The sequence below is a fragment of the Oryctolagus cuniculus genome, chromosome 7 (genome assembly GCF_051225735.1).
Source record: "Oryctolagus cuniculus isolate XC-2025 breed Fujian yellow rabbit chromosome 7, ASM5122573v1, whole genome shotgun sequence".
Lineage (NCBI taxonomy): Eukaryota > Metazoa > Chordata > Mammalia > Lagomorpha > Leporidae > Oryctolagus > Oryctolagus cuniculus.
In genome coordinates this window covers 77,049,144-77,173,334 of record NC_142873.1, presented here as the reverse complement: position 1 = coordinate 77,173,334, position 124,191 = coordinate 77,049,144, and the positions used below count along the sequence as shown (strand labels likewise).

The 124,191-nt window shown below is 43.1% G+C and overlaps 1 protein-coding gene, 1 long non-coding RNA gene and 1 pseudogene across 12 annotated transcripts; 2 read left to right on the top strand and 1 right to left on the bottom strand.

The window, feature by feature from the left end:
- Positions 1–9,114: 9,114 nt before the first annotated feature.
- Positions 9,115–91,041, bottom strand: ARHGAP29 (Rho GTPase activating protein 29). Of its 11 annotated transcripts, none has more exons than XM_089300312.1 (24): positions 90,867–91,028; positions 87,287–87,362; positions 70,828–71,064; positions 53,814–53,948; positions 42,851–42,947; positions 42,431–42,503; positions 40,305–40,377; positions 39,718–39,855; positions 38,470–38,534; positions 37,978–38,088; positions 37,799–37,879; positions 37,427–37,615; positions 36,537–36,674; positions 25,620–25,777; positions 25,009–25,148; positions 24,627–24,731; positions 22,607–22,705; positions 21,429–21,568; positions 20,963–21,151; positions 20,565–20,702; positions 16,176–16,408; positions 14,215–14,545; positions 13,980–14,088; positions 9,115–11,218 (listed from the first exon to the last, which is right to left on the bottom strand). In XM_089300312.1, the coding sequence occupies exons 3-24, from the start codon at positions 71,030–71,032 to the stop codon at positions 10,332–10,334; spliced, it is 3,834 nt and encodes a 1,277-aa protein (XP_089156438.1). In that variant the 5' UTR covers positions 71,033–71,064; positions 87,287–87,362; positions 90,867–91,028; the 3' UTR covers positions 9,115–10,331. The 11 variants fall into 11 exon arrangements, with proteins under 11 accessions (XP_089156438.1, XP_089156440.1, XP_008263082.1 ...); XM_089300314.1 differs by having other exon boundaries at positions 40,305–40,353; XM_008264860.5 differs by lacking the exon at positions 87,287–87,362 and having other exon boundaries at positions 40,305–40,353; positions 90,867–91,041.
- LOC100359221 (RNA 2',3'-cyclic phosphatase ANGEL2 pseudogene) lies at positions 74,192–75,549 on the top strand (annotated as a pseudogene).
- Positions 91,042–120,191: 29,150 nt separating the features above from the next.
- Positions 120,192–122,014, top strand: LOC149125612 (uncharacterized). The gene is made up of 2 exons (XR_016210883.1): positions 120,192–120,287; positions 120,879–122,014. It is a non-coding gene; the product is annotated as an uncharacterized LOC149125612 (long non-coding RNA).
- Positions 122,015–124,191: the final 2,177 nt, after the last annotated feature.

The window sequence follows — 124,191 nt, the reverse complement described above, 5'->3', positions numbered from 1 at the left end:
AGCCACCACTGCTGCCGGCAGGGTCTGAGCTGGCAGCAAGGACGGCGTCAGGAGCCAGGACCAGAAGGGAACGCAGCTGCTCCGGTGTGGGATCCAGGCTTCTCAACCGCGTCTAGACGCCTCCTCACACAGCACAGCTCCGATGGCAGGGGAGGTAGATCTCAAAAAGTGTATTTTTAGGTAAAATGCAATGGAGTGGGGAGAACTAATTTGCCAGACAGCAGCTGTTCCACGCCAGGCTCTGTGCTTGTGCAGTAAACAGGACCGTATTCACGTAGCAGCACTTGGGCAGCGAAAGGCTCGCTGGTCTATTCATGCTGCTGCTCCCTTCCATTTCTTTTGGAGCTATAAGGAAAACTTGTAATATTCTGCAGCAAGTGGGCAGGACCACATCCGGAAACTTGAGCCAGGTTTTCACCTGATGGCTGCCTACTACTTGTTGTTTACTTGAAAGCCAAAGCCAAACACAAAATATATAACTCAGAAATACGGCCGATTATTCTGTTATATAGGCAGAGAAAATTGGCTGATGGTAAAGACATTTAAAAACAGCATCATATGTACTATGGTTTATTTATTACATAAACTATATTACAATTATTTAAAGGTTTATGGCTAAGACCATAAAGGAAGGTTAAAATCACATTTTCTATAATTTTCATAAAAATATGTCTGTTTAAACATTTCCTTGGTAGATATGTATTACCAATTATTTTTATTTTCCCTAGTACATTCAGTCCATATTCAATCATTGCTCATTATCAAAAAATTGTGGACTTGGCTCTTGCCTGTCTTCCAGCCCGATGACGGGGTGCAGGACTGTAATGGTGTGCTCTGGAGCGACAGCAGGGACCTGGGATTCAGGGGTCAGGGTCCGAACCAATGTGGTGGAGGGGTTTCAGCGGGCATCTTAGGATCCTGATGTGTTCAGGACCTGTGCAGCTATGGATACGAGATTATGTGATGTATCTAGGATGAGGGGGAGAGAGAAAGAGGGGGTGAGTATTTAGAGTTATGGGAGCCAGGTTTCCATAAGGGAGTTACCATTATGGAGAGACTACATTAAACTCCCAATGACTGAAGCAGAAGTGAAGGAATCGATGTGAACTGGAGGTTTGCAATGCGTGTGTGAAAGTATATGCAACACACACAAATACATGCGGATGGGTGCGTTTATGGCTGCCTGTGGTTTTTTTTTTTTTTAAGTTGTCTACTGTGGGGAGCAACTGGGAGCAACTCGGACTAGACTAAGTTACTGGAATTAAGACTTATTCTATGCATCTGCTCTCCCACAATATGGCGCTGAGAAGGGAAACAGCTTCTACACAGCTGCCTCCAGTTCAACCAATAAACTGTGGGACCTGCTCCTGATTGGAGGAAAGCAGCGTACTCGGCGTGTGGGTAGCAGAGTTGGGATTGGTGGAAGAGGACTATAAAGGAGGAGAGAGACAACATGCACCAGGAACATCTAAGGGGAACATCTGAAGGAACACCTGTGCAGCCCCCGAGAGAGCCGGCCGGCGGTGTGCCGCTCCCCCGCGGAAGTGGGGAATGTGGCAGGGGGAACCGCCCCTCCACAGAGGTGGAGGGACGGTAGCCAACCCGGGAAGAACCAGCAACAAACCCGGGGAGGGCTGAGCAGACGAAAGAACAACGCAGGGTCCTGTGTCGTTCCTCCACGAAGAGGGGGAGCGACATAATGGTGCCGTGACTCGGATAGGGAAACCTAGGAGGGAAGAAATGGGAAGAAATGGGAAAATACCGGAGAGAGAGACTAGAAGAGCCTAGGGGAAAGCCGGACGGAAAAGGTGCCGGAAGAAGCTATTGAAAGCCTAGGCATAGACTCAGATATGGACTGTGGGAAAGAAGTTAGGATTTAAAGTGAAAGCAAGAAGAAACTTAGACTCAGATACGGACTGCAGGTTGAAAGTGAAAGTGAAACCTATAAGAAACTTAGACTTGGATACGGACTGTGGGGAGAGGCCAGGAGAAATGAGGGAGGAATATTGTTGGAAGAAAACTTAGGGAAACATACCGGGTAGAGAAAAATGTTAGGGAGGATGAAGCCGCGAGTGCAGGCCGAGGCGGAGACGTAAGCCATTTTGGAATTCTTCAAGTCATGCCGGGGAGCAAGAGGCGAAGATCTGGAACCAGAGGCAGAGACGTGGGCCGCCAGGTTGGAATTCGCCAGGTTAGTCCGGGGAACTTGGATTGAATGCTAGTGGCGGAGACGTAAGCTACGTTGTGTGACTTGCGGAAGCCGCCGCGTGCAGAGAGAGCACGGGGCGTGAATGGATAGGGAACGCGGGGCTGGCGCGAGGCCGTGGTGCGGACGCGAAGGGCGTGGAGACCGCGGAGTGTGCGCGCGAAGCCGAGCCGCGCAGAGCCGGGAGCCCGCCGGCGGGGCGAGGCGCCGGGAAGCCGCGCAGAGCCGTGAAGCTGCCGCGGGGCGGCGAGGCGCCGAGAAGCAGCCTCGGGGCGGGCGCCGGGAAGCCGCAGGGATAAGAGAAACAGAAGTTTAGAAGTAAAATGAGAGAAATAGGAATGCTGGAAGATAGAAGTAAAATGGGAGAAATAGGAATGCCCGGACATAGAGAAATAGAGAAATAGAAAGGCCACCCCACAACATGGCAATGAGAGAGCTTGGATTCGGTCTGCCTGATTAGTGAGGCGATGAGCACCTGCGGGCGGCTAGCAGCTTATGCGCCGCAGGTCACCGAAGACAGGCACGTTATCAACACCAATAAGTCTCCCCACAATACGGCAATGAGAAGGCTTGGATTCGGTTTGCCTGATTGCTAGGGCTTGTAAGCACCTGCAGGCAGAGCAGAGCATGCGCTGCAGGGCACCGAACACAGGCACGCATCAGCGCCTAAAAACCTCCTCACAACATGGTGAAGAGAGGACCCGGATTCGGTTTGCCTGATTGATAGGATTGTAAGCACCTGTGGGCAACTCTAGCAAGCAGAGCAGAGTGTGTGCCGCGGGGCACCGAAGACAGGCGCGTATCAACGCCAAAAATAAAAAGAAAGGGGGATCTGTGGGGAGCAACTGGGAGCAACTCGGACTAGACTAAGTTACTGGAATTAAGACTTATTCTATGCATCTGCTCTCCCACAATATGGCGCTGAGAAGGGAAACAGCTTCTACACAGCTGCCTCCAGTTCAACCAATAAACTGTGGGACCTGCTCCTGATTGGAGGAAAGCAGCGTACTCGGCGTGTGGGTAGCAGAGTTGGGATTGGTGGAAGAGGACTATAAAGGAGGAGAGAGACAACATGCACCAGGAACATCTAAAGGGAACATCTACCTGAAGGAACACCTGTGCAGCCCCCGAGAGAGCCGGCCGGCGGTGTGCCGCTCCCCCGCGGAAGTGGGGAATGTGGCAGGGGGAACCGCCCCTCCACGGAGGTGGAGGGACGGTAGCCAACCCGGGAAGAACCAGCAGCAAACCAGGGGAGGGCTGAGCAGACGAAAGAACAACGCAGGGTCCTGTGTCGTTCCTCCACGAAGACGGGGAGCGACATAATGGTGCCGTGACTCGGATATGAAGCCTAGGCAGGGTTTAGTGTCGTTCCTCCATGAAGAGGGGGAGCGACAGTCTACCAGTAGGGTTTATAGCCAGTGACTTGCCAGTAGCAATGAGTCCTTTTCAGGTCGTGGATTCCACATCCCACTCTCCATTTACAAGAACCAGGGCTCCCTGGAAAAATGGTGAATTCCAGACTTGGGGTAGGGAAAAGCCCATGGTCAGCCTGTAGCATCTCGAGGTGCCAAAATGCCAAAGGAGAGACCAAAGGGACATGGAAGCCAGCTTGAAGGGACTCTCACAACCTAACCTGGGAAATTTGCAGCATGAAAATCAGTAACAGTGAAACAGTGCAGCCCACTCAGTAAGGCAGGAATCCTGGGGTCTGTGCGGACAGAAAGGAATGACCCCACGAGAAAGGGCAGCTTTTCCTCATGCAGGACACCAACCAAAGCAGAAGCCATCTTCCCACCACTTGGTAACCAATCAGTAACAAGTGATTCAGACACCACATTTCAGCACACACTTCTGGCGGCAGTTCAAGAAGAACCGGGACATTCACGCAGCCCCTAAGATCTGCTCACAGAGCATTTTTAAATTATGAACTCTACAGTGGAGACACCTTGTAGACACAACAGCTGAGCAATCAAAGTTAACGTTACCACGTCACCAGGCATGGAACAAACATCTCCGTGGCCCTCCTGAGACACTGAGAACACAGCTGTTTCTCAGTGTTTATGACCAAGAAAGGTACACCTCGAGTCTAATCACGAGGAAACGTTAAATGAATCCAAACTGGGGCATTCTACAAACTGGCCTACACTTGAGTCACAGCCATGAAAGGAGACTGCCGAACTCTAAAGCAGGCAAAAGAAACAGATCAAAAAGATGCATCGACATGCTTACAACTGGGGTGCTGGTCAAGGAAGAGCAGTACTGGGCAGTACCCAAAAACCCCACTGTTGGCCAGCGCCGCGGCTCACTAGGCTAATCCTCCACCTTGCGGCGCCGGCACACCGGGTTCTAGTCCCGGTCGGGGCGCCGGATTCTGTCCTGGTTGCCCCTCTTCCAGGCCAGCTCTCTGCTGTGGCCAGGGAGTGCAGTGAAGGATGGCCCAAGTGCTTGGGCCCTGTACCCCATGGGAGACCAGGAGAAGCACCTGGCTCCTGCCATCGGATTAGCGCGGTGCACTGGCCGCAGCGTGCTGGCCGCGGCAGCCATTGGAGGGTGAACCAACGGCAAAAGGAAGACCTTTCTCTCTGTCTCTCTCTCTCACTGTCCACTCTGCCTGTCAAAAAAACAAAACATACAAACAAAAAAAACCCCACTGTGCTCTGTGGATGAGACATCACCAGCACTGCAACAGTGTTGATCTCCTGAATTTGATGGTGTATCACAGTACGTTCAGGAGCCCTTGGTTTAAGGAAATACCCTCCAAATATGTATTTGTTGGGATTACACTGAATCTCTAAATAAATGTAGGGAGAATGAACATCTTTGCAATATGGAGGCTTCTAATCCATACACTGGTGTGCACCACTGAAGATCTCAAGTGTCCCTTGAGAATGGCCTAAAATTCTGTCCATGAAGATCTTGTCCATATTCTGTTAAATTTATTCTTAGATATTTCAATACTTTTATACTGTTGTTGATCTTCCTAAAAACTTCCATTTGTTAGTTGCCAGCATCCAAGAATACAACTGATTTGTACATATGCTTGTCCAAGTAGCAAGTCTGCTAAACTCCAGATGTTAACTGAATTGTCCACACACATACTCTTACCAACAAATCAAAATAATTTCCTGCTTCTGGGGGAAAAAACCTTCAGGGAATTACACTGACTATAACTTATTTAAAAATATACAATGGCTGTCATTTAAAGAGATTGTTAGAGCTTGAATAAATGCTGAACAGTCTGAAACACAAGGACAGCTGGGACTAGTGTAGCTGTGGAACCACCTTTAAGTTCAATCGCCCAAGGCAGTGAGACGTGACTGTTTTCCTGTGAGCTGGGTGGGCACAAGTCTTTCATGGGGATCATCTTGTCTTCATCTCTTATCAAAAGACACACTGGGTGCCGGTGCTGCGGCCTAGCGGGTAAAGCTGCCGCTTGCAGTGCTGGCATCCCATATGGGCGCCGGTTTGAGTCTCAGCTGCTCCACTTCTCCACTTCCGATCCAGCTCTCAGCTGTGGCCCGGGAAAGCAGTAAAAGATGGCCCATGTCCTTGGGCCCCTGCACCCGTGTAGGAGACCCAGAAGAAGCTCCTGGCTCCAGGCCTTGGATCAGCGCAGCTCTGGCCATTGTAGCCAATTGGGGAGTAAACCAGTGTATGGAAGAACCCTCTCTCTCTCTCTCTGCCTCTCCTTCTCTGTGTAACTCTTTCAGATCAATCAATCTTTGGGGAGCTTGCGCTGTGGCGCAGTGGGTTAACGCCCTGGCCTAAAGCACCGGAATCCCATATGGGTGCTGGTTCGAGACCCAGCTGCTGCATTTCTGTTCCAGCTCTCTGCTATGGCCTGGGAAAGCAGTAGAAGATGGCCCAAGTCCTTGGGCCCCTGCACCCGCATGGGAGACCTGGAGGAAGCTCCTGGCTTCTGGCTTCGGCTTGGCGCAGTTCTGGCCATTGCGGCCAATTGGGGAGTAAACCAGCGGATGTAAGACCTCTCTCTCTCTCTCCTCTCTCTGTGTAACTCTGACTTTCAAATAAATAAATAAATCTTAAAAAAAGACATACATTGTCTAAGGTACAAGTAATTTTAAATGCTAATAAACACGAGTTCAGTTCGCACTCTGTCAAACACACCTGTGGGGGGGGGGTCATGATCAAGCTTTCGCAAGTGACTTATCAGAAACATGAACAATGTGCTTTTCACAAAGCTTTCCAGTGGTCCAGCAGCTCCAAAAGGACTTGGCACCACTAACCTTCCCTTTGCTCAACACCTCTTTCCAGGTCTCTTAAAACAACTTTCTGGCCGGCGCTGTGGCTCACTAGGCTAATCCTCCGCCTTGCGGCGCCGGCACACCAGGTTCTAGTCCCGGTCGGGGCACCAGATTCTGTCCCGGTTGCCCCTCTTTCAGGCCAGCTCTCTGCTGTGGCCAGGGAGTGCAGTGGAGGATGGCCCAGGTGCTTGGGCCCTGCACCCCATGGGAGACCAGGAGAAGCACCTGGCTCCTGCCATCGGATCAGCGTGGTGCGCCGGCTGCAGCGCGCTGGCCGCGGTGGCCATTGGAGGTGAACCAACAGCAAAGGAAGACCTTTCTCTCTGTCTCTCTCTCACTGTCCACTCTGCCTGGAAAAAAATTAAAAAAAAAAAAAAACTTTCTGATGAGAAATTTCCATGTAATTGGGTCACAGGCCAGTGAGTACTGTGGGAACCCCACATAGCAGTCTCCTCTCAGGAGATAACTTTTATGCCTCCACGAAACCAGAGAGCATCCATAGGCTGACATCTCTAAGCTGGACAAGACACCAGTGAGCCCTAAAGGTTAAAAAAACGCCTAAAAGGAGAACACTTCATTTGTGAGGTTTAAGTGAGAGAAAAATAGGTGACTTTGTTACATGATACTTCGAGTCGTCTCCATGTATCAAAAGATAATCGGGCCGGTGCTGCGGCTCATTTGGCTAATCCTCCGCCTGTGGCGCTGGCACCCAGATTCTAGTCCTGGTTGGGGCGCCGGATTCTGTCCCGGTTGCCCCTCACAGCTCTCTGCTGTGGCCCGGGAAGGCAGTGGAGGATGGCCCAAGTGCTTGGGCCCTGCACCGGCATGGGAGACCAGGAGGAAGTACCTGGCTCCTGGCTTCGGATCAGCACGGTGCGCCGGCTGTAGCGGCCATTGGAGGGTGAACCAACGGAGAAGGAAGACCTTTCTCTCTCTCTCTCTCACTAACTCTGCCTGTCAAAAGAAAAAAAAAGATAATTGAAGAAATTCAAAAGTATTTTTGAGGCAGTGTTTGACCTAGTGGTTAAAACACCCCCATCCCATATCAGGAGGCCTGGGTTCGAGTCCCAGGTCTGCTTCTGATTCCAGCTTCCTGCTAGTGCATAACCTGGGCAGCAGCCAGTGAGGGCTCAAGTAGTTGGGTCCTTGCCAACCACGTGGGAGACCTATGGGTTCTGGCTTCTGCCTGGCCTGCCCTGGGTACTGAGGAAACTGGGAGTGAACCAGCAGATAGAGCGCCTGCTCTCCTCCTATTCCCCCAGTTATTTGAAAGTCAGGGTTACAGAAAGAGAGAGAGAGGGGGAGAGAGAGAATCTTCTATTTGCTGGTTCACTCCCCAAATGGCCACAATAGCCAGGGCTGGGCCAGGCCAAAGCCAGGAGCCAGGAGCTTCTTCAAGGTTCTCCCACATGGATGTAGGGGCCCAAGCACTTGGGCTATTTTGTGCTGCTTTCCCAGGCGCGTTAACAGGGCTTTAGACAGGAAGTGGAGCAGCTGGGACTTGAACCGGCACTCATATAGAATGCCAGCACTGCAGACAGCAGCTTAACCCACCACGCCACAGCACCAGCCCTATAAATAATTTTTAAGCACACTTCCTAAGTCCTTTTTTTTTTTTTTTTTTTTTTTTGACAGGCAGAGTGGACAGAGAGAGACAGAGAGAAAGGTCTTCCTTTTACCGTTGGTTCACCCTCCAATGGCCGCCGCGGCTGGTCCGCTGCTGCCAGCACATCTCGCTGATCCAAAGCCAGGAGCCAGGTGCTTCTCCTGGTCTCCCATGGGGTGCAGGGCCCAAGCACTTGGGCCATCCTCCACTGCACTCCCGGGCCATAGCAGAGGGCTGGCCTGGAATAGGGGCAACTGGGACAAGAATCCGGCGCCCCGACCGGGACTAGAACCTGGTGCACAGGCAGAGGATTAGCCTATTGAGCCATGGCGCCGGCCACTTCCTAAGTTTTATGTATGAAATGATGAAAAAATTTGGGATAGTTGGTTGTGCCTGTAGAACAATGTGAATATACTTAATACCACTGAACTGCAAACTTAAAATGGTTCAAATGGTAAACTTTGTTACAGGCATTTGACAACAGAAGTTTTTAAAGATGCATTTTATATTGCTAAATACCGCCTGATGTTATTTTAGTTCTCACAGTCATTAAGGGTGCCACTCATCAGAGTCTGGCGGCCCTGTGTCTGAGATCCCACTCCATCTGCTACACCTGTGCGACTCAGCAGGCAGCCTTGGTTCCCTTACTCGCTTGGGAAGAACTGCATGATTCACAGGTTGCTATGAACTTGGAATAACTTATGTGGAAACTCAGTAAAGTTCCTGGCACACAAAGAGGGCTAAATAAATGATGGCTTTAGTTTGCTTTTGGGCTTTTCATAGCAATATAATCTTTCATATTTTACACAATGATACTAAAAACAAGGCCTCAGCACGAACAGCTGGCCATTCATTTCTCCCCCACCCTTAACATCACATAGAAATGACTAGAAGACAATTTCCTGTAAAATGTCCTCCATGCTGTAGTCAGGGAACGCTGGAGCCCAAGTGTTGACCACAAAGCTGACAGCTAATAACTTGAAAGTCTCACACCCCAAGAAACAATTTCAGAGAAGCCACAAGAACTTGAAAAATAATTTAACAAGTTAATATATATATATATTTATCATGTATAACATGGTCATACAAAAGCATTACTAGAAATGTAATTCACACATACAAAAAGAGGCTTTTTTTGTCCCTTTTATATCCATTTTAGACAAAACAGTGAACCCAGAAAACAGGGCTAGTTCTAAAAACTGGGAATTTTATAAGTGAACAGATCCAATTATATATACCTTCTCTCAAATGCCAAAGAAGCTTACTGGACTGTACTCTCAGAATCAATTTAAACACAACTTGGCTCCTTTTGGGTGAAACGTACATTTTCAATGATTTACAGTTCAGGTAGAAAAAGACAAAATGATCCATAAGTTGAAACATTTTGTACAAAAGGAATGGTTTCAACAAAACCCATTAAACACTTCTGAAACAGGCTTGGGAACATGATATAAAATGCCAAAAAGTCAAACACCACTGACAAACAAAAGTTCACATGAAGCAAAGCCAAGGGGCAGAAAACTATGCAATGTATTAAAACCATCTAAAGCCAAATGAGACGTGGCTGAAATATTATATATAAAATTTAGAAACAGGAGCTTTGAGTGCATTTTCTTCGTACAATTTGACTACCATATGTGAAAACTGGCGATTAATTAAAGATGCAATTAAATACAGATTTGTAAGCCTTTTGGCCATTATGTAAATATTGAAAAGTTAAGTGAACTGACAATTGAAAAATAAAAGTTTACATACATACCAAGAAAGCACAAATGCTCAGAAAGGCACTATAAAACTGTGTGGAAAAAAACATATTCATACCAAAGATCTCTCAGGCACCTGCATTCAAAACACTTTATAAATAAGCACTTATTTTCACTTGGAAAAATAAAGCTGATTTTCCCCAATTGAACCTATTAGTTGAGAACTGTATCATATCATATATTAGGGATGCATTTAAGTGGACCATTTTATGGGGAAAATCAACTGAACTTTAAAAAATATGAATCCACCTATTTTATTCACAATTTCAATAATACAGAAATTAAAGACAATTCCAGTGAGTCACAAATATGACCCCATTCAAACATTCTACTACTCAATACAACCAACAAGGATAATACAACACAACAGAAAGTAAAACCCACAATTTGGCAATCCTATACAAAAGGGGCCCGTCAAACACTCTGTGACACAAAACAAACACAATACCACAAAACAAAACAAAGCAAAGAAAACCTGAATTCTGACAACCCTATACAAACTGTGGGATTTCATCTTCAAGGTCTTCAAACTGCTGCATTCGTTTTAGCCGTGGTCTCTGGCACACTGCAGTCACGTCAGGCAAGGCCTGCTCCTCAGAGCTGTCTTTAGGCTGACGAGTCGGCTGCCCGGGACACGCGGACGCCCCGTCGGGGTCTGGGATGCATTTCTCCACGTCACTCTGGGGAGTGTGAGCTGTGCTGGGAGGGGCTGGAGGCGAGGGCGAGGACGGTTTCTCTTCGCTCCCCCGGCCACTGCTGGCGGGAGTGCGCGGTTTATAGAATGTTGTCCAGTGCTGGGGCTGCAGTGTTCTGGGTGCTCTGCCTGGAGCAGGAGGGTAGGAGTCAGAGGACCGCCTCTCTGCCGCCTCTCTCGCTGACCTGACGGGTTCTGTGTGTGGGGCTCCAGGCTGGGTGACACCAACGGAACGGTCCCCACCTATCCTGAGGCTGGCCATCGCTCCTTTTCCCTGGGGCTCACAGGGCACAGTCATGGCAGTTTTGGTGGTAAAGTTGCTTGGTTCATATTGCTTGTCCCGAGGTTTTTGTAGACTTTGTTGGTCAAAGCCGTTAAACTTGGCACAGACGATAGTAGGACTGTCTTTTCTATTAAGTCCTTCAAAAGCAGGATTCTTGCAAAACTTGTCAGAACTTACGTGTCCCATATTTCTGCCAATTCTTTCATGAGGAGGGCTTGCAAGAAGCAGTCTATCCACAGGCAAACTCACGGGCCTCATCTTGGTCCGTGGCACGCACCTCTCCGTACTGTTCATTGCCCTATCCATTTTCACAAGCAGTGGCTTAGGGATTCTACACATATCTTCCATCTTTTGGGATGCAGATTCATAGTCCTGGTCTAGAAGCAAATGCACCTTGTTGTCTGAAACAGAAAGTCATTCACTTAAATTCAGGGTACATGCTGACCAAGAGCACTCTCTACAACGAAGTCTCACATACTCTCCCAACACGATATTCTCTGTGCAAAGGCGTTACACATTCATGCAATATTAAAACTGTATCTTGGGTAAATAAACAAGGTGGTATTTTTTATTTATCTAAATCAACATCATAAATAGCTACAAAATACACTGCACATTATTAATAACAACAAAAAACAACATGAAGTACCACTTGCTGGAATGATTTCTTTTTATGTATCATCTATGCACAAGTAATTTCTGGGTCAAATGACTGACACGTTTTCAACAGGCAGACCCTGGTAAGCTAACCTCTGAGAAGTTAAACCAGTTCATATACCAGCAACTGTAGTGCTCCCTGAATCCCAAGGATTTTGCTAACTCAATCTGCTTTTCAGTTATTCACCACACTGAAAGTCTCACACTAAATGCCACAGATGTCCTCCGTATCTGATCCACCAGTGGAGAAGAACACCACATGTCAAAGTAAAGTTCAACAGTTGTAAATTAAGTGGGAAAGAACCCATCACTCTCCCCATAAACTCTTCACTCCCAGATTTACTTTCTTCTCTAATCTGGACCCATGGTCCATGTCTTCTCACCTAAAACCTGTCCCATTCTGCTCCATCTACCTAAAAACTCCAGCTCCTGGGTGGTTCCAGGCCTCTGCCCTCGCCCCTCCTCACTGCTAGGAAACCTTTCACACCTGTGACCCGGCACCACTGATCTGAACCATGACTGTCCTGAGCACGGCCACGCCCTTTCCCCGACGCCTCTGGCTTTTCTCCCTCTTCTCTTGGGTAGAGGTTTGCAGCCGGGGCTGCCGGAATCCCACCTCAGTCACTGTCTCCCCGGAACTTTCCCCTCCCCTGATGGCTGACCACTCTGCCCTGGGCTCCAAGGCAATGCTCTGGGGCTTACTCTCCTGGGTCCTTCCCCACATGTACAGAACACTCTGGGGGACCCATTTGCAGATGGACGGCAAGCACCCCAGTGCATTCCTACAGTCCTGCGGGAGAAGCTCTAGCACAGTGGAGAAGAGCGCAGACTCTGTGGGCGGCTGCCTGGGTCCTCGCTCAGCTCCAGCCCCACTTCTGCCCTGGCGAAGCCACGCCCTGTTCCTGTGCGTCTTCATCTGCTGAAAGACCATCTGATCTGGCAAGCGCCAACTATCTGTCATATAATACGCACTCGAAAATGATACTACTATCGTTATTCCTAATAGGGAATCTATTCACGGGACAGTGAAGAAAGGTGAGCTTTATGAATCAGACAGGACTGGGCTGAAATATTGCCTGAGCGATTTAGTAGGGCCACGACCTTCGGAATTATGTAACCTTTCTCAGACTGTCAGTCAGGGGCTGAACAAGGCAAATGCACCTACTGTCCAGCATCAAACTGCTCAGAAGCTCATACTAGACAAATGCAACCAAACAAGTCAGTGCTGAGTCCTCAGCGGGCAGGTACTCGGCTTCTTTCTTAGACCCCACCAAGCTGTGCTTACTGATGCTTGATTATGTACAAATTTAACACATAGAGCTGTATTTTGAAAAACTGGAATTTAGCTCTAAGAATGAGAATTATAGTAACAAATGGGAGCTTGTCTAACAGCTGGACCACTACCAACCTTCTAATCACTGAGACAGAATTACCAGAGGAAAAGGATAAAATGACTGCAGTCCAGGAAATACAAAGACACAGACTCTTGCGTATTTAATGTGTTAGAAATAGGCCACAGGCAAAGATACGCAAAAAAAATGCATTTTTTAAAAATTTCAGGAGTCTGACTCTTTTTTTTTATTTTTTATTTTTTGACAGGCAGAGTGGACAGTGAGAGAGAGAGACAGAGAGAAAGGTCTTCCTTTGCCATTGGTTCACCCTCCAATGGCTGCTGCGGCCAGCACACTGCGGCCGGCGCACCGCGCTGATCCGATAGCAGGAGCCAGGTACTTATCCTGGTCTCCCATGGGGTACAGGGCCTAAGCACTTGGGCCATCCTCCACTGCACTCCCGGGTCACAGCAGAGAGCTGGCCTGGAAGAGGGGCAACCGGGACAGAATCTGGAGCCCCGACTGGGACTAGAACCCGGTGTGCCGGCGCCACAAGGCGGAGGATTAGCCTAGTGAGCCACGGCGCCGGCCAGCAGTCTGACTCTTTAAAAGCAGTCAGATCCACTGAAGAAGTAAGAGAAGATGCTGGGAATTATACACTGCTCAGCACATTTCCACTTCGACATCAACTGACAGCAAAAAGCGGAAACAAGACATTTTCACAAAGAGCACAAGAACATCTGTGAACTCTAAGACTGTTTTTTAAGAAACACATTATGACAAATAATACTCTAACGGCAACTTTTCTCAATGAATCTTCATCTTCACTTTCCTCTATTCTACTCATCTTAGCTTTTTTTTAAAAGATTGATTGATTTGAAAGGCAAAATTACGGGTGGGGGGTGGGGTTCTTCTATCCCCTGGCTACAGCCAGGAGCCCAGAACTCCACCCTGGTGGTCTACATGGGTGGCAGGGGCCGGAGCACTTGAGCCATGTTCTGCTGCTTCCCCAGGCACAGCAGGGAGCTGATCCGAAGTGCAGCAGTGCAGATCTGAACTGGCGCTCGTACGGGACGCCAGAGTCACAGTGGCACCACAACACTGGCACTAAGCTTTCAATCATTGCTGGCAAAGTTTTAAGTTATCAGACTTTTTTTTTAACATGGCCACTCACCGATGAGACATCCATCATATTTTTCTAATGCATTCTGTCTGCGTTCTGATTCCTCAGATGTTGTAGCTGGTTCAAAAATTTTGCTTTCACTCTCTGCAGTATGGATATCCTGTTGATGGAAGAGGACTTTTAAACTTGAAGAAGGAAAATGCACCTCAAAATAAACAATTCAAAGATTTTTAACTTACTAACATCATAGAAGTTATGATATAATTCTATATAGGTCAGAACTCACATCCTTTGAAGAAAAAAATAGTGTCTTCATGGAAGGTTCTGGATCTCTTTCTTCTGGTGATAACAGAGGCTTGGGCACACAGCCTGGATCACCCTGGGGTCCGGTGACACCTGTATTGCACGTAATAGCATCTTGTGGCTGCAGTGACCCATCGAAGATCTTCTGTGAGTATGTGATGAGGAACTCCACCAGCCGCGCCTGATTTGAATATTCAGCCAGGGAGGAGATGGTGATGGGAGCAGTTGTCGGCCTTGGCCTAATGAGGCTTGGTCCAAATATGACCCCCAAGTTTTTGGCATTCATCTTGTTTTCTTCTGCATGATCTACTACCCTGCAAAACAGAACACATAAAACTGAATGGGATTTGCTTATCAGGGTTCCTTGCTGGCAGTTCACTATGGGTTGGGAAGGGCAGAGGGAAAAACGGGCTGCAGAAATCCAGGAAAAGTGTGTCAGTTAAACCTCAATAAAGCCAGCGTGGGGAAGAGTCCAGGAAAAGGAGATATTTATTTGATTAAAACACTGACCACACATCAAATTGGATTTCACAGTCTTTTACTAGGATGACATTCAACTAAATAGAAGGAACTATGCATTTTTACTAGCAGAAAAAAAAAAAAATCTGACGCTCCATCCCTAAAAAAAAACAGTGCCCATCTTAGTATGTCACTTTCCAGGTCTTTACACTGAGAACTTAAATGTCATGGTTGTGTTCTTTGTTACTGCCCACAGCTCATCTTTTTTTTTTTTTTTTTTTTTTTTTTTGACAGGCAGAGTTAGACAGAGAGAGACAGAGACAGAGAGAAAGGTCTTCCTTCCGTTGGTTCACGCCCCCCCCCCCCCCCCGCCCCAAAAGGCCGCTATGGCCGGAGCTGCTCTGATCCAAAGCCAGGAGCCGGGTGCTTCCTCCCGGTCTCCCATGCGGGTGCAGGGGCCCAAGCACTTGGGCCATCCTCCACTGCCTTCCCGGGCCATAGCAGAGAGCTGACTGGAAGAGGAGCAACTGGGACTAGAACCCAGCGCTCATATGGGATGCTGGTGCTGCAGGTGGAGGATTAACCAAGTGAGCCACAGCGCCGGCTGCCTACATCTCATCTTTAAACCTAGCTGATTCTCTCTCCTATCACTCTGTCTATTTTATGCCCACTCTCATTGCTCTGGCCTTACTTCAACATACCTTCATCTTTTATTCCTATGATATTCAAGGAGATCTGAACCGTGGTAAAGCCCTCCCCTCCCACCCATTCTCCATATGGCTGCCAGAAAGACCTAATAGGCACATCTGAGCAAGTTTAGTTTCCGACTCAAAATTCTTTAGTGGGTAGAGAAGCAAGGTCAGCTCATCTGCCAGGTATGCAAGACTTTATCAGGTCTCTACCTGGCTCAGTTCCTGCTACTACTGCTAACTCTACTGGAGCCTATGCAAATTATATTTCCCAAATGCAAAATGCTCTTCTGTCTGTTACCCTCTGCCTGGAATGTTCTTTTACATATTTTTGTCCACCAAACCATCATTCAGTTCTTCAAGTATAATTCAAGGGCTACTTCCTCCTCTGCAAGCTGTGCATAGGCGGCTCTGTTACACAAGATGACACTGTACTGCACTTGCCCGTGGGTCTGTGCCAAGCTGATGAGCCTAACAGATGGCAGAAACCCTGTGTTTCCATCCTTGTCTCCTCTGTCAGACCCTGGCACAGCGGAGACATCAGAGGGAAAAGTGCTGGCTGTGGGAACATATGTATTCAATGTCTCCCTTCCCCTAACACATAAATGAAAGTCATTTATTAAAAAAAAAAATCAAAACCAAAAACCAACAGCAACATGAATGTCCTTAAACACTTCTCAACTGTATGTTACCTGCACACATTGTTACATGTAATTTACCACAATAAAAAACAAAACAGAAAAACTAATCAATTATCCACCCACTAATGGATGCTCTAATTATATAAAATTCTTACCGCCTAAGGTGTGCTATGAGGAAATGAAGACTGTTAAAATTTGATGCTGGCAACTGTCTTAGCAGGTCCTTGCTCTTTAAGAGAATTCGGTTTATTTCTATACACATATTTGGCCATTTTTTGTCCTCAAAGCTATCCTTTTTTGTTTCTTGTTCTTCATTTACGTGTTGGATCTCTTTTGCGAGGTCAATGAATTCCTTGTACAATCGGAATAAAATAAATGGTTCTGGGAGCTAAAGAAATAAAATAACATTAGGAATATCATTCTATTTGTTTTTCTGCTAATAATCAACCGGGTTACTGACAGTGACTGAACGACTTAGCATGTCCCTTCAGAGTAACCTGGTTTAAAGTCAATCCACATTTAGAAATGTCCATGTTTGCTACATATGTGACCTAAAAGTAAAATCTAAAATCATCACCATAAGTTATACCTATATTAAAAATGAGTTGACTGATGATGAGAACTCTAAACCTAAATTTCGATGATGGAATTCAAAAGCTCTGATATGCATACTATACCATTTATAACTGTCCCAAAGACAACATCACCTACAACTGTTTTACAAACAAACCCAGGGTAATGCTAAGTCAGATGAATTACAAAAAGCTGACAAAACTGAACTTTATTACTATGGGGAGACAGAAAGAACAAAATGCTCTAAGGCCCTTGTGTTTTACTGTGGCCAGATTAAAAATCTGCATCAGAAAACATGACCTAAAAGAAAGACTGTCAACATTTATCCAATTTTTAAGTACAACTTGAATCACTTTATATCAAAAGAAACAGTTCCTCTCAAACTAACACAGAGCAAGCTGCCATTTTGATCTGCTCACTGCCCGATAAATTTCCAGGTCTCCATCGCTCTACAGTGGGAAACACAGGGCAGCCCTGGCTACACTGTCTGTGGTGAGACAGGTGCCCCTGCTCAGTTCTCCCCTGCCGGTCCAAGGGAAGGGCAGCCTCGAGGAATCGCCGCCACCTCCACTGTCCTGAGATCTGAAGGGAGTCACACTTCTGAAGCTTCAGGCTTCCCATAAGGTCAGCGAGTAAAATGAAGGTTACTCTCTAATACCAGTAGATAGTTTCATTACCTTTCTTTTTTAAAGCTTTACGTATTTATTTGGCAAGCAGAGAAAGGAGAGGGAGACAGAGAGGGAGAGAGGGAGATCTTTCACTTGCTGGTTCACTCCCCAAAATGCCCACAACAGCCAGGGCTGGGCCAGGGGCCAGGAACTCCATCCTGGTCTCTCACATGGATGGCAAGAGCTCAAGTACTTTCCTCATCTGCCGCTTTCCCAGGTGCACTACCAGGAAGTGGGACTTGAACTGGCACACCAACATGGGACACCAGCAACACAAACAGCAGCCTAGTCTACTGGGCCACGATGCTGGTCCTTGCTGTATGGTGTTCCACACAGAAGGCTTGGTCATGCAACATCCCTGAGGATGAGAGCTGATAATATTGGATGACTCCATTCATTTCCTTTCCCTAGCAGGCTAGAAGAGATATAGGAAGATTCCTTATGAGATTTGTAAGGAGTACACAGCCTCCATGTCTGCTGAGACCTCCGTAACACATGACTGAATAGTATCCTGGGCTAACACGGGAGACCCAGTAGTTACACCCGCTTTCTTTCTCTCTTGCAACCCTACTGAAGTACAGTAAGCCACAAGGACAGAGAATAGGATGAGATGAAAGCCAACATTCTATAAGCTGAAGACCAGATGAACAAGTGCTGACTTAGCAGACCAAGAAAGCTGCGCCCAGACGCTTCAGCCACAGGATACAACAAACCCCAAGGAGTCCCAGGGACTGGCAGCACTAGATTCTTGGATCTTGGGACAGGGAGAGAAGCTGAGAGAACTCTGCTCTCTAGAAAGCGGATGAGGTGACTAAATGCAGCCGGGCAGAGACCCTCCTTGACTCCCACAATGTTGTGCATGATCGGGGTGAGGAGAAACCCTCCTCTGGGGAATCTCCCCAACCTAAGAGACACAGACGTCAGGTGTTCCCCACATAGCTCACCCCGATCACCCTACAGTAGAGCTCCGTCTTCAAAGCTTTCATGTGTTCAAGAGCTTCCAAGGACATTTCAATTACCAACTCTTTTTAAGCAGACAATCATGGAAGACAGAAATTAAAACTAGTAGAAAAAGATCACTTTGAAGGTCTAGAATTATGCTATCAATACGGTGGCTACCAGCCACATATGGCTACCAGCACTGGAAATGTGACCGTTCCAAACTCAGAGTGCTGTAATGAAAAACACACACCAAATTTCAAAGACTCGGGGCCCAAAAAAAGTAAAATATTTCACTAATAATTTAAAAATACTGATTAGTTCTTTAAGTGACATTTTTAATATGTTAAATAAAATAAAAATCAACTTCACCTATTTATTTATGTGGATCACATTACATTTCTATTATACAGGGCTAGAGGATAAGCAGGAAAAGAACCTCTCAGGTAGATAAATGCTGCATTCATTTAAACAAAAAGGCAGTGGGAAGCAGGCATTTAGCCTAGCAGTTTATCAGTTATGGTCAACCCCATACTGGAGTACTTGGGTTCAATACCTGGCTCCAGCTCCAGCTTCCAAGTTCCTGCTAATGTAGACCCAGGGAGGCAGAAGTGATTGCTTAAGTAGCTGGGATTTTGCCTGGACTGAGTTCCTGCTTCCAGCTTCCACCTGGTCCCCTGGCCACTGCAGGCATTTGGGGAATGGATCAGTGAATGGGAACAGTCTCTATCGCTCTTTTCTTCTCAAGCAAATTAAAAAAGAATGCTCTAAGGATAGTAGAAAGCCAGAGTTCTTGGATATTAAAACATATTCTCAGGAATGCAATAGTTTAAAACAGTGGTAGATGATAAAAATGAAGGAATCTCTTACAAAGTACTGAAAGAAAACAAAACAAAAACAAATGAGTAATAGAGACAATGTGGGGGAAGCAGAGAACCAGTGGAGGTTGCTGAGTATCCAAATAAAAAGCTCCACAGAGGAAGTACAAAGGAAACAGATGGCAGCAGATGAGTAACAAAATAAAGTTCCAAGCAAAGGACGAACCAGAACAGCAGGAGCTCATGGAGTTCTCAGGACAGTGGAAGAAAATACACCGATGTCTAACACATACGTGACACTTTAGGATAATGAGAGAAAAGGAAGATTCCGTAAGTTTTCAGAGAGGAAACAACAGCCCATATATAAAGAATGAGAAAGGCTTCAGGCTTCAAAATTCTGAAGAAAAATAACTTATAGCCTAGGCTACTACAACCTTCCATACTATCTGCACTATTTCATTTCCGCTAGTGAGCAGAGAATAAAGGTGTTTACAGATAGTAAGGTTTCAAATACTTATCCTACTCCACAGCTTGCTCTAGGATGGGCAAGACCAGAACAGGAGAAGAGTGAGGAAGACAGGACAGGTGCTACCTCTACCTCACAAAGCTGGAGGCATGGAGACTGTGATGCCCCACAGTAAGAAGGACCCCACCCATAGCCACAGCACCCCAGAGATGGACGTGCTGAGAACCATCAGCACTGTTCTGTCTCCATATCAACTGTGGGCAAAATGCCGGGTGGGAATGGCCCACATCTCTTCTGTGCTTGCCTCATGACAGTGTGCTCATAAAGTGCCTCAACCCTTCATGAGCTGCTGTCTGAAGTCACCATGGTCACTTACTTCACCCCCATTTGCAAACTGCAGCTACTACAGTAAGCAGAGAGAGAAAAGGAGCAGCAGCCCACTCCCCAGCCTCCTTCCTGCCACACTTGCAGTAGCCAGCTCATGGGACAGTTCTGCCTGTTGCCCCCAACATGGTGAGCTCCATGTTCCCAGGACACTTTCACGACCTTGCTCACTGACCTCCCGCAACAGCCATTTTTAAATATCCAGGAAGGCAACGCCAGACTACAATCCAGACACCATACTGCTGGCCTAAATCTTCACTAACAGGGTGAACAGTGGCCCTTCCTTAGACAGCCAGGTGTATGCTTTCAAGTTAGTTTTCCAAACCTTAAATGATACATCGTTTGGGAATAGACAACAGATAGTACAACTATTTAGGAAAGAGAGGGAGCTATTAACTTGGTTAAGAAAGACCTCTTAGGTGGAGTGAGTTGGGAAGCTGCATCTGGGAGGGCCACATGAGGGTCTTCTGAGGTATGTATAATATTCTATTTCCTTTAAGCTGTGTGATAGCACATGAGTTTATTCTGATTGCCACTGTTTTTTAAATTGTACAAATATCTTACACATTCTTCAATCTATACATTAATAATTAGATATCAATATGGTCTATATCAGTTAAAACACACAAAAGTTATTAGCAAACACAAATCATATTTTTGGTTTCTTAAATTTGCTTTCAAGAGTAAAAACTTTACCTGTCGAAGGTATAACTTCAAGACATCACAGATGTCATGTGTACTAAACTCTGCGATATCTACCAAGTGCATTCCATTTTCCAAAGCCTGACACAGTTTTTCAGTTTTTATTTTGTTTCCACACACACGATAGATTCCCTTGAGTAGAAAAGAAAAAAAAATTCTGCTTGAGTGCAAATGACTAAATTCATATGGCCAAATGTATTTGATGTCTTTATTTCAGTTTTTGTCAGTATTTTAGAAAAGAACTAGTCAGGGCTAAACGTAACATTTTCCAAATAAATCTGAATAAATTCAATTATTCAAAACTGAAAGCATGGTTTTCCTTTAAAGTCACCTTTTCATTAAAACAAAACAGAGGCATTTATGATGTACAAGTTTTAGGAGTTACAATGTACCTGTAGGGACAGGGCTCTATTTTCAATCTCTGTGGCACATATTTTGAGTATGAAAGGGATGCCATCCAGCTCCTTTTTTGCAACTTGTGAGAACTCTGCTCCAAATAAGTGTATTTTTCCCAGAAGTTTCTGATGACCACAAATGATGACTAAATTTTCCAAACACTTTCGGTGACAAACAAGGAGACACTACAAGAAAATGATAGTTTACACTGATTAATTCACCTTGAAAATTATTCAAAACTGAGCAAACTATACATAGAGTGGAAACATAACAAAAATGAGTTTAAAAGGTATTACTTGTGGTTTTTGAAATATTTTTCACAGCAAAATGAACTATAAAATCATGGAAGGTACACAATGGTAAATTCATTCAAAATATATCTGCCAAAGAGTCCAAGAAGTAAACTAACAACAAATGAGCAAAAAGCATAAGAGGGCCAAGCCAATTCCAGGCAGATCTCACCTCTTCACATTCAACCCCCTGGAACACCACGATGCCTTCACAATCCCTGCATTTCGTGGGGGATCTCAATTTGCGGAACTTGTGAGTGAGAGCTGCCTTTGACATCAATGTTTTCTTAAACACCCCAAGGGAATTGGGTCCTTGCAAAAGAAATAGGTTACTTTATAAAAACTGTAAAAGGAGGGCAAAGTTGTATCATCTGACATTGTACTCTGGATAAAGTTTAGAATGCAATAATTCACTTATTACAAAAAGCTGTTATTTTGAATATTTATTTTTTTGACAGGCATAGTGGACAGTAAGAGAGACAGAGAGAAAGGTCTTCCTTTTCCATTGGTTCAGCCCCCAATGGCCACTGAGGTTGGCGCGCTGCGGCCGGCGCACCGTGGCCGGCACACCGTGCTGATCCGAAGCCAGGAGCCAGGTGCTTCTCCTGGTCTCCCATGCAGGTGCAGGGCCCAAGCACTTGGGCCATCCTCCACTGCACTCCCTGGCCACAGCAGAGAGCTGGACTGGAAGAGGAGCGACCGGGACAGAATCCGGAGCCCCGACCAAGACTAGAACCCGGTGTGCCGGCGCCACAGGTGGAGGATTAGCCTATTGAGCTGCGCGCTGGCTATAAAGCTATTCTTAATTCCTTATAAAATTATGGATAACATTAGCTAGTTATTTATCAATATTATACTAGAGATCAGATACTTCATTCATTTAAGAAATAATGTCAAATCAAGTATTTGAAGGTTATCAAATGCAATGGATTTATATGCATCTAATTAAAGCCACAAGGACCACATGCTTCAACGTCCACAACTTCCCTCGCCCTTACTAAGTACATTCAGCTACTTTTCCTGCTTGGCTTCCTGCACTGCCTCTTCTGCAGGGGCTTTTTCAGAATTTCTTAAGCACTGCAACCTTTTAACAGCATGTCACTTATTAGGTTTATAAAAGCACCATATTTAGTCTGCTATTTTTGCTTCTTACTCTCTTCGTATTTGTAACATTTGATTAATACATTATATACCCATGCTTGCACACTGTTGTTGTGATACATTTAAGCCATGGTGACATGTTTTATTTAGTACACAGCAATGTAATTGTTTAAAATTTTACTACTTTTCTAGTATCAAGCAGTACTGATTCACTGGGGTGAGTGGGACTTAATCAGGGCGGTACAATACCAGCTTCTGAAGGCGAGGGTGGCTCTCTCTCATCTAGATCATCTGCAGAAGACATGGTTCCACTGGATGGGGTGCGTGGAAGTTTTCGATGAAAGTCTCCTAAAAGAAAATTGTGGGTGCAATTACCTGACCTTTAATTGTAGACTTGTAGAAATGGGGAGTGACAATATTTTTGGAATAAAAGTCACACTATTTTACCAGCTTCAATGTAAAAATTTGCTTCCATTATATTCTAAGAGGGAATTCTTAACCAAATCTGACTTTTCCTAGTAAGTTTAAAACTAAAGGTCATATATTCTAATAAGATTTTACTGCCAACTTTTGATAGTAAGCATTAGATATTGTAAGCTCCACAAGGACATGAAGAGTATTTTCTATTTGTGTCTTACACCTAATACTTGACAGTGGCTCTCAATCTTTGCTAAGTTATAAATGAATGCATACAATACAAACTGAGGCTTTCTAAAATATAGACATCTGTGAATACAACAATACAGTAGCAACATCACACTTCTGTCACTGGTAAACAGGAGACTGGGAATCAGGAACAATGGCCCTGTGGTGCCTGGCCGAACAGGAGTCCACAGTAGGCAAGCTGTGTCGAAAAGAGACACTTCCGTGTGTGTCACAGCATGTCTGGCAGAAGCCTGACTAGGTATGAGGCATTTACTCCCCACATGTCACAAACAGACCTATATAGAAATAGAAGAATTCATTTCACTTTTCTTTAAAAAAAAAAAAAATTTCATTCATTCATTCAAGGGACAGAGTGAGAGCAACAGTGATTTTCCACTGGTTTACCCCTCAAACGGCCAAAACAGCCACGTCTGGGCCAGGCTGAAGCCAGGAGTCTGAAACTCCACTCTGATCTTCCACATGGGTGGCAGGAGACCAAGTATTTGGGCCATCCTCCGCTGCCTTCCCAGGCACATCAGCAGGAAGCCAGATTGGAAGCAGAGCAGTTAGGACTTCTACTGGCACTCCGATCTGGAATGGCAGGGTCTGGCTTAACCTGCTGCACCATAATGCCGGCCTTGAATAGTATGAGTTTTAAAGGAGGCAGCCAAGTGGCAGGTGAAAAATCTCAGTGTTGCATAGAAAAAAAAAAAAAAAGTTCTAACTTTAGATCTAAGAGATTTATCTAAATGAATAAAACTTCTGCAATATGTAAAATGCTTAACAAAATTAAAAAGGCCCTGGAATTTGAGATTGGATAAAACCTATAACGTATCTCATGAGATTCTAGGAGGAAGAAACATAGAAAGAACACGACTGGGACAGTCTTGGGTAGAGGAATGAGGAAAAGAACGGGAGGAACAATCTCATGCCTTTTGGTGCGCACTCCTTCTCCTGCCAGCTATGTTACCTACTGCCAGTTACCCTATTTAAAGCCACTAAGAGGGAGTTCAAAACACTCCGTCTCTCTGAGGATCCAGACAATTTCTATCAAAGTATCTTATGGCACACTTATAAGAAATTAACAAAAATAAAGTAATCACAGCCACAAGAATCGGCATGATGGCACTGTTCATCACAGTGCCAAAACAGAATCCTATACAGTGGTGCAGAGACAGCTACCCACATCAACATGGACTGCAAATTTAAAAAAAAAGATGCATGAAGCAGTTAAAAGAATAATATGCTCCCATTTGTATAATACACAGAAGAGGGAAAACTCCACTACAGGTAGGCACTAAACACTTAAAATAGCTGTAATGATTAAATAATTCAGGACAACGGCTTTTCTGATGGGGGATGGAGTAATGTTGTCAAGGAGGTGTACACAGGATACAGATAATGCTCTTAACATGGGTGATGTACAGAATAATGCTCTTAACATGGGTGATGTACAGACAAGGGTTTGTTTCATGTGTTTTCTTTAGGCTACATATCTGTATGCAAGTTCTCCTCTCTATGCATGAACCAGTTCCATATCAAAATAAACTATTCAAAAATACTTGAAAAAGACTTTTTAAATCTTTCATTGACTTTCCACTGCTAAACTTAAATATTTACGTACCTGGACTTACAGATTCTGAATCCAGAGATCTAGATTCGCTGCTCCCCCCAGTACTTTCAGAGTCACTGAACATCCCAAACGTCCATGACCTTATAAAAGATGGCCCTTTAACAAAAGAACACCTAAGGTCAAAGCTTGGCTACAGGTGTACTTCTGTAGGCAAAATATCAGCATTATATAAAATGAAATCATTCAAATTTCTTTAACGATGACCAATTAGCAACTATAAAGCAGGCACAGTGGTTGCAAAAAAGTAAGTTGTAACAAAGTATAGTTACAAAATAAGTTACAAAGCAAGGTCTGCCTTTTGCATCCCAGAGCTCCAACTCATTGAATCATCCCATGGGCATGATGCAGCACTTTGTCTTGAGGGACAGACTACCTGTGATATCTGCACTGTTGGAGCATCTGTCTTCTTCCATTTTACTAGGATTGTCAGGAAGGCGCACAGCATCCTCCAGGGAGCCAGCAGGTCGGTATCCAGAAGTCTGGGGGCTGTTTGTCAACTGCTTGCTCACATTCCTAAGAAAAATCCAAGTAAAGCACAGTACTCAGAGGAATGACTGATAATCAGTCTATGATTTCTTATTCAAAACAACTTGCTAATTTAATGAATGGAATAGAGTGATGAAACTAACTACAGATTAAGAACAAATCATATTGTATCATTCAGTTTCTTATAAAAGATGTGAACAAAACTTTTAGATTATTTGTACTTCTGAAGTTAAAACATGGAAAGGAGGAGCCAAAGTATAGTCAGTAACTCATGTCATCACCTGCCACTCTCACAGAAAGTTTAGAGCTGAGGTCCGCGTCAACATGGAAAGTTTTATTTTCACGCGAGTCACATCAATTCCTTAAGTATATTTATTAAACAACCAAAAAATGAAAAATTTCAGGAATTTTAAAGCTAATTCTGCCAATGTTAGAAAAGACACATTCCTTATACTAGATAAGAACTCAGCAATGAACATTTCGTCTCTATATTCTTACCCATCAACTTTTTCTTCTTCGGCTGCATTTGTGGCCTTGACAAATTCACTGTACTCTTGGCCTGGATCGTAGAGTTTGGCACTATCACAGAGAGACTGTAAACTGCTGGCCAGCGAGGCAGCCTGCAGATGCTGCATCTGGAAGAGGTTAACGGTTACCTGTGGTCACAGAGACAAAAGGCAGAGGAACACATGTTACACAGAATGATGCAATACACATTTCTTTCAGGGGCGGCACCAACATAAAGACCACACGGTGAAGCACGCAGTACGAAGGATTAGTGTGAGTATACTATGTTGGCTGATACTGTACGTGTCTAAACTGGGCAGAAAAAAAGAAGTTTTAATTTAATATCTGGGAGTGATCATTCCCTGTAAAACTGGCTTTAAAGTGAAAATTCAAAACTACAACTCTACCCTACTGCTTCAAACTTCCAGGAGATGATGTGTTTTGTGATGATCCTTAGCTCTGTATTCTGCCTAACATCTTAGGTGAAAAACATAACAGAAAAAATCCAATCACAAGCACTATTTTTTTGACTCTACTTTTTTAGTCCTCTAAAAATACAAATATTTTGCCATTTATGTATTCTATAACACTCAGATTGATTATCCTCAACTTGTTCAAAATGCAATAATACATTCTGAGTTTCCACAAAAGCCTAAAAATACTATCACTACCACTATTTATAGTAATAGCAGCAGCAGCAGCTGACCAGGGCCTACAGTATGCCAGGCCCACTCTCTGAGCTTCACATAAATTAACTGATTTGACATTCACAAAAACCTAGGCTTTGGTGTATCACTGAGGGTGGTGTCAGAGCAAGGGCAATAAGATAGTTTCTGGTACTGAAAAATGACTTGGATACTATAAAACCATGTCAGAGTTATGGATGATGATCAGGGATGTGGTTGTGGAGGGGTAATTTCAACGTGGAAGGCCAAAGACGGCCTTCTCTGAGGAGGTAAGATTTGAGCTGAGAGTTGATGTAACAAAGAAGCCCTCAGAGCTGCCAGAGCAGACCCGCACCAACAAGGGGGGAAGCAGTGCCACAGTGAGTGGGAAGTGCTTCCTGTGCTCAAGCAGGTAAAAATGGTCAGGGAGGCTGCAGCACACTGAAAGAAGTGGCACTTCTGCTCGAGACAAAGCCAGAAACACGAGTGGTTATCAAAACCAAGGTGAGGAGTCGGAACTGAGGTGTAAGGGGTGGCCTGGGACTTTATTCAAGCTACATCATCGGGCCTATTCTTTAAATGACACTCTGGCTGCGTGGGGCTTTTTAAGGGAAGCCATGAGAATGAATGTCAAACTTCATTTGGCTCAATACTACTTCAAAGACTCCCATGCTTCCCCTTCACGTCTCGTGATACATGAGATGAGAGGATGAAGTTCTGCTTAGCTTCTGAGTCCTCTCCAAGGTTGACGGGCCCCTCCCTAAGGACAGTGACTCAGCATACAGTTCTCGAAAAGTGCATTCGACACGATGGTTGACTTACATCCTGACTCCTTCAAGGAGCAAAGGCAATTCAAACTGCAGAGGGTCCAGTGACTGGGCATCCTCAGGCTGCCTGCTCTGAACTTACTCTCTTCTTGATCCTAAAGGCAGCCTGCATGCTGGGCACCTGTGATCAAGTAATACAACTTCCCTACATGAGTGACTTGAAAGTGTCAGTGCTCAAATGCAGATTCTAAATCCAAAAGTCTGGGCTGAAACTCAAGTTTATGTTTTCCTTACCAGCTCCCCAAATAATGGAAATGTGAATAGTCCAATGGCCACTTTTTTATTTCCTCATAAGTAAAATGGAGCTAAAAACAAGTATGTTTCCTCAACAGGATTTAATGAGAATTAAATGAGGTTATGTAGACAAAGTGTTTGATACAATGACAGGTATACACTCAGTCTTAACTATCATTAGTGTCTGAGGTAAAGGGAACTTTTCAGTTTTAAATTAAATTAAATTTAAAAAAATTTTAAATGGCTGACCTAGATAACTTATAAGGTAATTCTGCATCCTGAAATTTTATAATTCAAGTCACTTTATGATTTTGTAAGCTCTTTACATATATAGGGTACTTCAAAAATTTCATGGAAAATGGAATGAAAAGATACCCTGAGAAACCCACCACAAAATTTACAAATTATGAGTTAAACCATGGTTAAGTTGGGGACCAGCTGTATAAACCACCAAGAGAAAAAAGACTGAGGGGAAAAAATAGATAGAAAAGATCTTCCGAATCTGTGGGAAAAAAATAAAAGGGCCAGCATTTGAGTTACTGAACCTTAGAGGAAGAAGAGAAAGAGGGTGGGACCAAAGAATATATGAAGAAACAACAGCCAGAAACTTCCCCAATCTTGTAAAAGTCAAATCTGCAGATTCAACAAGTTCAATGAATGCAAAATAGGAAAAAATCATGCCAAGATACATCTTAGTCAAACTGCTGAAAACCAGACAGGGAAAAAAAATCATGAAAGTAACCAAAGAAAAACACCTACACCACACAGGTGAACAATGGTTCAAATGAGCCTGGATTTCTCATGAGAAACTATGGAGGCCAGAAGGCAATGGAATGATATTGTTAAAGCAGTAAAAGGCAAGAACGGAATTCTGCATTTAGAACTCTGTATCGGGTGATGACGTCTTCCAGGAATGACTAGAAACCAGGAGAACTCACTGCTGCCAGAAGACCTGTTATAAAAGATGGTAAAGGACGTTCTATTTAAAACAGAAATGTTTCCACAGAAGATGGACCACAGGAATATTTGAAAGAAGCATTCAAAGAAATGGTAAATAGAATAGACTACTTTTCTCTACTAAACTTCTTTAAATGTTTGACTTTCAAAAGTAAAAAGTAGAAGATGACCAGCTTGATGAAATTTTCAATGCACATGGATGAGGTTTACATATATCAACTACAACCCCAGAGTGGGTGAAGGATTTACATGGTGGTGAGGTCACAACATTCCACTTGACCTGAAATACTAGTTCTAAGTATACTGTGGAGATTACTGCTCCTCAGTATCTATGGGCAAATGGTTCCAGGACACCTCATGCATATCAAAATCTGCAGATGCTCAAGGTCTTCATAGAAAATGGCATGTATCTTCAGATAACCTACATATATCCCCATATATTTTTTTTTTAGATTTTTATTTATTTATTTATTTGTGAGGTAGAGTTACAGTGAGAGGGAGAGAGAAAGGTCTTCCGTCTGCTGGTTCACTCCCCAAATGGCCACAACAGTTGGATCTGGGCTAATCTGAAGCCAGGAACCAAGAGCTTCTTCTGGGTCTCCCACGCGGGTGTAGGGGCCCAAGCGCTTTGACCATCTTGTACTGCTTTCCCAGGCCATAGCAGAGAGATGGATTGAGGTGGAGCAGCCGGGACTAGAACCAGCACCCATAAGGGATGCCAGCACTGCAGGCAGGGGATTAACATATATATATTTTTAAAATAATCTCTAGATCACTCATATTACCTAATACAATATAAATGCTATGTAAATAGTTGTTATCTGTATTGTTTAAGGACAAAAAAGTCCTTACTCAGCAGAGACATAAATTTTTTCCCAAATATTTTTGGTCCACAGTTGGTTGAATCTCTGGATGTGGAATCCACAAATATGGAAGATTGATTGTGTGTGTGTATATGCTGCAATCCCTAGTGTAACCAATTTAAAAAGATACTGAACAAATAGATACAAACACCCAATCAGATCTCTCTGTGCTTCTCAACTTAAAAAAAAAAAAAAAAAAAAAAGAAGAAGAAGAAGAAAAGAAAAAACTCAATTGATTTAAACTAAGGAGATAAGTTAATATACAGATAAGTGTTTCAGTTAAGTTAAAATGTAATTCTAATAGATAAAATTAAATCTATAAGAAATTAATAGGCAAATAAATTGTAATTCTAGAATATAATTCAACCAAAAGGCAGCAAAAGAGAAACAGATAAAAGGAAACACAAAATAAACGTAACAGGAAAAAATAGTAAACCTAAATCTAAGTGTATATTCACATTAAATATAAATGGTCTAAATACTCCACTTAAAAAACAGAGATTAGGGGCTGGAGCTTGGCACAGCGCGTTAATGCCCTGGCCTGAGATGCTGGCATCCCATATGGGCACTGGTTTGAGACCCGGCTGCTCCACTTCAGATCCAGCTCTCTGCTATGGCCTGGGAAAGCAGTAGAAGATGGCCCAAGTCCTTGGGTCCCTGCACCCGTGTGGGAGACCTGGAGAAAACTCCTGGCTCCTGGCTTCAGATCAGTTCATCTCTGGATGTTGTGGCCATTTGGGGAGTAAACCATCGGGTGGAGGACCTCTCTCTCTCTCTCTCTGCCTCTCCTCTGTGTAACTCTGAAGTTCAAATAAATAAATAAATCTTAAAAAATAAAAATAAAAAACAGCCGGCACCGTGGCTCACTTGGCTAATCCTCCGCCTGTGGCACCAGCACCCCAGGTTCTAGTCCTGGTTGGGGTGCCGGGTACTAGTCCCGGTTGCTCCTCTTCCAGTCCAGCTCTCTGCTGTGGCCCAGGAGGGCAGCAGAGGATGGCCAAAGTGCTTGGGTCCCTGCAACTGCATGGGAGACCGGGAGGAAGCACCCGGCTCCTGGCTTTGGATTGGCGCAGTGCCAGCCGTAGCGGCCATTAGGGGAGTGAACCAATGGAAGGAAGACCTTTCTCTCTCTAACTCTGTCAAATAAAAATAAATAAAAAAACAGAGATTAAAATAGATTTTTAAAGAAATCCAGACTGGGCCAGTGTTGTGGTGTAGTGGGCTCGGCCTTTGCCTGCGGCTCTGGCTTCCCATGTGGGCACCGGTTCTAGTCTTGGCTGCTCCTCTGACAATCCAGCTCTCTGCTGTGGCCTGGGAAAGTAGTGGAAGATGGCCTGGGTACCTGGGCTCCTAGCACCCGCATGGGAGACTGGAGGAGGCTCCTGGCTCCTGTCTTCAGATCAGCCCATCTCTGGGCATAGCGGCCATTTGGAGAGTGAACCAGTGGATGGAAGACCTTTTTCTCTGACTCTCCCTCTTTCTGTAATTCTACCTCAAGTAAGTAAAATAAAAAAATCCATACTGAAGTATGTGCTATCTATGATGCATATATAAAAGACTTAAACATAACAATAAAGGTAAAAATAAGAGTGAAAAAAGATACACTATGCTCAAAACAACCAGAAGAAAAGCCAAATAACTGTATGAATATTAAGTAAAGTACACTAAAAAGCAAGGAATTTTACAGATTATGTAACAACTATTAATATGTAAGCAACTAAAAACAGGGATGAAAATACATAACTCCAAAACTGAGGGAACTAAAAATACACAATATATTTGAGACTTCAAAACTTTTTTCTCAGTAGTTGAAAAATAGTTAGGAATATAGAAGAAATAAAGTAAACCACAAACCAAAAGGATGTGACATTTTACAAACATTGCAGTCAATAACAGCTCAACACATTCTTTCAAAGGGCACACATGGAACACTCATCTTTGATCTTTTCAAAGAAACAGCTTACAGTTTCAATTATTTTTCTTTACTTTTCTTTCTATATTTTCTTCTTTATTTCTGCTTGTTTATGACCTATATCCTGGGTCATAACAATTTTAAAGGAACCATATAAAGTTTTTGTCCTATCACAATGGCATTCAACTAGAAATTAGTACTGAGAAGATATCCAGAAAATCTTCAAATACTTGGAAATTAAATTACAAACTTCTACATTACCCACAGGTCAAAGGTGAAAGAAGACTCAAGTGAAATTAGAAAATATTTTTAATCAAACGAAAAAGAAAATATAGCTCAGAGCCGGCGCCGTGGCTCAATAGGCTAATCCTCCACCTTGCGGCGCCGGCACACCGGGTTCTAGTCCCGGTCGGGGCGCCGGATTCTGTCCCGGTTGCCCCTCTTCCAGGCCAGCTCTCTGCTATGGCCAGGGAGTGCAGTGGAGGATGGCCCAGGTGCTTGGGCCCTGCACCCCATGGGAGACCAGGAAAAAGCACCTGGATCCTGGCTCCTGCCATCGGATCAGCGCGGTGCGCCGGCTGCAGCGGCGGCCATTGGAGGGTGAACCAACGGCAAAGGAAGACCTTTCTCTCTCTGTCTCTCTCTCTCACTGTCCACTCTGCCTATCAAAAATAAAAAAAAATAAAAAAAAAAAAAAAGAAAATATAGCTCAAAATTTGTGGGATGTGGTCAGCAATGCTTAGAGTCAATATTAAAGTATTCAATATTATTATAAATATTAGAAAAAAGTGAGAAGGTCTTGATGAAAAATCTAAGCTTCTAATTTTAAAAGTTTAAAATAAAAAAGGCAAAATAAATGGAAAGCAAGCAGAAATAAATAATAAAAGTAGAAACAATAAAATAGAAAAAACAATGAAAACAAAAGCTGCTTCTTTGAAAAGATGAATAAAATTTATGAACCTCTCACCAGGTTGAACACATGCAGAGTGAAGAGAAATGAAAGGGGGATACCACTACAGCCCCCTGACACATAAAAGGATAAGAGACCCCACAAACAATTCTACACATGTAAATTTAGCAACTTAGATGAAAAAGGACCAATTCCATGAAAGCCACAAACTATCAAAATCCACCTAAAAAAGAATAATTAACATTAATAGGGCTGTATCAAAATCAAGCATGTTGTAAAAAATCTTCCAAAAGAAGAAAAACTGCAAGCCCAGACAGTTTCACCAGGGAATGCTACCAAACATTTTAAGAACAATTAACATAAATTTGATACAAACTCTTTCAGAAAATACAACAGGTAGGAACACTTCCCAACTCATTTTATGAAGCTAGAATTACCCTGATACCAATACCAAAGGCAGTATCAGGAAAAAAAAAAAAAAAAAGATAAAGCAGCATCTTAAATAGGAAAAACTACTCAATAAAACATTAGTAAAATGAACCCAGTAATATAAAAAAGGAACACTATATCACCAACCAGAGAGATTTATCCTAGGGGATGTAAGGCTGGACACTCAAATACCAACGTACTCCATCATACAGAGAGCTCCAAAAGATAAACCACATGATCACATCAAACAATGAAGAAATATCTTTGATATAATGCAACATTTAATCATGATAAAACCATCAACAAACCAGAAAAAAAGACACTTCTTTATCAGATAAATGTCATCTTCAAATTAATGACGAAAAAAGGCAATGCTTTTCCCCTCCGTTGGAGAATAAGACAAGCATGTCTCCTTTCTTCATTCCTATCCACCGATGTTCTGGAGGCTCTAGTAAGCGCAGTAAGAAAAAGAAATAACAGGAATACAGATGGGAAAGAAAGGTATAAAACCGTCCCTATTTGCAAACAACATAATTTTCTATGTAGAACATTCCAAGAAATCTACAAAAATGTCTGAAAAAAATAGGTGAATTTTACAAGTGTGCCAGAATGATCACATAAAACTCAATTCTATTTTTAAATGTAACAATGAGCTGGAATTTAATATCAAATCTAATTATCCTTACACATATACACGTTATGTGTATAGACACCTAAACAGATCATTCACAATACCTTCCTAAATGAAGACAAACACACATAGGTTTAAATGTAACAAAATGTGAAAAACGTTGATTTTTAGAAATTCAAAGGCCTAAATAAATGCGAGACATACAAGTCTGTGTTCATGGACTAGACAACTTTATTTAGTTAAGATGCTACTGGCTGGCGCCGCGGCTCAGTAGGCTAATCCTCCACCTAGCGGCGCCAGCACACCGGGTTCTAGTCCCTGTTGGGGTGCTGGATTCTGTCCCGGTTGCCCCTCTTCCAGGCCGGCTCTCTGCTGTGGCCAGGGAGTGCAGTGGAGGATGCCCAGGTGCTTGGGCCCTGCACCCCATGGGAGACCAGGAAAAGCACCTGGCTCCTGGCTCCTGCCTTCAGATCGGCGCGGTGCGCCGGCCGCGGCGGCCATTGGAGGGTGAACCAACGGCAAGGGGGAGGACCTTTCTCTCTGTCTCTCTCTCTCACTGTCCACTCTGCCTGTAAAAAAAAAAAAAAAGATCTACACATATAGTCAGTTCTCAACAATCTGATCTAAAGTTTAATACAATTCTATAAAAATGTTAGCAGGGTTTTTTTTTTTTTTGTATAGACAAACTGATTCTAACATTTTTATGGAAAATCAAAGGATCTTAAATGCTCAACAAGCATGAAAAAAGTTGGAAGTTTTACCACCTGATTTTAACACTTGCTCTAAAGCAACAGAACAAGACAGTGGGGGTTGCTATAAAGCAACAGAGTAAGACAGTGGGGTTTTGGCAAAAGTATGGACAAGTGTATTAACAGAACAAAACAAAAGCCAGAAACAGACCCACACAGATATGATCAATTGATTTTTGACAAAGATACAAAGATAACTTAATGGCAAGGGCATAGTGTTTTCGACAAATGATATCAGAATAGAAGACAGTTATGCTGACATTTTTAAACATTTTTCTATATTTTATGATATATTCGTATCTTAGAAAGCAGGCTGGCCAGGGAAAACTGCCCCTCCCAGGGCTAGTCAATCCTTAGAGACAGCCTCAACCTCAGCTGGGATCCCATCTTCACATGCAAACTCTCCCACGTCAAGGTGTGCAACTCCCAACCAGCTCCCACACCAAGCCTGCTATCAGCTCTGCACACAGTCATCCTGGGCCAAGTACCAGTCACCCAGAGACTACATCCACACCCAAAGCCCAGCAGAATGATTCAGATCAGCCAGTCCTAAACTGCTAACTGTGCCTGCGTGGCCTTTCCTGAGGAGACCCCAATAACGGCTCTGGATTCAGCTTTGTTTTCACTCTCACTTCTACCTGCCAAAGTTGGCATTACCTTTGTGGTCTTTACAGTATAATGCTTCCTCTTCTCTGGAGAAATATAAGTAATAAATTCTTCTTTCAATGTCATTGACCTCTTTGTGTAGCTAAAATTCCATGGGTCTAATTTTAAAATTCTATTTATTTATTTATTTATTTACATTTTATCTGAAAGCAGAGAGATAGGTGGGTGGGAGTCTTCTCTCTGCTGGTTCACTTCCCAAATGCCCACAACAGCTAGGGCTGGGCCAGGCTGAAGCCAGGGGCCCAGAACTTAAGCAAGGTCTCCCAACATGGGTGGCAGGGACCCAACTACTTGAGCCATCACCTGCTGCCTCCTAAGATGTGCATCAGCAGGAAGCCAGACCATAAGTGGAGTAGCTAGGATTTGAATATAGCACTCTAATAAGGAATGTGGATGTCTCAAGTAGTGACATAAACGCTGCGCCAAATGCCCATCCACCGTGGGTATAATTTTAACACAACATCCATATGTTAAAAATGAGCCTCGACTTATAGAAAAATTAACTCAAAATGGTTCATATACCTGTATATAAAACTACTGTATATAAAACTACAAAATTACTGTATGTAAAAAAACTACAAAATTACTGTTTGTAAAACTACAAAACTTTTAGTAGAAAACACAGATGTCTTTGTGACCTCAGGTTAGCTGAAGTACTCCTAGATACAGCACCAAGTACATGACTCAGAAAAGAAGCTGATAAGCTGGATTCCATGAACAACTGAGATCTCTCGTTCCCTGAAAGATGCTGATAAAAGGACAAAACCAGAAGCATCAAATGGGAGGAAATATATGGAAGCTCAACAGTAAGAAACGAAACAACTCAAAAAGAAAAAAAAAAAAAAGAAAGAAAAAGAAAAAGAAAAGAAAGAAAGAAAGCCAGAACAGATCACAAACAAGCTCTTCAGCAGATGCTCAGCATATTAGTCATTCTGGAAACACAATGAGACATCACTACACATCTTCTAGCATAGATACAATTTAAGAAACAACAACAACTGACACAAAATAAGTAGAATCCTCACACAGTGCTGGCAGGAATGAAAAATACTACAGTCACTCTGGAAAAGTCTGGCAGTTTTTCATAAAATTAAATATACATTTAGCATCCACGACTATGATCCCACTCCTAGGTATTTATTCTAGAATTATGAAAACTTGGGTCTAACAAAAACCTGTCAACAAATGCTCTTGTAGCTCTAATGATAATCAATACAAACTGTATACAACACAAAGGTCCAGCTGTGAACACATAAATACTGTGGTACTGTCACAGAATAGAATACTACTCAGCAATAAGAAAACCAGCCTGTGATGCATGCTGAATCTCAAAGGCATCAGGCTGTGTGAAAGAAACTGGTCTCAAAAGGTTAGACACAGAGATTCCATTTGTATGACACCCTGGAAAAGACCAAACTAAGAAGATGGAGAAGAGATCAGGACTTGGCAGGGGTGAGGGGTGAGGGGAGGGTCTGACTATGATGAGGCAGCACAAGGAATTCTTCTGCAGTGACAGAATTGTTCTCAGTTCTGATTATGGTGGTGTTCACACAAATTCATGCATATGTTAAAACTCTGAAAATGTACAAAGTTTTTTTTGAATGTAGATTTTGTACAGAAAAAAGAGGTAAAAGAAAAACACTTAAACACAGGCTACTCTGTTGTCAAATAAAGACTTTGGTTCAAATTTAATATTTCATTTATTTGAATTTTGAAGAATAGATCTTAGAGCACTGATAGACGTTTCAGGGATCAAATCACTTTTGCAACCAAGCCAAAAAAGACAGAGGCTTGGAGGCAATTTCAAACTATCAGACTTCAGTTTTCAACAATCCAGGGGATATAGGGCTGGGGGCTGGCGGGGAAGGGGGAGCTGACAGATCAAAAGAAGCTCAAACCGACTCATTTATTAAAAACTGAAAGTCAACTTTAAAATTCAACATATTCCACTGATCTGAGAATTTAAATCGCATAAGAATCACGATTTATCCAGCAGCCTTCTTCCCTTTGGCAGACACAGACTTTTGTTCTCTAATGCCTTCAAAATGATGAAGACATTACTTACAGCTTTGAGGGTCAGATCACACTGGAAAACAAGGGTCCGAAGTTGTGCTAAAATCTCTCTTTTGGTATTTTCCAGGTCATTTCGTCTTTCTTCAACATTTGTCACACAAACTTTGTAGAGTTCATTTGCTTCTTCTACCTTCAGGGGCATCACAAAAAAGATAACACCAGTCACTGAATTTATATTTTAAAACAAATAATTACGGAAGTAAAGCTAAATTTAAATAACATTAAAAGCTTTTATTTGTGAAAATTCTCTAATATTCTACCTTTTAGATAAAATATCTGTAGAAAAAGAAACAGTAATCTGTTTCAGTCAGTGATTCAAAGGCACCTGACTTTAATGGACAGCCAAATAACAATTTACAAGCAGCATACTGTTTGTCCACTTCTGTTTAAAACAGTGTTTTCTATTTACAGCTATCATTTCCCATACAATCTTACATAATTTGGCTAGTGAATTATTATTCAAACAATGTAAACTTCAGTCTATCCCACTAGCAGATGCCGTAATTAGCATACACAAACACCCACGCTTCCTATAAAGAGAATTTCCTGAACAATCAAGTAAAAATACTAAAGCAATGCCTTCTCTGAGATACTTCTTTCACAGATAAAACCCCCAAATTCAGAAATCCCAGCAGAGCAGCTCTCAAAGCATGGCTGTGGTTTTCCCTGCCAGCAGCATCAACATCACCTGGAACTTTCTGGAAATCCAAGATGTGTGGTTCTGGTTCCTATCCTTCTACTGAATCAGACACTCTGGAGGCAAGACCCTGGCAATCTGCTTTAATAAGCCTTCCAAGCACCTTGACACATGTCAAAGTTTGAGATCCAAACCCTTAGCAGATTAGTGCTAATTCAACTAGCAAACAACAAACAAATGATTACTTTCTGAAGAGCCTCCTCCTCCAATCTTCGCTTCTTTTCCAGTTGTTTGTTGAGGTTTTTTACTAATCCGCCACTTGAACACAGATGCTCCTCTTCTGCACGAAACATGGAAGACTTCGCTTTTTCATACTCATCTTGGCGTTGTATGCATAACAATTTTGCCTTTTTAAGAGCAGTCTCTGTTTCAAACTGCAGAAAAGAATATTAGACAAAATATGAAAGAAACTATATTGTACAAGTTTCTTTAGCATGTTCAGCAAGACAGTGAAGATAGTATTTTAGAAAAACTACAGAGAAGGGTAGATGGTTATATACTACACATGATTTTACATGCTCACAAACAGTTACATCAAAGTCCAGTATAATACTAACCATTTTGTTTTGTTCCTGTTTCCAAAGTTCTTTTATTTCTTTCCTTTGTTTTTCCATTTCATTTTTCCTTCCAAGAAGAGGCTATAAAGCATATTTTTAAAAAAGGAAAGGAGAAAGTTATTTTTCAAAGTTATTACTACTGCAAAAAAAATGTGACTTTTACATGTATAAACTTTTACCTGCACAAATTTGTTGGCTTGGAGAGCTGCAATTGTTTGTTGTAAAAGGTGACTGCTCTCTATGTCACTAAGAAGAGCATTGGTGAACAGAGACTGCAGGGGCATAAACTCCTAGAATTTAACATTGACAAGTAAATTTTACAACAGAAGCGACATAAGAATTCCAGACCCACCTCTCCTCTTTTTCAAAATGAGAAACTTTAAGTTTAGATCCCCCCCAAAAGTGACTAGTCAAATACAAGAAAAATACTAAATGAAGTTAATTGTAATACTGGTTAGTGAATCAGTTTCAAGATAATATTTGTATAAAATTGTGAATTTCCTAGTTTGTGTATTGAACACCCATCTAAATTTTAAAGAATTTTGTCAATAAAAAGATGAGCAATTACATTCTTCCCTATATGAACTGAGATTTTCTGATTCTGCAAGGCACTATTAGGAACCCGTCTGAACAGGATCTTGTAGAACCCTAGAAGTTCACAAAACGCTTACCTGTAGTCCAATGTTAGTTCTGGTTGCCTCTGCCAACTTTACAATATTTCTAGTTGATTCCAATTCTAAAAAGGTTGAAGAAGGTAAAATTAACTTACTTTTCCCACCATACTCTATAAAATTATCGATAATTTCCCAATTAAAAAAGTGATCACGAATACTAGTGCACATTATGATTCTTAATGACAAATGCTCATCAGAATCAATTGGGAAACATTCAAAATACACTTGCCCAGATGTCAACCAAGGATGGAACCTAGGCTTGTTTACTGCCCCTTTATAACACTATTCAGGTGATTCTGAATACTCCCTATTAAAAACAAGCAATGCAGGAGAAAGCACACAGGCTGTGGGTAGATTATACTTTCTCTCAGCTTCACTATTTGACTTTAGGAAAATCACCTGTCTTGCTTGATGCATGTGTAAAATGGGGACAACAATTCCTGTCCTGCCTGCTTCCCAGGTCTGTGTAAGGATTAAATGACATAATGGATGAGAAAATATTTTGTCAACCGTAAAACACTGAGGAAATATTAGCTGTTAAGATGTTCCTTTCACATTCCCATCCCCTTTTGCTATATTTTTTTGTTCCTTTCATCATGCTTCACATGATTATATTTCTATTTACCCACGAGAGTACACTTCTTTTTTTTGACAGGCAGAGTTAGTGAGAGAGAGAGAGAGAGAGAGAGAGAGAGAGAGAGAGAGAGAGAAAGGTCTTCCTTCCGTTGGTTCATCCCCCAAATGGCTGCTACGGTCAGCACTGCGCCGATCCGAAGCCAGGAGCCAGGTGCTTCCTCCTGGTCTCCCATGTGAGTGCAGGGCCCAAGCACTTGGGCCATCCTCCACTGCCTTCCCGGGCCACAGCAGAAAGCTGGACTGGAAGAGGAGTAACCGGGACAGAATCCGGTTCCCCAACTGGGACTAGAACCTGGGGTGCCGGCGCCGCAGGCAGAGGATTAGCCAAGTGAGCCGTGGCACCGGCCCAGAGTACACTTCTTTCAAGGTAGAGACAGTGCTGTAGCTATTTCTGTGTCCCTATGTCTGGTTTCTGGCCACAGTAAATGTTAGGTAAGCACATCAAGTGAACCGGTCTTTCTTTTACAAGAACAGAAATGGATAATGATTTTATTCATTACAAGGAAACAGCTACCAATTTGGAATATTACCCACAGTCTGTTAAAAAAATGAATCATAATTTAGCTCTTACACTCCAAAGTCATTCAGATGTTCCAAAGGTCAACTCACCCAAGTTAAGCTTTTTTTCAACCCACGAAACTAAGTTCTTGATGTATTTTGACCATGTTTTAGCATACGACAAAGCCAATTCTATAGAGTCAGTGTTCTTTAATAGTATATTGTCTAGTTCTAGAGGAGAAAAACTTCCTGAAAATAAAAATAGCAAGGTAAATATATGTTAAATATGATCACATAATAACTCCAAACAAAGTACTCAGATCTTAAGATGTTCTTCAATAACAATTGGTTTAAAATAAAATACAACTGAAATTTAGAAATAACGGGTCATAGTTTAAACTTAAAATGGTTTCAAACTAGAATGGATTGTATATGTATTCTTAGACCTACAGCTACATGCTTTATGCAATTCTTGCTCAGTCTATACCATCATAGCAGTCCAGATATCATCACATTATCTGTCCTGGCAGATTTTTCCCCTTAATTTTATAGGTAAAACCTTGCAGATCATGTTGTATTAAACATGAACACATTAGGTTACTACGAGCGAGAAGAGGTCAAGTAATCCACAACACTTAACAAAAGTAACTGCGACAAGTTTAACAGAAGGCGTGAGTGAGTGCCTCGAGCATTAGTACCTTTTTCACTGGGTGAGTCCACCGATTCCACAGAGACGTTTTCAAAGGACTTACAGCATGGAAGAAAACAAATCTAAAGTTAGAGAAGAAGACAAGAATCTCTGCCTCAGAAATTTATACCAATTTATTATTCTGAAATAATTCTTGCTAAAGCATTTCAAGTATTTAAAACTCAAAGGGCCTGGGCAGCCTGTTTAAATTCCGGAACACTTTATAAGAATTACATAGTTTGTTCAAGAGCCAAGAATGAAAAACCTCATTGTTTACTAACAGCACCAGTTACCATTAATAAATTCATTGAAAACTTTGAAATTCTGCAGATCTCAAGAGTATTAGTCAGGAATTTAGAGAAACAACCCAAACAGATTTCTATCTAAATAGTAAAATATATTGTCTCTTCCATCCATCTTTTCCCATTTATCATATGGTAAGTTTTATCTGAAAGTCTCCTGGACAACTTAGCACAGAGCTTTCTGTGGTAATGGAAATATATTGTATCTGTACTCTCCAACAGCTATTAGCTACAGGTAGCTACTTGAACACTTAAAAGTGGCTAGTATGGCTATGAAGTGAACATTAATTTTACTTAATTATTAATTTATTTTCATGTAAAAAACTGCATATGGGTAGTGGCTACATTATTAGATAGTGCTGGAAAACACCATCTCTCTAAAACCGTAAGATCAAATGAAACAAATCTCATCTGCTTAGCTGGGTAATACAGGACATGTAGGAACTCAATACAAAGGGACTAAGAGACCTGTGTTCCAAGCGCAGCTCTGTTATGCACTGTATGGCGTTGGGTTACATATTTAAGCTCACCTAACTTTAGTTTGCCCTGCTGCAAGAAGGCGATAAGAACACAATTTTCATAAAGCTGTTGTAAGGATGTGGATGATATAGGCTTAGCACAGCACACAGTACCCAGTAAGCACCATTAAATGCAGCTGTTATTTTAAAGGTAATTGTTCAATACGCTTCATCAAATAACTTAAATTAATAGGATTATGTCACCATGAGATTTTTTAAAAAATTCTAATCTCTAGGGCAAATTAAAAACTTCAAAAAAGGAAAACAAGGTATAAAAGAAAAAAATATTTTCCTGTTAAGAATTAGTACAATATATGTGCACAACAGAGGCACAGGAACAGAGCCTTGCCATATGACGAAATGTCTTATTATCTTCTGGAGCAGTTGAAATAGGTAAATAGGCTAAAACTAAGGAAGAATCATAAACAATAGCAAAACAACGATCTTAAAGCTCATCATTTTCCTTCATTTATCAATGAATGGCTTTAGAAATAGTCACAGATTTTTGTAATATTACAGTACCTGCAAAAAATAACTTACTTATTCATATTTTATATGGTTTAAGAAAGACCTTTAGTTTTTATACTACTTTAATATAATACAAGTAACTTGGTAATTTCCAAATATTTGTTGAAATTCTTTCTGGATTTGGTCATTTTTAACAGCAAATGACAACATTCATTCTTGATGAAGCTTGTTGAAATAGCTTGTGTTCAGTAAGAAAAAAAATCAGTCGACTGAAAGTATTACTACTACTATAAATTTTTGCCACAATATTCTTGATGCATGCCTCATGTTCTATTGTTACATAACAATTTTTCTTCCAACTGGAAATCAGAACCCCAATATTTTGACATCCTTATGTGGACACTCTTGGGGAGAACTGGGACCTACAGAGCCATTAGCAAAATGTTTCATGGTAACAGATATTAACTGGGATGTGTGAGAAGATTCATACATTCTTTACTTCTTGCAGTATTTCCTAAGATCTTTGGCAATGTCAGAAAAGAAAAATGATTAAGAGTTACTAAAATTTTGGGCCATATGATATAGATCCATTACATAAGCTGCTATAAAATTATCAGATATTTTCTCTTCATATGATAGTCCCATGAGAAAGTGTAACAAAATTATTGCTCCACAAATTAGACATACATCAGCATATTTAAAATGAACTGGTCTGTTTTTCTTGCTATGATATGATCACTTTTAATTTGAAAGCTATCAAAGGGAAACGATGAATTTGAGATTAGGAAATAGTTGAAAAAGTAAGTTTAGAATACTGAAGACTTTGTTTTCTCACCGCCTTAGCCTACCTTGCTTTCTCGAGATACAGGCAGTCTCAAGAATGAACTGTTGCTTACATCTCCCATAAGGAAGTTTGTAAAGCTATGCAGGGAGGTTAAGAAAAGAAATAGAAAATTTAAAAAGCCAAGTCATTACATTTCTTTGGCACAGGCTTTATATTCAACATATCATCCAAAATAAATTTTTAAGAGTCTTAGAAATAAACAAACTCCTAAGAATCTATGCACGTAAAACCACATAGCTGCTTGAAAACGGTGCTTCTCCAGAGCCCCAGGCACCTCCAAGGACAGTACTAACACAACCTGGAATGTGGTCAAGACAATGTCTTACACCGATTAACACATTACTTCCCATGGCCCTTACTGGATTACGTGACTCTACCCAGGACACCTAGACCTCACTACTTTAAATGACAGTCTTCTACTTACATATTCCCAAAGGTAAACGCCAAAGTTTCAATGGAGGAAAACACTTCTCGAAAGAGATCATTTTTGTTTTCTTCATTAACTTCTGTGAAATTCACAGCTATAAGGAAATATAGTGACAACCAAATAAGTGAGGGAGAAAATATTTTACACTAGATTTACATAAGAAAATTCAATCCTTTAAATGTTCACCACTACTTCAAGTAGTATTAGAAGACTGAGAAACTGAAAAGCCTGATACACAAAACGGATATGATGTTTAAGTTCTTCATTAAGGAAATCATACAACACAATCAGCTTGCATAAAAGTAGCTGGCATTCCAAACTGCTTACTCCATGCAGAACAGGATTTGACACATTTACAAAGTGACTCCAGGTGAAAACAATTGGTCTTGAAGTCACGGAGGCTGTATTACACCAGACCTCTCTTATGAAGTGTTCTCTGCTATTTTCTCTTGCTTATTGCTTCCTCACATTTTTAAAAGCAGCCCAACGCGCTGTGGCTAACTGAAGTCAATGTCAAGTGCATTTTTTACTATGAATTACCAATGACTAAAGTCATACAAGAGTACTTCAGAAAGTCTGAGGAAAAATAAAAATAAAAGCATGAGTTTATTTTGGTGCAACATTTCTGAAATGCATGAATGGTTTTTTCATAAAACATATTTACTACATATTATGAAAAAAGTTTTTGCCACAAAATGAACTTTAACTTCCAATTTCCACAAATTTTCTGAAGTATATATATTTGACATATGCTAAAACCTACATTAAAGCCTATCATATAAAACACCTGCTGCTTTAGGAATTTCAAATTCCTATTTACAGTGTTAATTCTTATCATAAGTTCTTGGCCTCTGGAGTCCATGGCAAAAGACAACTTACAGCAACTTATAGTTTACAATAGGAACATTCTAACAGGAAATATAACTAAAAAAGTGTTCCTAACTTCTGTGTGCACTATTGTTAAAGTCCAAACACAATCTGCCAGGCCAAAGTCTGAAGGTAGAATTGGCTTTTTTTTTTTTTTTTTTTGTAAGGTCATCCATGCTACTCAGGCTGAGTTCAGGGAGTAACTGGTGCCCCGAATCCTTGCCAATAAAGGGAAGGTACAGAAACCACAAGGAGAGGAAGCACTCTTTGCTTTAAAACAGGGTTGTTTTTAGTCTTGGCTGCATGTTATAATTGCCCAGGGAGTCTTACAAAGTCTAGGCTCTACCACCAAAGATTCAAATTTCACAGGTCTTTAGAGAAGTGCAGACATTTTTTTCAAAAGTTCTCCCAGATGATGCTAATTAAAGAGGACTGGAGAGCAAAATTTCATAGGTAGAGATGTATTCAACTTCAAGTCCATAAACCCCATGAAATCCCAACCAAAAGTTTACATGTGTAAGCCTCTGTAGATCTGGGGCAAGGGTAGCATCAAGGTCCATCCACCCCTCTCTCTCATTTATTTGAAAGGCAGAGCTACAGACAGGGATCTTTCAGTGTCTAGTTCACATGCCAAATGGTTGCAAGAGTCAGGGCTGGGTCAGGCTGAAGCCAGGAACCAAGAACTCCATCTGGATCTCCCACATTGCTGGCAGAGACCCTAGTCTCTAGGCCATCTTTCACTGCCTTCTCAAACGTATCAGCAGGGAGCTGGATGGGAAGCAGGGCAGCTGGAACTTGAACATGCATTCGGATATGGGATGCCAGTGCTGCACATGGCGGCTTAATGGCGGGGTCACAACGCGGGCCCCTAGTCCATACCTTGTATCAGATTCTTCTAAATTTCCCTGACACCAACAAGAAGCAAAACTTAAGCACCACTGCAAAGAATTTTTAAAATATTTTTGGAGTCTACTCTCGCCAAGATGTATAAACAGGTTTCATTTATGCCTTAACAACAAAAAGAAATCCACACAAAATGTAAGAAGTACCAGTTTTCAAGACATGGACTATCATGCAACAAGAGTTATCCCTGACAGACAGGAAACAAATTAAGACACACTCTGTAACTGCCCAGTATCACACCAAATAGATTTCTAAGCAACAGATATTACAAAGGATAAAGAAGGTCATTTTGTAGTTATGAAGGAGCCAGTTCATCAAGAGGACGTGACAATTCCATACACTTACACTTGGCCAATAGAGCTCAAAATGCACGAAGTAAAAAGCAACAGAACTGCAACATTCACAGTTACAGCCAGAGGTTTCAATAACTCTCCCTCAGTTACTGACAGAACACATGGAAGGAAAATAAGGACTGGTATAACTGAACATTATTAATCACCTTGACATGGCAGACATTTATGGAACATTCCACCCAGTAACAGCAGAACACCTGTTCTTTTCAAATGCATACTGCATATTTACCAAGATGGGTCACATAATGGGCCCTAAGAAAAGTCCCAAGAGTTTCACAGAATTCAAATTAAGCAAAGTTGACTACATGGAATTAAATCAGAAATACGTAATAGAAAGATTTATGGGAAAACCCCTAAATATTTGGAAACTAAGTAACATACTTAACAAATAACCCACATTCGAAGAAGAAAAAGGGAAACAAATTATTTCAAACAGAATGAAAATGAAAACATAACACCCTAAAATGTGGTGAAGGGGGAAGAAGAGCGCAGGCAGAGGGAAGAATTACTGGTGACAGCATTATCTTGACTGTGAAGATGGTGTCACAGGAGTAGACATAGGTAAGGATTTATCAAATTGTACTTAAATAAAAACAGTTTATTGTATAGGTTCTAATGCAATAAAGCTGTTTTGAAAATTCATTAAAATATTCAATAGTAATTTGACATCGCACCATCAAAATACAAAATCTGCTCATATTTCCTAACTTAACCTGTTAAGACTTTAAAGAAAAAATACTTTGCAGCACTACCCAAAATTCCAAAATTACTTTCTTTCTTTAAATGTACTTTTTTTCATGGCACTGAACAGGACTTGGAGATTAAAACATAATAACTATGAAAACTGTGAGTAGTGACAATTCAATTATCTGAACCATCTCCTTTCCGTCTTCATCCCTCCTTGAATGAGGCTGCAGTCTAATGAAAATTCTTACTACTGCTTTTGCATCCCCTTAAAAACAGTCTCATATTTATATTCTCTCTCCCTCTGTTGCTACTACTGAGAGTTTAAAAGAAGTTTCTGGCTCCAATCCAATATTAAATCTCCCCACTCTCTCCGACATTCTCTTTACTCCTATGCCACCATTACTCCTCCCTCGCAGCTTCATTACCTCCCATATGACGTTTTTTTCTTATGCTACTCCAATCTTTCCCTGTGAAAAAAATATTCAGTCTACCACATTTCTTTTTAAAGCTACCATCTAATCTTTCTTACCATTTCTTCAGTGTCAAACCTCTATAAATAGGTCATGCCAGGACTGGAGCTATGGCGTAGATTAAGCCTCCTCCTATGGCACTGGCATCTGATATAGGTGCCAGTTCAAATTTCCACTGCTCCTCTTCCATTCCAGCTCTCTACTATGGCCTGGGAAAGCAGTGGAAGATGGCCCAAGCGGTTGGGGCCCTGCACCCTCGTAGGAGACCCAGAAGAAGCTCCTGGCTCCTGGCTTCAGATTGGCCTAACTCTGGCCATTGTGGCCATTTGGGGAACAAACCAGAGGTTGGAAAACCTCTTTCTCTGTCTCTCCCTCTCACCCCTCCTCCTCCCTCCCTCTCTGTGTCTGTAACTCTGCCTCTCAAATAAATAAATAAATCTTAAAACAAACAAAAAACGGGTCATGCCATGGCCTGTATTTACGTCTCTCCCAAGTTAACACTGAATTCACCAAGATTGGGCTTTTCACCCAGTTCCATGGTTATGAGGGACTGGAAAGCTTTGTAAAAGGCCAGGTAGTAAACATTAAGGCTTTTCAAGAAGGTGGTCCGCTGCAACCACTCAGCTCTGAAGGACTAGTAGATAATACACAAATAAGAGTGGCTCTGCTCCAATAAAATCTTATTTATAAAAACAGGCACAAGCCAGATTTGGCCCTAATATTTGCCACCCCTGGTTTAGAGGATAGGTTCTGAAACCAGTCTGCCTAGATTTAATTAAAGCTCTGTCTCTTACTACCTTATGTAACCGAAGCCCTCTGTGCCTGGGTTTTCATTATAATTACGTACTTTGAGAGTTGTTGTGAAGATTAAATGAACTTAGAACATGGACTATCTAATAGAAAATGTTCAATAAATATTAACTGTTACTTTCATACAATACCACTGAACAACACTGTCAGCAATCACCTTCTCCCTTTCAAAACTGGAGGCCGAGGACAGCCATTTGCCCTGGTGACTAAGACGCTGGTGACTAAGACACACCTGGAGTGCTCGGGTCCTCACTCCAGCTTCCTGCTGATGCAGACCCCAGGAGGCAACAGTGATGGCACAAGCAATTGGGCTCCTGTCACCCATGTGGGAGACCTGGATTGAGTTCCCAGTTCTGCTCCCCATTCCCAGCCACTGGGGGCATTTGAGGAGTAAACCGCCAGCCAATGGGAGTGATTTCTCTCTCTGCCTCTCAAGTAGATGGAGTAAATAGAACAACTGAAGACCTTTTTTCTTCTAAGTCTTCATCCTATTTGACCTTATTCCAACTTTCAACAACTCTACCACATCATATGTCTGAAACTTGCACAGCCTTTTCTCCAAATCCCTGGTTCCTTCTCTGCAGCTGACAGAACAGCACTGACCTCAAACAGCTGCTCTGAAGGTTACACATGATACTACTTGTAGGCAGTTTAACAGGGTCTGGCATACAAGCAAGTACATCCTCAACAACGTCAGCTGCAATTAATTACTGCAAATATTAACTATTACCTTCAACTTCAAGGTACTTGGTTCTCTTAGAAGCAAGTTATAGTAACTGGAAGAAGTAATGCTCCTGAGGTTCAGGCCCCAGTTCAAATCTGACCTTTGGCTATTTCCTGTGGTCCTCTGGCTACATCTCAAATGTAAAATGGCATATTATTCAGAGGAACAAGTGAGCAAACAACCGTAAAGCACAAAGCCTCTGTCAGTCCTGTCTATCCGTGGACAGTCCCTACTTTCAGTCTTGCCTGCTCACCTGGGCTCTCCTCTCTGCACATTGCTGCCACAGGACTCTATCCATTTCCAGTCCTTTAAGAGAGCAAATCCCGAACTACCTGTCTAGTTTTAACCTCTGAGCTCCTGACTTGCACTTCCAATTGTATGTTTGACAGGTTTCTTCCTCTACTCTTTCACCATCTACTCTTTTCCATGCACTCCTGAATTCATTAGCTTTGTTTTCAAAGTACCTCCAAATTATTTTTTCATGTCTTCCCTGTAGTTTGCATTTTTTAAGAACCTGTTCAGGGGCTGGCGCTGTGGCTCACTTGGTTAATCCTCCGCCTGCAGCACTGGCATCCCATACGGGCACTGGGTTCTAGTCCTAGTTGCTCCTCTTCCAGTCCAGCTCTCTGCTGTGGCCGGGGAAGGCAGTAGAGGATGGCCCAAGTGCTTGGGCCCCTGCACCCCATGGGAGACCGGGAGGAAGCACCCAGCTCCTGGCTTTGGATTGGTGCAGCCCCAGCCGTAGTGGCCATTTGGGGGGGTGAACCAACAGAAGGCAGACCTATCTCTCTGTCTTTTTCTCTCACATTCTAACCCTACCTATCAAATACAAAAAAAAAAAAAAAAAAAAAAAAGAACCTGTTCATTGGTATCTTTGTCTCTATTTTCTCCCCTTTATTAACAATTCTTCAAAAATCTCATCAAAATGTTACCTAAGGTTTAAATAATTGCCTCCCTTGGGTCCCATAGTAAAGCCACCACACTAAGCATGAGGACACATTTACTCGCTCCTTAAGACATCACATGAAGGCCAGCCATTCGGCTTGGTGGTTACAACATTGGTTATGACACACGTGTGCCACATCAGTGTATCTGGATTTGATTCCTGGCTCCTGACTTCAGATTCCTGCTCATGCCAATCTTGGAAGGCAATAGGTGGTGACTCAGGTAACTGAGTTCCTACCATCTAGGCAGGAGATGTGGACTGAGTTGCTAGCTCCCGGTGTCAGATGAGAGCTCTTTCTCTGTGTCTCTTTCTCTCTTTGCCTCTCCAATAAATAAATGAAAACTGAAACAAAGAAAGCATGTGAATAGCCTTCATCCAACCTATTAGAGCAGCAATGTTCAAACATTTCTGACCATGACCTTCAGAAAAAAAAACATACTGTATTATGACTAATTATACCAAATATGGTACAGTATATCATACTTGACTATAGTTAAATATGTAATGCCTATAAAGCTTCTGAAAACAAACTGAAATCTTTTACAGTGAGTGCTACACTCTGATTTTTCTTCTCTTTTTCATATTTTAAAAATACTGGGTCATATTCTTCTAACTTAATGTTACATAGTTTGAAACTACTGAATTAAAATTACTAATAGAAGATAAACCACTATTTAAATGAAAAGGAAAACACACTGGGGGAAAAGTTTTAAGATTTACATAATAGGGAGCTGGCACTGTGGCTCACTTGGTTAATCCTCCGCTTTGTGGTGCCAGCATCCCATATGGGTGCTGGGTTCTAGTCCCGATTGCTCCTCTTCCATTCCAGTTCTCTGCTGTGGCCCGGGGAAGGCAGTGGAGGATGGCCCAAGTGCCTGGGCACCTGCACCCGCATGGGAGACCAGGAAGAAGCACCTGGCTCCTGACTTCAGGTTGGTGCAGCGGCGGCCATAGTGGCCATTTGGGGGGTGAACCAACGGAAGGAAGACCTTTCTCTCTGTCTCTCTCACATTCTAACTCTGTCAAAAAAAAAATGTTAATGGGGGCAGGTACTTGGCATAGCAATTAGGACACTACTTGGGATGCCTGCATCTCCTATTAGTGTCTGGTTTGAGTCCCGGCTCTGCTTCTGGACAATTCCAGCTTGCTAATGTGTACTCTAGAAGGCAGCTGGTAATGGCTCAAGTTTTATTCACATAAAAGGATGCACAAATGACTCTGAGTAAATGAAAAGATGGCAGACTACACTCAAAATGAGGAAAATGCTTATCAAATTCACAGAGAGCTGCCAGTTTTCACTCACAGACTGGATAACAAAAGCTTGGTAACCAGCTGTTGGCAAAGGTGCAGGCACTCAGCGGCTTCAGCTTTGCTTTCAAAGGGCGGAACCTCCAGGGAGGGCTGTTGGTACTATCAAAAGTTATAAACGCGCATTCACTGAGCCAGCGATTGTCCATCTATGAACCTACATGGCTATTTAATGACACGTGTTACAGCAAAAAAAAAAAAAAAAAAAAAAAGGAAACAGGCTAAACATCTATTAGTATTGAATTGGTTAAATAGAGTACATCAATATAAGAAATTACAGTTTGAAAACAAAGAATAAGGAAACCCTTTTTGTGCACAGAAATGAGCAAGGAGCAGAATGCTACCACCTGTGTAACAAGACAGTTGAAAAAGAAAACATGGAGCCAGCGCTGTGGCACAGTGGGTTAATCCTCCACCTGGGGCGCCCACATCCCATATGGGTGCCAGTTCTAGGCTGCTCCTCTTCCGATCCAGCTCTCTGCTTTGGCCTGAGAAAGCAGTACAAGATAGCTCAAGTCATTAGGCCCCTGCACCCGCATGGGAGACCTGGAAGAAGCTCCTGGCTCCTGGCTTCAGATCGGTGCAGCTCTGGCCATTGTGGCCATTTGGGGAATGAACCAGCAGATGGAAGACCTTTCTCTCTGTCTCTCTCTCTCTCATTGTCTGTAATTCTACCTCTCAAAATAAATAAAAAAAATTAAAAAAAAAAAAGAAAAAGAAAACATATATAGGGGAGCTTCAAAAAGTATGGAAAAATGGAACTAAAAGATACCCTGTACATGTACTTCAGAAGTTCATGGAAAAAGGTAAGTTCACTTTGGTGCAAAAAAATTTTGAAATCCTCGCATACTTTTTTGCTTGTATATGTGTAATATATCTTTGGAATGACACATGAGGAAGCAGGAATAGTTGCTGCTTATCCAGGGGAAATAATGGATGGCTACAGGTCTGGAGTAGGAAAGAAACTTCCTTGTGGAATAGCCTCCTATATCATTTGCAATTTGAACTGTGTGAATGAAATGCAGATTGAAAAAATTAAGTTTGCAAAACAGAAATAAAACATGCAGCTTCTACAATCCTGAAAGTGCAGTTAGGTTTGTTTTTCCTTCTTACTTACAAATTTTTACATATAAGGTAAAATACAGACCTGGAAAAACCTAAATAAAATAATTTTCATTCATATTACAAATAAGACTGATTGAAATAATTTAAAATAGTGACAACACAAATATTAGGTAGATAATAAATGACTGAGTTCTGAAGATGTCTTTATCTGCTTCAAAAATAGGCTGTATCTCTCTTACCATATTGCAAATATTTTGTCGGACTGAACTTCCTGCTTGGAAACAGGAGGAGACACAGGAAATACAAATCACCACTAGAATGAATGGAGGAAAGCTAAGAATTTTTCCTTTAAAGTTATTAAAGGGTAAATGCCACTTTTAAAATAAAAAGAATTAAAACAATGAAAGATTCCAATTTCTCACTTCTTCTGAATAGGAAGTAGAGACTCCATGCATTCAAACCTGTGGTAGCACACACAACATTATATATCTCTGATTCTGAAGGTATTCTGTGTGTGTGTGTGCGCGCACATATATTTTTAATAGTTTGATGAATCTGAAAAATAGATTTTACAGATAAGACCCCCCATACAAGTCAACTGTTCAGGTCACTGCTGGTTTTTAAGTGCAATAAGGGGGTTAAGATGAAATGATCTTTGTCTTCCTGTCATATTTCTGATCCAGCCATACAAAAGTTTTTCTTTAACCTTTCCTCCATAAAATAAAGATAACAAAAATGGACATAGTGGTTTTTTTTTTTTTTTTGGCAAAGACTAAAATATGCAGAGCACTTACTGTTTAGTACAGATATTTAAAATTAATACCTTTCCCTTCCTTTTCCAGGTTTTGAAAATCAAATTATCATTGAATGAAAGAAGTAAGCTTGGATTTGAGTTCCATTTTTCAGTTTACTGGGTATTTTTAATTTGGGATATCAGTGGTAGTTTTAGAGAGCCTCAAAATTAACAGCAGTGGGTAAAGAGAAGTTTTATTTAAAAATATAAACACTTACCCCAAAGAAACTCCATTTTTAAAGTTTTCTAATCTACAGAATCCCACTGAAATAGAGTGTGTTTCCCAACAACGAAGTACTCTGTCATATTTCACCAATACAAAGTAAAACAGCACCAATAAAGTCAAGTGCAGAGACAGCCTGGGAGGTGACATCCTAAAGACTGCTTGACCTCAAAGACTAAAGATCTTCAAGGCGGCTAAGAGACCACTCTCTTCAGGACTGAGTCTGGAATGTGGACACCAACTACACAGTCACACTCCTTCCCCAGGACATCCTGCCTGCACACAATAGCTACTGACAACAATTGAACCAGGTCGCTATTTCCAAGCATGGAAATTTTACTATCTATAGACACAAGTTTCCCTATCTAAGTCAAGTTAAGTGGCACTTGTAAACAATCTATTTAAAAACAAATTTGGTTACTAAGCACATTTTTAAAAGTCTTAATAGAAACTATCCCATTTAAAATCAGTTACTATTTTTTCAGCTTAAAAATACAGAAAAAAGAAAACACAATCATGATGAATCTGTGTCAAAGAGAAATTTGGAGAGGGGTTTATTTTATTAGCAAGGTTTCTATTTTCTCTTCCTGCCTCATGCCTTAAAACTTGCCCTTTCCAAATATGAGTATGTTCACCATTATCATTATCATTATCTCTTCATATCCAAAGCCCTTGTACCCCAGGCTCACATCACGGCTCCACCCCCATCTCCAACCCAGGCAATCCCTACTTAGTCTGAGACTCAAGAATAGTAGTCCCTCTCCCAAAAGCAGCTTTCTTTTCCTCATTCACAGAATGGACTATGGGACTGCTGCCACCTCTTCCGTCTTTGTCTCCACTACACCACAAAGGTAGCTTTTTATAGTTACACTACTTCAAAATCTGTATCACTTATCAATGGCATTGAACAGTGAAGGGCACTTCTTAAAATATCACCTTTCCCCAAATCACCTGCCTGCAAGCTGGACACTTCTCTGCTCCTCAATTCTGCCTCTCTTTGTGGGATCTACAGGCACCCATTTATTCAGCAGAACCTTGAGTCAGGTCACTCTCCTCCATCACCGCCTGTACATGAACAAGCCCCAGTTTCACAGCTTCAATGCCACACGTGTCCATGACCTCTCACATTCTGCCTATCTTATGCTTTGTTAAGATGACATCCATCCACTCTTATATAACAGCCATCCTCTACCACTGCCAGATCCCAGCTTAGACCCTCAACCTTCACCTCCAACTGGTCTCCCTTGCCTCTTCTCTTCTCAAATACTCCCTCTACTCTCAATCCGTCTTATATATTGCAGCCCAAGGTAATTTCAACCATTTTCAGTGGCAAGTCATTTCATCAGAGGATAATATCTCAATTCTCAAGTTTCATCTCATATATGCCACACACAATTTTAATTTAATTTTCATACTTTTAAAATAAGATCCCAGTTAAGTCTCCTTGCTGTCCATCTTGTTCCCTCTTTTAAATAGATTTGCTACAAATGACCACGTTCCAACACCAAATGTCCTCACATAACCAAGAAAGACCTTTTGTACATTCAGAAAAAGAGCATCCTCTCGTTCATAAAATTCAAAGTTTCAGCTTCAGTTGTTTTAGTATTTTTAAGTGTCTACTGCAAATAAAGTTTTAGCTTTTACAAGGTGTGATTTAATGGAAACATTTAATAGCAAAGCATACGTAACTCCTTACTGATATACAACCTACAAATGCCACAGCTGAGTGGCTATACGGTCATCATGGACCAGAATGCAGTGCTTGGACCCTTTCCGCCCACGGCAATCCCGTTGTAATATATCTTCCTTACCTTTCACTTTCGCAGTAAGCATCTCTGCAGCATTTTGAAGATCAACTGAATTGAGGTTCTGATGTTTATTCATTATAGACTTTAAAACACGGAGAAGCTCATCCAGACGTATATGAATGACTTCTTTGAAACAGTCTTGAAAAGGAAAAAGAAAAAATTTAAGGATTTGTTTCCAAAGCAAAGTTCTGGGAACTTAAACTAAAAAGATCACAAATTGAAGCACATGTCAGATGGGAGCCCTGGCTACACCTTTTGCCTTTCTATTTTCATTATGTAATTACATACGATTTACATAGCCTTAGAAACATTGTCATTCTAATTCAGTAAGGGTTTCAAAGGCTCTCTCAGTTATGGCCAATTTAGTATTTCACCTTTCACCGTTTTCTCGGTCTAAATATGCTCTCCAGATTTCCCTTGAGGCAGCTTCACAAGGTTAAGTTTTTCTTGCCTTATGTTTTGATCACCATACACTTTGTATGTTAACTTTTTTTTTTTTTAGATTTATTTATTTATTTATTTGAAAGCCAGTTACAGAGACAGAGGGAGAAACAAGTAGGGATCTTCCACCCTCTAGTTCACTATGTAGATGGCCATAATGGCCAGGACTGGGCCAGGCCAAAGCCAGGAGCCAGGAGCTTCTTCCAGGTCTCCCCCATGAGTGCAGGGGCCCAATCACTTGGGCCATCTTCCACTGCTTTTCCCGGGCCATCAGCTGGGAGCTGGATAGGAAGTAGAGCAGTTGGGAACAGTATGGAAATGCTGGCGCTGCAGGTGGCGGCTTTACCCACTATGCCACAACAACATTGGTTCTTGTGTGTTAACTTTCCACACTGGAATTGATTTTTTTTAAAGATTTTATTTATTTATTTGAAAGGTAGAGTTACAGGCAGAGAGAGGGAGAGACAGAATGAAAGGTCTTTCATCTACTGGTTCATTCCCCAGATGGCAGCAAGGGCTGGAGCTGGGCTGATTCAAAGACAGGAGCAAGCCGGGAGTTTCTCCCAGGTCTCCCATGTAGTTTTAAGGACCCAAGCACTTGGGCCATCTTCCACTGCTTTCCCAGGCCATAACCAGAGAGCTGGATTGTAAGAGGAACAGCCAGGATACAAACAGGTACCCATATGTGATGCCAGCACCACAGGCAGAGACTTAGCCTACTATGCCACTGTGCTGAGCCCTGGAATTAATTCTTTATAATCAACAGTTACTGGAAATCAGTAATTCATGGACATAAAAGAGCCATCATTTTATCTGTACATTTTACAAGCTGATATAATATGTATGATAAAATGCCCAGATCTTTAATAAAAAGTTGTGCATTTTTTAAAAAACTGAATTAACTGCCAATGATGAAAACCTGAGGAATCATGATATAAACTGAAGATTTCTGTCCCTGCCAGGCCCACTTTCCTCCTTGGCCACAGCAGCTGGAACAGAGTGGTGCTGCCCCGATGGTTCTTCTTTCTTTCTTAGTACCCAGCTGTCTAACCCTATTCTATAACCCATTCATTGGCACCATCCCTGTGATTACAGGGATAGACAGAGTTTTACTGTCCCTGTAAATAAGACGACCTTATAATTTATTAGCCAAATCAAAATACCTTTGCGAATCAAAAGGGGGGTGCTACTTTTAATCATGTTAGCACAATAAGCTTATTCCTGGATCATTATCCTAAGCGAATGTACAGGAAATATACAAGCTGAGTCAGGAGCACCTTGTTGTGCCAGGAAATAAGGAAGAGCTTTAAAAAAAACTAAAAAGAAAAACAACAGTGAGGAGGGTACGTCAAAGGTGCACAGGAGGGCCAGCCCTGTGGCGCAGTAGACTAAGCCTCCGCCTAAGGCACCAGCATCCCATATGGGTGCCTGTTTGTGTGCCAGCTGCTCCTCTTGCAATCCATCTCTCTGCCTATGGCCTGGGAAAGCCCAGGCCCCTGCACCTGCATGGGAGACTTGGAAAAAGCTCCTGGCTCCTGATCAGCCTAACTCCGGCCGTTTTGGCCGTTTGGGGAGTGAACCAGAGGGTGGAGGACCTTTCTCTTTGTCTCTCCCTCTGTCTGTAACTCTGCCTGTCTTTTAAAAAAAAAAAAAAAAAAAAAAAAAGGTACACAGGAGCCAAGTGAAAGAGCTGCTGGTGACTGAAGCTGGAACAATTTCAGCAACAAACAATAAAGTAGTAATGAGTCCAGATAGATATAAATGATTTCATAAATAAATGGGGGAGAAGAAACCAATTGCGTGCAAAAGAATTCTAAATATTTCACATGCTAGATAGGAGATGAAGCATAGCCCCGTAAGTGGGCAATGACAGTGACTGCCTTCTGAGCACAGGACAGAGGACAAGAGTGACTCTACGGTGGAGAGACTTGACAAACACTACAGAGAACAGCTGATCAGGCTAACATCACCGTGACAAGACATGTTCACAGTGAGCATCTTCAACAGCATGTGAGCAAAAGGGCGCTTTACATCTGCAACCTTCTTGCAAATATCCCATCACCCCATTCTAATGATGAGGAAAACCTCAAATTCTCATCAAGGCATTCTACAGAGTGTCTGACCAGTCCTCCTTCAAACAGTGAAGATGTCAAAAATGAGAGTTTGAGAAACTTACAGCTGAGGTGAGCCTAGAAGACATGACAACTAAATGTAGTATGACCGAATCCTGGGAGAGAAAAAGGACATCATAGAAGATCTATGGAAATGCGAATAATGATGGGCTTTAATTAGTAACAACGTTATCACTACTATTGGTTATTACCAAATACTGGTTCATTAACTCAAACAGATGTATGATGCTAAATAGGGAAAACAGCATAGGATATAGGGGAACTTTGTACCATTATCTTCATTCTTCTGTAAATCAGAAACTATGCCCCAATCAACTATTTTTATTTAAACATAGTATTTGTACATGTTAACAGTATGCAGTATAATTTGCTACATGTGAACAATGATCAAATCAGGAAATCGGCATTTTCATCTCATACATTATTTAGATATGTTGGGAACTGTCAGGCTCTTCCAAATGAAGTCTGTTATAAAAATAAAAGTAGGCAAAAGATTTTTGGAATTTTTGTACGGTTGGAATTTTTCCCATAAATATATAATTTTAAAAATTAATGTATAATTTTAATGCCCAGGGGAAATACGAATCTGCAGTTTAAGGAATTCTCCTTTATGTATTTTATAATCATGGTTGGTAGGTAGGTTGGTAGGTTTACTCAGCTGAGGCAAAACCGTGTAGTGGCTACAAACCACAGCCTCTAGAACCAGACCACTTGGTTTAAATTCCAACTCCTCGGATGAGGAATCTCGGGAGAGTTACTGAAGCTCCCTGTGCCTGTTTCACCACCTATAGAAGGAAGAAAATGGGGCAGGCATCCGGCACACTGGTTGAGATATCAGAGTCTCTGGGTCTCATATCCAGCTCAGCTCCCCCAGCTACTCCCTGATGCAGACCCCGAGAGGCAACAGTGATGGCTCGGGTACCTGGGCTCCTGCAAGCCATGTAGGAGACTTGGATTGAATTCAGATCCCAGTTTTGGCCACAGCCAGGGGCCACATGGGCATTTGGGAGTGAACCAGTGGATAGGAGTGCTCTTTCAACTCTCTCCCCGCTGTGACAATCAAATATCTAAGTTAACTTGTAAATAAGAAAATGGTTGATATTTCATAGGATGGAATAAATGAGTAAAAACATAAAAAGAACTTAGAACAGTGACTAGAACATAGCAAGCAATGTTTGCAGCTATTTTTAATGATTAATTTATGTAGCAGTAGAAATAGCTTTATAACACAGGTGAGCTCTGAAGCAGAACCTCTACTAGGCTGAAATAAAAGAAACTTATTTGTAAGAAATAACAATTATAAAATCTTCCCAATCTCTAGCTTTTCCCTCTACTTTTGCATGGCAAAGTCTCTTCTCTGGCACATATATAACTAAAACAACAACAACAACAAAATAGTAGTATACCAAATACTACTGCCTACTTATCAAAACAAGGCTGAATGGTTATCTGTTGTCGGAGAGTTACACTGTACTCTTTTGAAACCTACTCTATTGTTGGTCTTAAAAGGAAAAAGACATTTCCATCCCCTACTCCAGTATTTCCCAACAAAATCTACAGATATGAGGATACCTAGAAAAGATTCTGAGACCATTTTGTATTATTTTGAAGTCTCAGGCCCAAAGAACTTGATTTTGCATTGTTAAGAGTTTTAACAATGACTACCAATATCTAAAATTCTATTGGGTATTAAGCAAGAAGTACAAAATATTAATGACCTAAGAAAACCAAGGGAATAACTTTGGTCTTCTCAGAGTCAGGGAAATTAATTATATAGGAATTAGTACATTTAAAAACTACTTTCAGTCTTCTCAGTTTTCATTTCTAACGTGGTGCCATAGTTCGAGTAGGTCCCCCTCCCTGGGTTCCTGTTGTGTCTGGACCCAGCGTGGCAGTGTGAGAGGTGCTGGAATCTTTAAGAGGTGGAGACTAGGTTAGGTCATGGAGGGCAGAGGAACCTAGTTCTCAGGGAACCCCGGGCACGCAGCAAGGCTGGCCTCTGCACTCCCTAGCTTCCTGCCTCGCAAGTGTTGCAAACACCCCATGGTAAGTAAATGAGTGAAAAACATCTATCTCCCACTGTGAGCTGGTCGTTTCACACATGCTTCCACCAAGACGCCATTGGTGGGATCCAGACAAAGGGGCTCTCACAAGGGCTGGAGCCTTATGGTTTGCACTTTCAGTCTCCCAAACTGTGAACTAAATAAAACTCTCTTCTCTATACATAACCCGAGAAGCTTCCATTGTTACTGCAATGGAAAACAGACTAAAACATCTGATTTGTAATCTGCAATTGCTATAACCCACTTACACAGAAATTCTGGGATCCTCAATAATTTTCAGTTTTCAATTTTTTTCTTTTTTTTTTTTTGACAGAGTGGACAGAGAGAGAGAGAGACAGAGAGAAAGGTCTTCCTTTTGCTGTTGGTTCACCTCCAATGGCCGCTGCGGCCAGTGCACCGCGCTGATCCGAAGCCAGGAGCCAGGTGCTTTTCCTGGTCTCCCATGGGGTGCAGGACCCAAGCACTTGGGCCATCCTCCGCTGCACTCCCGGGCCACAGCAGAGAGCTGGCCTGGAAGAGGGGCAACCGGGACAGAATCCGGCGCCCTGACCGGGACTAGAACCCGGTGTGCCGGCGCCAAAAGGCAGAGGTTAGCCTATTGAGCTGTGGCGCCGGCCTATAATTTTCTTAACAGTATAAAAGGATCATAAGAATCCCAGCAATAGTTTTTTCCTTAAAAATAAGGGCAAAACACTACAATGACTGTCAGGATAAATGGCTCACCAACTTGAAATCCTTTTTTCCTACAAGGAAATCTTTACAGATATCAAAGATGTTCCAAATCAACATGCTGAAAAGCAGTAGTTACTTAGTAATTAGGTTTCAGCAGTACTTTAAATTGCACCAAGAATCATCCCAATTCCTGCAGTTAAACACACTTCTGAAGTTTGTAAAGCTCAACAAAAATGAACACAATCAAATAAAGAAAATGTCAATCACGAAGACTCAAACTCAAACTCCTCCCGTATATTTGGGCCGAAGGGCCAACTTTTAGGACATCAGCATATCCCATGATGTTTCACCTAGGACTTCACAAATTAGCAAGTCCACAACTTTCTGTGCCATATAATTGATAGAAAAAGGGGGGGGGGGTCCATTTTTACCAAGTGTTCTTTTCCTCATACATTAGATCTACCTCAAATTCTCTTTATGAAGCAAAAAGCCTCTTAAATTTAACTTAAAAAAAAAGTTTTAAGAAATTTAAGCAGTGAGGCCAGCGCTGTGGTGCAGTGGGTTAAAGCCCCAGCCTGCAGCACTGGCATCCCATATGGGCAACGGTTCAAGTCCTGGCTGCTCCTCTTCCGATCCAGCTCTCTGCTATAGCCTGGGAAAGCAGTGGAAGATGGCCCAAGTCCTTGGGCCCCTGCACCCACGTGGGAGATCCAGAAGAAGCTCCTGACTCCTGGCTTTGGATCGGCACAGCTCTGGCCATTGCGGTCATTTGGGGAGTGAACCAGCAGAATGGAAGACGTCTCTTTCTCTGACTCTACCTCTCTCTGTAACTCTGTTTTTCAAATAAATAAAATAATTCTTTAAAAAAAATAAATTTAAGCAGTTCCTTCACCAACAAACTACTCTCTCCTCAAAACCCCCAAAACCGTAGCAGCAGTGAGTAAAGCAGACAGTAACTGTTTCTCACTGAAACTTAAGAAAAGTAAGTAGCTGTCTGGAATAGCAGAAAACAACAGTTTAGACCAAGAAAACTGGTTTCAATCTTTGATCTGCCACTTCGTGCAATAATCATATACAAAGAGGCCAGTGCTGTGGCACAGCAGGTAAAGCTGCTGCCTGAAGTGCCAGCATCCCATATGGGCACCAGTTCCAGTCCCAGCTGTTCCACTTCTGATCCAGCTCTCTGCTGTGGCCTGGGAAAACAGTAGAAGATGGCCTAAGTCCTTGGGCCCCTGCACCCACGTGGGAGATCCGAAAAACGCTCCTGGTTTCGGACTGGTACAGCTCCGGCCGCTGCAGCCTTCTACGGAGTGAACCAGCTCTGCCTCTCTGTAACTTTGTGTCTTTCAAGTAAATAAATAAATCTTAAAAAAAAAAAAAATCACACAGAAAACTGACGGCATATTCATCATCAATAAAATGAAGTGGGTAAGAATATCTGTTCTACTCACCTTATAAGGTTACTATAAATATCAAACCAGAAAAATGAAGCTGTTTTATATTTTTAATACACACAAATAATTGTTAATAATTAATGTGTAAGCTACTCAAACTAAACACCATTGAAAACAGATTTTTCTCACACAGAATTACTTTCATTAACAAATACAACCTGGTTCTACAATATTTTGGCTAATGTAATGTAATGTAATAAGTCATTTAGAAATAAAATAGAAATTATGAATATATTTTGTGAAATTACATCTGTACTAAGCAAACAAATATAATATTTAATTTAGTCATATAACTAAATATAACTTTTAAGTGTAATGGTGGTGACAATTGCAAAGGTACTGAAATTAATTCCACAAGGTATTACAGATGAAAATACAATAGAGTTCAACCAATGTCTAAAAACTAGGTATGTAGAACAGCAAAACTCTTTTTTTTTTTTTTGACAGGTCGAGTTAGAGAGAGAGAGAGAGAGACAGAGAGAAAGGTCTTCCTTCCGTTGGTTCACCCCTCAAATGGCTGCTAAGGCCGGTGCGCTGTGCCGATCCAAAGCCAGGAGCCAGGTGCTTCCTCCTGATCTCCCATGTGGGTGCAGGGCCCAAGCACTTGGGCCATCCTCCACTGCCTTCCCGGGCCACGGCAGAGAGCTGGACTGGAAGAGCAGCAACCGGGACAGAATCTGGCGCTCCAACCGGGACTAGAACCCAGGGTGCCAGTGCCGTAGGCAGAGGATTAGCCTAGCGAGCTGCGGCGCCGGCCTCAGCAAAAACTTTTTTTTTTTTTTTTTGACAGGCAGAGTGGACAGTGAGAGAGACAGAGAGAGAAAGGTCTTCCTTTGCCGTTGGTTCACCCTCCAATGGCTGCCGCGGCCAGCGCACCGCACTGATCCGAAGCCAGGAGCCAGGTACTTATCCTGGTCTCCCATGCGGGTGCAGGGCCCAAGTACTTGGGCCATCCTCCACTGCCTTCCCCGGCCACAGCAGAGAGCTGGCCTGGAAGAGGGGCAACCGGGACAGAATCTAGCGCCCAGACCGGGACTAGAACCCGGTGTGCTGGCACCACAAGGTGGAGGATTAGCCTAGTGAGCCGTGGCGCCGGCCAGCAAAAACTTTTACACCCTGTGTTTGCTAGTTTATCAACTATCCCTGTAATATGATAATTTTAATTTATTGTTTGACCTAACTGCACCATTTATTTTCTGTTTCATTCAGCTCATCAAATGAAAACAGATTAGTTCCACTTTTCAGGTCCTCATGCATTCACATAATACCACAGTGCTGATACTGAAAACACTTCATGGAAATGCTTAAGTAAATAAATGAAAAACCCCATGGTGTTTTCCTTACTTTAAAAAAAAAAGAGCAATAATTTCAAAATTAGTCTTGTTAACTCAGTTTATCCTCCCTAGGGAAAGCAATGAAAACATGGTGCAAAAACAAAAAATTTCAGAACTTATTGCTGGGAAACTTCTACTTTTGTTGTAATAATTTTTTAATTTACAGAACAGAAGTGAAGCCTGAGAACAGCAGCTTTCTTTATCCAGCTTCTTGGGGCTGTAAATAACAACAGCTGACATTTTAAAGCACTTAGTCTAACAGCTTCACGTACATGAACTCATCTGATCTCAAAAGCCCAATGGTGTGGCATCTTGGCCAGCTCTAGGTTACGCAAGATATCTAAGGCAGGGCCGGTGCTGTGACGCAGTAGGCTAAGCCTCTGCCTGCAGCGCACACATCCCATAGGGGCGCTGGCTGGTGTCCTGTCTGCTCTTCATCCGATCTAGCTCTCTGCTATGGCCTGGGAAAGCAGTGGAAGATGGCCCAGGCGCTTGGGCCTCTGCACCCACGTGGGAGATCCAGAAGAAGCTCCTGGCTCCTGGCTTTGGATCGGCACAGCTCTGGCCACTGCAGCCATCTGGGGAGTGAACCAGCAGATGAAAGACCTTTCTCTCTCCCTCTCTGTCTGTAACTCTACCTCTCAAATAAATAAAATCTTAAAAAATCTAAAGCAGCAAACTTATAAAAAAGAAATTTAGTTCAGCTTTGGAGGTTCAAAGTCCAAGTTCAGGGGGGTTGAGTGCCTGTGTGAGTGCCAGTGTGTGTGTGTGTGTGTGTGTAACAGTGTACATCTCCACACAGGAAGTCAAAGAGAGACTGAGGTCTCACAATTCCTCCTGCAGGCACACCTCCAAAGCATGACCCGAGGTCTTCCAACAGGCGCTACCTCAAAAGATTCCACCACCTCCCACATCCCAGTAGCACCACTCTCTGGGGCCCAAATCTTCAGTCATGGACCTTTGGGGCACACCCAAACTGTAGCACACAGGTGCTATTATCTCCTAGAAGCAGAAGCAGAAGTAGAAACTGAAGCACACAGATCAACAATGCCCAGGCTTACAGACATCTAGCAAGTAGCAGAATGAGGATTCCACCTGACTTGTTCAGGCTCTAAGATCTCTGTTCCCCACCACCAGCTCTGTTTACCACATGATGAAAGGGTTACAGCTGAATGGTGGGTACTCTGCCATCTGGGATTTAACAGGATTTACCTTCCAGTTAATATGCCAGTCCTTATTAAATGGTGCTAACTTGGCAGACTATTCTGGACAAGTGTACAAGACACTCCATTCCCCAAGAACCGGAACAGGTGTAATAAATGAGCTACTTGTATTTCACACTTTGAAGATCCATTTCTTGCCTTCTACTCACTAAACCACAACCCTGTAACAGTCATTATTAACTTCTAAGTGATATCCACTAGGAATCACTTTAAAGAGGTTTACTTCTACAACAGGACAGAGCAGTACACAGCTGAAACTAACAAACTAATATTGCTAATATTTTACAAATTTTCATGCACATGGTGATGCTGAAAGTTAATTGAGAGTCACTGTAAAATTAACACTCAAGTTTGTCTAAAATAATATTTACATATTCTCCTATATCCACCCTAGGAAAAAAAAATCAAATGCATCTACAAAACTGGGTTTCTTTTTTTTTAGATTTATTTATTGGGGCTGGCGCTGTGGCGCACACTAGGTTAATCCTCCGCCTGTGGCGACGGCATCCTATATGGGTGCCGGTTCTAGTCCCGGCTGCTCCTCTTCCAGTCCAGCTCTCTGCTATGGCCTGGGAGAGCAGTAGAAAATGGTCCACGTCCTTGGGCCCCTGCACCCGCATGGGAGACCAGGAGGAGGCACCTGGCTCCTGGCTTCAGATAGGCACAGATCCAGCCATTGCAGCCATTTGGGGAGTGAACCAACAGAAGGAAGACCTTTCTCTCTGTCTCTCTCTCTCACTGTCTGTAACTCTACCTGTCAAATAAATAAATAAAATCTTAAAAAAAAAAAAAAGATTTATTTATTTGAAAGGCAGAACTACAGAGAGGCACAGAGAGAAGGAGAGAGAGATCTTCCATCCACTGGTTCACTCCCCAACTTTCTGCAATGGCCAGAGATGCACTAATCCTAAGCCAGGGGCCAGGAGCTTCTTCCAGGTCTCCCACTGGCTGCAGGGACCCAAGGACTTAGGTCATCTTCCACTGCTTTCCCAGGCCATAGCACAGCTGGATCAGAAGTGGAGTCAGGCAGGACTTGAACCAGTGCCCATATGGGATACCGGCACTGCAGTGAACCAGTGGATGGAAGACCTCTCTCTATGCCTCTACCTCTCTTTTACTCTACCTTTCAAATAAATAAAATAATTATTTAAAAAAAATAGTGTTATATAATCAAAAACAGAAAGCTACAGGGGGTATTAAATTGTTCTTTTTCTTTCAAATATATTTTACAGTGTCAATCAACACTTGCAAGCACTGAGCAGCAGCAGAAGATATTTTGCTATCATTTTTTCTAGCCCAATACAAAAACCTTGCACTTTTCAAAGCCTCAGATTTTTGCTTTTCCTGACATAATGTTCCACGTGGAAATGCGGAAGTCACCAAGACAGACTTTCAAATTACTGTATAAGCCAGAAGAACATTTATAGATTTGTTACTTGGAATTCCAGGAGCAATCTGTTACTTGTTATTTTTCAGGGGACAACCATATACCTGAATTGGCACTTACACTGGACATATGATTATATTAATCTACAATGTTATAATTAAACACAAAGTGCATATGCATAAGTGAGTGCCTTCAGCATTTTAATTTAAGAGGGTTTAGCTCTGTAATTACTCATAATTCACCTTTAATGATACTGGCTAGAGATCTAAAACTTTAAATTCCACATCTGCTATTTGTGTAAGACTACAAGGTAACCTCCTCCTAGAGATAAGCAGAAGGGAAAACACTGAACTCTTTCACTTATTTGAGGAAAGCAAAAATGGAGTATTTTCAGTTCTCTGATCTTCACTAGTAAGCTCTCCTTTTTCATTTGTAAATAAAAAAATAAACAAAGATAAACTGCACAGATATCTTACCCCTACTGGGCAACAAGTCTTCTTATTCTTTCTTTTTTTTCTCTATTCAGCTCCTCCCCAACAACCACTGCAGTGTGAGCTTTAACATTCTCACTTAGGAAATTTTCATCAGCATCACGTTTAAGAGAGTTATCATTAAATTCACATAAGAATCCCAGAAACTAAAAGCGCATCTAAAATGCATTACTAGTTTGAAAACAGATACGTAACTGTGCCCTTCGGCTCTAAACTATCAATATTCTGAACAACGTACAATCCTTAACTCCCATCAAATTCTGAATCACAGAATCGTAAAATGGGTAACATCTGTTGTAAATGCCTTGTTCTTCACAAAAAAGTGAAAGACTAAAATCCTATCGCAAAGCTAGTCAACAGCAGAACTGTTCCTAGAGCCTAGATCATGAGCCTGTCCAGAGCTTTTCCTGCCATCTTCTACCATCAATTTAACCAAACTGTACAATCTGCCTAGAAAATGCTATGTTGATTTCAATCAATGAAGAGTGAGAAAGTTACATGGTCTAAGGCAATTTAAGAAAGGGAATTTCAACTGAACCCCTGTTAGTATGTAAAATGTTCTTTACTGGGGCCAGCACTGTGGCACAGGTTAAGACGCCATCTGCAGAGCCAGCATCCCATATGGGTGTCAGCTGGGAGTCTTGGCTACTCTGCTTTCAATTCAGCTCCCTACTAATGTACCTGCAGTGGAAGGTGGCCGAAGTGCTTGGGCCCTTGCACACATGTGGGAGACCTGGAGGAAGCTCCTGGCTCCTAACTTGGCCTGGCCTTACCCTGACCATTGTGGTCATCTGGGGAGTGAATCAGTGGATGGAAGATCTCTGTCTCTCCTTTTCTCCCTAATTCTTTCAAATAAATAAATAAATCTTTTAAAAAAGATTTCTTTAATAACAACTTCCAGGTTTCCTTTAAATGCTATAAAAATTAAAGCATGTATAGCTTAAGAATCCATTTCAATATTCTTAATATTAATAAAGACCAAAAGTCTATACCAGCACTAATCAACAGATATTTCTGCAATGATGGAAATTTTCTGTATGTTCACTGCCTAATATGCCCATCTGGCTACTGAGAATTTGAAATGTGGCAGTGGCAAAAGGAGCCAAATTTGAAGTTTTAATCAAATTGAAATAGCCGGCCGGCGCCGCGGCTCACTAGGCTAATCCTCCGCCTAGCAGCGCCGGCACACCGGGTTCTAGTCCCGGTCGGGGTGCCGGATTCTGTCCCGGTTGCCCCTCTTCCAGGCCAGCTCTCTGCTGTGGCCAGGGAGTGCAGTGGAGGATGGCCCAGGTGCTTGGGCCCTGCACCCCATGGGAGACCAGGAAAAGCACCTGGCTCCTGGCTCCTGCCATTGGATCAGCGTGGTGCGCCGGCCGCGGCGGCCATTGGGGCGTGAACCAACGGCAAAGGAAGACCTTTCTCTCTGTCTCTCTCTCTCACTGTCCACTCTGCCTGTAAAAAAAAAAAAAAAAAAAAAAAATTGAAATAGCCACATAGGGTTAGTGGCCACTACTGGGCAGTACAGCTCCAGCTAATTCCCACGGAACACAGCTGGCGAATGAAATACAAAGCCTGAGCAGCGCTTTCTGCAGAGCACCTCCATGTGACGCAGCTGCGGCAGCATGCAGAGAACACCCCATTCTGCACCGATGACCTCTGTGTTCCAAGTGGGGCCATTACCTCTCAGCAGTAAGAGGCTGACAAAAATCCCACCATCCAAGTTATACCCACATCCCATCTGTGAAATGGAGCTCAAAGTACCTGCCTTTGTGGGGATGGAGTGATTAACTGTGTGTGTATTTGAAAGCACTCTGTAAAATAAAGAGCAGCACATCCAATTATGTATCATTTCTATAATTAGTTTGGGGAAGAACAAAAAAATGTGCTCATAAACTAATCACAAGGCTATTCATCTAAGTCTACCCTCCACAATATGCTTAAACACCTGAGGCCATACCCAAATGACTTCGCACACCACTGGCTTATTACAGGTAGATAAAGTGCACACAGAAATGATATCCTGATCAAACCAAAAGGTGACAGTATGCTTCTAAATTTCTTTATTCTTAAAAGCTAACTAACTCTTTAGCTTTTTAACAGCAACAAGATGTAGATTAAAAGGTAATAAACAAGAGGATCTGTTAGGTGCAGCCAACTGCATTAAAATCTACATCCCAAGTTGGAGTACTGTCTAAATCTTTGCTCCGCTTCCAAATCCAGTTTCTTGCTAATGCACACCCTGGAAGGGAGCAGATAATGACTCAAGAACTTGGGTACCTGCCACCCACATGGGAGAGCCTGAGGGAGTTCTGGCCTCCTGGCTATCGCCCAGCCCTGGATGTTTCCAGCACCTGGGGAGTAAACCAGCAAATGGAAATGTTCTCTCTCAGTTTCTATCTGCCTCTGCCTTTCAAAAAAATAAGAACAAATAAAAATGTAAAAAGTAATAGGCAACACCAAAAATTCAGTATCATTCTTTTAAGTGAAAAATTAAGCATTAAAATTAATACAAAGGTACCTAATGAAAATTTCCTGCCACTGCATACTAATAAACATTGGTGATGCAAAAAATAGGTTTTCCTTTTTTTTTTTTTTTTTTTTTGACAGGCAGAGTGGACAGTGTGAGAGAGAGACAGGGAGAGAAAGGTCTTCCTTTGCCGTTGGTTCACCCTCCAATGGCCGCCGCTGCAGCCGGCGCACCGCGCTGATCCTGGCAGGAGCCAGGAGCCAGGAGCCAGGTGCTTTTCCTGGTCTCCCATGGGGTGCAGGGCCCAAGCACCTGGGCCATCCTCCACTGCACTCCCTGGCCATAGCAGAGAGCTGGCCTGGAAGAGGGGCAACCGGGACAGAATCCGGCGCCCCAACCGGGACTAGAACCCGGTGTGCCGGCGCCGCAAGGTGGAGGATTAGCCTATTGAGCCACGGCGCCGGCTGGTTTTCCTTTTTTTAAAAAATAATTCACTAGCTTTTTAAATTACGGGTGGCACAATCTGTTCTTTAATTTTTGAAGTACTGGCTTTCTTTTTTTTTCTTGATTTAAAAAAACAACTTATTTTGGTTTTATTGATTTGAAAAACAGAGACTGACAGAACTTCCATCAGCTGGTTCGCTTCCCAGAAGACTGCAACAGCCAGGGCTGGATCCAGGAGCTCAATCTGAGTCCCACGTGGGTGGTAGGGACCCAAGTGCTTGAGCCACCACCTGCTGCCTCCCAGGTGCAGAGCCAAGGGACTCAAACCCAGGAATTCCAAATGGAATGCAGGCGTCCCAAGCAACATCTTAACCACTGTGCCAAACACCTGTCTGGCTTTCTTATTAAAAGGATAACATCCTCACACATTTTTAAAATTAAATTTCAGTGAATTAATATACTTCCATACATATCCTTTTCTCTCAAGTGGTAGTCTCCTTGTGTATCTTACCATTTATTACCATTTTCTCTTTGCTCACCTAAGATCAGCTTTCAATTCTGTTCCTATTCTCTATCTACTCAGAAAAGGAAACTCATATAAAAATTTTTTTTTGGATATAAAACTTTTTTTTTAAATTACCAGTATTTTACTCTGTGAAACAAGATGAGCATTTTAATGAGTATAAATTCTAAAACTTATAAATCTCCTAAGGAAAATGAAAACATAAAAATCCTAACTAAAAATTTTATTTATATCACTGAAAACTTATTTAAATTGATACATAAATAAAATCAAGCTTTATCCTATATTAAGGTCAATAATTTGCCAGCTAATATATCACTTTAAAATTCACCTTAAAACTAATTAACTGTACATTAAAAAGAATATATTTTACTGTGTGTAAATTTTAAAAAATTAACTGTTAAAAACAAACCTTTACTACAAAATCATCCTTCTTTAAATAAATGACAGATGTGTCATTTTGTTAAGAAATTTGTTACCAATATAATACTTAACATATTTAAGATATTTTTCCACAGTAAGATAACTTTATTGCCATTTAATCACTCATCATAATTAGACATCAAAATCAAGCTATTAAAATAAAGGGAAGTGTAAGCAATTTCTTTTCTAATATAGTTTCTAGATAATGACCTATGTGATTCTTGCTTTAAGGGAAATTTGAGAACTAAAATCTGAAGCTTCAATTCTAGTCATTTTGGATATTTCACCCCAAAATCAAATTAGGTTAGAAATAAATTCATGTATATATATTTGTATGTAATTGAGAGGCAAGACACAGAGCTCCCATCTTCTGGTTTATTCCCCAAATGCCAGCATGGCTGCACCAAGCTGGGCAGAGTCTGGGAACTGAGAACTCAATCCAAGTCTCCACGTGGCTGGCAGAAACCCGTACATGGGCCACACCCCTGCCTCCCAAAGTCCATATTAGCAGGAAGCTGGAGTCAGGGGCCGAAGCTGTGTACAGAACTCGGGCACTCTGATATAGGATGCAGGCATCTTAATCACTAGGCTCAACACCCACCCTAGAAATAGACTTAAATTTAGTATCAGCACAAGTTGTGGTTTTAGTTTGTTTTTCAAAATGTACCTCAAAAAATGAATACACAATTTACATACATAGAAATATTTACTGAAAACTCATTAATTTCTATGAAGACTTGGGAGGTCTCACATAAATTACATTGAGAACTGTCATTTTCTAAATGTAAACATACCATATGAATATGGAAATGAATTTATCATGAAAAAACAGAAATTGTATCTCTTATCACTGCCATCAAATTTGGATATTAAAAGGCAGTAGAAGTTGAAAAATATATATTCCTATACTGCAAAAACAATCAAGTCTTGTGCTCCATTATCCATTCCTAACCAAACCAAGGATTGGGAACCTTTTTTCTGCCAAGGGCCATTTGGATATTTATAGTATCTGTGGACCATCCAAAATGATCAACTTCAACATTGGCCTGCTGTAGATGTACTGAATTTTGAGTCCTGATGGCAGCTGCCTTGCAGGGCCAGACCAAATGATCTGTGGGCCTTATGTGGCCCACATCCCTGACCTAGACAGAATAAATTTTGTGATTATCCCTTATTCAAGAAGAAATTACAGGAACAGGCTTTGCCTCAGTGCTGAAGATGCAGCTTGAGACACCTGCATTCCACATCAGGGTGCCTGAGTTAAAAGTTCCAGCTGTGCTTCTAACGCCAGCTTCCTGTCAGTGTGCACCCCAGGAGGCAGCATGGGATGCCTCAAGCACACGGGTCACTGCTGCCTATGTGGGAGACCCAGATGACTTCTGAGATCTCGGCTGCAGCGTACACTTGGAGGTGAACCAGCAGACAGAAGATTCTCTCTCTCTCTCAATTAAAATGAAATAATTTTTCAAGGTTACAGATCAAAACAGAGTTATGCTTGATTTTTGAGGAAAAAAAATCACTCAACGAAGTCATTTTAAATTAAGTTTGACAATATTCAAAACTGAATTTAGGTAAAAGTGTCAACAATGTAAATTATAAACACTAGTCCCCTTATTGAAGACCAATCAGTGAACCACGTTAACATTATCAAAGTTAAGAGCTCAATGATCTCAAATTTTCCTATTTCAAACAGACACAAATGCAGGGAATCAAACACTGATCTTTTTTATTTTTTTGTCCTCTTATTCTCTAACACATTTCAAAGTTTCTATTCTGTATGCCACTATTGTTATAAATTAGTTTACATTGTAAATGCCAAACATTTGGCCATTTAAAAAATAAGGGGTCGTAAGATAAGTGAAGCAGAATTCCCTGCTCCTCCCACTGTGTGCGTCTTTATCTACAGGGGCCCTGGCACTGAAAATTCCACAGAAAGAACAGAAAGAGAAAATAGTTGACAAACCTGAAAGAATAGCTTCTTTCAAATATAGTAACATATGGGAGAACTTCCTGATATCATTCACCAACTCCCTGATGTAATCTGGATCAAATATGGAGTTGGAACTTATGGACTTGAGCCCCATTTCAGAAGCTGTAACATCAGTAGACAGTTGGTCTGATGCCCAAACACGTTTCTTCTTTGTCTTTTTCTGTTTGTGAGCAAGCATCCTTTCATTTACCGGTCAGAAAAACTGAAATCCTTCAGTGGGCAGGAAACAAAGAGAGAAAAACACAAATGCTCCATCAGACAAGGAAACATTATATTAATTTTTATATTAATTAATTTATTTATATTAGCCACAGCCCACCTCAGCATTCTATTTTAAAATTTTAAAAATAAGCACTGTACCACTAATAACAGCAGCTTCCATTATTAAGTGCCAAAAATCCCGATGACTCTGTGATATGCAAACTAGTGTTCTTTTCATTTCACAGGCGAGCAATCTGAGATTTAGAACTTACGATTTTGTCTAAGCTCTCAACTGATAATAATTACATGAGACTTAAACTTAGATCTACCTTGATGTCAAAATCATGCTCTTTAAACTTCCTCTCAATTCCTAGATAGTGGAACTTTCTAAAACTGCAAATGCTGTTCTGAAACATCACTTAGTAGAAAGTCGTATTCTTCCCCCATGACATTATCTTCAAAACTAAAGATGAAATGAGCTTGGAAAAAAGAAACACCTATTTTCAAAACTGTCTTCCATCATTTGCGGCATATGATATTACAAGCTGTTAATCATCTCCTCTGTACGCTCGTTTATAAAATGGGAACAATACCCTGGTAACATCTATCTCAGGAGATTAGTATAAGGATTAAATGAAGCACAGTATAAAGTGTCCAACATACCAAAGTCCAGTTACAGGTAGTTCTCACTCACCCCACCACCCCTACCCTCCCCTAACCCCAGTCTCTTTCTCTCTCACACATGTGCGCGCGTGCACACACACCCACACAAACACGAACCCCAGCTTGTCAATTCCCATCAATGAAATATTTCTTTGTCAAAAACAAGTTCTAGGGTTGTCTGCTAACCTGACAAAGCTTGATTGGTTAAACAAATACATGTATGATGATTATCAGATTATAGGACTCTCAGGACAGCAAAGTAGGCAATCTTTCAGTATGAGAAAAACTTAAAATTTAAATCATGGCTCTAGTATTTTCTAGACGTGGACCCATGCAATTTACTTTTCTCGCTTGTGTGAGAATTAAAACAGATCACGAAAGTAAAAGGTTTCTTACGTTAAAATGCCTAACCTGGTACAGGTGGAACTCAAGAAAACCTAGCTTGTTTCCTCTTCATCCTCATTTTACCTTTCCAGAATAAAAAGTCCTTGAACTTCGTAAAAACCAAATAAGAAATGAGCAGAAGAACTAGATAGCTCAAGCATTATCACTAAGAGGGTTTTCTATGATTTTGTCTTGAATATTTGGATACTTTCAAAATGGTAGTATGACTATGGATTTCTGTGAGGTTGTTTAATAGAGGCTGAGCATCCTTACTCTGTAAATTCAAAATCCAAAATGCTCCAAAACCCCAAACTTCTTGAGTGCTGAGATGACACTCTGAAAGTCTGAGATGTTGCAGCACTGAGGATTTCGGATCTAGGGTGCTCAACTGGCATTATCAATGCAAAAATTCCAAGAGCCGAAAAACTCTGACATCTGACACTTCAGATGGGATGCTCAATCTTTATTAATTCCTGGTAATGTGTAAACACATACTACTGTATCATTCACTCATTCAACTCCATCGATTTATTTCTTTCCCGACCCACAGTTCTCTAGTCTATCCACTTCTATCTCTACTGCTACAATACCAGTAAATTACTGTTGTCTCTTGTCTCTGCTACTGTACTGAGGATTGTACAGGCAGTTTTATTTGTCTGAAAGACTCCTTCCTTTCTTCATTCTGATCTCAGCTTTAAGATCAACTTCTAAAAGAAACCTTCCTGGACCACCCACCCGCACTTTCCAATAACCACTATCATTAAACTGAAGCAGAATCTCCTACTGCATGCATGCTCTATGGTAGCCTGTATCTTTCATCATTACACTTATCACAGTTCAAACAGATGATTCAGGCCATCCTATCTAGACTATAACTTCAAGGAAATCAAGACTATGTCTTGATTTTTGCTAACCATGTGTTGTTCTCTGCTCAGCACAGTGCCTGGCATATGACAGAAGAATTACAAAAAACTATTTGCAAAATGAACAATGGGTCTGCAGAAAGAATAATGGGCTTATCAAGTTTCAATTTTTATAGAAACAACTATACTTAACTCCAGGTTGCTGCAGTATTTCTAAGGAAAAAATAGAATTCTTTTTAAAAAGTCTATCTCTAAATGCTATCTTTCCAAAATCCAAAAAAAGGGCACATGAAGCGAAATAGATTACATAAAACTGAAATCAAACTTAGTTTTTTTTTATTATTTCTTTTGATTGTTAAATAGGATGTCCCATTAATCTAATAGCTTTTAAAGTTCTTTATTCAATATCTTTGTCTTAATCTCAAATTATTTTTGAAAGTGTAATTTCTATACTTAAGCTAGTTTCAAACCTATCTAACATTAGTTCTTAAATGTGTAAATAATTTCTAAAGTGAACCTAGGGCAATTTTTGAGCGCAATAATCATATCTAAGTCTCCCTCCCCACTAACAAAAATAAACAAGACAAAATAAAAAATTTTAGAGCCTTGTCTGGGCAGCTCTCTTCTAAAACACTATTTGAGAAGGCTAATTAGCCAACAAACTTCAGCACTGTAGCAGTTTACTTAATAAAGTCATTCTACATACTTCCGACAGTTTTTAAATGTAGTGAATTGGAGAACTGGTCACTATCACTGAAAAAGATGGTACAAAAGTGAAAGACAAACGTACGTTTTAAACAAAGCAATCTGCAAAAAGAATTTATGCATCAAATGGGAAACTCAAAATTGTAGAAGTATTTCAAAAACATTGAGCACTTTTAGACAAGATTTAGTATAAGCCTGTTAAACACGCATGGGCATACACACACACACACACACACACACACACACGGGGGTGGAGACAAACCAAGGAATTAGATAGGAGTATAGTCTCCAGTTGGTCGGCATTATGATTAATGTGCTGATTTTGTTATATATATTTTCATATTTCAAACCGGAAAAAGGAAACACTACAATCGAGAAACATGTTTACAACAAACTGATTCCAAGCTTTTGGGACCTGGAGTGATGGAGACCCTGTGGGGCTTCCGGCCGTCTAGTGGGTTGTAGAGGCTGATTTGGAGCCAGGGGCCTGGGACCTGGACACCCACAGAAGGCAAGGATGAAAGTGCGACTAAGCACGAGGAGGAATCGCCGCACCAATAGGTGGGGAGAGGTGGGCGTGACAGCAAGGGATTAGGAACACAGACATAGCCACTGCAGAACAAATGAAGACCCTAGGAGACAAAAATGTCAACCCCAAATGTGAAGACAGTGAGAACAAGCTTGATTTTAAAGTAATGTCCTATAATAGACATTCACAAGATCTACCAGAAGATAATTAGTTATAACTAGCTTATAATTAGTCATAAATGCTACCAGTGGCCAGTACTGCCCTGGAATTTTAAGTTTCCCAATATTCTGAAAGAATATTAGACATTTTGATGCAGATGTACTTTGCAAGATCGTTATAGAACAGAGAAGAGGCCAAGTTTGGATCACTGGGTTATCACTGTTCATGTAAGATGTGGACTAGAAGCAAACCTAATGGCTGTGCCATTTACTTCAACCCTTCCCAATGTTCACTCTTAACAGCGAACCCAGCCAGTGGGATTCTACTGCCCTGATATTCTTCTGTTGAACAGGGACTAGTTTTACTCTTGCAGGTCAAAATTCCACGTGCGGCCTCTCCTGCAATCTGGGGAGCTAATACACATCTCTTATACAATCCAAGGTGAGGTAATACTAAGATGACCCAATTGGCCATGCTATCAATTGTTGCCCATCAGAAAGATGGCAGCATCTGTCCTGCCAGTATGTATGTGGTTTTAATTCTGTTCCTGGTTCTCTACTGTACAGTTTCATAAAGAAAGGAAAACTGAATTATGAAGCACTTGCCATCGGAAAGCTATCTGGCCAGCAATAGTCCTCACCAGGACAACGATCTGTGTTCCGATTTAACCCCCAACCTTAAGTTTCTCACAGAACTCTGTGTATGAGGTGCAGCAGATACCGAAAGTAGACAAGACAGCGATCTGACACAAACACAGCTGGAAAACACAGGGGTCCTACAGACAGCTGAAAAGTCACCCTCAGGCTTACAACACGGCATCAGCCTCTCACGTTACCTTCCTAACATGGGGATCCTAAGTGCCCACCTGTCATTCCCAAAGTGCCAAAACTGTGGGTTCTATTTTCAATGTTGCAGAAAAGGAAGCTACTACTAGACACCCAGAAATCAAAGCTGCTTTGGTTTGGTGGCTTGAAACTTCCAGCTACACTGTCACCTCTTACAAAACAAGACTTAGGGACTCTGACTGGACTTCCAAATGAAAACTCTTCAGATTATCTGCCTTTATCAGCTAAGTTCAGATCTGAGCTCTGACTCTCCTTTGATTGTATACAGAAGTTTCTTTCCAATTTATATTCTTTTTAAAAAATGTAAAGTTTTCCTTAAGTGCTGCATGTATATCTTTGTGCTGTGGAGCTTCCAAAGAGGTTATGGTAAGTGCTTTAAACAAAAATGATTTAAAAAAATTTTTTTCATAATGAAAAATATTTTCCTGACAGTTGAGATCTAAATATTTTTTATTATAAATGAGATATATTTTTATTTCAAGTATCAGTAAAGTTGACAGTGATTTAGAAAAAAAGACAAGCTTTCATAACTGAAATCTAGATATGAGACTGTGAAACAATATACACTTTCCTTTGTGCTAAAATGAATAATCTCAGTTGGCGATAACATAAAATGTAGTTACTAACAGCTACAAGCAGTGCTTTTATTAAATTAGGTAATAATGCATGGAAAGTGCTTAATGCAGTGTCTAGCTCATCATGAAGACCCAAATAATTGTTATAGCTATTATTATTAGCAGTGCTTTATTTTGGGAGACTCTCTTTTTGAACATATTTTAATAAACAAGATGAGGATTCTTCACAATATACTGGTAGATTGTTAAGAAATATAGGTCAGGAAACAATTCCCAAAACTTAACTGACTTCCTGGAAAGCTACCAGAAGGCTTCCAAATAAAGTCTGAGCTGCACAAACAGCATGTTGAGCAAAATATTTGTGAAACTAATTCTTGTTCATCTCTTCCAAGTTCACACAATCAGCATTAAAAACATGAATTATCCACTTCTCAAACAATTCTGTAGTAAGTGTAAATGCCTTTCACTGTATGTTCTAAATTCTAAGTGATATTTGCACTAGAAATGTGGGTACAAACTTCCTGGCCCCTAAAATGTGGATTTTCCAAGACTCTGGTAGCCTATGTTAATTAAATGACCCATATCTCACATACACTGCCCACAGAAGGTACAGACAGAACCCGCACTCTCATTGAATGCAAGTGGAAAACTGCCCCCAAATATCTGCACTTAGTGGTTCCCGTCTTACTATTTCTACCTGAGGAAAGCTTGCCAGATATTTCAGCAATCTGCTATTTCAGCACAACTTCTGATTTGGGAAGGATCCACCTCAAGATTCTTTAAACATCAGAAGAGGTCATTCTGAAGTTCTTCGCTTATATTTTGAAAATGTTTTCCCCCGCACAACCAGAATAGGGACATGTCAGAAAGAGCTCACCAGTATCAGGCAAACAATTCTAAAGGCAGGCGTGCGACACACATACACTTCATTCCTGCGCAGTTTGAACGTAGCACGCTCCGGAGAGGAAGCTGCCCAGCCTCCCACGCCTCCAGGATGTCTAGCATTCCTGGCCGGCAGGGCTCTCCTCCGGGCGGCCAGAACCACACAATGCAAAAGCGCACGTTCCCTGTGCCGGACTTCAACTCCGGGGGAAGAATGGAGCCACCAAGGAGGACAGCCCACGTAGATAGGGACGCACAAAAGATCCGGCACCAACAGCAGATTACCATCAGGACACTGATAAAGGGGAAAGAGCGCTCCGCTCCCGCCTGGAGCAGGCAAACCCTGCCCTCCCCACAGGTATGAGACCAGTTCCATCTTGAGAAAGAGTTTTAAAAAAATAAGATAAACATAGAGACAGGAGGCTCGTCAGTCACTAGGGCTCCACCTTGAAACGTCTCAGTCTAGGGCTCGTCCCTCCAAGAAAAAATCGTGTTTTGAGTTCCAACCGTCAAGTCCCCAGACACGTCCAAAACAACTGGGACACGCCGCTGAGAATGAGGCGGCCTCGAAACGCAACACCCCTTCTCCACCTCAAGACAGAAATCCTAGTGTCTCGGGGAGGAGCGCCCCACGGGAGCGGGGCGACGCAGCAGGACCCCGCCTGCAGCCCGCGCACGGTCTGGGCAGCGCGCCGCGCTTAGGTCTCTGCGCTGGGAGCTCGCACAGGCTTAGCGCCTCCGTGTGCCCGCGCGAAGAGGGAAGGGAACCCCGACCTGTGCGGAGGGTGGTCCGCGCGCGGCTCCCCGCCTAACGACCGCCACCGCATCGGCGCCCGCCTCGTCTCGCGCCCCGGTCCCAGCCTCCCCAGGGACCCCGGGCCAGGCCCGTGGGTGCCGGTACCCCGCGCGGCGCGCAGCCCAGATGGCAACTCGCGGGTGCTGAAGAGGGCGAACGCAGCCCGGAGCGAGCGCCTCCGCCCCGCACTCACTCACTCACCGTGGTGCTCCATCGCGCGTCCCCAACACGGACGCTCGCCCCGCGCTCACGGCCGCCGCCGCCGCCGCCGAGGGCCGGAGCCCGCCGCCCCCATCCCCCACGCACGGCCGGCGGACCCCCGGCCAAGCCGCCGCCGCCGCCGCCGCCGCCGCCGCCCCTGCAGCCACCGCCACGACCGCCCCGCCACGGACGCCCCGCCCCCGCCGCGGCCCGCCCCCCGGGGCCCAGCCCATTGGCCCGCGCTGCCGGGGGCGGGGCTCGGGCGTCCGCGGCAGGTGGGGGCGGCGGCTCGCGGGCGCGGGGCTCCGGCTGTCAGCGGCGCCTGGCCGGACCCTGTGTCCCACGTCGCGCGACGCGTCGGCCTGGCGCGGCTAACGGCGGAGCGACCCGGGGAAAAGTCACCTGACACTTGAGCTATCTCCCTACCTTACGAGGTACTTCTCAGGACCCCCTTGAGGGGAACGAGACTGGTGGGGCCACACGGGTAAAAGTGGAACACGGAGCTGGCCCAACGCCCTTCCAGAGAATCAAAAGACCTCAAAACCAGGCTTCCGCAAGCCCTCTGCAGAGGCGAAGCCGTCCCCTAGGCCTAACTTTCTTCAGCTGCACTCACCCGGCCTCGCGAAGAGCAGCGAGCCTGAGAAAAGGCACGTGGCCGCGCGCGCACGCACCTGGTTCCCGCACCGCAGCCCTCACGCGAGCAGAGCTGGGGCTCCCCCGAGAGATCCCAGAGGCGACTCTGGGAGAAACTGAGGGACGCAGGCGGGGGGCAAAAGCGGGTGAAGGCAGCCAGTGCCACGAAAGCAACTCCCGCGAGAGCGAGAGGAAAGGGAGCAGCCAGGGGAGAGCCACCACAGGCAGAGACCACCTTGCGGAAATGAATGCGGTCCCCCACGCGCTACCTGGGGAAGGGACGGATGAAAACGCTCCGCTCCTGGGTTGCTGTAGCTCTACCCTGGGTTTTTCCAGAATCAATTTACTCAAATTTAGCCCTTCAAACCCCAAACACAACAGTGCAAGAACATGCTACAAATACTCAGGAAACCTCAAACCAAACTTCCTCCAGACCACACTGAGAAAGAAAAATGTACCAAGGACTCTCGCCATGGAAACCTGCGATGCCAGAGCTGAAGCAAACTCATGAGAAGGGAGCCCCAGGCCGAAAGGGGGCTGGAGCGGTGGAACTACACTTAGGTCCTATGGAAGGCCTTTGGAAGGAAATCTGAGGAAGTCCCTCAACCTCCAATACCTCCTAAGTCCCTTTTTAAATACATTATTCTCTGTTTACCTTATCTTGCCATTATCCTTAATAAAGAGGATGTATTCCTGGCTGAAATGGAACTGGCAATGTCACTGACAATATGAACAATTCCTGGTGGAGAGAAGGGGTGTGAGCCATGGAGGTGGCGTGTGACAGTGACAGAGAGCACAGAGGGACAATTGTGGAGGGGAGAGAGGGCAAGAATAGAGAAGACCAAAGACAGGGAAAGACACAGACAAGGTGAGGCAGAGAGAAAGAGAAAATAAAAATAAGATGGAGACCAAGATAAGATAACAGGGACAGATGATAGAGAGAGAGAAAGACCACCTGCTGACAGAGAGCAGGAAGAGGGATACTTCCTTCATACAAGCAAACAGTTCTGGGGGAAATGAAGCCAATCAGGCCCCCAGGTTGTTGCCTGGAAAATATAAATATGAGAATGAAGCCACTTAATTACCTGGCTCCACAATTATTTTTCAAATTCAATTTTAAAAATGCACACATTTAACATTACACCTAACTGTAGCAAGATCAAATGCCCTAGGAATACTGGGGGAAAATTTTTCTTGATATCTCACTGGAGAATAATGCACCATGGACAGTCAGGAAGCCACTGAAGGGACAACACTAAACTCAAGGAAGCAACGTGGCTCCCTGCCCCTCCACCCATATCTTCTCTGGGTTATTCTCAATACCCTGCATATCAGAGGCTGAACCATTCCCAAACAGCAACACTAAGGTGCACAGAAGCCAACATTGAGGTCTTCACTGAACTTTAAATGGCTAAATTATATGTGAGTTGTAAGGGAAATATTGAGAAATCTCTCAATCTCAATCCAATTCACAAATCTTTTCTGTTTAAAAAGATTAATTATATGCCAGCCTTCTCCCAAAGGATGACACCTGCAAATATTTGCAAAAATCGTAGTCACTTTAAAAGATTATCTTATTAATTCCCTGACTTGTATTTTGTTTAAAGTGACTTTATATCACAAAAATATATTTCAAGTATAAAATGTACATTATTGCAATACACCTTTCTGCAAATCCAAAATTCTTGGTTTATAATAAAATTGTGAAGTGCTCAAAAAATGTTTAAAATCATCAACGTACCTATTATAGAAGTCCAGCATCTTAAATTGTTTAACAAGTTGCAGGAAAGCATTTCTTAGAACAACATAATTGAAATTGCTTATGTTTTTACATTTTATATTTTTATTGTCTCTAATATTCTTCCTTCTCAAACAGAACTTCCCTTCACCATCTCTATAACATTGTTCTTGAGTCAGTCATTCTGTGCACCTCAATTTAGATATTCCTAAATTCTCTTCTAGTGTCTTTTCAAAATGCATGTGGTTCCAGACTGAACAGATGATAATCTTCCTATCTGCAGAGGTAACATCACCAGTATTGTTAATTCTGCTGGGTAGGTGTCTTCATATTCTCAGAGCTGACTGTGTCGTTTAGGCGGCCTCCTTGTCACAGAATGCCTAAGAGCATTTGACAGTGTCTAGAGCCTTCTGGTTGTTCTGCTGGGGAGGAGCGTTCTACTGACATCTAGTGGGTAGAGGCAGGGATGCTGCTGAACAGCCTACAAGCCCAGGACAGCCCTCATCCCCTCCCCCAAAAATTATCTGGCCGCAAATGGTTAGCAGTGCCAACATTGTTCTAGATCCACCTATCACTCTACAAGTTATAAGATAGGAACACGTAAAATTATACACATGATGCACAAGCAAAATCTGAACAAACAACAGGATCTCTTCAATCAGTAAGCTGCAAGAAAACAATGGAAAGAAAAAGCTCAAGATTAAAAAAAGCCTTGGAAGACACATAAAGGAATAAATAAGATCAGAACTATGTTTGCACTACAATAAACAACTAGAAAATGAGATAAAATACAGACAGACTATACATTGCCCAAGACAGTGATTGCTAACAGATAGGATCACAAACAAATGAGGTGAGTCCTATATTCCCCAGATTTCTGCCTACAGGCACAGTCTAAATCATGGCAGGGGAAGCCAAGCAGAGGCTGATACACTTGCTAAGTTGAGGAAACTGGGGTAGCTGAGCTGTAGGACCAAATCTAGGGAAGAAAAGCATAGGAAGATGAGGAGCTCCAGGTATTACAGAGAATTACTTAGTTCTCTTGCTGAATACCAAAATGCACAAGTATAGGGCAAAACTGCAAAAGAATGTACAAAAAACTTCCAGGTGGCTGTAGCTAAAGAAGTCCCAGGTTTCCCACAGTGCTGGAAGACCTGTAAGTTCTCATCAACCAAAGTACAGAAACCTGCTGAACACCCAACGGGACTATAGCAGAAAGGCATGCCTTGAAGAGTGCATCTATCCTAATGAAAACTGTATTATAGATCCACCCCAATGAAGCTTCAAAATTAGTACATTTTGTACTTAAAATCAAGTCAACATTTAAAAACAAAAGCAGTAACTGTACTGTGGCATTTATAACATATACATAAGTGAAATTATGACAATAATGTAAAGGAAAATGTTTAATAGTGTAAATAGCATAAAGAAATACAAATAGTGTAAAGGAAATGAAATTATAAAGTCCTTACACTGTATGTGAAGTAGCATAATCATATCTGAAGGTATAGTATGATAAGTTAAAACTGTATATTAAAATCTCTAAAGGAGAGTGTAGCAGGCTAAGCCTCTGCCTGAGGCACTGGCATCCCATATGGGCGCTGGTTCGAGACCTGGCTGCTTCTCTTCCGATCCAGCTCTCTGCTATGGCCTGGGAAAGCAGTAGAGGATGATCCAAGTGCTTGGGCCCCTGTAACCAAGTGGGAGACCTGGAAGAAGCTCCTGGCTCCTGGCTTCAGATCAGCCCAGCTCTGGCCATTGCAGTCATTTGGAAAGTGAACCAGAGGATAGAAGACCTCTCTCTGTCTCTCCCTTTCTGTCTATAACACTACCTCTCAAATAAATAAATAAAATCTTCAAAAATAATCTCTAGAGGTACAATTAATAAGTCAATAGTGGACATAAATAAAATTTCAACAGCAATCCAAAAGATAGGACAAGAAGAAACAAAACAGATGGACAAATAAAAACCAAACAGCAAGATGACCAACTTAAGCCTAATTATTTCAATAAACAAATTAAATATAAATACTGCCAATACCTCAATAAAAAAGGCGGAGACTCTCAGATTAAGTAAAAAAGACCCAACTATATACTTCCTATAAAAAACATACTTTAAATATAGACACAGATATATTGAAAGTAAAAAAACAAAAAGATATGGTGTGTAATCATAAGAAAGCTGAAGCAGCTCTACAATATCAGACAAGCAATTTTACCAAGGATAAAGAGCAACAGTTCATAATGATAAGTGAATCATTTCACCATAAAGAGATACAGAAAAGATATCAATCTTACGTGTACACCTCTGGGGAGGGTGTTTGGTGCAGTGGTTAAGCCATGGGTTAGGACACCTGCATCCATTACCAGAATGCCTGCATTCAAGTCCTGGCTTTGCTTCTGATTCCAGCTTCCTGCTACTACAAATCCTGGGAGGCAAAAAGTGATGGCTCAAAGAGTTGGGTCCCTTGGGAGAACAAGATGGAGTTCTGGGCTCCTGATTTTGGCCTGGCCCAGCAGAGGCTTGCTACAGGCATTTGGGGAGTGATTCGGTGGATGAAAGATCTCTGTCTCTTTGTCTTTCAAATAAAAATAGACATATAAAAATGTGCACATATAAAAATAAAGGTCCAGGATTATATGAGGCAAACACTGACAAAATAGTAAGGAAAAACAGAAAAGTCCCCAGTGACAGTTAGGATTTCACCAATCCTCTCAGTATGTACTAGAACAAATGGCAGAAAATCATTAAGAAGACAACATCACTATCAACCAACTTAACTTGATAGACATTTACAGAAAATTCCATCTAACAACAGCAAGATACACCTGTTTTATAAATGCACATGGAATATTCACTATAACAGACCATATGTGGAACCATAAAATAATTTCCAGTAAATTTAAGAGGACTGAAATTCTACAGTATACGTTCTCAAACCCAAACAAAATTAAATTTGAAATAACAGAAAGATGTCTAGGAAATCTTTAAATATTTGGAAATTTTAAAGCATACTTTTAAATATCTACGGGTCACATTTTCTCAAGAGAAATTTTTAAAATATTTTGAAGATAAAAATAAAAATGCTTATCAAAATGTGTAGACTACACAGAAGTCATAGAAAAATGTATAGTTAGAAGCTTTACAAAAAAGGGGAGGTCTAAAATTGATGACATAAGCTTCTACTTTAAGAAGCTAGAAAACAAACAGTAAATTAAACCCAAAGTAGAAAGAAATAATGATAAAGAGCAAAAATCAGTAATACAGAAAACTGACAATAAATCAAATATAGCTAAAAGTTCTTTGAAAAGATCAATTAATAAATATCTAGCTAGAAATCAATAAAACACAAATTACTAACATAATCAAAGAAAATCAGTATAGTTCCTACAGAGATATTAAAGAGATAATGAGAATTGTTACGAGCAACTTTATGTCAATAAATTCAACAATTTAAATGAAATGAAAAATATTCCTTGAATGACACTAATGATCAAACATGACACAAGAAATAGAACACCTGAATGCCCTATACTGAATAAAGAAATGAGCAGCCAGCATTGTGGCGCAGTGAGTTAAACCGCCACCTGTGACGCTGGCAGCCCACATGAGCACCAGTTTGAATCCTGGCTGCTCTACTTCTGTACTTGGGCCCCTGCCACCCATGTAGGAGATAGAGATGGAGTTCTGGGCTCCTGGCTTTAGCCTGAACCAACCCTAGCCATTGCAGCCATTTGGAGAGTGAACCAGCGGACAGAAGATCTTTCTCTGTCTCTTCCTCTCTATCACTCTGCCTTTCAAAGAAAAAATAAAGTAAATCTGAAATAAATTCACAATTTAAAAACTCCCACCAAAAAAAATATAATCTCAGATGGATTTTACTGGTAAAATCTATTGAAAACAGATAAAATAATGCTACATAAACTCTTGGAAAATAAAGGAGGCAGAAACACTTCTCAATTCCTTTATGAAGCCAGCATTATCCTGATACCACAATCAGACAAAGACCTTATAGGAAAACTTTAGACCAAATTCTTTAATGTAGTACTAGCAAGTCAAATCCAACCACATACAAGGATAATACGTCACACCTAAGAAGGACAGGAATGCAAGTTTAGTTTAACATTCACTAAAGAACCATGCGATCATCCCAAAAGACGCAGAAAAGGCATCTGACAAAATTCCACACCCTTTCATGATTAAGACAGTTAGCAAAGTCAGAATAGAAGGGAATTTCTTCAATCTGATAAAAGTTATCTATAGAAAACCTACAGCTAACATCATAGTTAATGGTGAAAGACAACGTTTTCCCCAAAAGATCAGGATCAGTACTGTTATTGAAGAACTTAGCAGTACTGTTACTGAAGGACTTAACAGTACAGTAAGACAAGCGAAAGAAATAAAACACATTTAGATTGAAAAGGAAGAAGTGGGGCCGGCGCTTTGGCATAGTGGCTAAGCCTCTGTCTGCAGTGCCAGCATCCAATATGGGCACAAGTTCCCATCCTGGCTGCTCCTCTTCCAATCCAGCTTTCTGCTATGGCCTGGGAGAGCAGAAGATGGCCCATGCTTGGGCCCTTGCACCTGCATGGGAGACCCAGAAGAAGCTCCTGGCTTCTGGCTTCTGGCTTCAGATCGGTGCAGCTCCGGCTGCTGTGGCCATCTGGGGAGTGAACCAGTAGATGGAAGACCTTTCTCTCTGTCTCTCCCTCTCTACCTGTAACTCTACCTCTCAAATAAATTAATAAAAATCTAAAAAAAAAAAAGAAAGAAAGAAAAGGAAGAAGTAAAACAATTTACTCACAGACAATATGTTTGTGTACCTAAAACATCCTAAGGAATCCATAAATAAACTATTATATTTAATAAATGGCTATTTCAAGGTCACAAACTACAAGTCAATGTATATAATCAATCTTATTTTTATACACTGGCATCAAACAACTGAAAAATGAAATTTTAAAAACCAGTAATATAATTAACATCAAAAAAACAAGATATTTTTAGAGATAAACTTAAAAAATATGCACAAAATCCTAAGTTGACAACTATAAAAACAATGTTGTAAGAAACTAAAGAACTGAATTCATCAGCAAGCACACCACATAAATCGACTGGAAAACTCAACATTCTTTCCCCCCCTCAAAGAAACCCTTCATTTAAAGAATACAAATGTCATGCATTTTACAAGTACAACTATAGGAATATAGTGATTCTTCCCACCATACCCACCCTCCCACCCACTCTCCTACCCCTCCTTTTCCTCCCTCTCCCATCCCCAGTCCCATTCTCCACCAAGATCCATTTTTGATTAACTTTATACACAGAAGACCAATTCTATACTAAGGAAAGAGTTCAGGAGGCCGGGGTTGTGACATAGCAGGCGAGGCCGCCGCCTGCTGTGCTGGCATCCCACATGGGTGCCAGTTCGAGTCCCCGCTGCTCCACTTCCAATCCGGCTCTCTGCTCTGGCCTGGGAAAGCAATGGAGGATGGCCCAAGTGCTTGGGCCCCTGCACCTGCATGGGAGATCCAGAGGAAGCTCCTGGCTCCTGGCTTTGGATTGGCACAGCTCTGGCTGGTGCAGCCAACTGGGGCCTGAACCAGTGGAGGGAGGACCTCTCTCTCTCTCTCTCTCTCTCTCTGCCTTTCCTTCTCTGTGTAACTCTTTCAAATAAATAAATAAATCGTTAAAAAAAAAAGAGTTCAGCAATTTGCACAAAAAAACCCAAAAACAACAATAACAAAAAACTGTTCCTCAACAGTCCAGACAAGGGCTGTTCAAAGTCATTGCATCTTGAAGTTAATTTCACTTCTTTTTTTTTTTTTAAGAAAATTAACTTTAAAGAATCACCAAGAATGATACATCTTTTGCAAGCACTTTTACATAATTATAATACAACTCTTTGAGGACAGAGGTCCTGCGTGGGGAGTTAGTGCACAGTGACTCCTGTTGTTAATTTAACAATTAACATTCTTATGTATGATGTCAGTGATCACCTAAGACATGAGCTGCCTAGGCTATGGATGCCTTTTCAACATTCTTAAAATGTCAATTTTTCTCAAGTTGATCTATGGTTACAAGCAATCCCAAATGAAATTCCCCCAGGTTTTTTTTACAAAAATTGACAAACAAAGTCTAAAAACTTAATTGAAAATGTTAAACATCTAAAATAGCGACAACAATTTTGGAAAAGACAAATGTTAAAGGTTTTACAGAGCTACAGCAGCTAAGACAGCGTGAGACTGGTAAATGGATCGACATACAGATGAAAGGAACAAAGTCCAGAGTAGGCTCACAAAACACCTACTGGGCAATAAGCACATGAAACTGTTCAACACTGCTGGTATCAGGGAAATACACATTCGAACTACAATGAGACACCATAATGGATACAAGAAATTTTAATTTCAGCTGTACTGAAATACTAAAAGCTGGTGAAGATATAGAGCAACTCTAACTGTGACGCAAAGCTGCCAGAAGGAACACAACCATTTTGGAAAGCAGCCTGGAAGTTTCTTACAGTTAAACATTCATGTAACACACAATCAGCAATTCTACTCTGTAATATATCTCTAAGAAATGAAAACATACATTAACAAATGAAAACATGCATTAACTCTAAAACTTGTGTATAAATGTTTGTAGCATCTGTTTTTCATGATAGTAAAAAACTGGAAATAACCTAATAGTCATCAAGAGATATAGGCCGGTGCCGGGACTCACTTGGCTAATCCTCCGCCTGTGGTGCTGGCACCCCAGGTTCTAGTCCCGGTCCGGGCACCGGATTCTGTCCCGGTTGCTCCTCTTCCAGTCCAGCTCTCTGCTGTGGCCTGGGAAGGCAGTGGAGGATGGCCTAAGTGCTTGGGCCCTCCACCCGCATGGGAGACCAGGAGGAAACTTTAGCTTTGGAAACATAATTCCATTTGACTGAATACTGACTAAATATTGGATGCTGGTATATATTTAAAAATCAATATTTATCTTTTAGGAAATACAGTCTGAAATATTTACTGATGAAGTAATATGGTATCTGGGATTTGCGTCAAAATAATACAGAGGATTGAATGAATGGTAGTATAGATTAAAGATTACTCATAAGTTAATTTTTTAAATTGAGGATGAGTGTATGGGGTTTAATTATATTATTCTGTCTACTTTCATATATGTTTGAGATTTTCCATAATAAACAGTTACTAGGCACTTAGTCCAGAGTTGAGACACAGGTTAAGATGCCTGTGCTGCACATCAGAGTACCTGGTTTCCTCTATGGTTTCTGATTCCAGTTTCCTGCTAACGCAGACCCTGGGGGGCAGTGGTGGGTTCCTGCCACCTACAAAGGAGATCTGGATTGAGTTCTTGGTTACTGGCTTCAATCCCTCTCCCCCTTCCCAATAACTGCAAAGCACTTGGGGAGTGAACCAATGTATGAGATATTTCTCTCTCTCTCTCTCTCTCTCTCTCTCATTCTCAGTCTCTTTGTCTTCCTCTCAAATAAAAAATTTTCTTGAAAAAAAAAAGTATCCTCTTTTTCTTGAGTTGATGGCTGATTTCTTGAGTTATGCAGAATTTAAAGACTCTCCAGAGAGAATTTTACATGACCTTCATTCAGAAGTCCACATTCTAAAGGATGATGTTAATATTCTTGATAAAGCAAGAGTGGGACGTCAGAGAAAAAAAAAAAGCTTTAAAAACACTTCCCCTCAGATCTGGGCTATTTCAAGATCCCTCCTCCCCCCAAGCCCCCAATCATCACTCTTCTTCCCCTTGGGCCCTCCATTTTTCCCTAGCAAAGCACATGTAATGTGACTCGGAGCTGACCCAGCCCGATCATCCTGGGAATGTCCTTTAGAAGTCAGCCACACACAAATCTAACTCACTAAATCACAAAATATGACATCATGCTGGTGCTCAACAAGTATCAGATCAATGAATTACAAGCAAAATTGTGGGAGGCGCCCATGGTCCTTCAAACTCAACTTAGCTCCGTTTAATATTTTGCAAAATATTAAATCTCCTACCTCTTTCTTAAAAAAAGATTATGGTATCTGAAAACTTCCTCAATGGCAAATACTGAAACATTTTTTAAGAAACAGTCTTAATCTAGGGAGGCGGTATCCTCCAATATCCGCTCTTGGAACAAGGTGGTTCTTTTTCTTATCAGAGTAGTAACAAGGACAGTAAAATGCAACCCTCTACAAAAATCCTTATCACACATACTCCTTTTTTTTTTTTTTTTTTTTTTTTTTTGACAGGCAGAGTGGACAGTGAGAGAGAGAGACAGAGAGAAAGGTCTTCCTTTGCCGTTGGTTCACCCTCCAACGGCCACCATGGCTGGCGCACCGCGCTGATCTGATGGCAGGAGCCAGGTACTTATCCTGGTCTCCCATGGGGTGCAGGGCCCAAGCACTTGGGCCATCCTCCACTGCACTCCCTGGCCACAGCAGAGAGCTGGCCTGGAAGAGGGGCAACCAGGACAGAATCTGGCACCCCGACCGGGACTAGAACCCGGTGTGCCGGTAGCCTAGTGAGCCGCGGCGCCAGCAATCACAGATACTCCTAACCTTCCTTTTGAATGTTCTTGTTTCTTTGCATTGGAACATGCCTTTCCTCACTGTGGTTCATCACCACGCTGGAGGAGAGTGAGAACAAGAAAAACAGCCTGTAAAGCTTCAGAACAGAAAAGCAGAAAGTGAGATCAGGGACATCCCAGCATGCATTAGAGATAAACAGCAATTCTATCCCGAAAGGCCCTTCTATCTTCTATGCTTGCTTGCTTTTTTTTTTTTTTTTTAAGATTTATTTATTTTGAAAGAAAGGCAGAGTTAGAGAGAGAAAAACAGAGATGAGCGAGATCTTCCAGCCGCTGCTTCACTCCCCAAGTGGCTACAATGGCCAGGGGAAGAGTCAGGAGCCAGCAGCTACTTTTAGGTCTCCCTCATGGGTGCAGGGACTCAAGCACTTGGGCCATCTTTCACTGCTTTCCCAGGCACATTAGCAGAGAGCTGGATGGGAAGAGGGGCAGCTGGGATTCCAACCAGCAACCATATGGGATTCTGGCTTTACCCACTATGCCACAGCACCGGCCCCATCTTCTACACTTTCTGAAATCAGTCTCTTACCTTCAAGCTCACACAAAACATGGCTTCCAACACCCTTTTCATTCCCTCCACTGAAATTATCCCTCTACTTTCCCATAGGACATTCAACCAGCGTCTCCTGGAGAACCCACAATGTTATATTTTGGGTCTTTCTTACTCAGTACCGTCTACTGCTACCCAACAGATGGAAAGATTCTTTTCTGGTCATTAGCTTTGTTCCATTTAGTACCAACCCTGTGGAACCAACAGCAGTTGCTGTAAAAACTCACATTCCTAGGTCAAGGGCTTTAACACTGGAAGAGAAGGAGCTGATAATTAGGTGGCTGTTCTATTTTCGGGACTGGGGATCAGGAATGACCGGCCACCACTCACTTGCAGACCAGTAGTTACTTCGTGTTAGCTAACGTTCTATCTCCTGCCAATCTGGGGACTGAAATATTTTCTACCCAGGCGTATCGTACTGACTTCAAGTTCAGTCTTAACCTATTCAAAACCATGAGACCACGTGCAAAATGCACTGTATATGAGGCGTAAGGGTGAGAGCTTCTAACTTGCCAGGCAGCACTTCTAGCAAACTGCCTACAGAAATCACTGCGGAAAAGACCTAAACCCCCAAGACTCCCACAATTTACTGTGCTTTGTTTACTCATTCTACACATTCACTTTCTTCCTGAACAGGGAATTCACTTGCTCAAACCGAGTAGGAGGTGAAGCTGGTGCCCAAAGGACAGGAAAGAGAAAGGCAGATGTAGAACAAAACCTTCCTGGCTGTCAGCTCCCAACACGTCCTAACAACCGCGTCCAAAAACATCCACCTTAGAACGCAGGATATCAAAGACCCCAAGCCCCGGGCTCTGAAGAGGGTTAGTGGAGAAAACGCGAGGTCAACGCTACACAGTCAGGAGGGTCAGAGAGCGCGCTCGGCCACGGTTTGGGGCAGCAGGCCTGTCCTGGGACGGCGGGTGTCAACACCAGCCCGGGGACGTCCAAGGAAACAGACTCACAGGGAGAAACTCCGCAGAACTCCTGTTCTGTAGAGCACCCGACTCCGTCTAGAGCCGTGGTGGGGAAGGGGGCTGGGGGAGGGTTGGGAGCGGTGAGGGGCGCACGCGGGGGACACTCGCACCGGAAAGGAAGGGAGGGGTTTTGGTCTTGCACCTTTAAGTCTCATCCCCACCCCCTCCCGCAGCTCCCAAAGTAATCAATAGCCAAGGCCTAGGTGAGGTGGAGTGTAATAAAAATAAATAAAAATGGACCAATAAAGATCTGTTTTTTGTTTTGTCCCCCACCCCCACCCCAGCCTTGGCGTATGTCAGACTGCAACTTCAGACAACATCATCAAAGTCCCCAAAGAGGTCTCCGGTGAGGAAGACCGACGTGAGACTCGGCGAAGGAAACCAGCGGGGGACAGGGGAGCTGCGCCCCTGGACGCCGCAGGGGAGCGCGGCCGGCGGCCGGCCAGCCAGAGGTGAGGGGCGGCAGGCTGAGGGGAGTCCGCCCCAGCAGCCTCTCCCCGCGGCCGGCGCCGACGCCTGGAGCGTCCCTCAAGTTCCTCCACGCCCGCCTCGCCCCACGCGCCCCTCGTCGAGGACCCCGGCCCCCAGCACAGCCCGCAGCCCGCAGCCGTCTCAGCTCGGGGCAGCAGCGCGCGCGCGGCCCGAACCCCAGACGGGAACTCGCGGGTAGCCGCCGAGGGCGACCTCAGCCCGGAGCGAGCGCCTCCGCCGCACACTCACCATGGCGCTCGATCCCGCGTCCCGGACGCGGACGCCTGCCCTGCGCTCACGGCCGCCGCCGCCGCCGCCGAGGGCTGGAGCCCGCCACCCCCATCCCCCACGCACGGCCCGCGGACACCCCGACCAAACCGCCGCCGCCCCTGCAGCCACCGCCACGACCGCGCTGGCCGCGCACGCCCCGCCCCCGCCTCCCGCCCGCCGCGGCCCGCCCCCCGGGGCCCAGCCCATTGGCCCGCGCTGCCGGGGGCGGGGCCCGGGCGTCCGCGGCAGGTGGGGGCGGTGGCTCGCGGGCGGGGGCTCGGCTGTCAGCGGCGCCCGGCCGGACCCTGTTCTCTGCGGCTGGCGACGCGTCGGGCCGTCTGGGCGGCTGGTGGCGGGGCAGGCGGGGCGACTCTGGGGAAAAGTCACCGTTTACACCTTCCAGCAGGGAGCAGGTCCTCAACCCTTGTTAAACTGGACGTGGGTCGGGTAGACACTGAAGTCTCTGCAGGCAGGATTCTGGTCTTCAACTCACTTCGTCGACCTTCGTACCCCACCCTTCTCGTTTTCGAAACCGAAGAAAGTGCATTTGGGGCCAAACTTTAAAACTGTCTCAGCTGATAAATTTTATGCCAAATTTGAAATGTCTAAAATGGATTCTGATTTTGAGAAAAGCAAATTCCTCAAAAGATTAGTTGTTATGCACAGTTCCTGGCACCTGGAAGGCGCCCAACACCCGCAGTGTGGTTCTCCGTTTTTACCATTAAATGCTCCTGAGCATGGGACTCGGGGTAGAGGGCCAGGGTGGGGGGGCAAACAGATGACCAATTAAACCATTCGTCCGGTGGGGTCTCATCATAGGTGGGAAGTGGGGAGGACAGAGTTCGTATTGAGTAGAGTACTGTATATATTGGAAACACTTTCCCAAGGACAATCTACAGTGAGTATTCCACGAATATGAGCCGATAAGTGGGAACATTTGTGGGACAGGAACTTGGAGAAGTCCCTCAACCTCCTTCTCCCCTTAAATCTTTTCAAAATACGTGAAACACTTGCCATACTGCACTCCTCTTCAATATCAGAGTGAGTGTGATATTTGAAAACATTCTCAGAGGAAGGTAGCAGTTCATTTTTACAATAGAATACACACAGTTATTAACTGAGAGAACGTCAAAAATCTGGAATAAGGAACAGGTGGTGGTGTTTGGCAAAGAAACTAAAGAATAAAGGGCAATATCCACACTGAATCCTCTGACAATGTCCCAGCACGTACTCTGAATCATCCTGACTTGGCTTTTTTTTTTTTTAATCAATAAATACTTCTTGGTGAAAGTGGTTCAGGATCATGATTTTAGAGGATAAGGAACAAAAGATAAACGAGAAATCAGAGCATAACTGTATACTGGGTTAATGATGAAACACACTTCGCAGATGTTATAGTACTGTCATGTTAGAATTGCAGTAAGCATCGACACCTAACCATTCTGCTGTTGAAATGTTCTGAAGCCTTCCTGTTCTCGCACTGAAAACCGATCATCCTATTTGACATCCTGTGGCACATAGGATATTATCCTTTGGGCATTTGGAGTTCTGGTGCCATGTTTACCTGGTCGTGTTTGTTTATTCTAATTAGATTTCAAGTTCCACAATTCTGCATTTCCTAGGTATCTTTCTGATACAGAATGGACCCCCTCTGTGTTTTTTGAAGGAATATTGAAAGACAAGTGGGTCCAGGAATAAAAATTCTACACATTTTTTTTTAAAGCATAATCTCCCCTCACCTTGGTGGTAACTGATGGAACCAAATGTAATGGCTGCAAAAACGTCATGCCTAAGGCAGAACCTCCCAGATATCCTGTGACCTGAGGTGACTGGAGTGATTGTGAGGGCACGTGTTCCATGTGAGCAGTGGAGGTGGGAACCCAGCTCCACAGGGACACGCACAACAGGTGCTCTTCCTCTCAACCCTGCTTCCATGGCCGTCTGCTTAGGAGGCTGCAGCATTGTCCCACGAGGCCGATCCTATTTTTATTCCTACCACAAACATTTATTGAGGATTTGCAATGTGCCAGGCACGAGGGACATGGCAGGGCACTTTCAGTCCTCTCTGAGATTCTTCACCATGATTAAATGCCTGGGAGCGGGGAAGCAATCCTGGAAGCAGGCGAGGGCTGCCCAAGGACAGGTAGGCTCCCTGGACTGGTGCTGCCCTTGACTTAGAAAGAGTGGCTAAGAGCTTGACAGGCCGCAGTGAGTACAAAGGCTCCAGATTCCAGAGTGGACAAAACTCACCGAGCAGGTTATTAATCTTGATTCCATGATGGTTGTAATTGAGAAACAAGGAATCAATTCACTCCACATGTTGCAAATGAATGTGAAAGACACTGCAAGCATCCAAGAATTCTGGGCAGTCATGAGAGCAAACTAAGGACAAAAATCAAGCAAAACTTAAGTGAGTGTGTGAATATGACATCATACTCATTTTTAATTCTAGATCAAGGTATTACATTCCAAATTCCAGTTGTTTGCTATGTTAAACTTTCTTGTAAGACCTTTGTTGACATGAACCTCTGTGCTTGAGCCACCACGTACCGTGGCCCCACCTAACATCCTAACAGCATGTGTAATGAAACTCCCTTAATAATTAATGGTCAGTGCGGGGGAAAAAATACTGCCTTCTGAAAAAGGCAATTATTGATATTGCCATGAATAAAGAGATGATAATGATGATAACAGTAATAATCACTAGCCATCCGTGGTTTACTGTGTGCTAGACACTGTTTTAATTATACTTTACATTTAGTGAATCATTTTGTCCTCACAACAACCCTGGGAGGTACTATCATCATCCACATTTTACAAATAGAAAACAGAATGAGAGAGAAGTTCAATGAAGAATTTGTGCTGTACTTTATGGAAATGAAGGTTAACATGAACCTAAGCTAGATCCAGCTTTTCTTAGAGAAAGGTAGTAGAGTGTGGCTCCTCTTATTTGACCTCTGCCACTTTGCCCTTGCTCTTCTGCAGACACCCCAGGGTGCCTCTGCCTTGGGCTTTTCTCTTTGCTGTGCCCTCTGCCTGGAGTGGGATCCTTCCCTAAGCGTGTGACCTGTGGGTTTCGCCTGCAGTGGTCCGAATCATGGATGTGTTCCTTGACCGCTCCGAAGAAAACGGCATTCCCTGTTTTTGGATGTTCCCCGTCCTCCTTCCCTGGCTTTTCTTTTTGCCATGCCACTTATCCCTTCACTGACTTGATATGGAAGCTATCAGCTTATTTATATATTTGGATTTCTCCTTCACATTTGGGTATGTGAGCTCCATGAAAGGGACTCTGCCTTCCTCGTCCTCCGCTATTTCCTCACTCTCTGGAAGAGTACTTAGAATTAATCAGCAAATGAAATACTTTAAAGGAAATAACCATTCGTATGTCCAAATATTAGATTTATCTTTTGAAAGATTAGTTTGTTCACATTGTGAAAGTTTTAAACAGATAACAGAACCATATTGCTGTGTTTGACAATGATTTTATGTTGGTTTCTTATAACCAACATACTAACACATGCCAAGTTTAATTGCTTGGCTATATCTTTATCTGAAATAGTCATAAATAACTTTGGATTCTTAAATTCTCTTCTCCCTTCTTTAAAGTGGTGGGTGAACACTTTCTGCTGTTGCTTTTCTTTCAAGTATTTAGTGGACTAAATGCTAGCTACATAAGAAAGCAAACACAGTTACCACCAACCTGTGTGTTCTCCTCCATGATCCTCACAAAACTTCTACATGAAGGTAAGAGGGATCTGTTTTTCCCGAGAGAATTTCATACCATTAGGAGTCAGAGGGATGTTGGAGGTCATCTATTCTGTTCTGCTTTACTTTATAAGCAAAGCCCACCCCAGTTTTCTCAGAATCGCAGATATTAGTCCCTGGCTTCATTCACTGGAAATAAGACCAGGGCTCTTTCTACACTAATTAATAGATTAAGGTTTTTAAATCTCTCTAAGTATACCTGATTCATCCTTAATTTCGTGAGTTAGTATTTAAGCTATACAACATGTTTAAATATGAAAATTGCTCTACAAATTTACTCCTGTTATTTTGGACGTCTGACTTATTGTTACTAAAAAAAAAAAATGGCCCTAAAAAATGGGTGACTTAGCATGGAACCAATGAGGAGCTGGATTTTCTCTTCAAGCAGAAAGCTATCCTGAGACATTGTGGAGCACACACTTCATGGCCTTTCTCCCAGGGAGAAGGCCAGGTGGCTTTAGGAAGGAGGAGAGCCCAGTGGAAACATTACTAATCTCCTTCTTAATCTACCCACTGAACAAATATTACAGAACCCTCTGAGGAACAATGCTACCACTAGTGACTTTAAGGAGTGTTTATCTTTCTAACAGCATATTTATATAGGGATGGCTGCCTGTGGCATGGTTGCCACAAGATTGGGAACCAACTGCTTGTAAAAGTTGGAAAATATTTGGTTTACGAACCTGTTTTTTAAGTTAATTCAAGAGGACATTATATTTCATAGCGTCTGAAGACCTTTTTTTTTTTTTTTAGATTTATTTACTTATTTGAAATTCAGAGCTACAGAGAGGCAGAGGCAGACAGCAAGACAGAGAGAGAGAGGTCTTCCATCCGCTGGTTCACTTGCCAGATGGCCACAATGGCCGGAGCTGTGCAGATCCGAAGCCAGGAGCCAGGAGCTTCTTCCGGGTCTCTAACGTGGGTGCAGGGGCCCAAGAACTTGAGCCATCTTCTACAGCTTTCCCAGGCCATAGCAGAGAGCTGGATCGGAAGTGGAGCAGGCAGAACTTGCACCAGCATCCGTATGGGATGTCAACACTCTAGGCGGTAGCTTTACCTGCTACACCACAGAACCAGATCCCTGAAGACCTATTAATATCAAACCGCCTAAGTAATCCGGATTTAAATTATTTTATTCTGAAACTATCTCAATAGTTAACCATGTGGGGCTTTAAATTAGAAGAAAATAAATACAGGAAAAATAGCACTATGGGATAGTGTATTCAGGTGGAGAACAGATAAAATGGCAAACAAAGCATCAAGACAGCAGGTTGCCTTGCTTAAATTCACCTGAACTGGACTGCAAGGTGAAATGTGCTTTAGATCTCACTTGATACTGCTTGGTTAGAATGGGCAAGCCCAAGCCAACTTTTATTCACTTCCTTCTAGGTAATGACTAAGAACCAAGAGGTAAAAAATAAAGAGCTCCTTTCAGGAAGAATGATTAGAAGATAAAGCAGGTCTACCAAGAAACGAGAATCTGAAGAAATGAGTAGATCAGTAGACAAGAGATCTTGCATAGATCTTGGAGTTGCTTTGAGACACAAAAACAGTAGAGGAAGCACAAGATTTGGGTCAAGGACAGTAGTTCCTAGAAGGACTCTTTGAAAATGTTTCACAGAGAACTGGTATTTTAACTGAAGGTCAACAAGGCAGTGAAGTAGAGCTGACAATGGTAACAGCAGTGTTGTATTTGTCAGTGTTGGGAGTGCTAGGTGAAGAGCTAGGTGTCTCTGATAGTGTGGGCAGGGCAAGATTGTGGGGAGAAGGAAAAGATACAGGAAATGGAGACCACAGCTTAGGAAAATGTTCCAAGAACAAAATAGACCATTGATTTATCTGACAAAGTGGTATGGGTTGAACTATGTCCTCCCAAAATTTATATGTTGAAGTCCTAACCTCTGGTACTTCAGAATGTGACTTCAGTATATTTAGAGTAGGGCCTTTAAAGGAGTACTTAAGTTAAAATGAGGTCATTGGTGTGCCCCTACTCCAGTGACTCGTACCACATAAAAGGAGATTAGGACACAGATAAACCCAGAGGACAGACCATGTGAAGACACAGGGAGAAGACAGTCGAAGAAATCAATCCCACCAAATGTTGACCTTGAATTTTTAGCCTCTAGTATTGTGAGAAAATAAGCTTCAGGGTGCCAGCGCTGTGGCATAGTAGGTTAAGTATCTGCCTGCTGCACCAGCTTCCCATATGGATACTGGTTCAAGTCCCAGCTGCTCTACTTCTGATCCAGCTCCCTGCTGATGGCCTGAGAAAACAGTGGAAGATGCGCCGGCGCCGCGGCTCACTAGGCTAATCCTCCGCCTAGCGGCGCCGGCACACCGGGTTCTAGTCCCAGTCAGGGCGCCGGATTCTGTCCCGGTTGCTCCTCTTCCAGGCCAGCTCTCTGCTGTGGCCAGGGAGTGCAGTGGAGGATGGCCCAGGTGCTTGGGCCCTGCACCCCATGGGAGACCAGGAAAAAGCACCTGGCTCCTGACTCCTGCCATCGGATCAGCGCGGTGTGCCGGCCGCAGCGCGCCGGCCGCGGCGGCCATTGGAGAGTGAACCAACGGCAAAGGAAGACCTTTCTCTCTGTCTCTCTCTCTCACTGTCCACTCTGCCTGTCAAAAAAAAAAAAAAAAAAAAAAAAGAAAAGAAAAAAGAAAACAATGGAAGATGGCCCAAGTCCTTGGGCCCCTGCACCTGCGTGGGACGTGGGAGACCTGGAAGAAACTCCTGGCTCCTGGCTTCAGATTGACCTAGCTCTGGCCATTGTTGATATTTGGGAGAGTGAACCAGTGGAGGACTCTTTCTCTGTCTCTCCCTCTCTCTCTCTATGTAACTCTGCCTCTCAAGTAAGTAAATAAATCTTTTAAAAAATAAGCTTTGGTTGCTTAAGCAACCCAGCTGAGGTACTCTCTTATGGCAGCCCTAGCAAGCTACACATATCTAAATTCTAGGAATTCTGTTATAATAATAATGGCATTGATGGATTCTAGTTAGAGCTGAAACATCTGTTTCCCTATCCTATAGAAATATTTAGCCCAATTCTGCCTGAAAGTAGCCATTGTCCAGCTCTTGAAATGGGATATTTCTTCTCCCTAACATTCATAAGGCACAGTGAGTCAAGTGAACTCCCACTCTGGGGTGTGGGCCAGGATGCAGCATCACATCCCCGGCAATGTTGTCATTAAGTTCAGAAGGCAGGATGTTTACATGCCTGACTCTCTGTGGGTATTTTCAGTAGGAGGAGCTAAATAGTTTCTGCTCAGAGTCAAAGGGATGCCCAGGTCTCCTCATTTGTACTGGACAGAGGCAGATTTAGTGTGACAGGTTTAAGGATACTGTTGTTGACACTACAATTCACATTGATGGCTAGTTAGCAATCATTCCAGGGTCGGAACTTGGCCTGGTGTTTAGGACTCCCACATCTCTCAGAGTGCCTGGATTTGATGCCTGTCCCCTGACTCCAGCTTGCTAATGAAGGCCCTCATTGGCAGTAATAATGGCTCAAGTAGCTGAGTTTCTGCCACTCAGGTGGGAGATCTCCACTGAATTCTGCACTCTTGGCTTTGTGCCTTTTGTAGTGAACCAGCAGATAGGTGTCCTCTCCCTCTGTGTTTCTCAAATAAATATTTTTAAAACAATAGTAGTAATCCCATCATAACAATTTGGTTCATAGTATGAGCCTAGTAAGTGTTAATTTACTCTTCTATTCATTTTGGTTCTATAGCATTTCACATAAATTGTCTCAGTCTTCAAAACAATTCCATGAAATACGAATTATTGTTGTCGCTATTCAACTGATTAAAAAAAGACACCTCAAGGAGGATGAGCTATTTACTCAAAGTTATGCAAGTTAATAGCAAAGATTGAACTCAAAACAAGTCACCTGTCTCCTCATACAGGACTCTTTCCAATATACCTCCCATAGTTAAAGAGTTTTACTCCATCTTGTAAGTTTCAAATAATCCACTTGAATCAAGGAATAGCATTTCCTGTGTCCATGAAATATTAGAGGTATTAAAGAGCTTTAATATTTATTATACAGATTGTATCCACCCTGCAAATAAAACATGAATTAACATTTCACACATACAAATAGACACAGGATGAGAATGCCTCCAAATTCCTTTTATAGGTTGCTTCTCCCACCATTGCTCTTGGTTCAGATTTCATAAAGAGTGAACACTCATGGGGCTGGCACCATGGCACAGTAGGTTAATCCTCCGCCTGTGGGGCCAGCATCCCATTTGGTTGCCGGTTCTAGTCCTGGCTGCTCCTCTACCGATCCAGCTCTCTGCTATGGCCCGAAAAAGCAGTAGAAGGTGGCCCAAGTCCTTGGGCCCCTGCACCCACATGGGAGACCTGGAAGAAGCTCCTGGCTCCTAGCTTCTGGCCTGGGATTGGCACAGCTCCAGCTGTTGCGGCCATCGGGAGAGTGAACCAATGGAAGGAAGACCTTTCTCTCTGTCTCTCCCTCTCACCGTCTGTAACTCTACCTCTCAAATAAATAAATAAAATCTTAAAAAAAAAAATGAAAACTCAGAAGATAACTTTCTATTACCTAAATATAATGTTCCAAGTTAACCAACACCCAGCAAGAGATTTAATAATACTAATGTTTATATGTTCTATGAGTTTTTTTTTTTTTTTTCACTTTGAGCATTATTGTGTGGAGAGTGTGAAGGCAACTACATTGTTTCTGAAGGAATATGCGTTTGGGGTGCCTTGTGCAAGGCTTAAAGCAAACTTTTGAGACAGAATTCTTTCACTGGATAGGGTCTTCTTAAAAATTAAAAAGTTTCAGACTTGGTTTATGTTCCTCTCCAATCAGTCCTCTTAGGACTCAGAAGGCACTTCCAGAATCCTGCAATGTCCCTAAATGATAATTATGACACGTGTGAAACAGCCCTGTGGGTGCAGAGCAGGACTGCTTAATGAAACACGGAGCGAGGACAGATTGCTGACATTGTTGCACGCATGGTGCTGCCCTGGGATCTCCCTCAGGATCCCTGGAGCAGCAGAATGAAGGTGAGCACAGACGTGGATTCGATACCTTATTCCACACCCTTTCCTTCGTAGAGAAGGGAAAAAACGACAGAAACCAGGCTCAAGGTGCTGGATTATGGTGATATAAGACCAGTATTAGGTGTGATAAGTTAACACTGAGGTTGAAAACTCAAACCGTAGAGGTAAGGACAAACTGAGAGGCAGAGCCCTTGCAGGAGGCACCTGTTCCTCCGGAGCTCCAGACCACGGAGGGCGTGGGTAAGGGGCCTAACCACACACCCCAGCTTGCCCTGGGCAGTCCCATCAACACCTGCTGATCAGAAGTAATCATGAATAGAGCCACTGCTCACTCTCAAGAGTGTGTAGTTTACATGGTATACAAAGTGCCCACACTGGATGTAGGAAAATGTAAGCTTAGTATGCCTGATCTTCTGGCTTTTTAAGTTAAAAAATTTGGATTTTTATAAAACGTCTCTGGATTTTTTAGCACGGGCAATCAATTTCTGATTTGTTATATTGTGAAGGCTAAATAAAACTCAGGAGAGATGGAATCGGGCCTGAAGGCTGCCAGTTTGTGACCTCTAGGTTAAGAACTCTGGCTCATCCTGGAGCAAGTTTTGCTCTGCTTTTTGGAGAATGTGACTCTCATGTGTCTGATGAGAAGGTGTCTTAGGGAGCTCTGAGGGAGGTGAGCCTTTTGCTTGTAGGAACTTCCAGGGTGAATCAGGGTGGAGTCCAGGAGATAAAAAGACTGATATGGCAGGTTTAAGCCTTAGGAAATGTTTTGACTCACATTTTCCATGTACTAAGGGCATTACATAGATTATCTCACTCTTGACAAAAGCTCTACAAAGAAGACTTTACTATCTCCCATTGTCCATCAGGAACTGAGACTTGAAGAGGTTAATTAATTTGAACAAGGTCATCTAGTTAGTAAGTGGCAAATCCAGGATTGGAATTCATGTCAGACTTTACTGTGTCTGCAGCTTCTCTTGATAGAAAGATCAACTTCCTCTTTCCCTTGAGGCATTTTTCATTTTTGTTGCTATGGAAAATTGCAAAGTCCTGATGCTGGTCCTATTTAAAAAAAAAAAAAAAAGATGTTTTCTTGCTCTTTTGGGAGATGGAAGGAAGGGATCCCACAAGAGGTGAGGGGCCAAATTTCTAGTTAGTCTTTTTTTTTTAAAACTTATTTAATGAATGTAAATTTCCAAAGTACAACTTATGGATTACAATGGCTCCCCCTCCCCCCAATAACTTCCCTCCCACCCGCAACCCTCCCCCTCTTGCTCCCTCTCCCTTTCCATTCACATCAAGATTCATTTTCAATTATCTTTATATACAGAAGATCCATTTAGTATATATTAAGTAAAGCTTTCAACAGTTTGCACCACACAGAAACACAAAGTGTAAAATACTGTTTGAGTACTAGTTATAGCATTAAATCACAATGTACAGCACATTTAGGACAGAGATCCTACATGGGGAATAAGTGCACAGTGACTCCTGTTGTTGACTTAACAAATTGACACTCTTGTTTATGGCATCAGTAATCACCCTAGGCTCCTGTCATGAGTTGCCAAGGCTATGGAGGCCTTTTGAGTTCACCGACTCTGATCTTATTTAGACAAGGTCATAGTCAAAGTGGAAGTTCTCTCCTCCCTTCAGAGAAAGGTACCTCCTTCTTTAATGACCTGTTCTTTCCACTGGGATCTCACTCGCAGAGATCTTTAGTTTTGTGTGTGTGTGTGTGTGTGTGTGTGTGTGTTTTTGCCAGAGTGTCTTGGTTTTCCATGCCTGAAATACTCTCATGGACTTTTTAGCCAGATCTGAATGCCTTAAGGGATGATTCTGAGGCCAGAGTGCTGTTTAGGACATCTGCCATTCTATGAGTCTGCTGTGTATCCCACTTCCCATGTTGGGTCGTTCTCTCCCTTTTTAATTCTATCAGTTAGTATTAACACACACTAGTCTTGTTTATGTGATCCCTTTGACTCTTAGTCCTATCATTATGATCAGTTGTGAACAAAAATTGATCACATGGACTAGTGAGAAGGCATTGGTACATGCCACCTTGATGGGATTTAATTGGAATCCCCTGGCACGTTTCTAACTCTACCATTTGGGGCAAGTCCAATTGAGCAAGTCCCAAATTGTACATCTCCTCCCTCTCTCATTCCCACTCTTACATTTAACAGAGATCACTTTTCAGCTAAATTTCTCAACAGCACCACTAACACCTTCTGTCTTAGAGAGTTTAAATAAAAGACTTTTAGGTAGAGGCCCAGTGTTGTTGGTAGTAGGGACAGAAGTTGTGAAGACACACAGAAAGCAGAAACCATGAGATGGCAGACACCCCTGGGGAGCAGAGGCCACAAAACAAAGAAGAGAACAGGAAGCTGGCTGGTCGTGGCAAGAATAGGAGAAGCAGAGGCCAAGAGTAGCTATCTCATTATGAAAGTGCTGGAATATTAGCATCAGGGCAGCTAACGGTGGGGCTCAGGGGCTGTCAGGATAAGCCAGGCTGCATTGTGTTCTAAAGCAGCTTCTCATCCTTGAACTATGTTCTGGTCTCTCTGAGGCACATCTGTGCAGCCATTGAGTATTTTCTGACTTCCTCACACCCTCATGCATCCCTAACCTGAGATACCACCTTCTTTTAAAAACAAGAGATTAATTTATTTATTTGAAAGGCAGAGTTATATAGAGAGAGAGGAGAGACACAGAGACAGATCTTCTATCCACTGGTTCACTCCCTGAATGGCTGCAACAGCTCGGGCTGAGCCAGACCAAAGCCAGGAGCCAGGAGCTTCTTCCAAATCTCCCACGTGAGTGCAGGGGCCCAAGGACCTAGGCCATCTGCCTAGGCTTTCCCAGGCCATCAGCAGGGAGCTGGATCAGAAGCAGAGCAACCAGGTCTTGAACTGGTGCCAGTATGGGATGCCGGCACTGCAGACCATGGCTTTAACCTGCTGTGCCACAGCACTGGCCCAAGTTACCACCTTCTTACTCCTGCTCTCCCAGTAACTAAAATATACAGCCTTCTGTTCTTGAAACACTGAAAACCAGGCCGCTGCAGCAGGCATTCGTCTAGTGGGTAAGACACCCACATCCCACACTGCAGTTCTGGAGTTTAGTTCTGGGCTCTGATTCCAGATTCTAGCTTCCTACCATTGCAGTCCCTGAGAGGCCGTCGTGATGGCTAAATTGATTCCTGCCATCCATACAGGAGACCTGGACTGAGTCCCCAGTCTCCAGAGTTGTTTTAGCCCAGTCCCAGCTATTGTGGGCCTTTGGGGAATGAATCAGTGGATGGGAGCACTCTCCCTCCCCTTCCCCCTCCCCCTCCCCTTCCCCCTCCCCCTCCCCCTCCGCCTCTCCTCTCTCTCCCTATAATGAAAAATGGAGAAAAATGGGCCATGAAACCACCACCTGCCACTGATGGGAGCACTCTCCCTCCCTCTCCCTCTCACCCCCCACCCCCCCATAATGAAAATAAAAGGAGAAAAGTGGGCCATGAAACCACCACCTGCCACTGCTGAATTCCACTGGATTAGACTTCTTGGCTACCCTCCCAATGGTCCTGGATATCCACTCTCCTCTTAGATGTTGGTACTTGGCTGCTTCTTCCTACTGCTTCCCCCTTTCCAAGTCACCTGTTGCAGGAGCTCTGGCTTGTTTTACAAATCAAGGCACACAGGCTGTGATAACACTGGTCCTATTTAACATAATAATTTTCATCTCCATAGTTGATCAAGATGAAATAAAAAATACTTATTTGTGTTTATCAGAAGTTTGAATCTTATTTACTTTTACTTTGTTATATACAGATCAAATAGCTATATTTCAATAGAATTAAAGAAAATCAGTAATTTAGAAGTAAAAAAGACTTGGGGGTCTTGAAGTCTGCCTTTTTTCTGCAGTCAGAAATAGCAGTGCTCTAAAAAGTTTTGATGTTATGCAGACCATTTATACCTGCATAGTTCTGAGGTATAATTGTGAAATATCAAGCAAGGAGGCAGAACCTTTCAGTGTAAGGAATTCCTCCTCTTATCCTACTTACTCCTCAATTTTATATAATATATTTATGTTTTCCATCTATAGAGACTCATTCTAGAGAACTGATGAAAATTCTAAAGCAGTCAAGAAAGCGATCATTACTGTCTTGTTAGTCCTACTGAGAGTCTTTTTTCCTATTTAATTTATTGAAAAAAATAATTGCATCTATATCATTTTGCACTTCTTTATTGTTTTAAAGATTTATTTATTTATTTGAAAGGCAAAGTGACAGAGAGAGAGAGGAGAGAAAGAGAGAGAGAGAGATTTATTTTCTACCTTTGGTTTCTACCACTAATTGCTGCAATGGTTGAGCTGGGCCAGGCCAAAGGCAGGAAACTGGAACTCCACCTGCATCTCCCACAGGGCTGGCAGGGGCCCAAGTACTTGGGCTACCTGCTATCCACTGCTTTCCCAGTTGTACTAGCAGTGAACTGGATGGGAAGTAGAGCAGCTGGGACCTGAAATGGCATTCATATGGGATGTCCGTGTTGCAGGTAGCAGCTTGACCCACTGTGCCATAATGCCAGCCCCATTGTGTACTTTTTACTTCCATTTATCTCCTTGATTTTTTTTTTCTACCTACCAGTTTTTAACACAGTTTCCCATGCTACTTAGTATTTAAAGGTAGCATTTAGTGTGGCCACATGACAGTCCATTTTCTGGAATTTCCTTACTTTAATTCAGTTCAGTTCTCCCAGTTCGGTTTTCCTTAGGGAAGTAACATGAAGGAGAGTTGCCTTATACATAAAGTTGAGTTTTCCTCAATCCTTATTTCCTCAGTTCAGACACACGAGTGTGGAAATTTCTGGTTGAGGCCGACGCCGCGGCTCACTAGGCTAATCCTCTGCTTTGCGGCGCCGGCACACCGGGTTCTAGTCCCGGTCGGGGTGCCGGATTCTGTCCTGGTTGCCCCTCTTCCAGGCCAGCTCTCTGCTGTGGCCAGGGAGTGCAGTGGAGGATGGCCCAAGTACTGAGGCCCTGCACCCCATGGGAGACCAGGAGAAGCACCTGGCTCCTGCCATCGGATCAGCACAGTGCACCTGCCGCAGCGGCCATTGGAGGGTGAACCAATGGCAAAAGGAAGACCTTTCTCTCTGTCTCTCTCTCTCACTGTCCACTCTGCCTGTCAAAAAAAAAAAAAAAAAAAAAAAAAGAAAGAAATTTCTGGTTGAAGACTAAGTATATTTTTATGGCTTTTCTTACATAATACCAAATTGGTCTCCAGAAAGAATGTGCCCATTCACAATCTTGGCAGTAGCATCTTAGAAAAGCCATTTCACGACAAAAGCCCTTGAATTTTTTCTGCTTTGGTTAACCAAGGTCCCTCTCTCAGTCCTTCTTCATTAGATTCTGTCCTGATCCTCAGCTCAACTCCACAAATCATAGTTGGTACCCAGCAATTGAAAGCTTGCCCCTCCCAGAGTCTGGGAAGACTCTGATTGGCAGGGACATCAAGTGGCCTTTGCCTTCCTAGTCAGTGGAAACCTGGGAATGGTTCACAGGCTGCATCACAAGACCCAAGTGCTTGCATGTCTTTTTGCAGTGGGTCTCCCTGAAGGTCCCTGGATGCCCATTACTGCTCTCTTCCACTTGCTTCTCTTGGGCTCTTGGGTTCACTCAAAGGAATCCCTCCCTATACTCTGCCATCTGCTTTCCCCACATCAATTTACCTGCCCCATTTTCTGGAACAGAGCTATCTCTACCCTTCACCTCCTATTGAACAAACTTCCCTGTGCTTCTCATGATCTTCCATTCTACCCCATCCCTGGTCTTTGTCAGAGGCCACCAAGACCATTTCCTTACCACTCTCCCATGCTAGTCATCTCTCTCATCTTGAGATCTGTGATATGAAGTTCTTTCTTTTCTTTTCTTTTTTGAAGGATTTATGTATTTTATTTGAAAAACAGAGTTATAGAGAGAGGAGATACATAGACAGAGATCTTCAATCTGCTGGTTTACTTCCCAAATGGTCGCAACAGCCAGGGCTGGGACAGGCCAAAGCCAGGAGTCAGGAGCCAGAAGTTTCTTCTGGATCTCCCACATGAGTACGGGGGCTCAAGCCCTTGAGCCATCGTCCACTGCTGTCCCAGGTGCTTTAGCAGGGAGCTGGATTGAAAGTGGAGCAGCCAGGACTCAAACCAGTGCCCATATGAGATGCCAGCATTGCAAGTGGTGACTTAATTTACTACACCACAGCACTGGCCCCTGAGTTTGTATTTTCCATGCCATTGCTTGGTCTTGGTCTTGGTCTTTTATTGCCATTTCCTCCTTTGTGTTGCCTCTTCTGCCATGGCTTTGCCCTTGATTGGAGACTCCCTTTGATAGCGATTCAAGGCTTCTCCTCTATTAGCACCATGCTCTGGCCCATGTGCTACAAGTCCAGTGAGAAGCTACCACTTCAAGACCTTGCATCAGGATATTAAGGGAGTATGCCAAACATGCACTGAAGGGCTGTGGGAGCTCGCCAGCTTCATCTTAATCAATCCTATTCCATTCCCCAGTCACACATGCCTTCCCTGCCCTACTTGCATTTGGTCCTTCTCACCTCCTGAGTGTTTAAGCTCCGTCTTTTAACTTCAGTGTCTTGTTGATTTGCCCTCTGGCCTCTGGCCCACCAGATGATATCCCAGTTCCCCACTTGGCTTTCCCCGCCTGCTGTGGCATTGTTGGCCTGGTTTGGCTTCCCGGTGAGCTGGATCCATTAGCTGCCCTGGAAGGCGTGACCTGGCATGTCTGAGGGCTCCTTCCCCCTCTGGCGCTGGCTCTGCTCCAGAAGCTGGGTGGGTAGGATATTTTAACCCCATCAATGTCTATTTCCTCCTGAGAAGTTGGGGCCTGCCACTTGAATATGGCGTCCTGGGCTTCAGATCATCCTCTTACCAGCAGCCCCTTTGCAGAAACATGCCCCAGGAAGAAATGTGGAGAACGGGGACAGTCACTAAGACCGGAGGAAACCTGAGGAACAACCCAACAGTTGTCTGGAAAGCCCCGGGCATCCCCGTATAGGAGGGTCTCACCCCGTTCCAGGTCATCAGTTTGTTGAGCACTGCCAAGGTGCTTTCACCACACAGTTTAATCCTCTCCCTCTTACTGCTCCTGCCCCCAAAACTCCAGGGACTTTCTCCTTCGACAGGCTGCTGACTGAATGCCTCTCCTCAAGGGAGCGGGTGGCTGGCTGCCCAAGTGAGTTCTACAAGGCTGAGGGCTACTTCACCAGAAGGAGTGGGGGACACCATACCAAGAGGGTAAGGAGATGCTTCTTGATTCGTAGAAGCCAACGTCTGTGACAGCCTGGTCCTCGGCACTCGGCAGCTGTTACAGACTTGGCGTGGAACCAGGGCTGCAGAGGCAGGGAGCTGAGAAGAAACAGCGCTCTTGTTTCTGGCCCAGTTTATGAGCCAGCAGAGCAAGACACATGGTGGTGTTCTTTCTGGTCAAGCTGCTTTTGATTAAAAGGAACTGAAACTTACCCAGAGATCAGGCAATTGGAATGAGAGGAAGGGTAGCCCTTCTGAGGTAAAGCTGGCAGGGGAAGAGGGAGCAGTGGGAAAACTGACTGACATGACCGGATGGGGGTCCGCTCGGCTCAGAAGCCAGGCGCGGAATGAACACTGGTTGCTGTCACTCTGCTCCTTCTATGCCATCATTGTTCCTGGCTTCCTCCTGTGCACACAAAACCATGCACTTCCAAAGTCCATGCTACTCCAGAAACTGCTCTCAACCAAGTCAATATTCTCTCACCTCCAAACTATGTTGGGAAAATATTAGAGCTTTGAACAAGGTGGTGAGTCTCTCTTCTTGAAAGAAAGGGGCTTTTTCTGAATATTGTCTTCACTCACTATACTAACCCGAGGGCTAACCCTTTACCCCTCCAATCTCTTCTCACACTCTCCCCTTTTTGCTTCATGACCCGAGTCCCTCTGCTATGGCTTGGCCCTTGCCTCGGTGGTGAGGTTCAAGGTGTGGAATATGGAGAGAGGCTGGGAGAAGCGGCTCGTTCCCATAGCTCTGGTTTTAAAGAGGATCCTTTGGGTGAAGTACCTGTTAGCCCAGCCTTGCCAAATTCAAGGTAACTTACCTCTTAGTATTCATAGCCTCTTCACCACTACATTTTCCTATCTTAAGCTTCCTGAGTCAAACTTGCTGGTTGCCTCAGGTTCCAGAGACACATATACAAATCAATTATTTGTTATAACCCATCCTTAACCCCTGGAGGATGTACACCCATTGGCATTCTTTGAAGTTTACAACCTTAGACATCATAAATATGACGAAATCAAGGTCCGTACAGGGGAAGTGGTGACTTGCCCATTGCCACATGAGTTCATGGGAGAGGCAGGACAAGAATTCAGATCTTCTGTCCTCAGTCCAGGGATCTTTCCATTATGCTATCATGCCTTCCTCAGAATTTTATCATCTTTAGCTTATGTAACACTCTAGCTCCAGTCAAAATTGCTCCCATAACTTAGAAATAGGCCAACTGTCTCATGAACATTTTCTCTCTGGTTTTCTATAAAGGAACCTCAAAACACTACAGTCTGCTAAAGCAGGGAACTGGAGCATCACGGGGCCACCTTGCATCTTCAATAGGTGTGCTAATAACCCCAATTCGTGAGGTCCTTGTTGGTGTGTTCTTAAACAAGGTGTGGTCCACAGCTCTGTTTTCCAAAGGCTACAGTGTCACATGTCTTCAACACCTTCAAGTGACCTTTGTTGAATTCTGGGTTTAGGTCAAGTTGCAGTATGCATGTCAAGTCTTTGCATTTCTCCTTGCTGCTGTGAAGATCTAACTTGCCTACATTTTCTCTCCCACTGTAGACAGAAACATAGAAGGAAAGTATAGTGGAGAGGCTGTGCAGCAAAGGAGTGAGATGGTAGGTTCTGACGCCAATAAAAGCTGAAATCAGATCCTGACCTGGCTACCTGTTAACTCTGTGATCTTGGGCAAATGACATTCCTCTCTAAACTTAGCTTTCATTCATAAAATGAGTCTCATAGAATAATTATATGAAATGATCTATGGAAAAGGCTTAATAATGGGTGTGTCCAACAGCAAATGCCCGCTTCCAATAATGATTGTATTAGTATTACATTCCTTTAAATTACTCCCGTCTTCACTATGTAACAGGAGAGACCTTGAACGTTCAAGCTTCTGGATGAAATAATTGCATTTTCTTGGCATATTAGTAGTGATAGTTTTTTTTTTTACCTTTCTCCCTAACTCTCTTCATTATTTTTATACTGTGTTCTCTTTGGCTAAACATGTGCTTCTAATGACAGCAAGCAAAGAACAATTAGGGTAGACACTTGGTGCAGCAGGTAAGACTCTGGAATGCCAGCATCCCATATCAAAGTGCCTGGTTCAAGTCCTGGCTTCTCCACTTCCAGTCCAGTTTCCTGCTAATGTACACCCTGGGAGGTAGCAGAGAATGGCTCAAGTACCTGGATGCCTGCCCCCCTCATAGGAGACCCGGCTTGAATGCTGGGCTCCTCATTTTGGTCTGACCCAGCCCTAGCTGTTGCAGGCATTTGGGGAGTGAACCCATGGATAGAAAATCTTTCTGTCTGTCTCTCTTTTAAATAAAATAAAAATAAATAAATAAAAATTTTAAAATAAAAACAATTGCTAAATGTAATTAATTGTAATTCTGTGTAATGCATTGATTTTTAAAATTAATTAGCCAGCTTTAAGCCAGATATTAATTCTGAATATAACCATTTATATTTTTAGTTGAGTTAAAATATCTGTGTTACTTGGCAGATCCATAGACAATATTTGATATGTTGGTTTCTTTTTTTTTAAGATTTATTTTATTTATTTGAAAGGCACAGTTACAGAGAGAGGTAGAGACAGAGAGAGAGGTCTTTCATCCGCTGATTCACTCCCCAGATGGCTGCAACAGCCAGATTTGAGCTGATCTAAAGCCAGGAACCAGGAGCTTCTTCTGGGTCTCCCACATGTGTGCAGGGGCCCAAGGATTTGGGCCATCTTCTACTGCTTTCCCAGGCCATAGCAGAGAGCTGGATCAGAAAAGGAGCAGCCAGGACTAGAACCTGCACCCGTATGGGATGCCAGTGCTTCAGGCCAGGGCTTTAACCCACTGTGCCACAGTGCCAGCCCCAAGATATGTTGATTTCAAAGATATCCATTTTACTAACTCCATCTCCTTCTTTATCTTGTTGTCCAAACCTCACATTCTTTTTTTTTTTTTTTTTTTTGACAGGCAGTGTTGTGAGAGAGAGACAGAGAGAAAGGTCTTCCTTCCATTGGTTCAGCCCCCAAATTGCCGCCACGGCCGGTGCTACGGGGATCTGAAGCCAGGAGCCAGGTACTTACTCCTGGTCTCCCATGCAGGTGCAGGGCCCAAGCACTTGGGCCATCCTCCACTGCCTTCCCCGGGCCACAGCAGAGAGCTGGCCTGGAAGAAGAGCAACCGGGACAGAATCCGGTGCCCCAACCAGGACTAGAACCTGGGGTGCCAGCGCCGCAGGCAGAGGATTAGCCTAGCGAGCCGCGGCGCTGGCCCAAACCTCGCATTCTTAACCAAGCTTACTTTGGTCACCACATTTAATTCTTGAACTCCCTTACCCACCACTCCTCTGCCCTGAGAAATTTCCCTTTCCTGCCAGACCTCCAGCCTCCCCTACGCCCACACACACACTGGCAGTCCTAAACCACTTTTTCCTACTCATTTTTTTCTACAGTGCCTATCACCATCTAACCTACTACACCACTTTACTATTGTAGGTTTCTATATGGGCAGAGGACTCTCTTTCTCCTCCCTAATTGTATCTTTTCACAGTACTGTAACTTTTAAGTCTCACAACAGAATAAAATTTTTCCTTTTTTTCTATTTTGAGGCAATGTTTATTTCCAAAGAAACAGATATTTCATCACATATCCCACAGGACAGTGTGTGCCCTAGGGTGAAAGTCCAGAAAATGTCCTTTTCAAAACTCCCAGAGTCGAGTCCAGTTTTAGCTCAGGCCCAGTGAGATGCCTGAGACCTTGGCCATGGGCTTGAGAATCCTTCCTTGAGAAGGAATCTGCTTTTACCTGAATGAAACTTGTGAGTTGCTGCTTCACCCTGGCAGCGTGACTTGATTCATTTATTCATGAATATTCACTTATTAGCTTGCTCATTTCCCATTCTCTGTCAGGCATTGTGTGAGCCGAGGGTTATTTATGGTGAAAGGACCAAGTTCCTTCCTTAAGAACAGAATCTAAGGGAAGTAACAGGCAAATGCAAAAGACAATTATACCGCAGTATAAACGCCTCCTTATAGTTGACAACAGGATGCTAGGGAGTATGAGTTTTGTGTATTCATAGTAATCCAGACCACTGCCAAGTTCACCCTTAAACAGTCAAGTTTTCAAGATTGGATCAATCCTTTCGTCTGCTATGAGATGGTGATTGCTTTTGGCCAGGAATAGAGAGAGTAAAATGTATTATTATTACTGTTATCATATTTTAATAACAATGATGATGGTGAGGAAATGACACTTTGCAGAATAAGAAATATGTTTATTCATAATTATGCAATGCAAATTAAAATAGTGAATAAATAAGGCGTATTCCGTTATTGAGCACCTACTGGGTTCCAGGTGCTGTTAAAGGTACCGGGGATACAGCAGAAACTAACACTGACAAGGTCATGTTTCTCAAGGAGCTCATATTCTAGTTGGGGAGACATCAACAAGTATAGGTAGGGTATCCGAGCTTACAATTAAGAGTCCTGGTTGAAACCCAGTCTACAGAGTGTCCACTGGGCCCACGGACCCAGACAAGGGTCATTTTCCTAAACTCCAATTGTATACATGAGACCAACATCCCTGGAAGTTGTAGAAGAGCAAGGGAACAGACAACATTATTACAGCTTTGCCCCAGGGCTGTGCTAATCATTCTACCCTTTGTCATAATAAACACTGAAAAAGAGCTGGAACGTCTGCGCTTCCTTCAGAACACTATTACATTGATCCCATCATGCTGACTGGGAAGAAAAACAAGAGGTAGTTAGCATGCAGGTCAGACAAAAGCACTCCAGAGAACAAGGGGGAAAAACTCCATGAAGATTCAGGGAGCCACCACTTCAATACAGGCTTCAGGGTCTGGTGTTCGAGGGTGCAGAGCTCTGCCTCCAAAGAGACACATCACTGCATCTTACACTCCTACCGTAGGAAGCGCAGTGCCTATGAGCCTTAGGAGTTCTGGGAGGACTAGGGACTATTATGCCACTCATACGTTGATGTCATAGAAACCCTCTGGCTTTGAGGGAGCCCCACAGCAGAAAAAGATTCTTTAGCAGGTCCAATACAAGAATCCCTGCTGCTGGGCCGCTAGTCTGGCAGACCTAGGATAAGGGACATATCTGGGGAGAATGTGGGGTTTATAGTGAATCCCAGTGGGCAGATCACAGGGCAGATCCCGGGCATTCTAGAGCTTAGTCATGACATTGGCATCTAAACATTACACACCTCTTGAGAAATAGCTCCTGATGTGTAACTGAACTTGCATGACCATGAGACACCAAGTACCCAAATTACCCATTATGAGTTGGGTTATTTTAGATATGCTATGTCACAAGTCAGACAGATCCAGAAACAGTGCATTAAAAGATGGAATTGGTACATCTGGGATCCAGCCAAGTGGCACTGGAGGACCAAGTACATTCATGAGCAGGTGGCCCAGATCCCCATGTGTTCCTCCTCAGCTGATACCTGCGGCTTAAAGGAATCCTCGTCTAATCAGCTTAACCAGAAAGAAGAAACCTGAGCCGTATTGTGGATGGGTCTGTGGGCATATGAGAGCAAGCCCATAATGGACACTGGCTCCATGAATGCTGCTCTCAGAAATGAACTCGAAGAAGAATAGAGAGAGTAAATCTCAATGGGCAGAGCTGCCAGCAGCACGCCTGAGTATCTACTTTGTGAAGAGAAACTTACCAGCATAACAACATATATTAGTGTTCTGGACTGTTTTGGCTTCGAGGTTAACATACTGATTAAGACACCATTTTCCACATTGGAGTGCCCTGATTCAATGATTCAATGCCTGATTATAGCTCCTGACTCCAGTTTCCTGCAAATGCATATCCTAGGAGACAGTGGGTACCAGGTTGGTCCCAAGGCCACCTGCAAATATGGGACTATAGTTTCTCCTATTGACTTTTTCTCTAAGTTTCTCCTTAGAGGACTGTGGGAACCAGGGGAAAGCTGTTCCTTGAACTTGTGTGGAGAATCGTTTATGTGGAGAGGTAGTGAAGGGTGGGCTGTCACAGCTGTGCTACTCAGACCACCCTTCAAGAGAGCTGGATGCAAGGATGCAGCTGTGGCACCTTCGGACACCTGTGAGGATTCACTCCGATGCCAGTCTGGGGGGTATTAGAACTGGGCTATCTCCAAGAGGAGAATCTTGGGGCAATCTTAGCCCCGGAGCTCACTACTGGCTTGACCGACTTCTGCAGAGCTGTGTTGCAGTCTGAGTTCCTTTCTATCCAATTCTCCTTCCCTCCTTTCCTTTCACGGGAAGCAGCCCAGGCCTGTGTCACAGTCTGAAGGCTCTTCCTGCCTGCTCCCACTCCCTAGCCCCTAAATCCTTCAAGAGCCTTGCCCCAGGTAAGTGTCCTGCGTATCTACTTCCTCCTTGGGGACTGCTTCTCGGGGGGCCCGACTGACACAGAGCAGGGGAAGCTTATCTCTTAGGGCTGCAGGTAAAATTTCAGTGAAACATCTTAAATCTGGGTAGATTCTAACTCAGCATGTTAGTATCCTGAATATACAAATCCACACTGCTGTCCAACACTTACAGCACAGATATACACTCAACAAAAACTGTGAACCTCCTTTGCTATGGGCAGGTAGACACGGTGTCCTGGCAAGTAACTCTCAGATAGAAGGTGAGCCCTGGAAGGAGTCAAGGAAAGAGTGACCTACTTGTTGTAAATTCCCGGAAGGCAGACTCTAGCTCAATGCCAAGGCTTTGGAAATCTTGAATACTGCAAGGGAATCTCAAATTCCATTTAAGCTCCATGATCGGAAACAGAAAGTAGTAAATAAAGTGCTGGGTGAGTCAGAACGCTGTCCTCCTTTGCGTGGGCTACAACCCACTCTGATGAAAGGGCTTAAACAATTCATTTTACCTAGAGTGCTCAGTAGGTTTTCCAGCAATGAGGGTTGCAAGAAAGAGAGTCCCTTGGAAAGTCTTGGCTTGGTCTCTTATTTAGCATTCAGACCTGTCCTGCTACAAGAAACTATTTAGTATTTTTAGGGCTCCCTCCCACCTCACTCTGCATTTTTTTAAAGAAATGTAATAGGATTGCTTCGGGCGTTTCATTTCAGAGGCAATGGAGTAATATAGAAGATAGATGCCAAAACAGAGACTAAATGTATGTAGAGCCAAGCCCACTTCTAGCTTGATTAAAGTTTATGCAAAGCAGACATCTCATCGAAGAAGTTTTTTAAACATCCAAAAGATCTTGCGTTGTATTTTTATATGGAATCCAATAGTTTTTAAGAGTCTGTGTTCTGAGGAGCTAAGTCGTTTTAAAAAGTGTTTGGGCCCAATGACAATACCTCCATTAAGGCTAGGGAATGCTCCAGCTTTGTTTTGATGCAAGAAGTTAAAAGTACTTAGGAGTAGCATAAAAAATAGAGGAAAGGATATAGGCAAGAGTCTTAAAGTTATCAAAATCACAGCTAATATTGACTGAACAATTACTATGCGCAGTTTACAGGGATTCCCCCTTGTATTCCAAACAAGAATCCTAAAAGGTGGGACGCCATTATTATCCCCTGATTCAGCTGAGAAAGTCAAGATTTAGATAGACTAAGAAACGTGCCAAGGTCACACAGTCAGGCCTGCATGAGCCTGGGACAGGAGTTGGCAAAACCCTTTTGTAGAAGCTCAGATGTAAGTATCTTCAGCTTTACGGGGCTGTAAGATCTCCGTCTCTTCATTGTGGCTACTCAGCTCTGCCACTGCATTGTAAAAGCAGCTGGGAATGATAACACAAACGAACAGGCATGACTGTGTTCCAATGAGACGTAATTTACAAAAACAGGCCAGTGAGATTTAGCTGGTGGGCTTAACCACTGTAAACAGTTTCTTCTTCCTAGGTCAGGTGGTATTTTAAACTGGAAGCACATAGGTAGCTTTTCAAATGTAGTTGGAATCCTGCAGAGAAAATTCTAGCCAAGTTGGAACTAATTAAACTACAAAACTCATTCATTCAGCAAATATTCTTATTGCTGGGTTGTTGGCATTAAGTCATCTAGTGAGAACAGATAACTGGTGATAACAGATACCTTAATGGAGCTTACTGTGGGGTAAGAAAGACAAGTAGAAGACAATTATTCCCATATACCGTGATAAGTGCTGTGTGATAAGGCAGTGACCAGGATACCAAGTGAAAATACGAGGAGGAGAGGAACTAACCTGGTGCAGGCCATCTGGGTGTGCTATGGATTGAATGTGTACTCCTGGATTTTGGCGTTAGAAGCTGAATCCCCAAATTCATGGGTTAGTGCAATTTGGAGATAGGATCTTGGAAGGTCATTAGGATTAGATGAGGTCATGAGGGCGGGGCCCCTTGATGGCATCAGAGGCTCTGTAAGAGGCAGACCTGAGCTAGCTCTCTCTGCCTTGCCCTGCAGTGCCCTCTGCCATGTTCTGAGGCGACGGGAAGGCCCTCCTTTGCCACATGCTGACAGACGCCACCGTCATGCTGCCTGACTCCCCAGCCTTCGGGATTTCTCTCCTTTATAATGACCTGGTCTCGAGCATTGTGTTCTAGTAACAGAAAATAGACTAAGATGTGCAGCCTCTGGCAGATGGGACCAAAGGTCCAGGGCCAGCTCTCAGCTCCTCTCACTCAGCTCCAATCTCTGGGAATAACAAGAGCTGGAGCAAGGCTCTGTAGCTTCAAGCCCAGATTCCTTAACGTGTAAATGTCACATACATCCAGGCCTGGTAGAGCCATCTGGAGATCTCTTTAAAGAAATCATTTTATTTCTGAAGCTTTTCGTTTTTCTGACTTTGCCTTGAATCCTGACCCTGTGTAAGAAGACAGAGTTCCCATTCTCGGTTGTTAGCAAGACATTCTCATTGCTAGCTACTCACCCAAAGAACAGAGCAAGTGGGCAAATACGGATTGATATAGAACTACATGAACTATATATGATACATATATGATACATATAGTATATGTATACATATAATATATATATACATATAGATATATGTATATAATATAGAAGTATATGAACTACAGAGGCCCTGCTGTGCGGGGGGACACTAGAACTTGTTATTTCTACCTGACTGTGTTTTGGTACCCGTTATTCAAGCTCTCTCTATCTCCCTTCCCCCAACGCTTCCCAGCCTCTAGTAATCACTTTTCTAAGTACAGATTGTATATATTTTGAAACTTCTACATATGAGAGAGAACATGTGGTATCTGTCTTTCTGTGAGAATCTGACTTTCGAACCAGCGCCACAAGTGTCCCTGATGTGCGTGAACCATGTTTGGAAACGGCTGGCCAGGAGGATTTCCAAAGTTGCTCTTAACCTTTCCAGAGAGCTATTCTGTGTTTATTGCCATGACTACATTTACAAACATCTTACCAAGAAGGAAGGAAAAATCAAAATGGTTTTAGGGATATTTACCATGGTTTCTACCTTCCCATCACTACCGTATAAGGACGCTGGTTCTTCTGAAGGTTAGTGTGTGGGAGTCAATTTTGTTGCCCTCATATGCTGGAGAATGATCCGGAGTTCCTCTTTGTTAGGTAACAGAACAAAAATGCGAATCTTGGCTGGCTCATGCCTGCATGCTCCTTCAGGCTTGCATGGGGTTGTAACAGAGCAAGAATCAAGCCTAGCAAAACACCCGCAAGATTCCTCCCGCCTGCAGGTTCAGGGCAGGCGCTGGTTGGCTGGGATCTGCATCCCAACACTGGTTTGAACTGATGTCCAGTAGGGTCACAGAGTACTAGTTGGCAACATTTATAAGCAGGAGAAGGTGAAGAGTCCAGAGAAGGAACACACACGAGGAGGGGTGTTAGGAAGCAGGGAGAAGTAAGAGACGCTGTGGAGGGCTCAAAAGTCTTCTGTTTCCAGATTCTACTTTTAAAATTAAGTCAGTTGTTGGGTTTGGGGTTCTTTGGTTCTCCAAAGAGCTAGAATTCTCAAGACGGTCTGATAGGAACAATCCCCACAGAGGCCTCAAATGTCCATATTAGACTAATTATCTATATAAGACTCAGGATGGAGTTGATTTTTAGAGACTTTTAAAAGATATAATACAGGGGCTAGTGCTGTAGCATAGTGGGTTAAGCTGCCACCTGCAGTGCCGGCATCTCATATGGGTGCTGGTTTGAGTCCCATCTGCTCCACTTCCGATCCAGCTCCCTGCCAATGTGCATGGAAAAGCAGTGGAAGATGGCCCAAATCCTTGGGCCCCTGCACCCGCGTGGGAGACTTGGAAGAAACTCATGGCTTCAGACCAGCCCAGCTTTAGCCATTGCGGCCATCTGGGGAGTGAACCAGCGAATGGAAGATCTCTCTCTCTCTCTCTCTCTGAATCTGCCTCTCCCTCTCTGTAACTTCACCTTTCAAGTAAAAGAAACACATATTTAAAAATACATTTAATATGGGTCATAAGAAATTCCTGATTCCCAATTTTCCACTGTTAGTATAATTCCTTTTATTGCTCTATTAGGAAAAGGTCTCATCCCATATGCTCCTCAATTTCTTTTTTTTTTTTTTTTAAGACACAGAGAGAGACACACATACAGAGAGAGAGAGAGAGAGAGACCCTCCATTCACAGGTTCACTCCCCAACTGGCCATACCGGCCAGAGCTGGCCTGATCTGAAGCTAGGCGCCAGGAGCTTTCTCCGGGTCTCCCACATGAGTGCAGAGACCCAAGCACCCAGGCCACCCTCTGCTGCTTTCTTGGGCATATTAGCAGGGAGCTGGATTGGAAGTAGAGCAGCGAGGACTTGAACCGGTGCCCACATGGGATACTGGTGCCACAGCCGGTGGTTTTATTTCCTAAGCCACAATGTCAGCCTCAATTACTTTTTTGGTAGTATTTCTCACACTATTCCTGAGCATTTTAAAGGATCAACTAACTTTACCTAATAATCAGGTGTCTTAGCATCCCCCGGTCAATGGGCTTAACTGCCATAGCTATGGCCCCCAGAGAGACTGACCCTTGTGGACACTGAATAGGAAAACAGGCATGCTTTCAACTAGTGTTGACACAGCAGGAACTTCCTCAAATAAGACAGCAGCTCCGGAGCAGAGCATGTTCTGTCGTCTTACTTCTAACATTTGAATATGATTGTTTTTTAAAATCTTGGGAATTTCAATAGATTTTAAATAAATAATGTCATTCTGGGATGATCCAGCTCCAAGGAAGCTGGAAAGCATGCCAACTTCTCAGCTTTAATGAGTTGCCTATGCAGAGGGAGGGAATAAGATTACAAGAGCCAATAGGCAGATCTGTCCTGGATTTGGAGTTCTCACCTCCTCCCCTCCCAAGGCGAGTCTCCTATGAGGCGGTTGGCCTGACACAGGGAGGGCAGGCAGGCAGGGAAGGCAGGCTACTGATGGGCTCTTCCGGAAGAGCCCTCCTGGAGAGAGGCGGCCTGTGCAGAGCTGCTCTTTTCCCCAGGGCCGATGGACCCTTCAAGGCACAGCTCCTGAAGGGCGGACAATTCAACCGGCAGCAGCAAAGGTGTTCAGCCAGTTTTGGGAAAATGAACTCATCTTGGTAATATGTGTACATCAGCCAGGTAATAAAATCTTTCAAGGAAACTTTCTGTGCACTTATAACACACGCAATCCTAATTCTAATACTTGCACAGCTATCAGATTGTTTGAGATTCATTTAAACACACACACACACACACACACACAATGTATTTGTAAAGCTCAGGTACCCCTTTCTTACTAAGGGGAAGTACTGGTAATCACTCAACGGTTGTCAACTAAAAGACAAGAGGGGCTGGCACTGTGGGTGTAGCAGGTTAAGCCTCTGCCTGTGCTGCTGGCATCCCATATAGGCGATGGTTTGAGACCCAGTTGTCCCACTTCCAATCTAGTTCCCTGATAATGCTCCTGGGAAGGCAGTGGAGGATGGCTGAGTGCTTGGGCCCCTGCACCCATGTGGGAGATCCAGAAGTTCCTGGCTTCAGTCTGGCCCAGCCCTGGCCATTGCGGCCGTTTAGAGAATGAACCAGCAAATGGAAAATTTCTCTCTCTCTCTCCCCCACCCTGTCTCTCCTATCTCTATATCTCTGTTTTTGAAGTACATAAAAAATAAATTTAAAAAAATTTAAAAGGCAAGAACTGGCAGGAGATTTGAAAAGACTGTCCAGACTGCTTCCTTTATGAATATAAAAAAAGGAGCCCAGAGATGTTAAGCAATTTTTCCAAGGTTGCACAGGTGGTACCTGGCATATCAAAGATTGAGATCCAACCTGGTGCACGCACATGCTTGTGAGTTTCTCACCACATCTAGGGAAGAAATATCCTCAGAGACATTCTGAAACTCATTAAAAAATTAACCTAATGGAGGTTGAAATTGAGGGTGTCTTAATTAGTCATTAAGTTTATTAAAGCAAACACCCTTTAGGCATATTCATATTAAAATATCTAAAGCCATATAAAAGCCCTACTTTAATTACTAAGTATGCATGCCATCCTGGAAAGATGGGTTTCAGATCAACCCAGCTGTCAATAAACACAAGCAAATGCAGAACAGCTCCAAGCATTAGGCCTGCCGGCCTGGGACAACCCCCATTGCTGCTCTGGTTGACTGTGGGTCTTAGAGGAAGTGATGAGGCGGGTATTCAGGCTAATTGGATAAAGGCACAAATGTGATCTCAGTGACCATTAGGAAAAACACGAACTTCTGACCTATAGGAGAATACACTGGTGATAATGTTAACCCATTTACACGTGGAAGGAATCAAAGCCGTGACTAACTTGCTTTTTATCTGGCCAACATGCATATGCGTGTTGGACAACACTGTTCTACTTCCTTGCGTCGCTGGTGGTTTGGCCAGGTTGGCCATTTCTCGCGGTTTCCTTGTGTCCATTAGCACAGTGATTTCCAAAGAGCGGCTGCGAGGGTCCTCCGGCCGGCTCACCTCGAAGAGGAGCAGTGTTTCTGCACAGCTCAGCGGGCAGCTGCTGCGGGGTGAAGCCGTGCCTTCCTGCCGTTGCCCGTCCATGCTCTGCGCACAACCCTCTGCCTGGAATGCTCTAACCTCTTTGACTTCTCTAATGAGTGTCTACCTCAAAGGCCAGATTCAGTGCCATCTCCTCTCTCAGGCTTCTCCTGACTCCGAAGGAGTGGCGCTGATCTGTCCTTCTTAGGTGTTTCATTACATTTAGCCATACCCTCGACTCTAGCACTTTGGGGTTTGTATCAAAATCATTTATTTAACTTTATATCTTTCAACAGAGATGGATCTCCAGGAAGATGGTGATTGTATGTTGTCCACCTCTGTGGCCACAGGGCCTGGCCCGAGTCGACCTTTAGTTCACGTTGGTTGAACAGGTACCGTTGCGTCACTGTTCTGTGACTCTCTAAATAAGTATTTTGGTAGATTGTTTTCTCTTCTGGTTGAAATTCTGTCTTCATTCTTGGGTCCCACTTCCCTTCTCATTACTGTCCCAGAGCCCTGAGGGACCTCATAAAGCAGGGGTGGGAAGGCGGGGACAGGGGATTGGGGTTTCACTGACATACCACCTTTCCCTTGGGAATTTGACTTCTCTTCATTATTTGGGGGATCTGGTGAGAAGTGCTCTTTTGGTCACGGGTTTCCCTAATCTGCTTCCCACTTTGTCTTGTAGCATTTAACACCCAGCTCTTACACACTGTTCATCAAATTGCCCTTGTGCTTGCACTGTTCCCAGCCCTTGCTTGAATTTGGACCCTGTTCATTTATTCTTGCAGCAGTTTTTGAGCGCTTACTGCATGCCAGGCATTGCTCTTCACTGTGTTCTGCCAGGATTACCTCTTTCTCTTTTAGAAATGCTATCCACCTTCAAATTTCCCCTATTCAGACTTCATTCTGCCGTCTCCTTCTACTTCTTAGCACTGGTGTAGCCTGGTGGCTCTTTAATCTTTTTATGTTTTTTGTTTTAGGATTAGTTTTTTGGCCTGGCTTCCTTCTCCAGCCCATGGACTAGAGGACAGGAGATGGTGTGCAACATTGAATCTACCACCCAATCTGACACAGTCTTTTGTAGATAAGCTTCCCACACACACAAAAAAAATGTCTCTTGAGTTGAAAAGTGGGTTAAGGGAGTGGGCATTGGAGGTTGGTAGATAAGCTGTCACCAGGGATGCTGCAACCTGGGTTGAGTTCTGCCTCTGCTTCCCACCCAGCTTCTTACTAATGTGCACCCAGGGAGGCAGCAGGTGATGGCTCAAGTACCTGAGTTCCTGCCACCCATGTGGCAGGCCTGCATGAAGTTCTGGGCTTCACCTGCGTGAAAGCGGGTCTGCGGCTTCTCCTAATTCTGCAACCTACAGCCAGTTCCTGAGCCCTTGTGGGGCCCCTCCCCTCTGTGGCTGGGCAGGTGGTCTGGATTTTCCAAGTCGCCTTACACAGAAGATGGTGGTGGGAAGGGCCAAGAAGAACGAGGTCCTTTCTTTCCAATCTCCCGCACCCCCTCCTCCTTGATTTTCTGGGAATCACTTCCTAATGAGAAGTAATGACTTCCAGGAACACGAACCTTTCAACCCTTTCAAGAGCTAACAAACTCCATGGGTGACAACTGTGCTGTGTCATGATCATTAATTGTAGAAATGGTCATCGTATTGTTGTCTGAGACACAAAAAACAGTGGACTATTTGAGTCTTATAGTCCGCTGGCATAGACACGCACCTAGTTGTCACTCATACACACACTGCCATATGCACATAACACGCATCCACATATATGTGTTTGTAAATATATGTATCATGTACACATTTAAGCTCCCTTTCTACAGCAATTTTCTACAATTAAGCGAAGCCCTGTGTTTGCCAAACATGACAGCATGATGGAGAGGCAGCTGAGGCCCCTTTGCTATCGTGTCTCGCTGGCAATGCCCAAGGCAGGAGGTGCGCTGGAGGCTGCTCTTTCTGGGAACAGCCCAGCACTTCCAGCCAACCCTGAGATCAACTCCGTCAGCGCGATGAGTTACAGGACTTCATGGCAGAGCATCACAGAGATTCAGGAATATATCAAAGCATTTGTCAACCTGGTGGCAGGAAATAAACTGAAAGAATTTCGAGAATTGCAATCGCACACAATAGCATTACCGTTAGGAACTGTAGAATTTGAATTATGCACACACAGGCTTCTCCTTTCAGATAAGCCCCCACCCCCGCCCCGCAGGTCCTATTCACAAGTACTCAAGGGGAGGGGTTTTCTGGATCAAATCAACCAGGGCCCAGCTGCCCGCAGCGTGACAACTGCTACGCAGTGTAAGCAGCGGGCTGGGGCACAGCTAGCCTTGGCCGAATGGCCCGGGTTTCCTTCCCTCTGGGGATTTGATAGTTTAGGATTGCCCTTACACTGGGCATGTGGTCCCTGAGGTCTATGGTTTGCATTCCTCAGACTCAGAGATGGTGGGAGGCGTGTGTGTGCGTGTGTGCGTGTGTATATGTGTGTGTGTGTGTGTGTGTGTGAGAGAGAGAGAGAGAGAGAGAGAGAGAGACTGAGAAGCAATGCAGAGCCCCAGGCTTAGCCCTTTTACCAAGGGCAGAGACCAATCCTCGCAATACTTCCTAAGCTGGCAGATAATCAAGAGTCACCAAGGAAATTTTAAAAATGTGGATTCCTGGTTCCAGTCACCCTAAGAGCCTGATTCAGCGGATCTGAGCTGGAGCTTTGTCTTTAAAAATAAAAAAATGTCCATGAGTGACTCTGTAATCCAATAGATTTGAGAACCATTGGTCTGTCATGGTCCATTTTTTGCCAGTGGTGGTAAAAATAAAGAGAAGAGAAAGAGGAGTGAATGGGACTTGTGAATTCCCTACCATCCCTCCAGGTCTCTAACCCTCCTCTCCGGGATGTGGCGTCTGGGGCCCTGAGGTTTTCTACTGGCTAACGAGAGGGGAAGCCCAGGAAACTGCAGAGCTACGGACGGCTTCCCGCTGAAGAGCCAGAAACAGACCAACTACAACTGAGGAAGACGATTGCCCTCTCTGTGTGATTCGTCCCTTGGAAAATTAGGACTTTATACCTAGGTGTATATAAATGTATTCGGTTTCCTTTCCTTAAGTCTTTCCCTCACTTTTCTCTCCCTTGACAGTGTACACCCTACTATGTAGAGCTTTATAAGTAAATACCAAGTTAAAATGTTTAGCAAAGACTCACGCTAGTGGTCAGTCAGTAACTTTAAAAATATTTTTTTAATTTGAGATACAGAGAGATAGACAAGAGTTTTCATCTACTGGTTCACTCCCCAGATGTCTACAATGGCTGGGATTGGGCCAGGACTAAAGCCACAAACTGAAAATGCATCCCAGGTCTCCCACTTGGATAGTAGAACCCAATAATCTGAGCCATTTCTGCTGTCTCCCAGGGTCTGCATTAGTAGAAAACTGAAGTGAGGAGCTGGAGCCTAGTATGAAACCCAGGTATTATGCTGGTGTCACGGCTCACTAGGCTAATCCTCCGCCTACGGTGCCAGCACCCTGGGTTCTAGTTCCGAGTGGGATGCCGGATTCTGTCCCGGTTGCTCCTCTTCTTCCAGTCCAGCTCTCTGCTGTGGCCCGGGAAGGCAGTGGAGGATGGTCCAAGTGCTTGGGCCCTGCACCCACATGGGAGACCAGGAGGAAGCACCTGGCTCCTGGCTTCGGATCGGCGCAGCGCCAGCCATAGCGGCCATTTGGGGGGTGAACCAATGGAAAAAGAAAGACCTTTCTCTCTCTCTCTCACTGTCTAACTCTGCCTGTCAAAAAAAGAAAGAAAGAAAGAAAGAAAGAAAGAAAGAAAGAAAGAAAGAAAGAAAGAAACAAACCCAGGTATTCTGATATGAGACATGGGCATCTTAACCAGTCTCATAACTGCTAGGCTAACACCCAGCCCAACAACCTTCTCAACTACTCTAGAAAAACCGCACAAAAGCACAATTCTAAACTCCAAGGTCAACCTTGTAAGTTTCTTACTGTTATTGAGCCTATTTTAGTGAAATTACAAGCAAGGAGAGTTGTCTGTTCTTTTGCTAAATACCTGGCCTTTGGTTTGGATGACAGCCTGGGCACCCTCGCTTTTTGTCTTCGAGGCCTCGGATCATTACTGAGGACACTCTGCAGAAGATGATATTGCCAGGCACACGTGGTTCACGGGACTGCGTGGCTTGGCAGCCTCAGGAAAGGTGTCACCCCTGTGGCTCCCAACATCATTCTTGTCCCTTACTTCAAAGGAGCTTTCCTTTTCTTTCTTTTTTTTTTTAATTTATTT

Bases quoted from the DNA above. Each gene is read 5' to 3' on its own strand.
- ARHGAP29 (XM_051857470.3), bottom strand. From the start codon at position 71,032: ATGCTTGCTCACAAACAGAAAAAGACAAAGAAGAAACGTGTTTGGGCA. The intron at 42,948-53,813 runs GTAAGGAAGATA...ATTTCCTTATAG, and splicing joins GCTTACTGCGAAAGTGAAAG to CTGTGAATTTCACAGAAGTT. The intron at 40,378-42,430 runs GTAGGCTAAGGC...CTCTAACTTTAG, and splicing joins CTGTATCTCGAGAAAGCAAG to ATTTGTTTTCTTCCATGCTG.